Source organism: Dermacentor variabilis, chromosome 10 (assembly GCF_050947875.1).
Source record: "Dermacentor variabilis isolate Ectoservices chromosome 10, ASM5094787v1, whole genome shotgun sequence".
NCBI classification, from domain to species: domain Eukaryota; kingdom Metazoa; phylum Arthropoda; class Arachnida; order Ixodida; family Ixodidae; genus Dermacentor; species Dermacentor variabilis.
Window position 1 is genome coordinate 79,272,932 of NC_134577.1, and position 135,844 is coordinate 79,408,775.

At 47.7% G+C, this 135,844-nt stretch overlaps 1 protein-coding gene across 2 annotated transcripts; it reads right to left on the reverse strand.

Moving 5' to 3' along the window:
* Positions 1 to 55,312: 55,312 nt before the first annotated feature.
* LOC142560703 (vasculin-like protein 1) lies at positions 55,313 to 121,347 on the reverse strand. 2 transcript variants are annotated; one of them, XM_075672964.1, is made up of 14 exons: positions 121,175 to 121,347; positions 115,826 to 116,508; positions 113,470 to 113,652; positions 107,832 to 107,939; positions 93,537 to 93,660; positions 81,682 to 81,872; positions 77,301 to 77,426; positions 73,557 to 73,623; positions 71,928 to 72,056; positions 67,574 to 67,719; positions 65,195 to 65,374; positions 64,021 to 64,145; positions 59,381 to 59,483; positions 55,313 to 56,937 (listed from the first exon to the last, which is right to left on the reverse strand). In XM_075672964.1, the coding sequence occupies exons 4-14, from the start codon at positions 107,904 to 107,906 to the stop codon at positions 56,740 to 56,742; spliced, it is 1,464 nt and encodes a 487-aa protein (XP_075529079.1). In that variant the 5' UTR covers positions 107,907 to 107,939; positions 113,470 to 113,652; positions 115,826 to 116,508; positions 121,175 to 121,347; the 3' UTR covers positions 55,313 to 56,739. The 2 variants fall into 2 exon arrangements, with proteins under 2 accessions (XP_075529079.1, XP_075529078.1); XM_075672963.1 differs by lacking the exon at positions 113,470 to 113,652.
* Between the last annotated feature and the right edge of the window lie 14,497 nt (positions 121,348 to 135,844).

Sequence of the window (135,844 nt, forward strand, 5' to 3'; positions counted from 1 at the left end):
TCAACACGGAGTCACTTGACGCTCGCTGGCAAGTTCGAACTGGCGCCCAGCTCGTACGTGCACTTAGGTGCACGTTAAAGAACCCCAGGTGGTCGAAATTTCCGGAGTCCTCCACTACTGCGTGCCTCATAATCAGAAAGTGGTTTTGGCACGTAAAACACCATAATTTAATTTAAAAAAAAAACAAAACGCGCGTGCGGAAAGCCGTCAGCGGAAACCGCGTGCGCGCGTCAGCTGCTTAATAAGGGGTTGGCGGCAGTTATGGGAAGAGCCGCGCAGGCACCACGTGACCTCATGGCAGTGCGCAAGGGCGTACAGCGGGAGTTGCGCCGTACTCCTCGCCCTCCTTTTTTTTCTCTCTCGCGTGTGGAATCATCCGCGGAAAGCAAAGTACGCAACCGGGGATGCTTTGCGAAAGCGAGTGGAAATGGGCGGAAGGATGCTAGGAATGGATTCCATGGTGGAACCTTTCTCTCGTGCTCTGTCGGGTAATCTGGTACAGTGACGGTAGACCAAGAGTTTGGGCACTGTGCACTGTTCAGAGGGCTCCACGACGTTTTCATTTTTCACCCCAGCGTCACCGCTATCGGGCGCTAGAGCGTTTACGAAAATTCGACCGTATTCTAAACCATAGCGGCCACTTTTCGCCGCTTATTCAAGTGCTATGCCCTACGCTTTGACGAGATCAAGCTCACGATTCTTCACGCTTCTCACATCGGTCGCAGACATGTGCAATCACATACGCTGCATGTGCGCTTGGAAGTTTTCCACAACTCGGACAGTATTGCCTCGATAAGCGATCAAAAGTGTGACGGCGAATGTGTACAGCGTTTCTCCCACTTCGCTTCCACCACTTGTTAGGTCTTGTGCTCTGGCGCTCTAAAAAGCTTCAGTGCAAGGTGCCTAATGGTACGTTCCAGCAGTGGTAGGCGCACTTGAATGCTGCCACGGGGTCCTCTCTCATTTTTGTGCCCTGGTGTATAGTAAACGAGACAGTGAACGCTTTTATTATGCCTCAGGTGGTGGCAGGCATGTTTTATGCGATCCGCTATGGTAGTCGTGTAGGATCGGAAGTTCAGCTACTTGAGGGTCTCTTGACGTTCATTGTAGATGTGAACCGGGTCTTCTGTGTGCCCCTCACACAGTTCAATGGCTTCTTGCAAGGTTTGTAGTTCTAGCTCGCTGGCTGTAGACTTAGCACAGCTGCTGTGGCTCACGTCTTGTGTCTGCCCATTTACGCTGTAATAAGCGATATCGCATACATTTTATCCGAACCTTCATATTGTAAGGCAGCGCCAGTGTATATTTACTGTATTTTTTCGGTTTCTTAGGGTATTGATTTGATATCCTTCCTCGGAACGCATTAACAGTCCTCGAACTGTATAACTATGCCATGCGAGAGACATTACCTGGTGACTTCTTTCCGGGTATGCTCACGTAATTAGTACTTCGATAACGATTGGGTAACCTCCCAGTTGCTTTGGGAATGGGCGATAGTCCTCAAAACTGCTGCTTATTCCCGTTCTCATTCTAGTATGGCGGAGAACCTACTCTACCAAGAAACACTGCTTCAGTCCACCAAAGCTTCCATCGGCGATTAGGACCATGATGTTATCGCCCGTGTGGGCCATGCTCGCCACCTTGCACGCCCTCTTCATCAGGTGTCTCAAGACGAACAAAGTACTGCTATGACCTCCGTCACCGTTACCAAATCGTAAAGTTGACCTTCGAGAAATGTCAAGGTGCTAGCTGACTTCAAAGGGATATAGCGTTTCTGGCAACATTTTTTTAAGAACTTCACATAACAAGCGTCGCTGCGCACTTCACAAGTGCCGTACAGAGTCGCAAATGTTATGAAGATGTTGGTTTCAACGACAGAAAAGTTGCGAATTCGTCGTAGAGGGGGTAAATATAGCTGTGCGGTTGCAGTCAGAGCCAATGCAGTAAAAAAATAAATTTTGTTGAACCCCTGTAAAGGGTGCACCGCCGCAGACGTAGGTAGATTGAGGCAAAGTCGCCGTTCTGCGCACTTCGGCGTAATGAAGAGAGTTCGCTTAGATTAAGCGTGGCTCGCACTATGCGATGCTCTCTGGAAGGGGGCTTCGCTGGTGCTCCGGAGAATTAGCGGTGTGTGCGTATTTAGCACCAGTGTAGTAAAAATTAGAGATGTTCCTCCATACGCTTTACTATCTATGGGATCTGCCCGCCTGTCCTTCAGGCAAGAAATAATAATAAATACGTAATAACAAACAACTTAACCAAGTTTAGACGCTTTAGAATACAAGGTCGCCGTAATTGATCGTGAAATACGATTCGTTCCAAGTGAATACACCTTGTGAACTCGCCGGTTATAATTATCAACTCGCAATGCGCCACGAAGTAATTAATTAAAACGTTATTTACGTGGTTCCTCATAGTCATTTAAACACGCTATCTGGTTTATGGCGCAAGTAATGTGCGCCTTCTCGATATCTCCAGCTCATAAACTGGAATCGCCCAATCTGCAAGAGGTGATTTTTAAAAATTCCATATTAACAAAAAAGGAACATCCCGTCCGTTCCGAAGCAGCGAATGCAGAACTTGGCAAAGTTTGAGAGCACTTACTGCGCCTCAGTGGTCTGAACATGCGAAGTTAACTAAAAATTCATGACGTCACACTCACATAATAGCGCTGCGGTTACAGCACGAAACTCTAAGAATGGGAGTTTAGCCTTCAATATATATTTAAGTGAACAACCTCTTACATCGAAGTTGTCGAGCATATATTGTAAATTTATTTAAGCTTTCGGTTTAGTGCCTTTTTAACTTTAATTCCAGGTGTCGTATTACACATGCTGTATCATGCCTTCGGGCGTTGAAGTTACCTGCTCTTCTTGCCTGTTTATTTTACTCCTATTGACAGTGTAAACCTCAGGTCTCACATTACTTTGTTTTGTCTATTAGAGTTATGTTGATATATTACCACAATTAACGGAACAGCCCAAATATTTCGGGCAAATATTGTTGGTTGCCTTTCAATAATGTGCAAGTGTGCACTTTTGTAGATCACATTGGGCTTGGAGCACAACTGTCCACAGTAATACATGCGACCGACGTAGTGTGCCATTCACTTGGACCGTACGTTCGCCCACAAAAGTTCACGCAATACAGGAAATGCGAGAAAGCTATTTCCCCGTGAGTTTCCCAACAGGTAGCCTCTCATTAAAAAAATTCAAGGCCACGTTAATTTTGCTGGCAACTGTACGTGCTCGGTCTTTCATTTCAGTTCATTTGCTTGTCACAGTAGTCTACTCGTTTCAGTCCTCAAATTGTCATTTACGAAAATGTTTTGGTTTAGCAAGATTCTACGTTTGCAAAACCATGTGCCAAATTGTTTCCTGGAAGTAAATTTGATGATAATGGGCGGTATCTTTCCTTCCCTAGCTGGAAGCCTATGAGCTGCATCAAGACAATAAGCAGTCAGCAATGTGATATCAGGTTTCCCTGCTAGTGATCTCCAAACAATGTTAATGTCTTAATGTCTTAAAGCTGCTGACGGCAACATTTAGCACGGGAGGACGTTTCTAGTCTGTACTAGAACTGTACTAGAAGAAGAATAAACTTGAACTTGAACTTGACATCGCTGACGGCTGGCGGTTTTGATGCAGCTGATAGGCCTCCAGCTAGCGAAGGAAAGCCACCACCCATAATCATCTAATTTACTTCCTGAAAACCATTCGGCTCATGGAATTACAAGGGTAGAGTCTTGATAAAGGAAAACATTTTGGTCGTCGAGAATTTGACAACTAAAACGAGGAGACAACTGAGGCACGTAATGGAACTTGCTGAGGCTAAAGCATTGAAGTTTTTGTGGGACAATAATGTAATGGTCTTCGTCGGGAACACAAAAGTATCTGGCGTGAAGAATATTGTTAGCAAGGCTGATCTGTTAAGACTGACTTAGGCTGGCCAACTATGCTGAATGCGTTCGTGGAATGGGTATAAAGGAGGTTACACTTAAATGACACCTGTGTCATTCCAGTTCTAGACCTGACGCACTATAATATAAGAAGTATTAGAAAGCACTGAGTCATTAGCGACGTCGTGGAATACTTAGGCATCCTTCTAATCCAAGGGATATGTATAACGCAGTCCAATTATGTATTGTATGTCCTCAAAGGTTTTCTGTCCCGTTAAGTGTACTGCGACGTGGGTGAGGGCAGCGGCATTTGTTTTTGTTAGGAACGAGTAGATATTCGAATTAAGAACTAGTGAAATCACTTCAGCGTAAATCATTCCCTTCATATTATTCAAGCCTAAAGCTACATGGCTGCTATTTGCAGTGCACAAGGCTCCTTATTAATATTTAAATTATTATTATTTGAATTGTCTCTCTTCCTCTCCAGACATGCTCGTGATAACATAATTATTGCGGCAGACATAAGCATTAAATTACTAGAAAACCTGGACGTAAATGCGTAGATGATAAATTGACAAAGAGATTTGCACCTGCAATGTCATTAGAGGTTGCTAACTTCTTTACATACGGCTTTGAACAAAAACCAACTAGTCATCTGGAACTGTCACCAGTCATCCGGGATGGTGACATCACCTTACCTAGCTGAAACGATTCAAAACACCTCTATTCTACCATCGGTTATTGCATGTGAGCTGTGGATGTGGATTATCGCAATTTTGCTCAACAAACCTGCGAGTCGTTACATAATATGAGCGCTAGAGAAAAGTCTCAATTTGTTTAATCTAAAAATGTACTTTTTTATCTTGAATAGATGTTCTCAAACATCGATAATGGCGTAGGGGTGAAAGGTCTTAGTAAGTAGGTCAGTGTGCTAAAACAAAGTTAGGAAACTAACCTTGGATAAACTAATTGCATAATGGATAAACTAATTGCATAATGAACGTGTTAATGCAAATAGTGCAGAAATTTCTTTACACATCGCATGATTGTCTTCTGCGGGAAATTGGTATCATAAGACATTCCCATTAAGGTTTTAAACGTAAAGTACAACAGATCTACGTGAAGAATGTAACTATTACGTGTGCAGAAAAATCGATCAAAATATTGCTGAGCCTTAGCCGTTTTAGATTTGATTAGAAGACTGGAACCTAAGAAGACATCATGTAACAAAAATTAGGAAGTATCGGTTTGCGAAGTCCTCAACGGGAATACTTTTCTAATTTTTTTCATGCCATTTTAAAGTAGTCTTCATAGAGAATACATATATGTTTCTACATCATTAGATACAGTGTATTTTAAAGATCGTTTCTCGAATCACTTTTATTTGCCGTTGATGTCAATGGCATTGCCAACATACAATGGAGCGATGCAATATGGGAATATGCTATTAACACTGCACTATCTATATCACACGAATCATATTCCAGAGCCGAAAAACTACTTGAAGACTCGAAACGAGTGGTCACTTGGTAATATGTTAATCAAATATATTGAAATCCAGAAAAGACTCACGTGATATATTTTAGAAATCCACATAAAACTCTTAACCTAGAAGTGGCCTTTAAATTATATGGTTGTCAGTGCTTAAGGTGGCCTTGCATACCTCTACCGTTACTGCCTTCTGTTATGTAACTCGGACATTCTTTGGACAACCGTATCATGAGGAATGTCCACACTGACTACGTAAATGAAATGTTTACAAACAGTAGGAGCGCCGTTATGTACTCTTCAGTTTATTACCCAGAATAAGTTCCGTAGGTTTGTCTTGTCTCGGCACACAAACGAAAGTAGATCTAGCGGGTAAGCTATTAAATATCTGTGAGCTTACCGTACGCTACTACTTGTGACTGCTCAGACAATATATCAATCTTGAAGCTTTTTTATTTATTTTTTAAATATTTTGATTTAAGTGACACGTCGCAAGTTGTTCTCGAACCGCCGCATCACAACACAGAGCTAACCTAAGGCGTTAAGAAATATCGCATAATAAGCTACTATATATATATATATATATATATATATTCGATAGTACGGCGAAAGATACGATTTTGAGACGTATGGTTTTGGGTCTTCAGAACTATGGCGACTGAACACCGTACGTGGTATAAATCTGTCTTTTCTGAACAGCTTGGCTGCCAATTCGCTGCCACACACGGTGTACGAACTACGGCAGAAGTGCCAACAATAATATGGTCCTCTTTATTTTAACCATTCACAGAAAGAACTCACTGGAGAAGATTTCCTAATAGAGCCAAACAACAACTTAAACATGGGCCCTTTCTCGTTAACGTATTCGTTACGCGTTGCGTTGTTTTGTAACTATTGGTATGACTATTGTTTCGCTCTTGTCCTGTAAAGAACAAAAATTATTTTTTTAAATATTGTATTTTTTGTTTTCATATTTTTTATCAATTCGTTGAGGAAATAGCGGGGCAGCATTCAAGCGAAAAATAAATCAAGCTTGTTTTTTTTTCGTTTCTAACACAGTATAAGAACTTTGTCTAGCAATCCTTTGAAGCTGTTGCTATAGGCATCATATATATTGTACTACTGTCTTGTAAGTAAAGAACTGCGACCTCATGTCACTCGCCCGCAAGTGACTTGCGTTTTGGCGGGCACAAATGGTGTAATATGTCTTAAGCAGATCAAATTAAAGCGTATGTATGCATGTATGCATGCATGTATGCATGCATGTATGTATGTATGTATGTATGCATGCATGCATGCATGTATGTATTTATGTACGTACGTACGTACGTACGTACGTACGTACGTATCTTTGTATGCATGTACGTATGTATCTTTGTATGCATGTACGTATGTATCTTGGTATGCATGTACGTATGTATATATTATGGTGGAGATAGGACAAAATTGTGCAGGCGGCGGACATGGCTTGGCTTGGTTCTTTGCGTGCTTGAACGCGTACGCTGGTCGCGCCCTGTATCCTGGAGGTGTACTGCGGCAAGTGCATCCGTTAAGCGAGCCGCAATGGCTTGTGGCTTCGCGTGCACTGTTTTGACGTGTGCCTGGTGTTGGATATCGTGTAACGTCACGTGTCCGGCAGGCGTTGAAGCGAGAAGCAGCACGAAGCCTTTGATTACTGATGCCGACGTTCTTCATCATGCCAGCGTTGTTCGTGTTTGCCTTGCCGGCCGTGACACGGTCCTTGCCAATTTTACTAATAAGCGATTCTTCACTTCGACTTATGCTGCCGATGAAACTACGAACATTAGTACGCGCATTTGTCTAATACGTTCCTATCTCAATGAAAGTCTTCGCCTTTTCGTCGAAAGAGCAACGTTGCAGTTTTAAAAAAAAAACTGCCATTTTGGAAGCCCACTTCAGTTCTCTTGTACAAGGGCCATGATATTCACCATTTTTCAAACAAAATTTGTGTCAGTAGCAGTAATAGCAGTAATAGCCCGCGCTCCTCGAATACCCAATTTACTGCAAAGGCTGCGATTAACTCAGACGCTTCTTACTTCGTCAACGACATACCTGTTATTTCCAAGCAATCTAATTAAAACTATTTTTATATAGTTCGCCAATGAATATTGGTGATGCTACAAACCGTGCATAAGAAATAAAAATACGGGAAATGCCTGCTCCCAGCTTTATTTGCAAATAGAGTCATGGCGACGAACGATGTAATTTTCGCGATATCATAAAAATAAGGTTAACCCCACTTTGGCTGCGCCCAAACTCGGAGTGACGTAGCAAGTTGCCAAGACGCTTTAAGCATGGCCGAGAAATGCCTCATAACGAGTTCAAGGTCTTGCTCAGACAATTTTTAGAGTGAATGAAACTGACGCTTCATAAAATTCACTCGCCCCTCACGCTAGAAATTTAATTATGGCAGTTCACACGCCGAAAGACCCCTTTGATTACTGGGTACAACATAATGGAAGATTCTGGAGTAACTTAATCAAATTGAAGTGATCTAACGTGGACCTAAGTCCAAGTACACGAGTGATTTATTCTTTCATTTCGCTCCCATCGAAATTAGGCCGCCGTGGTCGTAATTTAACGGACGACCTTGAGCTGAGCAATGGAACGCCTCAGGCACAAAGCTATCTCGTCGGGTACCACGCTAGAAAGTCTGCAAGGTTTAGGCAATGGGGTAATGTAACCAACTCTATGAGTAAAATTCCCAATTGCGCCCATGCAGTGAAATCGGCAACGGCAAGGACTTGGCAATGTAGCTACGCTGCGCAGGTGACCAGGGGTAGAAGACGAGATGCGATCCAGACGAGCCGCGCGAGCAACTCCATATGTGGTTTTCCATAGTATGGTGGTGCCATATAGTCCAGGTGCCTGCCAACGCATGTGTTAAGGCAATTTAAAAATAAGCTAAATATTTTATAACTGGCCATGCGATCTTTCTGAAAAATATGCGCAATGACCTTAACACATTTTACGTGCGTTCGTGCTCGTGTAAATTCGAGTTGTCTAATCATATTATGAATACTTTAGCTTCACAAAATTTAGAGGTAGCAGCTACTTGGTGCTCCAGTGGTTGCCATTTTCTATTTCTTTTTATCACAGAGCTACTATAAGCATTACCATTTCATTCCTTGTACTCTATCAAGCTGTGTAGTAGCTTGGGAAATATATTTTTTTTTAAGTGGAATAGGATCTCAAGGACAGGAAAGAAAATTTCTAGATAAAGACAAACTTTGAAGATATTTTTTCTACACATTTCTTGACTATCGTTTCCATTTTCTCAGCGTGCTTCGAGAATTGAAGATATATATGTGTAGAAACGCCCGGGCACCAATGGAGATTCTGTCACATAGAATGAGTGCGCTTTCCATTGGTTTTCTGGCTCCGTTGGCAACGTGGCGGGACAAGAGCAATTACATATAGCATTAATCATACGCGAAAGCCTGTACGGAAAAATTTAGCAAACAGGGGCGTGATCGCTTTACGCAATAACACGTTTAGTGCGCGCTTTTTCACTGAGCAAAGCCGAAATCATTGGCAGTCCGTTGTCGTGACCAAGCTCAAATACCGCATTGTAAAGAAGCCAGCAGACAAAGGCGGCAGCATCGTAATCTGGCCTATAGAAAAGTACAAGAATGAGACCTCCAAAGAAGTGAGCAACCACATCCAAACAAGAAAACTTTGACTCTGACCCAACTTCGGACTGCAGTAATCTCTGCAAATTAGAATAGCGGAGCTCGTATGCAGGGACCTAATCACGCAGTCTAAATATCGCTTCATGATGACCAAGAACAAAGAAGCAGACCGCCTTTAGCGTCTTCCAAAAATACTTAAGTTTACCGTAGCAGAAATATTTACAGCAGAAAGCCCAGGTCAGCCTATAGTGTCTAGAAACAACACACCTACCTATTGAGTATTTAAATTCTTAAATCACGACCTGTCGAAAATTTCCACCACACTTTTATGTTTTGTTCATGACGCGCCCCACTTCCTTGATATTATTGAAGGCATTAACGCCAACCAAATCCTTTGTGACCGCGCTATTCTAGTCACTTTAGATGTTTCTGCCCTCCACACTAAAATAACCATGAGTGTAGGAATTGAAGTCGAATCGAAATCCTTCACAGTCCCCAAGCGCATGCTCCTGAAATTTACCTGCCACACCTTAGGTTACTTCTCTCGCTAAACTATTTCGATTTTGATGCCGTTCACTAACCGCAAACTTCGGGCACCAGCATGCGAACGCCATTAGCTCCCACATGTGCCAACATGTGCCAATCAAACCACACAAAATCGTAGCCTATAATATTTCAAACCTATCTACGTTACATTGACAACGTCTGGCCTAAAACGTGGACTCATCCCGATGGCAGTGCAGCGTGAGAACTCAGGCCGATCGCCAACGCCGACTTGAAGCGCGGGGTGCGTGCCACTCGGTTATTGCTAGTCTTCGGTGGACCTCTTTGATGGCAACTTTGGTTGCCCGGTATGTACAAAAGGGAATGTGCCACTTTACAATGATGAAAAAAATATACCTTACATTTCTTCCTCGAGAACGGCAACGCCGCTCAATAGTAGGATGCGCCGCCAATTCACTGGTTGCGTGTATGTGCCGCATCCAATGAACGCACATTTAGGCCAACGCTTTAGCGAGCTGTGCCATAAATGCACTGGGTATGTGCTGCTCTTCAGTGAACCGCTCCCCAACTTGGCCACTGAATGTGGGGCAAGCGGCGAAACCATTCTCAGCGTTCGCAGGCACCGGCTCGTCACGCTTCTCGTCTCGAAAGCCAAGCGCGGACCTATCAGCGGTGCCACTAGATGGCGCAGCGTGTCCAGAATAGCGAAAGAGAATCCCGGTTGCCGCGTGACGCATTTATCAGCGTTCGCACGCACCGGCACGCCGCGAATTTCGGAGGCCATGCGCAGGCTTCGCGGAGGAAGCGCTAGATGGCGCCGACTGTTCATCATCATCATCATCAGCCTGGTTACGCCCACTGCAGGGCAAAAACCTCTCCCATACTACTCCAACTATACCCCGGTCATGTACTAATGGTGGCCATGTTGTCCCTGCAAACTTCTTAATCTCATCCGCCCACCTAACTTTCTGCCGCCCCCTGCTTCACTTCCCTTCCCTTGGAATCCAGTTCGTAACCCTTAATGACCATCGGTTATCTTCCCTCCTCATTACATGTCCTGCCCATGCCCATTTCATTTTCTTGATTTCAACTAAGAAGCCATTAACTCGCGTTTGTTACCTCACCCAATCTTCTCTTTTCTTATCCCTTAACGTTACACCTATCATTCTTCTTTCCATAGCTCGTTGCGTCGTCCTCAATTTAAGTAGAACCCTTTTTGTTAGCCTCCAGGTTTCTGCCCCGTGCGTGAGTACTGGTAAGACGCAGCTGTTATACACTTTTCACTTGAGGAATAATGGCAAGCTGCTGTTCATAATCTAAGAATGCCTGCCAAACGCAACCCAGCCCATTCTTACTCTCCTTCTTATTTCAGTCTCATGATCCGGATCCGCGGTCACTACCTGCCCTAAGTAGATGTATTTCCTTACCACTTCCAGTGCCTCGCTACCTATCGTAAACTGCTGTTCTCTACCGAGACTGTTAAGCATTACTTTAGTTTTCTGCAGATTAATTTTTAGACACACCCTTCTGCTTTGCCTCTCCAGGTCACTGAGCATGCATTGCTATTGGTCCCCAATTTACTAAGCAAGGCAATATCATTCAGCGAATCGCAAGTTACTAAGGTATTGTCCCTTAACTCTTATCCCCAATTCTTCCCAATCCAGGTCTCCGAATACCTCCTGTAAACACGCTGTGAATAGCATTGGAGAGGCGGAGGAGGAGGAACCTTATTATTGCAGAAACCGTTGCGCAATTTATTCCTGGGTGGTTCCCTCTGACAGGGCTCCACTGGCGATGGCGGCTCGCCGGGCTTGGTCGAGGGTCGCCAGCTGGCTTCTTAGGTCCAGTTCGGAGAGTCTCGCCTCCCAAAAACACGTAGTGAGTGTGTGTGTTGTGACTCTTGGCGAAATTGCGTCGCCCGGACGGTCGGTGCATTCGTGTGTTATGTGCGCGAGTGTTGCGGTGTGGTTGCTACACCAGGGACATGTCCGGGACGTATAACTGTCTGGGGAGATTGCGTGTAGACGAGACAAGTGATCGTATCTCCCTGCCTGATGCCTTTCTTTATTGGGATTTTGTTGGTTTCTTTTTGAAGGACTACGGTGGCTGTGGAGCCGTTATAGATATCTTTCAGTATTTTTACATGCGGCTCGTCTACACCCTGATTCAGTAATGCCTCCGTAACTGCTGAGGTTTCGACTGAATCAAACGCTTTCTCGTAACCAATGAAAGCCATATATAAGGGTTGGTTATATTACGCACATTTCTCTATCACCTGATTGATAGTCTGAATATGGTCTATTGTTGAGTAGCCTTCGCGGAATCCTGCCTGGTCCTTCGGCTGACAGAAGTCTAAGGTGTTCCTGATTCTGTTTGCGATTACCTTAGTAAATACTTTGTAGGCAACGGACAGTAAGCTTACCGGTCTATAATTTTTCAAGTCCTTGGCGTCCCCTTCCTTGTGGATTAGGATTATGTTAGCGTTCTTCCAAGATTCCCGTACGCTCGAGGTCATGAGGCATTGCGTCTACATGGTGGCCTGTTTTTCTAGAACAATCTGCCCACCATCCTTCAACAAATCTGCTGTTACCTGATCTTCCCCAGCTGCCTTCCCCCTTTGCATAGCTCGCTAGGCTTTCTTTACTTCTTCCGGCGTTACTTGTGGTATTTCAAGTTCCTCTAGACTATTCACGACAAGGAAGTGACACAGGATTTTGAACACAGGTATACGAACACCTTAATTGTTTCGATCAGTGGTCATCGTGATGAAAAGTACGCTCAGACATTTATTTTTATACATCCGCATTCATTCGTGTTGTACATTCGTTATATATATTTCGTGTTTTCGTTTCGCGATATACTGAATCAAAGAATTGGAGACCGACATCACCGAACCGACTGGCAGCGGGCCAGTGCCGTCAACGCCTTCCCCGAGGGAGGGGCAGTATGGGAACGCTGCCACGATGAGCGGCAATGAAGCCAGCCGTAGAGAAGGCGCGAGCAGTGGAACGAGCTATTGTGGATGATTATAGCTTTTTGCTCACACACATTTGTCGACGGAAACGAAAAAAAAAATGAGCGGTACCCTAGCCATAAACAGCTTCGCTGTAAATCACTGTGCAGTGTGCAATCCCACGGTTTGATAACAAATAAAGCACGTTGCCTCAGCCCTGCAACTTACTAAAATGTGGCAATGCTAATGATAAGCCCTGTGGTAAGGCATTGTGATGGAGAACGTCTATTAAGCGGCCCCGGTAGGCGAATTACAGACAGTTTTTATACTAATAGTCTCGTGTACTCGACCACTATTTTTGCTACCATTTCCGCTACTAAAATTGCAGCGAGAAGTGTCCGCGTGTCTACAGCTCACCACGCCTTGTGTGCAGGTGCAGGGGACACCTTCCGAGAGAGAGCTTGCGTGGCAAGGATTGCAACGTGGCTGTCCGTCACGTTCGCGGCTTCGCAGAGGCATTCGGATGCGTGCCTGGATCGCCAGTGGCGCCAGCGAATGAGTGCGTCGCTTCGGACTTCTTGTGAGCCGCGAAATGATCGGCTGCGTGAACAGCGCTTTTTTCCCTACTTTGCGCACACCTTCCGTCATCTGTATGCTCCTTGTATGTGTGTCCAATCTTAGTTATATTTCGTTGATTATTTTTTTTACTGCTCCTGCGGAGGGGCCCACTGAAATTCCGTTTGTTGAGGGACGCCTCATTCATCTCATGTTTGATGCTTTGTATGAATGAACGCTTCCTTATTCGCCTCAGGCGGTTCGATTCGAAATGACGTGGATGTAGGTGCCCTGCTGCTACCGAGGCCAGTAGGCAGCATCGTCTGTGTTCTATATTGACAGTTCCGGGTATGTTTGATGCAAGGTGGCGACGAACAGAGTTTTGTGACAATTTGGTTTAGCTTATTAGTCACGTAAAATAAGGACTACTACTTGCGTGCGACGCCGGGAATGTTTTAAAGAAACGACAGTGTCCAGGCCACCACAACATTAAAGAGAAATTTGTTTTTTGCAAATAGTGCAACGTGGAATGAATGTGCTCTCCAGTGACATTGAATAGGACCGATGAATGTTCTGTTCGAAAACGTGAAGTTGGCCTCGTTGGCTTGACATAAACACTGCAGGAACAGGACCGAAGAGAAACAAAGCAAAACCTGCGCTGTATTGCTTTGTCTTTCATCGGTCCAGTTGCAGCACTTTTACTGTCTTTTTTTTTTTCTGGGGAAGAATGAATGTTCATTCCTTATGAAGATGTATGACGGAACATTACAACAATTAAGGTCACTTTCACTTGACAGAAGAAACATGCAAGGTCTCCGCACTTTACCAGAGTGCTATCTTGAGAGAGTTAGTGCAAAGCTAATCCGACGCACTCGGCACGTGGGCGAGCGACGTCGCTCGATGCCTGGCGCGTCGAGCGCGTTGGCCGCGTCCGTTTACGTTGGCTGCGCCAGTGGGTCGAACCATCGGTCGAACTGCAGACGCCGTCGTTCCCGCCAACGTGACGTAACAGTGTGCGCGCTCTCGCGCTACGTCGGACTCCATTTAGCCATTCAACCTTCCCCTAGTCACGTGGCGCCGCAGCGGCGAGGCTCCGAGCGAGTGCCGCTGCATTGTAAATTCCGAATACAGCGCAGACGCGTACGCATAGAGAAGACCCGACAGACGCGGACGAGCGCTGCTGCCAACTTTCCAGGCTCTCCAAGCTTTCCAGGCTCTGCCCTCGGATTTGCGTGGACGGCAAGCGAGGTTGCAATGCCAGACCTGAACACCCCCAAGTGAGATGGGCGACAGGAGCGGTATATTCAGTTCCCTTGAAGCGTGGAAATTTACCATAGCCAGAACCATAGCCGAAGAATGCTACGCATGAATACTTGCCTTTTGAATAGCCAAAGAATGCTACGCATTAATAGTGGCTTTTTGAATCGTGGAGCCTCGCACCAGATTTGGAACTATGTAAACATTGAACATATCTAGGACGTACAGAATGTTCAATAGGGTGGAACCGATCCGCCACTGCGAATGAAGACGCCCCATTAGCTTTTTCATTCTAGGACTGTCGTTTCAGCGATGGCAAGGCCACAAGCTTTCTGTGCAATTTTTTAAACTATATAGCACCCTAAACTGCCGATATATATGTTTTATATACTACACTGACTATACTTCACATGTAGCAGCGAACCTTCATTTAAAGCTTCGATAACGTTTCGTCACAGTCAGGTTTACATGCAAGTCTCACTCAAGAAAGAATGGCGCAAACAAACATGGGCGAGATAGAGAAGAAAGACAGAGCTGCTTTGAAAAGACAGCCGTCGTCTAATCTGTGCCTACATTGCAAGGAATGTAAGTGCAAACCGTTCGTAAAAGAAACGAAGGTGCTCTCAAAATAGAAAGATCGGGTAGTCGAGGGAGATTGCTGAAGCATTATTTACAAATATGAGTCCGGTGACATGTGCGTTAAGAGGCCATCGGTGAGTCGGCACCAACTAGAAATACATCATTTAATCACTAATCTTTAGGCTGCTACACGTGTGTGTGCCAAGTTATATATGTTGCGTGTTTTTCACAATAAACCATTGTGGCTAGCCTGCGCTCATCCGGGTTTTTATATCTCGTCCCTGTTGGTCTGCGCCATTCTTCCTCGACTGTGGATAACCAACACGCCCAATAGTCAGTATATTTCTAAATCAAATATCACTGCTCTATTTACAACCTTCTGACGCATATTTTTTCTGACCCCCTTCTGACCCCCTTCTGACCCCCTTCTGACCCCCTTCTGACCCCCTTCTGACCCCCTTCTGACCCCCTTCTGACCCCCTTCTGACCCCCTTCTGACCCCCTTCTGACCCCCTTCTGACCCCCTTCTGACCCCCTTCTGACCCCCTTCTGACCCCCTTCTGACCCCCAGTGCCTCGCGCGCCAAAAGAGAGGGCATGCATCCAGGCCGCGTTCCTAGCTCGCGCACGGGAGATTGAATCGTGTTCGCCGGTTCACCCTCACACGCTTTCACTCATATGCAACCTCACGGCGACGGCAGAAATGCGCCTGGAGTGTCCATAAGAATGCTATCGCAATGAAAACGTTGCCGGTCAGTTTCAAACCTGCGACGCTACGCTCAGAAGCCGAGAGTCTTACTCACTTTACTAAACAGTCACGCTTACCGACCGTGAATATATCTGAAGCATATAGATGTGTTGCAGCGGCAATACAAAATAAATGTCAAAGTGGAACCGTTTCTATGAAGTCTTTATTGGAAAATTTAGTGATAGCGGAATAAATGCCATCTGTAAGACAACGTGTAGAGTCGGCTTGCACCACTGTAGACATCAGGAAAATTTAGATTTTGCGGAAATCTGATGCCAAATACCAGGCCACATCACCGATGCCTTCCGTTGGTGTGTTCCTTCACCGACCCAAACTCTACCGTTATCTGAGGGCTTATGCGCTTCACTTCGAGCAACAATCAGATAAGCAGTCAATGAGTTGATAAGGAGTGCTGAGGGGTTATACGAGTTCCATCGCGGTTAATAATGGTTCGACGTGGATGGATAAGGTGCTGAAGAGCGGTAAGGTGCCTGTAATGGTCGGATGAGGGCATTTCGCCCTCATCGAAATGCGGCCGCCGCGGCCGGGATTTGATCCCGCGACCTCATGCTCAGTAGCTCAATACCACAGCCGCTAAGTCACCGCACAATTGACAAGGACACAGTGAAGGGGCACACACGAGCGCTTTGTGGGTCTGTCTGCCTTCACTGTGTCCCTGTCAATTGTGCGCGCTAAATATTTTACTATGAATTCGTACCGACTCGCCCAACTATCAGTTCTGCTGCAAGTCACCGCGCCGGGTATAACATAATGGCAACCAAAATTTATGATCATGGTAAGTGGACGTCTCTAACCCTGGTATAAAAAAATGCATCTTCAAGCCTATGCTTGACTTGATTTAAATAACGCCTGGCGTGAATGTGTCCAAAACGCTCTCTGCGCTTCCTTCGGCACGTTCACAACAGGCGTCCTTTACATCAAGTCAAATATGGTGGTTCAAGGTCACATTCGCTTCTGAACACGGGGGTACAAGAAACAACATCCGGAATGGAACTTCCTTCATGGGAGTGTCAGGTAGCCGCACGGACTGTTTCGACGCTGCCACTTTAAGCATCCCCCTCCCCACATATTGCACTGGTGAGTTTTGTCATTTTGGTGTGAACATGTACCTAAAACTTTCGAACACTTTACTAAGAGCAGTTTGGCAAGTATTTTATTGAGTTCACGTGTTCTTTAGTCTGTTGTCTCGTTTCCTGGCAGGGACAAACGAGATGACAAATTTTCTGTACGCAGTTTGAAGGTTTGAAGGTTTATTTCCGCAACTGGTGTTGCGAGGACAGCCAGGGAAAAAGCTGTATAGACAGCTTGAGAGGTCCTGGCTTCCTCTTACAGTGCAGCATTGACGGCGGCGGAGTACAACAACAAACAAAACGTGAGGAGAAAAAAAAAAAAAAAAAACACGTACGTTCGGTACAGAGAATGAGACATGCACGTTCAGTACGCAGTACATTGTACTTGTACAGTACAAAACTACACGAACATTTGGGGCAATTCTTTCAGAGAAATATTAGATAAATCAATATTCTCGTAGCAGTACAAATGGTTCAGAAGTGTCGGTAAGGTATGCTGCAACATTTGTTTGCCATAATTTGTGCGGCATTTCTTAACATTCCAAGGTTCTGCTGTGCGGGTATCATACACAGTTCTGATCTGCTCTAACCCAGCAAGTCTAAGCAAGGAGTCATCATTTTTCATCATGGCGAGTTTATATTTATAGCACAGTCTGTAGTTATACATGGACTTCATCTGTATAATGTTGTGTTGATGGAAAAGGCCTGCAGTGTGGAAGAAATACGGCACTTTACATGCAATGCGTATAATACGTTTTTGTAAGACAGTGAGTTTGTTAATGTTTCCAGCTGTTGTTGCTGCCCACACCATACATCCGTAGTTGGCTATGGAAGAGAACAAAGAGTGGTAAAGTAACAAGTTAACTGATGTAGGAAAATTAAAGCAATTGCGGCGCATGATACCAACTCTTCTGGAAAGTTTCTGAACTACGTAATTAATATGATCATTCCACGACATATCTGCTGCAAAGTAAACGCCCAGAGTTTTCACAGACTGCGCAAATTCTATTCTGGTATTGTTTAATTCAATTAGAGGAGGTTCAAAGTGTTTGTGACGTGGGTGAAACATGACTGCTGCAGTTTTGCTAACGTTAATTCTTAAGTGATTATCAACCGCCCAAGTATTTATTTCTTTTAAGGTTTTATTAGCTCGATTTGCGAGATCAGCAGTTGAAGTACCCGAAAAAAAACAAGCTGGTGTCATCTGCGTAAATTATGTACTTAGCAGTGCTGTCGATGTGGACAATATCATTGACATAAAGAACAAAAAGAAACGGACCCAAAAATGCTCCCTTGCGGAACGCCGGAAGCTACCGCTTTCAACTGGGAGCATTCACCGGCAATACTAACAAACTGAGACCTATGTCGCAAGTATGAGGCAATCAGCGTATGGGGCTGTGCCTCTAATACCGTAATGATCCAATTTTTTAAGCAGCACAGAGTGATTAACAAGGTCGAACGCCTTTGAAAAATCTAGAAATAATCCTAGTACCATGTTTTTTATTCAAAATTTTTTAGTATGAATTCTTTGAGCAAGGAGAGCTAACTCAGTAGATCTGTTTTTACGAAAGCCATATTGAGCTGCAGTGATAATGTTATATCTTTCACTAAAACAAGATAGCCGTTTAAGAACAACTTTTTCGAGGCCTTTTGAAAACACAGGTAAGATGGATATCGGGCGATAGTTTCCCACTACATTTTTGTTCCCTTTTTTATAAATTACGATAACTTTTGCCCTTTGCATAAGACGCGGGAAAACGCCGGAAACTAAAGATAAGTTGAAGATATGGGCAAGGCAAGGTGCAAGAATGTCGATAGTAAATTTTATGGGCTGTATCTGGAAACCTGACGCATCTGTAGCTTTACTATTATTGAGCGATAAAAATTCTGTAATTACTTCATTTACTGTAACCGGCATTAGAAATATTGTTTCGCTATTTCGGGCACTCATATTAGACAGATTTACATCGCTGTTTGATGTGTCCGCAAAAGAAAGAAAGTAGTCATTAAAGGCATCTGCTAGGTCAGCACCTTTTAATTCAATCCCTTCATGAATAATTTTTGTGGTCGGTTCGGAAGAATTACCAAAGATAGATTTTAAAACCTTCCAAACTTTTTCGGACTGTCCACCAGTTGAATTGAATCGGTTATAAATATATTGCTTTTTAGCGATGCGAAGTTGCTTTGTAACGAAGTTCCTAATTTTTTTTTAACATTTTCAGCGCTTCAGGACACCTACTTTTTAAAAACAGTCTGTAAAGTTTATCTCGTTTTCTTATCAATTGCAACATATCTTTGTCGACCCATGGTTTTCTACTTTTCTTTGATTGGGAGAATTTCTTCAGTCGAAAGGAAGCATTATAAATGTCAGTAAATATCTCTAAAAAATTTTCGTATGCTTCATCAGGGTCGGTTTCCTCAAAAACATGTTCCCAGTTAAGAATAGATAAGCGTTCCTTGAACTCGCATAACGTCTGATCATTTATAACTCGATAAAATGACGTTTGGTCCGGTTGTCGTTGGAAATTCGGAGTGAGATTGACAGATATGAAAATTGGCATGTGATCACTCAGAGCATAAGCGATGGTGCCATATTTCAAGCTATCTGTTTTGAAATTTGTTATGAAGAGATCTAAAAGTGTTTCTGATTCTGTCGTAATCCGTGTAGGTGACATGATGACATTTTCACAGGAGTGAACGTTAAGTAAAGTATTGAACTCGATTGTTGTGTTATTATTGGCCAGCATGTCAAAGTTAAAATCGCCACCTAAAATTAACTGATATTGGTTCGTGTGAACAAATTCTAGGAATTAATCAAGAAATAAAAAAAGCTCAGCAGAACTGCTACCCGGTGGACGATAGCAGACGCAAAATATCCGTGTGCCAGACTTGACTGCCAAGACTTCGTAATGGGGCGTGATACAAGAAAATTCAGGCAGCATTTCCGATTCCATAAGATTCGAAACCAACATTGCAACACCACCTCCCCTTCTTATGGATCGGTTCATATAGAAACACTTATACGTCGGTACAACATAAACGTCACCTTCAGAAGTAAACCACGTTTCCGAAAACATAACAACATTGAAACGAGTTTCCACTTCGCCGAAAAAACAGTCAAGTTCTTCTTGCTTATTTCGGCCAGATCTGAGATTAACGTGAATACAAGAGCAGCAATGAGGATTATCAAGCTTAATGGAAATATGGAGGTCAGAAAGAGGAACTAATTCAGTAAAAAGAGACATTGAAGAAAGAGTGCCGCGTACTACCGCACATTACTGGCCTCACAACTGGTCTAAATCTGCTGCACAACGAATGACAATCGCAGGATCGTATTGTTTCCTTCTAATGAACACTTTTCCATTCCGGTGCCAAGCATACTGGTACTCATTTTCACCTGCCCAAGCCTTTGCATGGCGCAACAGCTCACGGCTTTGACGCGTCATGTTTTCAGTGACTGAAACATGCGATGGAGCATCTCTTAAGGCTGTCCGCTTTTGAAACCACATGTCACGAGTTAAGAGCTTTGAAAACCGTACAATAATCCCGGGCACCTTTCCTGGCTTTGAAGGAAATCTGTGCACAACATCGACGTCGTTCGAAGTGAGCTCTGGTAAATTCACAGATTTTGCTACATCATTTATCTTTTCCATCAGATTCTCATCATTGGTCACAGGTATGCCATGCACCTCAAGATTCAGCTTCCTATTTCGCCACTCAAGGTCGTTCACAGTCATTTTCAACGACTCCACATCATCAGCGTCGACTCTGGTCTCAAGGGCACTGACACGTTTCTTTAAGGAACAAATTTCTTTATCATGTTTCACTTGTTGCTCAAGTATATCATCGTATTTTTTTGACATTAGTTCGATGGATTTCTTCACTTCATTGACTTGGTCAGGCAGGCCAGCAAGAGCATCAAGTTTTTGAACTATGCCGGCTAAACAGCTAGCTAGGTCAGGCTGCGTACTGGGTGCGTCAGAACTTCCTGCATTTGTTTTACGACAGTCTGGACATCGCCACGCTTTGCGACCTTTCTCGCCTTTTCCCTTATATGTTGACGGAGAGACACCAGAGCAATTGCCGAGATGGTAGGTGTACTCACATTCGATGCACTTGATGGCGAGTCCGTCACTTGGCAGACATTCTTTGCAGGCAGGGCATGTCTCCGGCATATTAGCCTTGGTATAGCTTATGCAACATACAGGTTTAAAATGGGAAATCTTTCTCCTAACACTACAACTGAGAGCACGGTAAAAAACAAGGCAGCAGCGAGCAACACGGCAGCAGCAGCGGTGGTGAAAGAAAATGGCAAGTAGGAAAGTAGGTTTTTCACCAACCTGTAAGGCGAAAAGAAAGCAGATAAGGGGGCGTCCGATCACCACCGTCGCTGCTACTCGTGTGACCCGTTTACAGCTCGGCCGGCAGAAGAGCGGTGGCGCAAAAGTCTGTGACGTCACACTTGGAGCTGTCCCGAGGCCGGGGCAGCAGAGTTCGTCGTTGAAATCTGTAAGGCGAAAACAAAGCAGATAAGGGGGCGTCCGATCACCACCGTCGCTGCTACTCGTGTAGCAGCGACGGTGGTGATCCCGTCCTCAATCTACGATGCGTGCGGCAGAGAAGTATGACCAGTGACTGATAGAAGATACAAATGCAGATAGCTTCTATGGACGAATTAATATATTTTTTTAATAATAATAATAATATTTGGGGTTTTACGTGCCAAAACCACTTTCTGATTATGAGGCACGCCGTAGTGGAGGACTCCGGAAATTTTGACCACCTGGGGTTCTTTAACGTGCGCCTAAATCTAAGCACACGGGTGTTTTCGCATTTCGCCCCCATCGAAATGCGGCCGCCGTGGCCGGGATTCGATCCCGCGACCTCGTGCTCAGCAGCCCAACACCATAGCCACTGAGCAACCACGGCGGCTTATATATTTTTTTTTCTTTTTTTTTTTTAGAAAGGCTGTCAATTGAGCCTGTTTTGGGAAGAGGCAATTAGGACGGTACTTTTCGCTGAGCAGTTTGCTCCGGAGGAACAACATGGCACTTTCGGTGTCGCACCGCACGCTGCCTCGGCTAAAGTGAACGAATACGAAACTATCACCGCTTCGGCCCTGCTACTGTGCGATCAGATGTCATGTCATATTTAGATTGACGGTAACGAATCCGATCTGGAGTTTGCACACCGATTTCCAACCAGGAAAAAAGGCACAAGCCAAGATCATCGCTAAGTCTATCTTCCGCATCCCCAGAGATAAGTGCATGAATGCAACGAAGAAACAAAAGACTGCGGACATTAATCCTAGGCTTTGAAAGTTCTACTCCAATCTATAATATATCACCTAAGCCCAGCCAACAAAATACTGCTGGGCAAGGCGCGGAGTGCGAAGCGCGAAAATAGTTGAAAGTTCACGTGACCATCCGGCAGAAAAAATGTTCATGAGAAAGACAGAAAATTCACGGGTCCTGCGCGTTACCTGAGCAGAAGACCTATTGCAAATTGCCTCACCGATGATGTTTGATCTTGCAAGAATCATGGCACGAGTGCCGAAACGTATAAATTGTTTGTGGCATCTGCTCTCCACCTTGAGAGTTTTCGCAGAATTATTACGTCAAACCCTTGCCTTTGCTTCGTGTAGTCGACAAAGTCCACTTCGCACTGCCATCTGCTAGCCGCCTGGTTAGCTCAGGTGGTAGAGTGGCTGCCCCGGAAAGGCGGTAGTCCCAGGTTCGAGTCCAGGACCAGGACAAATTTTCTTCAACTGTGAGGCTTTTCTCTTGAGGAACCCGTACGGGTTTCCTTTGTAGCAATTGCTACGAATGGGCGAATGTCTGATTTTCCCTTTATCAATTACTCTTCTCCACCTTGCGGGTTTCCGCAGAATTGTTACATCAAACGTTCGAAACGCACGGAAAAAACTTAGACCAACTCCGTGTTTGTCTGTCGCCTCATTCTTTTATATATAACACCATGCTTGCTAATTTAGTTACTATACGTATGTTTACCAGTTTATATGGCCGATAAAACTACTATCCTTACTTTTTATAGCTGTCCACTACTTTGCTATAACAATCGATACATTGCATTTCGGGACTGCGGCGTTTTTTTTTTTCTAACGCTACATCAATCATCTACTATTAGACTATTGTAATGATCACATCTGTTAGCTTGACCAATTCTGCATTTCTTTTGCAGATATTAGGCGTCACGCGGCGGACAGATTTTGATGCGCTACCCGCCAAAGAATGCTTGCACATTCAAACCCGACGAAAAGTGAGAAAGGCAGAGACAGAGCGCCAACGCGCAACTAAATTGAGGAGACAAATACTAAACATATATGCTCAGTAACCTAGGCTGCGCAATAAATAACAGTACAAGCAGGGCACACGCAGATAGGCATAACATAGCAGTAGACACGGAAGAAACTAATCTAAGAATCGAATTTTTTTTATCTGTTAGCATTCTTGTGGTACATCGTACAGTTTCCGGGGTTTGTCTGTCTATGTGTGCTTGTATATAAATGTTCTCGCGCCTACCTGTGTAATCCATGGTCGAATGGGTAGTGCCTACGGCTGCTGTGCTGAGGAAACAGGCTTTGAAGCCAACAACCGGACTAACTTGGGTGGCTGAGTGTCTGGCAATATGTGCATATGTTTCGCTCTTCAGTGAGCCTCTTTCACACCGACATACGCTGGACCAATGAAACGTTTTGACGCCGACTAGGAGCACAAGATAGGCGCCACTCGTTCTGTACCCGTCTTCAACGAACTCGTTTGCTGCCAACTTAGGTTACTGAGTATGAGTCAGTGAGTGTGTGCCGCTCTACAATGACGAAAAAAAAATCGCTTAGGTTTCTGCGCTGCTGAGAGGACTCGAACCTAAGCCGCAAGCGTTCCTCAAGGACAGAAGCCCGACTTCACCACAAATGCACTGGGTGTGTGCCCCTTATCAATGAACGCCTTTCATACGAACGCATTTGCAAGCTGCGCCATGAATGCACTTTCTCGCGCTCTTCGGGAAACCTCTTGCCAACTTGTTTCACTGAGTATGTGCCACTGAGTGTGTGGCGAGCGAGGGCAAGCGATTCTTCATGTTCGCAGGCACCGGCGCGCCACGCTTCTTGTCTTGGCGGTCACGCGCGGACTTCTCGTCGCTGCCACTAGATGGCGCAGCGCGTCCAGAAATAAGTATGAGAGAGGAGGCAGCTGTCGGGCATGGCGCGTTTCTCGGCATTCGCGCGCACCGGTGTGCCATGCATCTCGAAGGCCATGCGCGCGCTTCGTGATAGCGGATGACGCCGAGTGTGTTTAGGGAAGAGATAAAGAGGAGCCCCGCGGCAGCGCAGGCCTCGTAACTCGTTTCGACGGCTGCAATACATTGTCTCCCTATATTGATTCCACATATTCAACTCACATTAACTATAAAGAAAGGGGCATTGCAAGGAAGCCCAATATTTCCGATGATATTCACAGCATGCTTAGACGAAGTATTTACGGTATTAGACTTCGAAGCCTTGAGAGTGAGGACCAACGACGAATATCGCAACGACATTCGGTTTGAAGATTACATTGCCCTGTTCACCAACACTGGGCATGAATTGCTACAAATGATTGAGCACCTTGACCGAGACAGTGTAAAAGTAGGCGTGAAGATTATTATATGGAAGACAAAAATGATGTTCAGTAGCCCGGCAACTCAACAATAATTCGTGATTGACAGTCAGTCTCTACAGTCTGTGCAGAAGTGAGATTATCTAAGTCAGTTAATTACTCACAGGAGAGCCTGATGATCAAAAACGAATTTACACAAAAAGATAGGTTGGAGTGCGTATTGGAGGCATTACAAATATTTACTCCGAGCTTACTTGCGCCGTTTAAAATAAAAGTGTACAATTATTGCCTCGAACCGGTGCTATCGCAAATGGGAAAGGAAGAGCGGTCAAGGAATGCAGAAAATCAGGTGGGGTGATCAAATCAGAAAATTTGCAAGCGCAAGCTGGAATCACCTATGGCAAGCCATGGGGTAATTCAACATCGCTCTGAGAGGCCTTCGTCCTGCAGTGGACCTCAAAATAAGCTGCGAATAGTGATGATAATTGAGTCAACGGTAGCGCATTGCAGTTGCCAGTCATCGCAAGATAGGTTCTGCCGAACTCTTTTTTGTGTAATGGGCTTCAACGATTCCCGCGCCAGCACATACCAGCTTCTTCATATCACGCGCATATCCTTGCACTACGGTAGTTCACCGCCAGACCCCGATGACATTTCCACGGCAATACTACGGCAATAATAATAACTTTATTAGACAGTTTTAGTATAGCGTACGCTATACCATTGCGTACGCTAAAAAATAGCGGGTCGTCACTGCGCATGCGCTGAACGCTAAACGAAATAGCGGGTATAGCGGGTATAGCGGGCGTACGCAACGCAAACGAGTTAGCGTTAACGCGGAGTTTGCGGGAAACATGGCGGCGGTCCCGGCTGCCCGCTTGGAGTTGAATTTGGCGTTGCTTTTGTAAAATGCACTTAGTTCGTAGCAAATAACTGTGTCAACGGCTTTCGCTTAGTCTCAGGCCGCTTCGACGACACAGTTTTATGAATAACCTCGTGCTGTTTTCGAGATCGCTTCTCGTTTCGAACGAGTCAAAACTTAACGAAAGAAACATTCTAGTGTTCCTGTATATGCTCCCGCAGGGAGCAGAGTTGCGCATAACTTTTCCGGCGCCGCTCGCACCGCTATTGGTCGGGCGCAATCACGTGGTACAAAATGACGTCAAATGATCAACTGCGCGCTCCGAAGCCAACTTTACGGAAACGGCGCCTACTCGTTTCTGTCAGTGCCATCGAAATTGCAATCAGCGGACCGTCGAGCATGCGTAGCAACGATTGGCTACGGGTTGCAGGTACGGTATTCGAGGATATTAAGTTAATGACTTTGGTGAAGTGCTACGAAGCAGATCATTTTGACACTTGTATTCCAGTATGACCGGTTGCAACGCGCCAAACTGCGCAAATCGCACGGAAGGTGGCAAAGTTTTTTACGCGGTGGCGTGCGGACGGACGAGCCCGGCCGGCGCCGAAAGGGACCAGGATATGCGACGTCCGTTTACTTTGTTTACAGAGATGAGTTCGATTTGTTTACACGAAAGCGGTATTTATCTCGAGTAACACTCCTGTACACGCTGAAATGCATACGCCTGGCATGAGAGGTTGTTCACTTGTGCAATTTTTGGTGTATATGTGCAGCGCGACACAGACGCGGTACAAAGAAAGGATGACACGTCTGTGTCGCGCAGCACATATAGGTCAAAAATGTTAACAACTCGCTCAATTAGCGTTGCTGCTTGTACGATTGTTCTGACTATGCTGCTCCAGAAAAGTGTGTTCAGAACAGAGTAAATACTAGCAGGTATAATTTGCCCGCTGCACCCTGGCTTTTCTCTGCTCCGTTTTTTTTTTTTAATTTTTTGTCGGCGTTCTGATTTTTCATGTAAAGTCGATTTATGTGCTGGTGTTCATTGTTTTGTAGTAAGCGAAAACACCGCACGCTCCCGCTTACGAGACAGCTGCGATAGCTTCAGCATTTACCGCGCGAAAGATGTTGCTTGTTCGATCAGCCTTAGATGACGTGAGGAATGTGAAATTATTTTTGTACGTTTAATAAGCGCTGTGTTATAGTAAATTAACCTGAGGAGTAAGTATGAAGAGATAAAGAAAAATGTGCTGTCACATTACACTCTGCAATGTGTGAAAAACTGCTTTGCCAGTTTGTCATCTTATGTGATTAGTCCAATAAAAATAACCTGTTGTTACTCTTAATAACTTGTTGCCTTTCCAGTGGCTTTGAATTCTGCCCCCCAAGGCTCCAAGAACCAGCACTCACCCCCTGCTGCCACTAGCCATTGCACATCCATTCCCTTGTACGAAATAAATTTGACCTAGAAGCTCGTGCATCTTGAATCTTTTTCCACTTGCAGATTTGCTGCTACGAAGCAGCTGTTAAGTTTGCGGTATGAATCGTAAAAATAAGCTTTGCATAAGATGTGCGCATGTGAACATTTGAAATGCGTTTAAGTTTACGTGTCTGCATCACATATATCGAAAACGTGCAGCTGCTGTGACGACGTTTAGTGATGAACGATGGTCAACGCTAACTGACGTAACTGCAGGCACGATAGTTTTGTTAGCAACATTCATTATTCGTCTCGTTTCGGCAGCCAAAATGTGCTCACCTAATTGTCTACCACACGTGTGTGAAGATTTCTTTATACACCCTTGAAAACATTTCTTGCCTTCCGCCTCTGCGAGAAAACTTCATATGCATGCTGAAAAAAATTGCTCCGCTTTTTGTTGCAAGGTAATGGGCGTTTGCACTTGAACTTTTGAGCTGTTCGAGCCACGAGCGTAGTCAGGATTTTATTTCGAGAGATCGAGGGGGGTCCTATTCTTTATATGTACATTCGTGCGTGTGTTTGTATATGTGCGTGTATATATGTACACACAAACTAAAAATTTTGGGGGTTGGCACCTCTCCGGCTACGCCAATCTTTCGAGCTTGGCCTGCATTGAAAAGCGTCATCTTGCTCAGCGCTTGCGTACAGTTGCCGCAAGTAGCTCGCGACCAGCAGACAAAAAGGCAAATGGAACACCGCGCGGCATTTGCCTCCTGCGCCCGCGAGGAGTGGCTCCACTGCAGAGCTGGATCACTAAACCGGACCTATGCGCAACTCTGCTCCCTGCGGGAGCATATATAGGAACACTAAAACATTCGAGATGTCAGCGCCACCTATCGCTACAGGCGCGAAATAGCCGAAACGACGGCATATGGCCTCTGAGATCCGGAGATATCGCCGGCCATAGAGTTTCTCACTACAACACCTAGAGGGTAATGTGGCGCCACCGTCTAAGAGAGTTTCTTAAGGGGGCACCGTGCCGTCATGGTACAGTGGCTGTAGTCATGGGAATGACGGTATATGTGTCTGCGAGGCTCGTGTTGGCTGGTGTTGTAAGAGGCTTCGTCTAAAACGTGGATATGGCTACGCAAATAACGCGTTCTCAAAGTAAAATCTTCATAGAATGTTTCCGTTCACGCATATTACATCTTTACTCACCCACTATGCATGACCAAGCGAAGAAAAGCAAGAACAGACGACCAACTGTTTCAAAGCGAGCGCGAACCTTGTCGTCTGTCCTCCAACTTTAGCGGCCCGCTGATACTTTTTACGTAACATGTAGTCGTACACACAATAACAAGTTCTCATAGTTAAACAAAACATGTTTTCGCGTAATAATAAAGCTAAAACAGCTTTTCACGTGCTGTTCTAGTAGAAAATGAATCACTGTGACAGACGGAACGGTACTTGCCAAGCGCGTCTTCAAGGTGTCCTGTCTCTACGAGAACGATGCCAATCCGAATCCACAATATACCGGCATTCCCATGCATACCACAGCGCAGCAGCGCCAGATATCCCTCTAGGTAATGTAGTCAGAAACTCTATGTCACCGGCCAACTATATTTGTAGAAAACGTACGCTGCTTAGCGTACGCTATGTTATAGCGTATAGCGTACGCTTTAGTTGCGTACGCTAAACTAAAACTGTCTATTTACCTCCCGTGGTTGCTCAGTGGCTACGGTGTTGGGATGCTGAGTACGAGGTCGTGGGATCGAATCCCGACCACGGCGGCCGCATTTCGATTGGGGCGAAAAAACCCGTTTACTTACGTGTACGTTAAAGAACCCCAGGTGGTAGGAATTTCCGCAGTCCTTCACTGCGGCGTGCCTCATAATCAGAAAGTGCTTTTGGCACGTGAAAGCCCAAAATTTATTTCCAAAACATAATTTAATATATGATTACACGCATTCCATAGCATCGTCAACTATTCTATTAAACATTCGTGGATTCCCCCAGAATGCAAAAGTTATACCATTATTAAAAAAGCAAGGTGCCCCTTTTACCTCTTACAGCTAATATTCTGGTTCTTCGTATATGTCACTCCCCATGCATGTGCAGCCCCCGATTTAAGCGATAACCTGACGAAAAGGCGCAGAATGATTTTCTCGAAAAAGTGAAAAAATGGTAAGCCTATAGCCCACGAAATGATCGTTTCAGCCCGTATAAATACATTTTCACAAAAGCGCTGGTTCTTCGCATATATCTCTCCCCATGCATACGCAGCACTCTATTTACGCGATAACGTAACGAATAAGCGCAGAATAGTTATCTCAAAGAAATGAAGAAATAGTAAGCCTATATGCAAAGTTCGTTTCAGACCCTTTAAATAAATGCTACCATAAGCGCTGGATCTTCGTACATATCACTCCCCATGCATGCGCAGCCCCCGATTTACGCCGTAACCTAACGAATAGCCGCAGAATAATTGTCTCGAAAAAATGAAAAAATGGTAAGCCCACGAAATTATCGTTTCAGCCCGTATAAACACATTTTCACAAAAGCGCTGGTTCTTGGCATACATCTCTCCCCACGCATGCGCAGCACCCGATTTATGCGATACCGTAACGAATAGGCGCAGAATATATTTTTCAAAGAAATGAAGAAATAGTAAGCATATAGCCCATGCAAGTATCGTTTCAGCCCCTTTAAATAAATTATATCATAAGCACTGGATCTTCGTACATATCACTCCCCATGCATGCGCAGCCCTCGACTTACGCCATAACCTAACGAATAGGCGCAGAATAATTTTCTCGAAAAAATGATAAAATGGTAAGCCTATAGCCCATGGGATTATCGTTTCAGCCCCTATAAATACATTTTCACAAATGCGCTCGTTCTTCCCATATCTCTCCCCACGCATGCGCAGACCCCGATTTACGCCATAACCTAACGAATAGGCGCAGAATAATTGTCTCGAAAAAGTGAAAAAATGGTAAGCCTATAGCCCATGGGATTATCGTTTCAGCCCCTATAAATACATTTTCACAAATGCGCTGGTTCTTCCCATATCTCTCGCCACGCATGCGCAGCCCCCGATTTACGTCGTAACCTAACGAATAGGCGCAGAATACTTCTCTCGAAAAAGTGAAAAAATGGTAAGCCTATAGCCCATGAAATTATCGTTTCAGCCCCTATAAATACATTTTCACAAATGTGCTGATTCTTCCCATATCTCTCCCCACGCATGCGCAGCCCCCGATTTACGCCATAACCTAACGAATAGGCGCAGAATAATTTTCTCGAACAAGTGAAAAAATAGTAAGCCTATAGCCCATGAAGTTATCGTATCAGCCCCTATAAATAGATTTTCACAAAAACACTGGTTTTTCCGACATCTCTCCCCACGCATGCGCAGCACCCGATTTACGCGATAACGTAACGAATAAGCGCAGAATATATTTTTCAAAGAAATGAAGAAATACTAAGCCTATAGCCCATGCAAGTATCGTTTCAGCCCTTTAAATAAATTATATCATAAGCGCTGGATCTTCGTACATATCACTCCCCATGCTTGCGCAGCCCCCGATTTACACCATAAACTAAAGAATAGGCGCAGAATAATTTTCTCGAAAAATTGAAAAAAAGGTAAGCCTATAGCCCATGAAATTATCGTATCAGCCCCTATACATAGATATTCAAAAAAAAAACGCTCGTTCTTCCCATATCTCTCCCCACGCATGCGCAGCACCCTATTTTCGCGATAACGTAAGGAATAGGCGCGGAATAGTTTTCTCAAAGAAATGAAGAAATACTAAGCCTATAGCCCATGCAAGTATCGTTTCAGCCCTTTAAATAAATTATATCATAAGCGCTGGATCTTCGTACATATCGCTCCTCATGCATGTGCAGCCCCCGATTTACGCCATAACCTAACGAATAGGCGCAGAATAATTGTCTCGAAAAAGTGAAAAAATGGTAAGCCTATAGCCCATGGAATTATCGTTTCAGCCCGTATAAACACATTTTCACAAATTCGCTGGTTCTTCCCATATCTCTCCCGACGCATGCGCAGCAACCGATTTACGCGATACCGTAACGAATAGGCGCAGAATATATTTTTCAAAAAAACGAAGAAATACTAAGCCTATAGCCCATGAAAGTATTGTTCCAGCACCTTTAAATAATCTCTCCCAAAAGCGCTGGATCTTCGTACATATCACTCCCCATGCATGCGCAGCCCCCGATTTACGCCATAACCTAACGAATAGGCGCAGAATAATTGTCTCGAAAAAGTGAAAAAATGGTAAGCCTATAGCCCATGGAATTATCGTTTCAGCCCGTATAAATACATTTTCACAAATGCGCTCGTTCTTCCCATATCTCTCCCCACGCATGCGCAGCACCCGATTTACGCGATACCGTAATGAATAGGCGCAGAATATATTTTTCAAAAAAATGAAGAAATACTAAGCCTATAGCCCATGCAAGTATCGTTTCAGCCCCTTTAAATAAATTATATCATAAGCGCTGGATCTTCGTACATATCACTCCCCATGCATGCGCAGCCCCCGATTTACGCCATAACCTAACGAATAGGCGCAGAATAATAGTCTCGAAAAAGTGAAAAAATGGTAAGCCTATATATAGCCCATGAAATTATCGTTTCAGTCCGTAGAAACACATTTTCATTAAAGCGCTGGTTCTTCGCATATATCTCTCCCCACGCATGCGCAGCACCCGATTTACGCGATACCGTAACGATTAGGCGCAGAATATATTTTTCAAAGAAATGAAGAAATAGTAAGCCTATAGCCCATGAAACTATCGTTCCAGCACCTTTAAATAAACTCTCCCAAAGGCGCTGGTTCTTCGTACATATCACTCCCCATGCATGCGCAGCCCCCGATTTACGCCATAACCTAACGAATAGGCGCAGAATAATTGTCTCGAAAAAGTGAAAAAATGGTAAGCCTATACCCCATGAAATTATCGTTTCAGCCCCTATAAATACGTTTCCAATAAAGCGCTGGTTCTTCTCATATATCTGTCCCCACGCATGCGCAGCACCCGATTTACGCGATACCGTAACGAATAGGCGCAGAATATATTTTTCAAAGAAATGAAGAAATACTAATGATGATGATGTATGGGGTTTTGTGGCGCAAGGGCCAGGTATGGCCAAAGAGCGCCATGTCTGTGCTAATGATTTTGCGGTGTCATTATGATTACTATGAAGTTCGTGTGAGGTGGCTGTAAAGAGGCCTTAAAATATACGCTCTAAAGTGCGTAAAATCTGTATGATAAAATTATGGCGATGACGTGTGACTTGTACTATGAACATTTAGATGCATTTAAAAAGAATGATACGATAGGTAAAATATATGTGATTGTGAAAAATCCATGAGCACTACTGCCTCCTTAGAGCCCTTGAAACACAAGGGTCTGGAGGCATGTGCTATGCAAAACAATTATCGCAGTGGCATCCTCTGAAGAGAGGAGGCGCTACGAATTCATGGGACTAATAGCATGTAAGACCACATCTTTAAGATAACCTAGCACTGTGTCTGTATTAAAAAGCGGTTCTGGACCAAGAAGCATTTCAGGATGAAGAGGAATGTGCTGTAGGTATGCTAATGAAAAATGTCTCTTTCTCTCAGATTCGGCTTCCCGACACTCCAGGAGGACGTGGAGTATGGTCAGCCTCTCCCCGCATCTACCACAGGTTGGAGGCTCACTTCCGGTGAGTAGAAAATTATGGGTGCCGAACGTGTGTCCTATTCTGAGACGACAGAATAGGACATCTGTTCGGCGCGATTTTGTAGTAGACGGCCAAAATCCTAACTGTGGTTTTATCAGGTGGAGCTTATTATCCGTTTCCGCATCCCACGTGTTGCCAGTGATCGCGCAGCCTCCTTCGCAAGAAAGGCCTCAGATCTGTGACAGGCACCGCAGAGGTAGGGTTAACAGCTTGCAATGTGATTGACGTGGCCATCTCGTCCGCCAGAACGTTACCTTCAATTCCCCTATGGCCAGGGACCCAGCATATTATGATATTCTGGTTAGATGAGTACGCTTTGCACAAGACCGAATATAGTTCATTAAATACAGGATTTTTATGTTTGCTGAGTGACATTAAGGCCTTCACGACGCTGAGAGAGTCTGTATAGATCGCTGCTTTTGGAAGTTTCGATTTTCTTATGTGCTTTACAGCAGAGAGTAGTGCGTAGGCCTCGGCCGTAGAGATACTTGTTTCCGGATGCAGTACATCGGATTCCGAAAACGATGGGCCGACGGCTGCATAGGATACCCTGGCATTTGACTTCGAAGCATCTGTGTAGAACTCTGCGCAGGAGTGCTTGTGCTGGAGTTCTAGGAAATGCATTCGGATTTCAGCCTCAGGAGCGTGCTTTGTAACTTTTATAAAGGATATGTCACATTGTATCACCTGCCGTTCCCAAGGAGGTAAGAGCTTGGTTAGGTGCATTAAGCGATGCTCGAGGAGCGGGAGATGCATTTCATCGCTAAGCTGCTTCACACGCAGCGAGAAAGGCTGTCTTATGGAGGGACTATTGCTGGAAAGTGTAGCGCACGTCATATCGGTAACGTTATGAAAACATGGATGTTCAGGATTGGAGCGTAGTTTAAGGAAATATGTAAAGCTAATGTATGATCTCTGTAGGTGGAGAGACCATTCATTTGATTCCACATATAGACTTTGTATGGGACTCGTTCTGAAAGCGCCAGTGGCCAGTCGGATTCCCAGATGGTGGACTGGGTCTAGCATCTTTAGCGCGCTCGGGGCGGCAGAGTTATACACAACGGCACCATAATCCAATCGAGACCGAATTAGGCTCTTGTATAGGTTCATTAAACACTTCCTATCACTACCCCATGTAGTCTGGGATAGAAGTTTCAATAAGTTCATTGTTTTCAGACACTTTTCTTTAAGATGTGTAATGTGTGGGACGAAAGTAAGTTTATTGTCGAGTATAACACCTAGAAATTTGTGCTCTTTGTTTACAGGTATCTGATGTCCACACATTTCCAAGCAAAGATCCGGGACCAGGCCTCTCTTCCTTGTGAACAGCACACAAGAACTCTTTTGAGGATTGATTTTAAAACCATTTTTCTCTGCCCACCCTGACACCTTGTTCAAACCATGCTGTACCTGTCTCTCGCATACTGCGAGGTTACAGGATTTGAAGCCTATTTGAATGTCATCCACATAGACGAAATACAAAATGGCCGGGGGTAAGGAAGCACGAAGCGTTGTCATCTTAACAATAAAAAGTGTGCAACTGAGCACGCCTCCCTGGGGTACACCAGTTTCTTGTGTAAAAGGACGTGACAGCACATTGCCAACTTTCACCCGGAAGGTACGATTGGACAAGTAGCTTTTTATTACGTTGAGCATATTATCATGAATGCCCATTTCCGATAAGTCTCGCAAGATGCCGTATCGCCACGTTGTGTCATACGCCTTTTCAATATCGAGAAATATCGAGAGGAAGAACTGTTTATGTATAAATGCGTCCCGGATATTTGTTTCAATACGTACAAGATGGTCGGTTGTGGAGCGCCCTTCTCGGAAGCCACACTGATAGGGATCAAGCATTTTGTTCTGTTCAAGGAAATGGATCAGTCGCCGATTTATCATTTTTTCAAATACCTTACACATGCAACTTGTGAGGGCTATCGGGCGGTAGCTTGCCAATGATGAAGGATCTTTGCCTTGTTTTAGAACAGGGATCACAATGGCTTCTTTCCATGCGGTCGGAAGGTACCCTGCGTCCCAGATAGTGTTGAAAAGTGTAAGTAGTGTCACTTGCGTGTCATTGTGTAAGTTTTTCAGCATTTCGTACATGATTCTATCAGATCCTGGTGCGGAGCTCTTGCATGCACTCAAGGCAGCTCTCAATTCGGCAATACTGAAAGGACGGTTGTAAGGCTCATTCTCTCGGCTTTTTCTTGTTAAAGGCTTACGTTCTTCTATTTCTTTATATATGAGAAAAGATTGCGAATAATTGTTTGAACTTGACACGCTCTGAAAGTGCTCCGCAAGTGAGTCTGCCTGATCTTTCAGTGTATCGCCTTGTGTATTTACCAGGGGGAGTGAATATGTTTGTCGCCCTCTAATTCTATTTACCCTGTTCCAGACTTTGGCCTCGTCTGTAAACGAGTTAATGCTCGATAAATACTTCTGCCAGCTTTCTCTTCTGGCCAGTCGGCGGGTTCTCCTACCTTGGGATTTTACTTGCTTAAAGTTGACTAGATTTTCTGCAGTGGGAGAAGCGCGCAGCAACCCCCACGCTTTGTTTTGTTTCTTACGAGCGATCCTGCAGTCTTCGTTCCACCAGGGGACCCGCCGTTTACATGCCAAGCCATGTGCTTCTGATATGCATTTAGATGCCATGTCTATAATGAAGCCTGTGAGATACTGCACAGCAGCATCAATTCCTAAACAAGACATGTCATTCCATGAGATATTAGTTAAGTTCCGGAACTTCTCCCAGTCGGCTGTATCGATCCTCCACCTAGGAGCCTGTGGTAGACATTCTTTTTCTTTATGTGTTTTTAGCAGTATGGGGAAGTGGTCGCTTCCGTAAGGATTCTTGGTGACCTCCCATTCGAGTTCAGACAGCATACAAGGGGAAACTAGGCTGAGGTCAATTGAAGAAAATGTTCTGTTTGCGAGAGAATAATATGTGGGTGTCTTCTTATTCAGCAGACACGCACCGGACAAAAAAAGGAACTGTTCAACGAGGCGACCTCGCGCATCGATACGAGAGTCTCCCCACAGGCTGCTGTGCGCATTGAAATCCCCAAGCACAACGTAAGGTTCTGGCAATTCGTCTATAATTCATGTTTAGTTAATTTGTAATGGGGGGGTATGTAGAGCGAGCAGACAGTGATAAGTTTGTTGAGGAGAACAGCACGAACCGCCACTGCCTCAAGGGGCGTTTGTAGCTGCAAACGTTGACACGCTATGCCTTTCTGAATAACAATGGCAACACCGCCCGATGATGCGAGAGCATCATCGCGATCTCTGCGAAACGTAACATACTGTAGCAGGAAATTTGTGTGTTTAGATTTTAAGTGTGTTTCCTGTAGACACAGCACTTTTGGATTGTGTTTGTGGATAAGTTCCTGCACGTCATCAAGGTTTCTAAGAAGGCCTCTGACGTTCCATTGAATTATTTGTGTATCCATATTGGAGGTCAATAAGTGCTGTGTGTACAGAAACAGAAGTAGTGATTATGGAAATTACAGAGATTAAATTACAGAGCCCTTTCGAGGCCCTGTAACGGGAGTTCTGCCCTTTCTGGGGCGTTCGAGGGAGCCTCGCCGCTCCTTGGGCGCTTGATGCGCCTTGAGGATAGGTGTAGTGTCCATTGCCTCTTGTGAGGCGCCGGACACGTGCTCTTGCGAGCGAGAAGTCACCAGGGAGAGTCCCGCCTTGGAGGGCAAGACCCCTGCGCCCACCAGCCCGGAGGTCGATGGGGCTCCCTGGGGGATTTGGCTGCGCCGGCTGTTGCCAGCGCTGGATGGGACCTGGGAGGTTGAGGCAGCCTCGGCTGCGCCCACCTTCGGGGTCGATGGTCCCTTCTCCTCGGTTGGCGGAGCAGCGCTAGCTGCAACCGCCGCGGGGGCAGACGGCGTAACTGGCGACTCACTGACTGTGGGTCGGACAGCCGCCGGAAGCCTTTGTGTCGCTGCCCCCTGACGCGTCACATCGGCAAAGCTTTTCTTGGGCAGGTATGAAACCCGCCTGCGTGCCTCTTTGAAAGATATGTTTTCTTTAACCTTGATTGTAACTATTTCTTTTTCTTTTTTCCATGATGGACAGGACCGCGAGTACGCGGCATGTTCCCCATCCCAGTTCACGCAGTGGAGAGAGTTCTCACAAGCTTCAGAGGTGTGTTCGAGGGCACTGCATTTCGCACAGGTTTGGCGGCCTCGGCAGCTCTGCGAGCTGTGGCCGAAACGTTGGCATTTGAAGCATCTCAGGGGGTTTGGCACATATGGCCTAACACGAAGCTTGATGTACCCGGCCTCTACAGACTCGGGCAGATTACTTGAGCCGAAAGTCAATATAAGGTGTTTTGTCTTGATTTCTTTGCTGTCACGCCTGATCTTAATTCCTTTAACATTGATAACATTCTGGTCACTGAAGCCCTCCAAGAGTTCATCCTCAGTGAGCTCCAGCAAGTCATCGTCCGAGACAACACCGCGGCTGGTGTTCATCGTACGGTGCGGGGTTGCAATTACTTGGGTTTCCCCAAACGACACTAGTTTTGTCAATTTCTCATATTGTTTCTGATCGCGGAGCTCCAAGAGGAGATCACCGCTTGCCATCCTCGACGCCTTATAACCTGGACCGAAGACTTCAGTCAATGCCTTAGAAACAAGGAACGGTGAGATAGTTCGCACTGGTTTAGCTGGTTTTTCAGAGTGGATCACGTGAAAACGAGGGAACGATTCTTTTTGCCGACCAAAAAACTGGAATACATCATCGGTGCGCCCTCGTTTCTGAGGGCGATCAGGAAGCGGAGGGAAAGAGGTTGCCATAAAGGGACTGAATTTTCGGCAATAACGCCAGCCACCCACCGGGGAGTCCTACAAGGGGACGCTACAGGGACTGTAAGAACAGGTCCTGCAAACGCCAGCTGTACGTTATCACTATAACCAAATATGAGATAACCTAGGTTGGTTATTCACACAAGGTTAACCCTTGCTGCCTGGAAAATTGGAAGTGAGAGGAAGATAGGAGAAGACAGGAAAGATGGAAAGTAAGAAAAAGACGAAGGTTGGAGGGAGAGCGAGAGACAGGAAAAGGCAACTACCGATTTCCCCCGGGTGGGTCAGTCCGGGGGTGCCGTCTACGTGAAGCAGAGGCCAAAGAGGTGTGTTGCCTCCGCCGGGGGGCCTTAAAGGTCCTAACACCCGGCATCGGCTCAACCTCCAGGATCCCCCTTTCCCCGGACACGGCTAAGCCGCGCACGGCTACACGCGGGAGGGTCCAAGCCTCGTGTGCTCGGGTACGTGGTGTCGCAACACACCAAACGCCTGCTGACGCAGACGCCCCTGCGGGGGGAGAAATACTAAGCCTATAGCCCATGCAAGTATCGTTTCAGCCCCTTTAAATAAATTATATCATAAGCGCTGGATCTTCGTACATATCACTCCCCATGCATGCGCAGCCCCCGATTTACGTCGTAACCTAACAAATAGGCGCAGAATAATTTTCTCGAAAAAGTGAACAAATGGTAAGCCTATAGCCCATGAAATTATCGTTTCAGTCCCTATAAATACATTTTCACAAATGCGCTGGTTCTTCCCATATCTCTCCCCACGCATGCGCAGCCCCCGATTTACGCCGTAACCTAACGAATAGGCGCAGAAGATATTTTTCAAAGAAATGAAGAAATACTAAGCCTATAGCCCATGCAAGTATCGTTTCAGCCCTTTAAATAAATTATATCATAAGCGCTGGATCTTCGTACATATCACTCCCCATGCATGCGCAGCCCCCGATTTACGCCACAACCTAACGAATAGGTGCAGAATAATTTTCTCGAAAAAGTGAAAAAATGGTAAGCCTATAGCCCATGAAATTATCGTTTCAGCCCTTATAAATACATTTTCATTAAAGCGATGGTTCTTCGCATATCTCTCCCCACGCATGCGCAGCACCCGATTTACGCGATAACGTAACGAATAGGCGCAGAATAGTTTTCTCAAAGAAATGAAGAAATAGTAAGCCTATAGCCATTGCAAGTATCGTTGCAGCCCCTTTAAATAAGTTCTGCCATGAACGCTGGTTCTTTGTACATGTCACTCCCCATGCATGCGCAGCCCCCGATTTACGCCATAACGTAACGAATAGGCGCAGAATAGTTTTCTCGAAAAAGTGAAAAAATGGTAAACCTATAGCCCATGAAAACATCGTTTCAGGCCCTATAAATACATTTTCACAAAAGCGCTGGTTCTTCGCATATATCTCTCCTCACGCATGCGCAGTAGCCGCCGAAGTAGAATACCCCCTTGTAAATATTCACCTATTAACTAATTTACCAAACGTGGTGTCAGGCACGCTCATGCAAAGATGAACACATCTGACTCAATGACCGCGGACGCTCGCTGTAAGCGCAGGCGTGAATCGCGGCAGCAGCAGCGAGCGAAATGGCCTTCGCGCTGTCCATCGCTGCAACCCAAACCGAGTGGCGAGAACGCAGCGCACGCAAAGCTTCAAAATAAGCGTTCAAAATAAAGCGCGCATGACCGCGCGCCTCTGAAGTACAACCCCCCCCCCCCCCGCTCCGCCGTCGTCTTCGGTGCCACGCGCGCGACGGAAAACTGCGCGCTTCCCCCCACATTTATTCCTTTGCGCACGCAAGATTGAGCCGCCATCGTCGGCTCACCGTCGCACGCTTTCTCTCGCACACGCAGCGTACGGCATGCAAGGACGATTGTATGACGAGACGAACCCTGTATGTTCGTATCGCCAACGAAACCTGTAGCAACTACCAGAGGAGGTCAACCCAGCGCACCTCCACCTACCTTCCTCCTCTGCAAAGCTTCGCCTCGTTTCTCGTTCCCCACTTGGCTCAACGTGACCAAAACTTTCATCTAGCTTGCGTTGCTTTGCAGCGCGCTCAGAGCGCTCCTTTGTGCTTTCGCTAGCTCGGAGCCTGCACCGGTGAGGTGGCAGACGCTGCTTACAGCTCCCTCGTGAACTTTTTCTAGCGGCAAGAATGTGCAGGATTTGTGAGGTCTTTAGGTGAGATGACATCGTTTGTGGCTGCTCGCCAATTTCAACGGAAGCGCCGTACGTCCATCACGCACTGGATAAAATCAAGCAACTACTTGAAAACCGTTCTCTATTAAGTTCAGCTAAATGAGTACTTTTTGCGCTATTTTTCGTCCTTTTTCATAATCATCAGCCTGGTTACGCCCACTGCAGGGCAAAGGCCTCTCCCATACTTCTCCAACAACCCCGGTCATGTACTAATTGTGGCCATGTCGTCCCTGCAAACTTCTTTATCTCATCCGCCCGCCCTCCTTTTTAAATCTACTTCATTTACCGTTTTGAATAAGATATTTGGATGCTCCTCGTCACGCTGCCAATTATTCTTCTGATAAGGCGAACTGCTGATAAGACGAACAAATTTTCAGGGCCCCTTCGAGTTCGTCTTAAAGGCAGTCTACTGTATAAAATTTTCTTTTTCGCCGTATCTGAACTACATGTCGCCTTTTCTTTATTTGGAAACAGAAAATTACTCGGCATTCGGTCTCGTCTGGGCTATGGCTGTTCTTCGAATATTCGATTCTGAAAGTTGACCATTCGAACGACCTTACTTTTAGAGTCTGGTGACGCAGGGGGCCACGGTGCGTGCGACTTTCCCGTCTTCTAGACGCTTACGGAACTCGAACAGCAAATCGTAAACGCGCACATCTGAACGCGCGTTCACGCTGACGCAGCCCGAGCACTGTCTTGATTTCCGACGATCGTCCTTGCGGCACATAGCATGTAACGTCAATGTTGGGAACCGAAACGGCGTCGGTGTGCTTGGGGACTGACGCAGCGATAAGTTGATCCCGCCGTATGGCTCTGTCTTCCTCGGCGTCGAGTCCGTCCGTCCGTCTGTCAGTCCAACGGACGCGTCGCACGCATGCGCTGGACTACGCAGCAGGCAGCGGCGGGCGCGCGGAAATAAAATTACGTCGGGAATCGCTGATGTTGCTGCGGTGGCGGCGAACACAAGGGACGATTGAAACTCTTGCTTGGGCTAGTTGGTTCATGCTTGAATATGTAAAGAGCAGGGCGCAACAGGACAGAAGAAGGACACAAACGACAGGAGCGGCGCCTCAAAGGCGCCTCAAACACAGGAGGCGCCGGTCTTGTCGTTTGTGTCCTTGTGTCCTGATCTTTGCGCCCTGCTCTTTACACAAGCGACGAACGGCTGCGTTCGCGCGAGGGCGCCACCCGGCATTTCCAGGGGAACTGCGCTGACGCCGGCTGCCATGTTCAGGTCGCCTTTATCATACGGCAGCGGGTCTTCGAACTTGCCCGGCTGCGGGGGATCGAATGGAGTAGGACGGAATGAACCTCAGCGTCATCAAGCGCTGGGGAAGCTAAATTAAAAAGCGTTCGATCCGGGGCCACTGTGCGCAGGTGGTTCCTGGCGCCAATCTCGACTATCGGTGCCTTTCTTGCACCGAGAAAACCTACACGCGTTGTGCCCCAATATGTTACGCGTCTCCATAATAAAAGAACGAAGCCCGGCAGATTTGTTCGCCCTCGGAGAACTCTCAACGCAGTTTCGCGCAAAGCTGTCGCAGTATGCAAGTAATGCGACTCACTGAGTCTTCATACTGTGAACGTGTGCCGTGCTCACGAATCTATGAAACACGTTGTGACTGCTATTATAGAGCATCGAATATAGACGCAGCTTGCACGGACACTCAAGAGGAAAACTGCGGTGCTGTCGTCTCTCCAAAGGCCATAAATGAGAAAAGTGAGGAGAGCCAGGGATATATAAAGGATTGAAAATTGATAACAGACGTGGAAACAAAAGACGGAAAACGGAGAGCGTCACAAGATAGCATGGAATTCGCTTGCGGACGTACACACATTTTCTCTGAACAGAAATCACCGCTGTGTTCTAGACTCATCACTTACCTCGGGGCTCCCATTCTTCGGGCCTGTCGCATCCCTAGGGAACGATTCCTCGAAGCGCACAAGCATAGTTCGCAGGCAAAGCACTATTTCCTTGGGAGGACATGCAACATCGTCCATTCTTTATTAGTCACTTCCTGTCAATTTAAAACGTTAATTATATTTTGGGGTTTTACGTGCCATAAGCACGATCTGATTATGAGGCACGCCGTAGTGGGGGACTGCTGAAATTTGCACCTCCCGGGTTTCTTTACCGTGCACCTAAATCAAAGTACACGGGTGTTTTTTGCATTTCGCCCCCATCGAAATGCGGCCGCCGTGGCCGGGATTCGATCCCGCGACCTCGTGCTTAGCAGCCCAACATCTTGGCCACTAAGCAACCACGGCGCGTTCCTGTCACTTTCCGTCCGAGCATTGTAATGTTCGTGTCACAGAATCCTTCTGAATACATTTTATATTAATTTTTAATGTGTATGCATGTACTTTTCCGGTTGATCTCACTATTCGTTTACTGGCTGATATCATTATTCCGACCACATAAAGGTGCAGTGTTGAATTGTCACCAGGTTTGCTTTCCAAGGGAATTCCTATCGGCTCCCCGAAATCCTTAAGCATGTTTTTGCCACGCTGAAATTCTGGTCGTATCCTTGGTCAGGTGGGCCATAGCCGCTAAGAATTTATGTAGAAGATAACAAACAATTAGTAACTATTAGTAACAATTAGTAATTAGTGTCAAGCCACCTTTTGTGCCGTGCACATCGTCCAAAATATGGCAGTGGAGCATTGCTAAAGCGCTTATTATTTGTTTGGCGAGCGCGTTGTTTTTACTTCAGTGCATTCCTTTCTAACGTATGTTATCGCACGAAAGCAAGAATAATTCAGGAGCTGCTCAGTATGGCAGCGTTATTACTAATTGCACATTGCGGGAAGGCCACTTGGAGTTCTTGATTGTATTCTAGTGCATTTCCACACTGACTAGCATATGCACAGAGGCCCTCCTCATCGTGTTGAGTGCAAAAAAATTACGAAGAATACGAAGGTGCGCCATTTTTCTGGGTGTTTATTTCAAATGAACAAACGAAGTCGCTACAGGAAGTATGGACGGATGATCTCGGTAAGTGGACCTGCGCGTTCGTGCAATGACCAGCCCATCAATTCCGGCGAAAACTTTACAGCGTCATAACGCAACAGCGGCTTCAAGTCTCGGCAACTGCCAACGTGTAATCTGAAAAGAAGATGGAGAGCGAACGCTGTGACGTCACTTGCGCACAACAAGCGATGAGGCTGCTTGCATGCAAGTCTAGGAGTGGAAGAAAAGTTGCGGATGTTTCAGCACCGCCTACGCGGTAAATTCATCATCAACAGAAAGTGGGTATACTGAAAGGATCGTACGCGGCATGGTTCCTTGTTGATTCTCGCTATTTCTTCACGTCTAGCACAATGAGACATTTACTTATTTTGCACCAACACATCGCCCATCCCCATTTCTCTGACCAATGACGTGATTTTGGGTGCTATGCAGGATGCGCCGAGTTTCTCGTTCACCCGAGTTTTACCCGAGTTTGCTCGACGGCAGTCAGTGAACGGAGATAGCGCGGAACGCGCAAAAGCTACAGGCAAGAAATTATGTAGACAAAAAGCCGCGTATGACAACATGAGCGCACCCTGCGCGGCAAGCTGCTTCCACGTTTCAAGCGCAGAAGGCTGCACAACGAAACGCGCCAGCGCCGCGTATTGTTATCAACGGATTATCGCAACTCCGCAATACCGTGACTGTCCCGCTCTCTATCTGCACACTTGCCGTGAGCCGCTTGCCACGCCTTTCCCGGGCGCGTCAAGGGCGTGCCTCCTCTTTTGGGCACTATCTTTCTTTCCTCCATCCAATGCGAACAGGGTACATGCGGCGCATTCTTACACTTACACGTTCACTCAAACGAATACGTTAAAAGTTTCTGTTTCTCGTTTGGAATGCTAGAAATTTCTGATGACAAACGGAGATCGAGCAAATTATTAAATTTTGCACTTGTTGCCGCGAGTGGCGACAGTGATGCGAAATATTAGAAGCGGATACATTGAAGAGGGTCACACGCACGAGGGAGTTCATACGTTTTCCTTCCTCCACGTACGGTGAGAAGTCGCCTAGGGGCGCTGCAGTGCTATTCTCAATAAAGTCACTCATGACACATGGAGGGTCATCACCACTCTTTCTCTATTAGGAGAATAGAAACGCAGCGCCGCGGTACGGCTGTTCATCGCAGACGTTTCACTAGGCTGTTAAACGAAAACTCCCCTGTTTTGGCGGATGGATGTTATGAACGTCCCCTTTGGAACGGGGCGGTGGGTTGCGCCACCACGCCCTTGCTATTATACTGCCTAATGTCCTACTTAAGTTAAATAATAAAAAAATAAACACTGTGAACTCCCACACCCGAATTTTCTGATCCCCTATTGCTAACTGTGCTTTTGTACGTCTCCGCTTTTTGTCGTTTCCCTACTTTTCGTCCACCAATCCTCCAATCGCCTCTTACTAATGCCTATTGCGGACATGTTTACTTTTCCACTGCTCCCGTTGAACCCAAGGACTTCAAGGTCAGTGGTGCCTCAATCGACCGTGGGGTAGACGTCTTCACATTCTAATAAAACATGCTCCGTAGTTTCCCTAGCTTTACCGCAGCAAGCACATGCTTCTTGTTCCTTCTTATATCTCGCTTTGTAGGTGCGTGTTCTAAGGCATACCGATCTCGCTTCGAAAAGTAATGAGCTTCCGTTTGAGTTATCATAAATTGTTTCTTTCCAGATTTCGTTTTTTTTTTTCTCTTAAGTTGTTACTCATGGCAGGTTTCCTTTCCATTGCCGCCACCCGTGAGATTATTCCAGCCTCTCCGACTTTCCGCTTGACCGTCTTTGTTGCTGTGTTGCCCACCCCTGGTGGCAGTAGGGTGAAGACAACCGCGTCGTCTGCAACGGCGTCCGCCATTATGGTGCCCGCTCCGTAGGCAGTCAACGGGCGTCGCGCGGCTGCATGTACAGTTCGCTTTGATAGCGCGTGCTGCTTTAATGATATGTCGAGAACACGAAATTTTCGCATCAGCAGTGTGAAGGTAATCTAATATTGTGCCATTTTTATTTTTAAAGCGGAATTTCCAACTGGACTTGCTGGCAGCAGAAAACTTTCGTCCATGCCAGCCGCGCAGACCTTAAAAGAACGTCTTGTTGGGTTAGCTGGTGACTGCTCACCTTGGTTAAAGGCACGAAACATACCCAGGCACGAGTCCCGCCTTCTTTCGCTGTGTCCGTGTGTGTTTCGTGCCTTTAACCAAAGCGTAAAGACCGTTTGGCTGCCAGCTGAAACCCGAATTTGTTTAACAAACCGCGTGCCGCGCCACGGTACAAAAGAATAATTGTCATCGCACACCCTACTTTCAAATCTCGTTTTCGAATCAGTCATCAGTTAGCCCATTTACGGGCTGAATGCTGCAAGGCTGAGTAGAGAGCAATGATCGTAACAGTCAAATAACCACTCTGCGCTGTGTATGTCGTCTTCGCAGTCCTTGTCCTTCGCGCTGTACGTTATGTTTAACCACTCTGCGATTAACACGAGGCCGCGTGTAAGTGATGTTCTACCAATGTTGAATGGTTGTTTCGGGGTCACGGAAACTGCAGTGAAGGTGGAAGCTTTTCATTTGTGTCTGTGTTACCTGTTTGTCTGACCTGTTTGTGTCTGTGTTACCTGTGCTGACATTTGCGAATTTTTCAACGTCGTATATTTCAACCAATATCACATCCTCGGCCTTTCTTTGTGATTTCGTAGCATCGGGTGTGATGAATCCGTGGTTGAGGACATCGGAAATTTCGACCACCTGAGGTTTTATTAACATGCACCGATACTGAACTAGTACACAACACGATGCGTTTAACCTCCATAGAAACTCGGCCGCCGCGGCCGAGTTTTAATTACAATATTAAAGCTTCTTGCCTATACTGACAGGTGGAACAAGGGTAGTGAGCTAAGAAATCATTTTAAATATAAAAAAGTGCCACCCTGTTATATTGTATGTATGCTCAGAAAGGCAATGTTGTAGGTCAACCCTGGCGTCATGCTGTCCACAAAGTTCGCAGAGCCCGAACACAACAGCTCTCTTTTTCGTCTAATTCTGTCGCCGCCCAAAATAAATTTCTGTCGTTAAACGGACACGTAGCCTCGGAATTCTCATCAATCATCTCTTATCCGATATTCAAATAATTCGCCGATCATCGGGTGGGGAAAAAAATAGCGAACGCACAGACAATGCCTGATCAAATTACTCATGCCCAACGCACAACTACGGGGCTTCTATACATAGCAGTAACCACCAATTAATTGTCACTAAATCAGTCATGATGAGTCGTCACATGACATGCTTGCCATGACCATACATGCGTCATGCGTGGGCATAGGTTTCATCCCACCGACACACAAACACCCGCATGAACACACACACGCACGGACACAAAGTACCGCCCGATTTGTGACAGCAGCACAAGAATAACGCCGGGAAAACACGTCAACACGATTTGTATGTCATTACATGAAAGGCAAGCTTAAAGCTCACCTTACCTTCTACTGCGCCATGCGTATGCTCTTCCAGCTAAGTACAAAATCAAATTGTACGAGGCGCCGGTCACAAAGAGCGGACAACGTGCGCGTACTGTACATCTTGACGCTCTTGCAGCCGGTGTGCAACAAGCGATTGAAAACAAAGCATTTTGTGTAATCCAGAAATAAACGAGTTACACGCGCATGTATATGTGCCAGATATCAAGAATACAAGACGAACACGCTACGGGAAAAAGCACACAAATGAACGAACAACTACGAATGCAGAAATGGCATAAATTACGCTGCACACACACGAACGGTCCGTGGGTTGCCACTTGTCGCGCTTGACCTTAACCAGCCAGAGCAGTTGTCTTTTCGGTTCTTTAGGAAATCGGAACATGTTCCAGTCATTCCGTGAGTGGCTCGTGCATTGGGGCACGCAACAGCCGGGCATTTCGGACACGTGCACGCCGTGCACGTGTCTCTCTCGACCAACCGTAACGAAATGTGGGGAGCGCAATGGCGGCCGGCGGTCGGAAGGCGGCACTGACCCCTTCACAGAATGACTCCACCCTCGGAGAGGGCGCGCGCATCGAGGCACCCTATTGGCCTCGAGCTCCACCACTGGAAAAGCTGGCGCCACCGTCGGCGTGACGTGCTAGGAGGGATCACGTGGACATAGCGGCCGCGTCGGCTGCTTCGGGAGCGCCGAAGCGAGCTGAAAACGAGTAAAAAAATTGGAGGACGCTTAAGCTTCGCCTTCAAGAGTGGAACGCGATAGCGTTATCGCATCCCGTTCGCACCGCCTACTCAAACGCGCTACGCCAGCCAAACGTCGCGATCGGCAGAGATAGCCGGGCCCCGACGCGCCACGAAGGCGGAAGCGGTCATGGGGCGAGTGGCGCGCCACGTGTCGGGGCAGCGCCGTACATTGCGAGTAGGCAGTCTTCTGCGTTTGTCGCAAGATGGCTCTGCGTGTGCGCAGAAGAAATTTAGCGGAAACGTACTTCGCTACTTGTGAAACTGCGACTTCTGTAAGTCACATGGTCATAATTACCGATATACACCGCAGTATAACTTTCTACGGCACGTTTCTAAGGTAAAACCGCATTCACTAGAGGCGATTTTGTCCGGTTTTGAAGGAACGAAATCGTAGCTGAGTGGTAGCGTCTCCGTCTCACACTCCGGGAATCGAACCAGGGTCTCCGTCTCACAGTCCGGAGACCCTGGTTCGATTCCCAACAGCCGATCTTGCAAGATGTTTTTTATTTATGAAGTGCCTTCTGGGATTTATCACTCACGGCCAACGCCGACACCGACGACACCGGCTTTTCTGCGGCACGAGCTCCTTAACGCTGTCGCGTTAAAATTCCCTCGTACGCTGCGGTCCTCATTTAGTGGTGAAATTTTCCCGCTTCAAGTGTCTCCTTTACAACGCTTGAAAGCACTGCAATAGGTAGTGGCTGCCTTTGAAGGCGCGCATCATGGTAGGCTACTGCTCGGTGCCGCATAGCCGGACGCACGTAACGGAGGCCCGTGTCAGCCTTATTCACACGTAGCCGCAGGACAAGAAGCTGCGTGAAGCTTGGCTCGCGAAACATAAAACCGGCAAACAGTCATCGGGTACAACTCGGGTATGCAGCAAGCACAGACGCGAGGAAGATTTCTGCTACGGCGCCCGGTCTGCGATGTTCTGAAAACGCGCACTTAGACGCTCGCCCGAGTCCGCTGCCCGACTAATGTCATGACGGTTTGGTCTATGAACTTGTCGATGCTATAGATACTGGCAAGTGCAGTGGAGTGGAAAGGCAGCGGTAAAAAGCATATTTAAAGAAAGAATGGCATATGGTCATGCTTGTGCTATGAATTAATGCACTGGATTACAAAAAAGAAGCAGCGGGAAATTGCACGCTGACAACACCGATAAACATATAGTGCGACGCAACTCGAGGAATAATATTGAAAGGTCAAGGAATTTAGAAGAAAAAAAAAGATTGAATCGTCGCGACGGCACATCACAGTCCCCGTAGGCGTCGAAGGCTCTAAAATGAAATTACTTTTGAACAGCTCTGATAGCGCCCACGCAACAATGGTTGCCTCTATACTGTCAAATGCTCATATTCTGCGGCCTAAAGCTCATGGCACGGTGCGAAAACGCGAGCGCGGAGAAAGCGAAACAGTGCCCGGACAAGCATGCAGACGCGCAGTCGGTCGCTGCGAATATGCACGATCGCTGCATTGAGGCTTCGTTCTATTACGCTCCATTTAGTTATACAAACACTATATAAGAACATATTTAACATAGTTTGCTCACAGCGTTTGCCTACCTTTTACGCAAGAAGGCGGTTCGGGAGACCCCATCGCGGCGACCGCGCGCAGTGGCGTTCACTGTACGTATTCGGTAAAGAGATAGTGTCTGTAAACGATTGTGTGCTTTCAGTTTGCCCAAGATTATTATTTAGACACTAAAAAAACTTCTCTCGTTTCGAAAGTACTTACAGAAATGTCCGGGAGAGCTCACGCGTGGTGTTTTCAGTGAGCGCTGACAGCAAAACCTATGAGGAGCGCGCAGCGTGATCCCTCATACTACGTGTTGGGCTGCTGAGCACGAGGTCGCGGGATCAAATCCCGGCCACGGCGGCCGCATTTCGATGGGGGCGAAATGCGAAAACACCCGTGTGCTTAGATTTAGGTGCACGTTAAAGAACCCCAGGTGGTCAAAATTTCCGGAGTCCTCCACTACGGCGTGCCTCATAATCAGAAAGTGGTTTTGGCACGTAACACCCCAAATATTATATTATATCCCTCATACTACGCCAGCGAGGCGCTTCCGATAGATGGCGATTCCGTAACTCCTCGCCGCCAATAGTGACAGAGGTAATTGGCGCCATCTGTGAAGAGGGTGAACCCGAAAATCCGTTTCCCTTGCATGGTCTCGTAGATTGTCGCGCGCACGCACGCCGATCTAAGTGGCCAAGCCCTTCACCCCATCAACTCCTCTGCCCTCGCAACTCCCTCACCTTCGACTGTCTCCGCGCGCGCGCAGTGCGGCCGGGAAGCGTGCGTGCGCTGCCAAGGTAAATATACCTGGTAGCGAAGCTTCCATAGGAGCCCATACGTTCAAAACATGGCGGTCCATCGGCGGTCCATGGGGCTTAGCGCCATCTGTATGTGGTGGGAACACTTCCGGCGGAAGAAAAAAATAATGTAATGCCATGTCCGGTAAAAGCAGAAGTGACGTCGTTTTGTTTTCGAAGGCGCGAAAATTGTTTTGTTCTTCCTTTGGAGCTATATATTCAAATGTCCCGCCATTCGACTTCGGCGTTTCAAGCTTTCAGCGTGGAAAGCGATGCAGGAAAAGCCCAGCCGTACGGTTGTCGAAATCGCATCCCTGCATAGAACATACTTTCATTGGAGGCCGACGAAAGCTTTAGGCGTAGAGTGCTGATCCTATTGTTGGATGCCAAGTCCGTCAGCCAGCGCAGTCGCACGAAAGCAACTACACAATTATCTGGCGGTCGTAACTCACTACTTTTGCCTGAACAGATTCAGAAGCAATGAAGCTACCCGCGTCACCAAATTCAGACAAACTTCGACAAGCAAGAAAGCACAAACTGTGAGGGGGGCGTATTTCAACAGGTGATACGAGTGAGCCTTTCTGCCCATTTCAAGACGTGCATTGCATTGCGAGTGATAGTGGCGTCAACGCCCCCTGTAGCGATGGGCGCTGAAAAGAAATGCATTTATTAATAATAATAAAATTAAACTTGTATTTTCTTAACTCGTCACGAATATATAAAATTGACTAGGAATTTTATTTTTGTTGAATGAATCTAACTGTGGGTCTCATTTGAATTAAAAGACGCGTTTTTCTTTTCCAATGTTTGTTCCCTCCAAACATAGTCGCGCTTCAAACACTGCTCCCATAACCCCCCATGGTGATGTCGGTGACAATCTGTACTGAACCGCTTTTCGCCCGAAGCTTCGCGACCTATTTGAATCGACCTTGGCGCTGCTATGCGTTGACCGGCGTAGGTAGTTTCGTCAGTTTCGTGATCCTCGATGGCTGTGTGCTTGCTCCGCGATGTTTCACCCGCTTCACGACTCGTACCGCTCGTGCATCGTACAGTGGTGCACAAATACCTCAAAAACAAGCCCTGCAAGGTTGTTCCGGGTGCCTAAAGACAACAGGTGAGCGCTCAGACCCAAGGACATCAGAAGGCGCATGTACACGAACACAGCCCTGTCCATTTGTGTGCTCCATGAGGCTCCGGACGTCGTTGCGCCTTGATTGTGCTACACTTGCCTCTTCCCGGTAGAGAAAGCTGACAAATAGATGTTCCTCCTCATTGTCACCTGGTCTATGACTTGTGTTTTTCTGTGCCAAGTCTAATTCTGCAACTTCAGTAACTTGCCCAGCTTTCCATACCGCCCTCAGTGCTTTTTCTGCGTTCTGTGTGTCACGTTCTACAAACGTATACTCACAGCTGAAAAATTACTGTTCGTGTTTGTGTATTGTCTGAGCAATCGCAGATGGGAAAACCGCGTGAACAGCATTCATGTGTAGGCATGATATGCTTTTTTTTTTCTTCAGGAAAGCATGAGCAGTGCAAGTGTCCTACATGCAAATTTTTGCAGTTCGTGTTTATTATACAAAGGAGTGCCCAGTAGGTACGACTTAGTGCCTTAGGTGACGTAATTTTATTGCTAAGCATTGCATTCGGGTCGAAAGAAAAGTCGTGTTGTTGGCTTATTTTACCTGGTCTTTGAGAAATAGGCCTTTCTGCGAATGTTTTCTATGTGCTGCTGCAAAAGCCGACTACCTTCTGTTCCCTTTGCCACCGTTACTCAAGTTGTGACCAAGTACAAAATAATGTGATAATGTGTATTTCAGTTTTTAGTACAATGTTATTTTTGTTCTGCCATGTCTTTTTCAATCTGTTCAGTAGTAATGGACATGTCACGCATTTCATATACTTTCGTGTAGGTTTATAAGCTTTTTTTTTGTATGGCTGTCAATCAAACAATGTTAGCATTTCATTCTATTTTTTAGCTATTTTGCGTGTCATTGCTTTTGCCACTACCAGTGAGTTTTCCCTTTCTATAGTTGTCATGCCTGTGTCATACATGTCGTCCAGTTTTGTGCAATATCTTAGTGCATATATCAGAAGCTCGTCTACATTTCGGTCTTGAGGGCGTATGAATTTTTTTTTTTTTTTATGTGCGTGTACATGAAATGGCCTTCTCATTTTCTAGCGCTTTCTTTTATTTCACCGTCTGTGAACTGTTGTGTTTAGTATTCTTGTATATGTCATGCAACTTTCACGTTTGCTCATTTTTTGAGCGTGTATCACACGACGTTATAAGAAAAATCTGTTTTCGGAAACGAAGCCAATAAAGCGAGTCCAAAGATCTGTTGTGTTGGAAGTGGAATTTGTTTATGTCCCGGCACATGCTGGTATAATATATGTATGGGCAAGACTGCGTGCGTGCCAACCCATAGCCCACGGCGCACCACGCGCCAGCTCGCAAGCAATGCAAATGCACGGTGTAGCGCGCGCATTGCTTGCGACCTGGCGTGTGGTGCGCCGTAGCGCTGGCGCGCGCGATAAAAAAACGCTCCGCGTACCGGCAAAAAAAATAAAAAAAAAAGTACCGCGCGCTGCATGGGGGAAAGGGGGAAGGAAGCGGAGCGGATCGGCATAATAAAAACGAAACGAAAAGAAAAACGTTTGGGAGAGGAGGCGCCGCGCGGCTGCTGTTCCTGTTGCCATGACAACGTAGCAATCGTGTGTGTTTCGCCATTTTGCTTCTGCGTCGCCCTGCGGTTAGGTTAGCGCCTGCTCGAAAACGGCCAATGGCAGCCATGCGGAGATTCACCCCGCTGACGTGTCGACTACTGCAATAGCTGGTCACTCGCTTGCTCCCAGTGGACCGTCACGAAAGACTCAGCTTCGAACATTCGTGTGCTGCCGGCGTAGTACGTCGGTCAAGCCTCGATGCATTGATTCAAGAGTACGCCCATTCACTTACTATTGATACCTGGGCAATGGAGTGGGCGTAAATTATTACAGTACGAGTTGCAGTAGATGTGTCTCGGCAGCGTGCGAGTAATTTGCTATGTCAGGAAGCCGCGTTACTGCCTTGGCCACTAGATGTTTAACGTGTGGTACTCACTCTTGCCAACATTCCCGGACTGAAGTCCTTTCTTTGGAGGTTAGCGATAAAACGATGGCGCACGAGCGAATTCTTTCATCCTCAAGGAAAGCCGTGCATAGCGAAGGGACAGAAACCCAAGCAGTCCTGTACAGCACCAGCGGTCCGTGAACACGGCCACACAGAAACATTTAATTCCCTGATATGCCAGTCACTATCCTTGCACCAAACTACTACACACGTCTTCACTCTACCGTAACATATTTCGCAGCATGAACGTAGCGCTAGCGAGCACCCTGTCAGATTTCCGACAGCTGATCGCACAGTATAAAGGCAGACGCTGTATTTATTTCGAACTCGTGCGCTTTTGACTGAGGCAACATGCGGAGCACCGCATAAGCGCCATCTCGTTCCTTTAGAGCAAACTACTCCCCGAAATTGGGCGAGGAAAGGGCACGCGGCGGACCTTTCGTCTTCTGTGGCTAGTACGAGCCGGCGCGGCGTTGTGAAACGATTTGGAGATGTTTTAGCTCGTTTTCTGTGAAATTTATGTGATGTCAGTCTATTCTGCGATGTCGTCGAAGAACCACTTTGTGGCCTTTCGATGCAGCGGTAAATGCAGCACACAGAAACTTCCCTTGGCTGTGCAAACATGCGACGTGCATCAGTCACCGCGTGGGTGCGAGTTGTGAACTATTTTGGCTGCATCGGTTTTCATGCAACAAAGAGCCCAAGCGACTCTGAATGGTCAGCGTGAATTGGAAAATCTCACTATTTGATCACTTGGCGTAAGAAATAAAACATGAGTGACTGTACGGCCAACCTAATGCAACTCCAAAACATCTAGGCGGCAATCATTACAAAAGAAAATCACCGCCCACGCACTCTGTACATATGGTTAAACCAGCGAAGCTGAAACGTGTGGCCACGGTGTTTGTCACTGGGTTAATCCCGACAGTTCATTAAACGACGGCTTGGTAGGCTGCCGGATCCTCGGTACGCAGTTGCTGCTTGCACTCAGCTGCACGAGCCTGTTCTTGTGCCCGGGCTGCAGCATCGACACGCCGCAGACGAGCTCGTTCCCGGTTCTGCTCTCAGTGCTGCTGATCGAAAGCTGCCTGCTCCTCAGGAGCATGTATGAAGCGTGGCCTACCCATTTTGGAGCCCGAGAAAACTGCTGCGCGTGTACTCGGCTGCGACGGCGACCAATGACGTCACTACAGGCTCAGCCAATCGCGCGCTTTTTTCGCGCATGCGCATTGTGTTGCGCCGGCGGAGTTTTCGGCGTACAGGCGACAGACGAACAAATCGGCTAGCCATATACAGCGTTGCTGCAATATTTGAGTCGGCCACCGGCATCGCTCTCTCGCATTTCAAGTCCAAGAGTTTACAACACCATGCTACCTCTACGTTAGCTTCCTGTATGACGCCTATGGCGTTAACTGCTCAACATAGCGATCCCTGTGGTTGGTAAACCAGCAAGATAATATGTTTTCTGCTTCGGCATGGCCATGCCAACTTAAATCACTTCACTACGTCTCACAGAACCATTTCCCACTAAGATGCCATGTCATATTAAACAGATCGCGTAAGCGCGAAAACCACCACCGCCGAGCATATAGCTGGCACACAACACTGAGCACTCATCGAAACCAGCATGCCGACTGCTCATAGATGCCAACACTGTCTGCACGATATGGCGGCGCCCACGGGGAAAGAAAGGTTTATAGGACAGCACCGTTATCTCTTGCTGTACTGTGAAAACAAATGAGACACCTATCATCCCAATGATCCACCGTGGTGGCTTAGGTGCTATGGTGTTGCGCTGCGAAGCACGAATGGGATGAAATCCCGGCCGCCGCGGCCACATTTCGATGGGGGGCGACATGCAAAAACGCCCGCGTCCCGTGCAGTGAGGCCACGTTAAAGGTCGCCTTGTGGTCAAAGTTAATCCGGAGTCCCCCACTATGGCATGCCTCAATCAAACGTGGTTTTGGCACATAAAAACCCAGAATTCAACTATCATCCCAATAAGGTCCCACATGCAGCAACTTTCAGACGTCTCAGGGAGGTCCTTTTTTTTTTGGCCTCACGTGGGCAGTTTCTGAGATCAATCTAGGGCATCCCTAGAATGTCCGCAACATACCGTATGGAACCTTCTTAGCACAGCCCTAGGATGCCAGTGTGTGGAGATTGTAACGAGTAACAAGACATTCATGAAAAAAAAGCTGCAGAACACTCTTTCGCCATGTAGCTGTTTCAACAAAGTTAGAATCAGCTAGTTTCATAACACTGCAGAAGCGTGGTTATCTCTCATTCTCCGACAAGTGGGAAAAATATGCCCTGCTGTCCTGACGTTGCCGCAAGACTGGCCAGAATAAAAACATCTTGCAAAAGACTGTAGATGCAAAAAGCATCCATGTGCACAGTGCATAGCAGAAGCAAACCGAATGGCAACCGCAGCGATAACAGCGAAAGTGCCGCCTGGCACTGGCAAGCTAATGCCGCTGGTGGGCCAATGCCACTGGCGGGTTGCTAAATGTGGAGAAAGGACGCTAAACGCACTCCATGTTAAGTTTTCATCCCGCAATCACATTTTTTTCATTTAATCTTTGTGTGTCGCAAGAGACTGCAAGATGTACAGTGGGATAGCCAGGAAGGACTTAATGGGTGAGCAACAAATTTTTGCACACCCATGAGATTTTAGTCCATGCCACGTTGAACACTACCCAGCCTTCCTAGTGTCACGGTGCCATTAAACATGCTTGCATGTACGGTGGCACTAGACTTCCCTCTAGGTTGTAAAGCTAGAGTCACACAAAGCCAAGTCCACCTGCAGTGAACTGACACGTACATGCACGGACCTTGGCAGCACGTCACCACTGGATTTAGGTACTCTACGACTGAAGGGCACTCGCCATTTAACATTCGTCGGACACTGTACAGGTGTACCAGCACCGATGATGGCTGGGATATGCCACACATTCATTTGTCTAGAAGATGGAGTTATTTACTGTGCATGGAATTGTCTTAGCGCTCTGCTTTCCTTTTTTTTTTTTCTTCCCCCATCCTCCCATTATCACAAATATTTTATCAAGGTATGACGAGAATCACTCCACATGTACTGCTACTAGGTAGTTGCTCCCCATTTGAAATTTGAGAAACCCTGTATGCTTGTTTACACAACTGCAATTGAATTACCCGCCCAACTGAGTCGTTAAGAGCACACAACAAGCATGAAATATCTCAGAGCCTTCGGGAAAAGGCAGACGAATGAAAAACACCTGTTTCTTTCGGAGTTCACATTTTTTATTCAATCTTCTCAACAAGAGCGTGCTCAGTCGAATCACTTTAGAAGGGATGTCATTTACAAGAAGAAATAAAAAGTCACTGTACAAAAGAGAGGTGGGACATCTCTCAGGAGAAGCGTCGCATCCGTCACGATTTCCCTTGCGCCACTGCAAGTTTCGTTGCACGCTCAGAAGGGGGAGGGGGCGCCCCTTGAAGACAAATCCCGTTCCTCACAGGAAGAGACCTGGCAATAGTCTATTTACAAAATCACGCCACGCCAAGCAACGAAGCTTGGCGCCAAAGCAATGCGCCAGCGGGCGAAGTTCACAGAACTGTGGCCTCATCACCTGCACAATGACACTGCTCTCCCTCACTGTGGTGGTTTCCTCAGAGAGAGCGAGACAAGGAAAAAAAAAAGAGGCAAACACTGACAAAACGTGGCTGCACGCTCAGTCGATGCTGAACTGCAGTCGAGTAAACTAGCAAGTGCACAATTAATTTCAAGGCAACAGCACCGTCGTGCAAAAGAAGTACGTCCAACACACCTAAAAATTACCAAATTCACATCGAGAAGAGTTAAGAGCTGTACCGATACCCACTCGGGGCCGAGGCGACGCCAAAGGGCCTGCCGCAAAACATTCGATTCCCGCCTTTTTCTTTGAACTTAAACTGGCGGAACATGGCAGTAGCAAAACTTGCATACCTGTACAGTACTTGCATCACACACAATTTCCAATCTGCCTCGCCAAGGGTTGCAATTCAAGAAATATTCCCCATGCCCACGATAACCCTTCACGTGGTAGCTACCTGCAGGACAATGCAATGAAGACACAAGGAGAAAAAAAAATAATAGTGAAACGGATGAACATGGCACATTGTAGCGCATGAAAGACAAGAGAGAGACTCACAAAGCTGGGCCGATGTCACACAAGGCAGCACGAGCGTTGCAGTCGTCAAGGCAGCAGACGCTGGGGTACGAGCGAGACAAGGGAATAAATTCGTTTCGGCCGAGCCATGGAGCGGCATCCATCACGCCGAAAGACCTCGACGTACTGCTGTCCTTCATACGGGTAAATCTCTCTCACGCCGGCAGTCACACAATGACAGGCTCGCACTTTCAGCGCACTAGCAGGGACAGTAAGGGGGCAGCCCGCCGCAGCTGTCCCAAAGTCACGACTAAAAAACGGGGAGGCTTAAGCTCCCTGTTGGCTATTCTCACAGGTGTGAGCAGTGAATAAGAAACTCTTACCACCATTGGACAGTGTTTAGAAAGAATGCAAAGAAAGCAGGTGGGAGGTGGGGGGGGGGGGGGGGCAGAGTCTCTCTCCGGGAACACAGTCCACAAGTAAAGAAAGGGGGGCAGGCAAAACTGGCAGAAGCAAGGAAACGCATCGAAGTGGTGCCCCGTCAGTTGCTGTCGGATTCCGTGTCGGATGAAGATGACGAAGAGCTCCAGCCATTGCCCAGCGGGGCCACCGCGTTAGTGAAGGCCTGGCCGCATGCACGGCGCGGGCTCCAGAGGGCAGCACGGTCAGGCAGAGCTGCTGCAGTGCGCTGGATGCCATTGCGCTGTGGCTGCTGTTGCTGCTGCTGCTTCTCCTGGCGCTGCGTGGGAGAGACACACTTCTATTGCAGCAGGGGTTGGCGAGAAAAAGTCTTCGTAAGATAAACACAAAGGTAACAATATGGCAGCACCTTTTGCAACAATTTGTGGCACTTTCACGCTACGCGTGGCGCCGACCTCCTGCACCGGGCTCCTCAATTTTGACCGTACAAGAGCCCGCTCTGCATGAGTGCTCCTGTACTTTCCACTTTGAAAAAGCAGACTAGGCAGGTGTTGTGCAAGCTCTCTACGTTTGGCGACATGGCACCATGCTTGCCCGGTGGTGTACGGACACAAACGGCTCTTGCCTTTCGATGAAAACATTCACTGTAGCGATTTGACAATAAATGGATGCAGATCGATTCGCAGCAGCTGCATACTCAATGCAGTTCTTGGAAAGCGCAAAAGCCACCCTGCCAACAAATGCAATGTTCCAGGGGAGAAATTGAATGGTGCCATTTTCCGATATCTTAAGTGCTAATGATTCCAAAAAATCAACCAAGACATCGTACAGCATCAAAAAAAGAATCAGTTGGCATGTAAATTTGAATTTCTGGCTTCTTTTGGCTACAGTCACTGACCAATTTTTCCACACCTCTCGGGGAGCAAAAAATAGTCTGAAAAATTGAACAGTCTGAAAAATTGAACAGTCCAAAAAATTAGTTCAGCCAGAGAAATATTTATTAAGCTTCAAATGACTTAAAAAATATCTAATAATGCCCTGCCTCATACTGCTATTGGAAGCGATTGGATATGCTTGCATATGGGCAAGAGTGACGTCTCCGTATACATTCGACAAGAGCGTCACCGAATTGGCAGTCTTCGTCAACAGACGTCACCATGGAGACTGAAGATACGAGCCACATTTCCTCACACCACATGGCCCTCTCGAAGGCACATGAAGTGGCATCGAGCACACAGATGCAAAGCCGCGCACAAACACACAAAGATGTGGCAAAATCTCCTAGACACACTTGCCCCATGGAGAAATCACGTGCAGGATGACAATCAAAACTACAACGAAAAGAACCATACCAGCTCCCGCACCTAGTGACTACGACGATAGTGCTGACTGAAAAAGAAAAAAGAATGTGCCGTCCCCTGGAGCATTTTGTCAGCCAAGAAAGTGCGGGCATGGCCTCCGAGACAAGGGGATGACGCATGCTCTCTTTTGATAGCATTCACCTCACAACCTTGGAGGCTATAGAGCATAGCCACTGGAAGCCAAGCCTGGCCAAGCCATGATTTTGGCTTCTAGCCCGACGTGAAACACGGACACAGAAAGGAGCAGACAGGACGAGCGTGTCCATGTTTCACTTCACTCTAGAAGCCAAAATCATGTTACCGTACCAACTCGCCCAACTGTCTATCCTTTTGCTGGCCAAGCCAGCAGCAAATCTAACATGGCGGCGTCTAAGATCGGGTAGCGCGGATCGTAACGAGTGATGAAGTCTGAAGAATCGAGCTTTCGGGCCTAAATTCATCCAAAAGAACGGTCGCGAATATGCATTAGCTCTATGCGAACCTTGACGGTGCATTTATGAAGTCTGGAATACCCATCAAGTCCACATTTATGGAGTCGAAAAATCCATCGAAGACTGCACGAGCCTTGTCAACGGGAACAAGAACATTGCTCTCGCTTGCTGATCGAAGGGGCAAAATTAACATGCAATCACGCAGGCAGAGTCGGAATTATTGAGCGGCGAGCTGCAAGGAGTGAGAAATTTTGGTCATCCTTATGCATTGCACCAATGCACAATCACTACACAGTGAGCAATCACAGGTCCGAACGTCGTTTATCACCAAATGAGCAGAGTGGCACATTTCTGCGACAAGTGGTCGCAGCGCACCCTTTGTACGAGCAACCAAGACACAGTACATCACATGACACAGGAAGTGCCAAGCTGCACAAATAATGCGGGACTTGGCCGAGCCTTACATGTAGCAGTTATCCCGTAGAAGGCATTGCAGACCTAAAACGAGTGTTCCGCGAAACACAAAGTGAGGCTTGTATATCATCACACTAAATGCATAGCTTTTGCCGTGTTACATGTTACGTACAAAACGCAGCACAGAGTCACAATCTCCCTCGTATGACAAATGCTGCACAACAGGCATGTACACACTCCAGGGCCGAATTTATTCTCGGACGATCACTTTCCAGGATAGTTCCACTCTCGCGAGATTCTACGTTGAAAAGCATATGAGCACAAGGGTCGGGCAAACGCCAGAAAGAAGCTCAACGGCGCTCATGGGCCCAGTCTCGCGAAATCCCGCGAAAGCGATCGGCCAAGAATACCGGCCCCAGGCTGGAGGACCTAAAACAACGGTACTGCAAAACATGCAGAGTGCGCTTCCGCAGCATTGCCGGTTAAGTAGGCAATGGAGCATGGAGTCGCGCGTGACAACTGCTGCGCACTTCTCCGACACGCAGCCTGTACCCACCATCTTGGTCAGGTACTGGAACTCCCGGAGCTCGTCCTCGGTGAGCGGTGCGTAGGCGTCGTCATCCGAGGCCTCCTCCTTCCAGCCCATCTCCCGCAGCAGCCTGCAAAGGTGCACGCAGGGGACGGCAGCTATGGGACACAGTGTTGCCACAGGCCATAAAAAAAGAAAATGGCATATTTCTGCTTATGACATCCCATTTTATCTAACTCTGGAAACGGGTACTTTAAACTGAATTTAACCCGAGTGCACCGAGTGGCTCAGAAGACCGAACAGCACGTAGGGAATAAAGAAAAATTTTAATTGCAGTAGAATTCAGTTATTTCGACTCAGATTATTTAGATTTTTCGGTTAGTTCGACACCGGCCAAGCTCCCGGCAAGTGCCCAAACCTTGGTTATTTCGACCCTAAAACTGGCCTTTTTGCATAATTTGAACTTGTCCAGTCAGTACACACGTGCATCTGACCCCTATGGTGACCAAAACAGCGACTCCCTTTAGTGGCAGTGTCCATCTCAGCAGAGCTTATGGGACAGTGGATGCGTTGAACACGTATCTCTCCCACCAAAAACATCTATTTTAGGGATTCCCTAGGAAGATTTTCAAGCTGTAACCGTAGCTGAAAATGTCTGATTGTAGTATTTATTCTATTCTATCAAGCACCCTTTCGTGTTATAAAACAAAAAAATTTGATAATCGTTTGCGCGATGCAATCTAACGCGATACCAAAACCACCTTCGCGGCATACATTTTCTTTACCACTTAACACGGATGTATTGCAGCAAAGCTCCCTTTTGCAATCTGGCCAATGCAAGTTTAGCTGATGATGCCCAAGCGACACGAGATGCATATTGTCGTTTTCCTATTGCGTAGTGTTTTAAAATCGCCCCCAGAAATCCAAATGAAACCTAGGTGATGGGCAACGCTGGAATACGACACCGCCGGGGCAAAACATGACACTTGCTTCAGGCCACCTGAAGCACGGAAAGGTGGCACATTTGGGTTATTGCACATAAAAGAGTGCAGTACACCCAATGGCACTAATCTCCACGCACTGAAAAACAGATAGGTGAAGACGCTTATCGCAATAGGGCTGGTTGCTACAGCTTTGAATGCGACGTGCGACGAACCGGGAGCAGATTTGCTGGTACCGGAATGGGAAACAGTGCATGCCGGCATTTTAAGGTGAGATGGGCAGGCTCGTATTGGAGAGAAGCTACTCCGGTAGGTGGCTACTGCATTAGATCATGCGTGCCTCGTGTCTTCTCGTGCTTGCATGGATCTAGAGGTCGGAAAACGTATCACACGACTGCAGTATGGCGATGTACTGAATGTTACGTGCTGAAAGATAGTTTGCCGGAAACATATGCACCTCTAAAGAAGGAGCATAACTTCTTGTGTTCCCAAACGCAAATGTTGACACTGGGAAATAGTACGTAACAGAATTGTATCAATGAGGTTCTAATGTATATTGAAATATTTCACGTGGTCCGTTGGGCAAGGCCTATAGATATTGCAAGATGTGCTGGCCCTGTGAAATTCATTATGATGATTCCTGGACAGGCACCTCAGAGCAAGACAGAGCCCTTTTCTTAAATTTGTTTGTACCCCAGCACTGAATTTAGAGTTGTTCATCAGACTTGCAATTGTCAAATGTTAAATGTTTAACACAAACTCCTAACCCAATGTAGTGAAAAAAAGCAGGCTTCCCTTGCCCGCAAAAATTTATTCACGTACAGAATAAAAGAAACCTGAGAGAGATCTGATAAGCAGTTCCCAAGATATTGCTGGTGCGAACAGCCACATAAAGCAAAAAAAAAATCTTTTTGAGAAAACTGCCTTTGGAAGTTGTGTGCATATTTCTGGGCCTACAATGGCCTTAAAGACTAGCTAGAGGTGTGTTTGCACACTTTTTTCCTCTGCTGCATCTTCTCCTGGCTTTGTTTCCTCGCCTGGTCCATGCGTAGGCTGCAATCGCCGAGTTTGATGTGCTTAAGACACCAGGCACACTTGCAAAGACACACTATTGTACTGACGGTGCCTAGATATGTCCCTGGCAGCCTCGACACGATCGTTATCTTGTACCGATACAACAGAAGCCAAATCGCCAGAACAGTCGACAAAATCGTTATTGGTGGCCTGCCTTGCCATGTCGACAAATCTCACGGAACATACACAATGTTCATAAAACACTTTATCGCACACTAAAGCATAAACCCCATGCAAGCGATCTTGCACGCGACAGCGACAAGCAACGCAATGGAGATGGCTGCCACGTTCGCTCGTCGCCTACAAGTTGCACCCCATGCGAGCGAAGACTTCAAGCGACGCCTCCCCAGGGTTGCCGGTATAAGGGCAGCTATATAGGCGCCGAAACTAGCGCGACGCGTGCTTTATTAACTTAAGTTGATGTGTTTTACTGTAAAAAGCAGCATAAAATATTTCTGAAAGTCTTGCAGTAGGTTCTTATCCTTGCACGTATAAAAATTGAATCGTTTGCTCGTTCCGTGCGACAATCGGAAGTAGTTGAGTTATGTACATCCAGTTCCAGCTTCGCGCTATTGGCTAGTCGCTCATAGCACTTCCGGGCGACAAATTCTAGATTTGCAGAACCGAGCGATCGCGCGACAAGACCGAGCAATCTGTTCACGCGATGGCCCGATCCGTCGCTCGAAGCAGGCGCTCGTCGCTGTCGCACACAAAATTGCGCTCATGGCCTTTAGCCTTAAAAACCACTGATTGAACGCACAAAGCTTCGTTCCATGCATAGTGTTCGCCCAGGCAACAATCGGGCAGGCTACATGAAACTGTTCAAGCAGAAGTAGCGGCAAGAGATCGTAAAGACGCCGAAGACCAGAGAAAGTGTGCCGAGCTATCGCAAAGCTAGCGAAAAGCGGAGGGAGTAGACAAAGACAGGCAGTAATGAAGCAAGCAAACAGCCGTGGCAGACGATGCCTCGGACGGCTGTCAGAAGAGACCACCGTGCAATCATGCACGGCAGCCAAGAGCAGTCACACATTCCCCCCCTTGCTCAGCAGCACGCACTTTGTCTGATCGAAGTTTTTCCATCCGAGATGTGGGAAACCCGAACGCTTCCACAAGCCCTCCAATCACAAGTGAATCGTTCTTTAGCCACTCCTCCGTCGCTGCCGCTGACGGTGTAAAAACGAATGTGCAAGAATTCAAAACTAAAACAAAACCAAGATGGCACCTGTTGGTTAGACGGTGTGGGAGCGGCGTTTGCTAAGTTCGCAATGTGCCGCACTAGTTTGCCACTGCCGCTGCTCATTCAATATATTTGATTTGAAGCAGCTTCATGATGGACTAGGTGCTGATAATTACACAAAAAAGTAGTTCATGACATGTGTAGTCCATATACAGTGTAACCCGCTGATACATTCCTCGTTGTTGGATTTTCCTGGCTGCTACGTTGCGCTTTTGCGGTCCCAACCTAAATACCATTGACTACAATGTATTACGTTCCCCTATGAGACATCAACAGCATGCAACACTCCCGCATATTATATTGTGTTTCAATGCGGCAGTCACATAAGTTTAGCGGCGCAGCCAGCCGGCTAGTCAGCAACGAGCGACCAAAACTTTCAATAAGCAGCCAAAGTTGCACAAGCGAGGCGCTGCATAAGCGTATCGGAAAAAGTAGTGCGCAGTGCAACTGGCTATGCATACTTCATGTGGATCGGTTAAAATTAGATTATGCATTACATAATCGCCGGGTCTCTTTCATCAGCTTCGCCACATTAAAGCTGTGTTATGCGGTGAAGCAGTGTTATGCAGTGGATCTGTTCGGCTCTTGATGTGCTTCTCCGCATCATCATCAGCAGCCTGGCTACGCCCAGTGGCTTCACCGCATCATCAGCAGCAGCAGCAGCCTGGCTACGCCCACCGAGCGTAGCCAGGCTGATGATGATGATGATGATGCAGTGAAGCACATCAAGAGCCAAACAGATCCACAGCCACGGAACATTGTATGTGTATGTAGGCCTAATAACTGTACCGACACCATTCAGAGATGTTTCTGACGTTGCTGTGGCAATTTGCAGCATTCCTCATGGTAATGCTTTCCTGGCTGTTATTTTTTACACAGTCCCTTGAAAAACGTAAGGAGGTTCTACTGCAAGGGGTTTTTCAAAAATAAGAAGTTTCTCATAATTTCTTGGCTTTGAAAGGCTGCGTACCCCTTTAAATGCAGTATCACACGAGAACATACTAGCCCAGTAGCCCAGAAGAACAATAGCCCAGTAACAAGTAAGAAATGGAGCTGCTGCGCAAGGGTAGAACTTCGTGCCTATGTGCTGCCACAAAGTTGCGTTACGATCAAGTTTTACTAAGCCAAATCAATTCACCCACATGACAGCTCTGGTGAACTGGCACAAGTTCGTCAGCAAAAAGCAAGGGAGCCTGGCATGAGATGGTTTTCTCTCGCACCTGATTCACTCGCCTCCAATGACAAAATGTCTCCCACTCTCTCGCTCGTAGCGTATCCTGCAATAAACTGTCATTCAGTAATTGGTATAACACTTTGTACTGCCCTCATATCTGTGTCGCCTCTTAGACTGTTTGTTAAGGAGCTTGTGGCCAGTTACCCAGAACTTTCTGCATTTTCTGCGGAGTGATACTCACCTCTGCTCTGCCTCCAGTGAGCTAGACAGTGGCGGATGTTCGGGCGTCTCGAGTGACAGCTTTCCCACGTCGCACGTTGAAGGCTCCAAGTCGCCGCCCTCGTCGTCCCTCGGGCCGTTGTCCTCCTGCACAGAATCGGCATCAGTATTAGGTTCACAGCAGAAAAGAGCATGCAAATAAACATGCAGATGGAGGCCCGAGAGCACTAGGCAATAGGGGGACCTCCTGTCAAGGGTTACAAATAGAGTAAATGCTAAAAGAGCACATTCTTCACCTCTCCTGCATGGCATCTCACATTCATCTGAAGAGCGGCTTCAACGCTAGAAGCCTTAGAGTTTGCTTCAGCATTCTGCGAACATTCTGCAAGCAACCTCGAGCTACGTAATAAGTGCAGAGGCACATCACCCTCCACTTCCTATTACAAGGACGGCTGAAACCCACCGACACTTCTTTGACATTTCTGTGCAGCACAAAAGGCACCCACTAGCAACTGGACTTGTTGGGACAGACAGGGGGCTTGCATCAACACGGTGATTAAGGTGCAAAAAAAAGCCTGCCACAACACGAGTTCTGGATCTCCGACGTCTCTTACCCTCCATGGTGACTTGTCGCCCCGAAAATTGAACTGCCAGAGTACAATGTCACCATCCCTCCCTCCCCTCCTCCAAGGACCTTTGACGCAACGAAAGACGGCGCACAACAGTGAGCCGCGATCGTCGACTTCCCTCACGCTCTTTCACTCACACATAAACCATGCGGCACTCGGCGGCGACGACGACAATGGCAACAATGTGCCTGGAGCGTCCATATGACCGCTGTCGCAATAAAACTCGCAGACAGTACGATTCGGCGCCCAACAAGGCGTTGGACACAATCGCACCCGTGGAATGCCATATCAGATGCCGAATCGTGCCGTACGTCTCCCGCTTCACTGCAGCAAGTTCAGGGTGCGATCATTATGCGAGAAAAAGAAAACAAAAACACACTTCTTGACTGGAAAAACGGGGGCTGCATTCATTACACGTGGGTGTTCATTATGCGAGTAAATATGGTATATTGAGGCTTGTTTGTATAACGAAATTTCGCTGCCGCCACAAAGGAATACTGAGAGAACGTACAATTGCTATTACAAATAAATGTCTGAAAGAGAGGGAAGAGGGAGGGAAGCAGTCACCTCGGCGTGACCGTTGGTACGGTCGTGCAGGTCCATGTTGTCACCGCCTGCCCCCTTGGCCGCCGCTGGCTCATCGTCTTTGCCATCAGCAGAGCGCAGTGCTTTGAGGAAGTCGCCCTTGTTGCCCTTGGTCTTGGGGTGCTTCACCAGGATCTCCATGGCATGTGCCAGCTGGCCCTTCTGCGCATCCATCATCGTCAGCCCACTTTTATGTCCACTGCAGGACGAATTAACCCTGTCTTGCGCTAGCCAATTCCAACTTGCGCCTGCAAATTTCCTAATTTCGTCACCCCACCTCATTTTCTGCAATCCTTGACTGCGCTTCCCTTCCCTTGGCACCCATTCTGTAACTTTAATAGCCCACTGCTTGCCTACCCCTACGCATTACATGGCCTAACCCAGCTCCATTTTCTTTTCTCTTAATCTCAGCTAGAATATCGGCTATCTCCATTTGCTCTCTGATCCACACCGCTCACTTCCGGTCTCTTAACATTACACCCCCTAACATTTTTCGTTTTACCACTGTTACATCCATACACACACCTCCCAATGCTCGGAACAGCTACCTTTCTAACAGAATGCACTTGCCAACCCGTGAACATTATAATGCGTAATATTATGCGGATACAACAAAGAGGGGTAAAAATGAGACAGCACGCATTTCTTAAAGTGTGCCCTGAGCAAAACAACCTTTGAGGGATACATACACACATTAATAACAATTCACCCTTAGACGCAGCACACAAGAAGCTGCAAACTAGTAAGAGCATGAAATGACAAGCAAAACGCCATTTTTAGATCACAGGGACCTTTTCAGCAACTATGGTGTCGTCATTTTCACCTCGTTCAGGGTCATCTGTAGAACCTTGCATGAAGCGAGTACCCCTCTTTGCGTCCTTTCACCATCGGAAGAATAACAACGAAATTTTCGAAAGGCCAATGGGCAAAACGTTTTCGCGACAACTTTCATTCTTCGTAAATACTGTTGCAACTTTGGTAAAATTGTCGAACCATACCAAATTAGTAAACTTTTATGAAAAATTCAGAACGGTTGCAGGTTACAAAAGTACGAAAGCACCCGCCAGCTCGTACTTCCTGACGAGCCAACACAAATACCCAAGCTACTACCAAGGAACTAGAGCTGCTGTAACCTACCGAAACCAGAAGGCATCTCAAGGGCATAATCACTTTGCAAGTTGGTTCGCTTCATTGATTGGTAGCCGCCGTGGTTGCTCAGTGGCTATGGTGTTAGGCTGCTGAGCACGAGGTCGCGGGATCGAATCCCGGCCACGGCGGCCGCATTACGATGGAGGCGAAATGCGAAAATACCCGTGTACTTAGATATAGGTGCACGTTAAAGAACCCCAGGTGGTCGAAATTTCCGAAGTCCTCCACTACGGCGTGCCTCATAATCAGAAAGTGGTTCTGGCACGTAAAACCCCATAATTTAATTTTTTTTCATTGATTGGTATGTCACGAACACAAAAGGAACACTATTTTTTCTTTTATGCCCTGGTAACTGTGTTAACACCAATACAACGAGACCTTTTTGGCTTTTTTTTGTTTCCCCCGAAATTTCCTACCTCAATATATATATATATATATAAGTTTTTCCTTTTATGTTCACATTTACACATGGAGGGAGGCAGGCGTGCGTGCGAGCGTGGCCTCGCGCTCCCCTTCTATTTTGGAGGCAATCTGCAGCGGGTACAAAGCCTACGCGAGTCGAGACGGCTTGTGGCATAGTGTGCCCAGTGCCCTCGCACGCTGTGTGTTGGAAGTCGTGTACTGTCAAATTTGAAAAACGTGTTGAAGGTAGAGGCAGCACAAAAACGTTCGCTTGCCCCATTGCTGCCGCTCTTCGTCACGGCACCATTCTGACAGCACGTGCCCGCAGCCATCGAATGAGATATGTTCACGTTTGCCTGTGCCCGCATGACACCATGCTTGTCAATTTAGTCAGTGGGCGAACGTTAACTGTAACTTATACTAGCAATAAAGCTGCTGACCTTACTTCCTTATAGCTGTCTAATAATTGCTACCGCAATGAATGCTCTGCCTTTCGGACGAAACTGCGACTTCTTGTTTTGCCGAAGATTGTGCCTTAAAATTTTTTTTTCCCTCTTTTTTTCACTCTACTTTCACATTGTTTGTACCACTAGTTAAGGGAGTGGCACTATCACGACAGACACTACCATGTCGGTCACAATAACTTGTTCTATATTTAATGTAGTTCCCCTATTCCTTGCTCCCCTTCTGTGTGTTTACACGTGTACCATGCTGCTAAGATCTTGCATAAGGTTTCAGTATTTTTAAGTAGATAAATTAAACAATATGAGAAGAAAAAAAACATCCCAGAAGGTGATGCCCACACCTCACCTTGTTTGACGGCAGCAGAGCCTTGTAAAGGGAGTTCTGCGATGCCGACACACTCTTGACGGCTGGCGAAGGGCCAGTCAGGCTGGCGGGGCGGCCCAGCTTGGGGCTGAGGGCACCAGCCGCTGACACGGCAGAAGGTGATACGCCTGCGTGAGACCAAACCCTTTACTAAGCTCTGCGGCTACAACATTCAAAGATAAGTTTGGGGCTTATCTCATCCCACGCAATAATCGCCATCTGCCTTGCCTTGCATGCCTTTGCTTTAACGACATGTGCCCAGTACTTCCAGGCCACGAATGGTATGCACATAATCAGCTAGACGTAGCACTCTTGACCAGAAAGTAGCAAAGCACAGTTTTCAAGAAAGGGAATGCATACTAGACCGATGACAATTATTGTTTGGTGACAAGATGCAGCCTGAAGGGCGTAGACATTCTTTCTTTAGACTGAACACCCACAGATGCAAAGCGGGCCAACAGAATCCATACAGAATATACAGCACATATGGAATCAGCACAATCGTACCCAACTGGCAAGTTTTCTTGCTTTGAAGGGCAGCACTAGCATATTGTGAGGGAAATGCTGCCGACTTGGCAGAGCTCCACGCACACAATCCAAGCCAAGCAGCGTTGGAACAAAAATGGTGGCTGACCAGGTGTTTGCTGGACCCCCATAAGTAATTAGGCGAGAGGGGTCTTCTGCTTTTAAATGCGGCAATTGCTTGAGGCTTTACACACAGCCACCTGGTCACACTGTGATGTACAGTAGAACCCCGCTGTTACGTTCCTCACTGCTGCGTCGTTTTCATCCGGTCCCGGCATAGCTTCCATAGGATCCAATGTATAAGGAACCCCGCTGTTACGTAGTAGCTGTGAAAACGTTCCCGCATGATGCGTCGCAACTCGAACTCGCCTGGGCGAAAGTAGGCAACGCGCTCCAACCGCCATTTTGACTTTTGACGAGTTTTGACCGGGCTTGGCCGGGCAAGAAGCCGCACGCCAGTTCAAGAAGCCGCCACTAGGTGGCCATTCGTGAAAAATGCTCTCGCTATCATCACTGTGATTACGGTCGCCGCATGGTTTGTTGGATGGGTCGACTCACGGAGGAAGGAAACTCAGGAGAGGCCCTGACGTCACTCTTTGTGAAGCTATAGCTAAAGGGAAGCCGGAAGTTGGCGTTGCTCCACCTATCGGGCCAGCTCTCCTCTCTTGTTTACATTTCTCGCGAAACTACGCCGCGCTGCGCGCAACCGGGCTGCTCGGAGGCGCGCGCTGCGCAGCAATACTAAACAATCGTTAGCACGTTAGCATGATTACGCCAAAGAGGGCAAAATTTCCCGCGGATATTCCTTCATCCGTTGCCATTGCCGTGGCGCGGTGACGACGAGGAGCACGAGCCACATGATGCCGGGGAGTTGCCAAATCCTAGCTTAGGAGAAGCCGTCGCGGCTCTGGAGTTCCTCCGCAGGTACGTCGCACCTCACAGCGACGCTGACAGCAATGCGACCTTCCAGGCTATTGAGAAACGTGTGGTGATTTCTAGCGAGCGAAAGAAACGGCAAGCCACCATTCTAGACTTTTTAAAGTTCTAAGCGCACTCTGTGGAAATAAAGTGTCTATAGTTGAACCTGCACTTTTTTCATTTATTTCGGAGCTTTCCTCACTGTTGCGTTTTCCCGGCTGTTACGTTTTTTTTCCTCGGTCCGGTGAAAAACGTACGAACGGGGTTCCACTGTGCTCAGTTTCGGACACAGGGGGCAATGGCGTAGAGGTTACGCAAGCAGTCCAGTCGCAGAAGCCTTACAGTGTAGTTGATTGTTACCTGCAACACATTCTACACAATACTAGCACCCTACTTCACATACGAAGTGCGATTTGTGAACTTGACAAAATGTTACATCAAATCACTCGACCTTCTTCGCAGCTTCCAAAATCCATGCGCAGCAGTCGCTCGCCCATTTCGAAGGCTGTGTCATCGTCAGGGTTTGACTGGAGTAGGGTGCGCCCTGCCATGCCTCCAGTTTAGTGACGCTTCACCGCTTTCGTACTTCACGTGTGCCTTCCTTTTACTGTGACCGGGTTCGAAGCGTTCATTGTAACAGTGCGGCAATTTAAAGAATGTTCGTTATATCTGCAGGCAGTTCCAATAGGCAGGGTCAGAAAATTGTAAATGCACTGAAATGAGGTCGTTATAACTGATAAATCATTCTATCTGGGATCGTTAGAAGTGGGTTCGAGTGCAGCCCCTGTTATGTGACCAGTTCAAAGCACACTTCGAGTGAAGCATGGCTTAGGATGCAAAAAACAATTTATTCAAGTCACAGAAAGTGGAGAGGGCAGTCATGTGGTATCCCAAACAACTCAAGAGTGCGCCAGTCAGCCCAATGCAGTGGTTGAAGGCCATACAGAGACCCATGTCATCGAAAGCTGCCAAATTAGTAGTGCCCTTTTCTCAGAAACGCAGGGGAACCCGCTCTATCCTCTTGTCCCATCAAGTACTGAATGGGCTCAAGCTTTTAGGCAGCACAATCATAGTGCGGGTACGCGCCGGCACTGCCTCGTACCACGAGACCACGACCACCACGTCAAGTTTCAGTGACATGAATAGTTTCCTCTTTCCCATCTGAAGCCAGGCTGCACTTGGCAGGCATTTTGATCCAGTTGCATTAGCGGGAACAGTAATTAATTATTTGTCAAGATATTGAAGAATTGAGGCTCGATAGCATAATTACTGGTTTGGCAGCTATCCAATAAAGAAACAAAAGCACAGCCACATTCGCTTGGCAACTATGGTGTTGCACTGCTAAGCTAAACGACATGGGTTCAACCTTGGTGGCGGCCGACACATTTCAATGGTGGCAAAATGCAGAATTGGTAGGGTGCTTATTTTTAGGTGTATGCTAAAGAACCACAGGTGGTCACAATTAAATGAAGTCCCCCGCTATGGCATACTTCATAATCATGGTTTTGGCACGTGAAACCCCGGAATTTAATTAGTCAAATGTTCATTACAATGAACCGCGATAATCCAGAAAAAAAAAGACATTTTACACCTGAAGTCCATTCTATCGAAAATTAGGGCCACAGCATGTTGTAAAATGGCAAAAACTTGCACACACCACTGACTAACCCGTAAGCGATTGCAGAAATGATAAAAACATTGAAATTAAAATAAACGACTATAGATATAATGGGTTTACGTGGTAATTGTACAACCATGCGCCATAGCGTCTTTCTGTCCACCGTTTTACGCATGCTAATTGCTGACAAATGGCAGCTTCCTCGCACTGGTGCATACATACACCTGCAAAGTGGCGAAATTAATGGCTGGCACAATGGCAGAAAGCCAGCCGGCCAAGCGGTGCCATGCTTGCCGCCCGGCTTGAGCACGTCACTATCATCGAAGACAAACATCAGCTACACCTTTGTTCTTTTCACAGAACAGTAACCGGCTGTACAAACCGACGTCTTAATTTTACCTTTCGCAACGAGTAACGCCCGCTGTCAACTCTGTTGCACGGATGAGGGCCGCAGTACGAGGCAAGTTTGATGCGGCTCTCCCATCTCGACCGCATCACACACCTCGCAGTGTAAACGCTGCGAACAGCAGCATATCTTCTTTTTTTTGCGCGAACTGATGCGATGAGAAGTAAATTGGTTTCAAAACAATGCATTTTGCAATCATCAGCGGTTGATTTTGAAGTGCCGTACGCTACCTACGGCTTCGTTTCAAAGCTGACTAACCCTAGCGGCACTCTCAGCACTTTTTCTGCGATGGGTTGACAGCGGTGGGCGGCAATGGTTTGCTTACGTGGTCAACACGGGGACACTCCCGCCAGTGGGGCATCTCGTGGCATGCCATTACAGGAGGCTTACCGCTGGTGCGTTCGTTCCTTAAGAAAACGTGCATTTTGGCAAATTCCGCAAGCACCCGAAAATATTTCCGTGCAATGCACTGCCGCAAGCCCCGCACCGCCGCAGAAAGGTACGTTGTATTTGCACCATCCAGACAAAATTTGTCTGTCGTAGCCGAGAAGCCCATTATAGCTAGGTCCGTTAAATGCAAGATTGGTTGCACTGATATTATAGGCAGAACAAACTAAGTGAGAATAGTCTGGTATATAAGCAAGTATGTTGCATGCAGATATATTGTAACGGATGGAGACGGTATTTAGAAGCAAAAACGAGACAAAAATGCGCAGTGCTCTTAAGCCCGCCATGAAATTCGAGGGTATTCAAGAAGTGTCACCAACCTCGGAAAGATGCAAGCGGGCGGGCACAAAGTGAGTGAACACACCGGTGTTCTGGTGACAAGTGCATCACCGGCCACCTGCCGCAACAAAGCTAGCGCTCACCCGAAATGGAGTTGGGGCTTTTGGAGCGCACTTCGAGCAGACTGGCAGGCTCCGCCCGGGGCGAGGGTCGCTGCACCAGGTGCACCTTCTTCAGCACCGTCCCATGCACCTTAGAGTTACGCGGGTTCTCTGAAACACACAGCAGTGGCAGGCTTACGGGCGAGCCAAAGCACGGCACAACGTTGTCATCCGTCACGTTCTGAGTGGCGGTGTTTGAAAAATTTCTAAAGTTAGCCAGCCTTCCTTACTGTCACACTGTCGCAACTGTGACAAAGAAGGCGCTGCCAAAGGTGTGAGGTAAGAAGTTTAATCTTTATTGGCGGGCTTGCGATTGTGGTGCACGTTGCGTTGAAGCTCTTGTACATTTTTATTCGGGACAAAGTAGAAATGGACACAGCACGGAAGCAAAGCAGCCTGTACGGACATGCACCATGCCACCATCGGAGCACTTGTACTGCAAATCGTGCGTCAACATGCCCAGCCACGTGTCCCTCACAATATGCAGTTTAAACATCCGATCGTCATAAGCCAGCAACGAGTCGACCATGCGCTATGAAGACTTAAAAGCGACTTCCGCACTTTCCTGTGGAATGTTCGTATCGTACCAGCAGGCCTTCTGCACTTTTGGAGGTGCATGGCGATCCTCTTTCCGACAACGAATGACCGTAGGAATGATGCTTCACAGCACGATAGCTGGTTCTTCTGGCCATCAGTAAGCTTCATCGCATCACATTGCTGTGCTGCGGTGAAGCATGCTAAAGCAAATCCACCATTATGAAGCGGCGTAAGAGACTTGCTGCGCGAGCCAGCCATGTTCTGTGGAACAGCGCAGCCTTCGACATGATGAATGCAACGGTGAACAGGAGCTTGTTATATGCACAGTAGTGCTATACTTTTGCATTGGGATTTCTAAGGGGATGTCAGAAATGTTCGGTATAGACAATAATTCTGCATGTCCGGGCTTGATATATCCAGAATTGAATGCGTTACACTTAATGTTTTAATTCAATGTCTATAGACCATTTTACTAAAAAAATTTACCAAGTGGCTCATGATTAGAGAAGAGAAATTGAAATGTAGCTATGCCACGCTACCAAGAGGCAAGCTTCACTGCATACATTCACACGCTCTTCTTCCGACTCTACTAGTGCCTGAAAGCGACTTTTGTTGCCTGCCTACTCCCATAAAGGAGTCGAGTGACAATGTTATGTTTATGTAACAAACCCTGCATTATCTTTTCTTCTCTGCCTTTTTCTTGCATCGCGGCACACTCCTAGTGACAGTTTTACCCATTCTGCATTGGATGATTTGCCGACGTCATGTGCCATAATCGGTCATGCTGCACGCAGCGCATTTAACATAGAGGCGTTCATGCACACGACCTTGAGTCTCCCGCAGAAAGCAGGGCTCCCTCGAGAGGACGAGCACGCAGGCTTTCGTTTGACATTTTAGCTGTTCGCGTGCTGTGCAGAGATCTGACACTTTACAGACACGATCGTCAGCGTGTGCTCTACGTGTTGCGCTTATCTATATGGAATGCCCAAAACTGGTGAGGGGCCCTCTAAATGCACATGCGATTCTACAGAGAAATACGAACAAAATCTCAGTTCTAGCACAAACAGCGCTCACCCCAGACACTGCCGTTGACGACTGGTGGCTGTTGAACAGGAGCTTCCTCAGCACCCAGCAACGTGGGCTGCACGAAAAGAAGGCACAGCGTGACTTCACTCCGAAAATTGAGACAAAAATTAGTGACACATAAATAAATCTTACGTCCTGTGCTCAAGTATGCTTCTGTAGTTTGGTGCCCCTACAAGCAATGCGACAGTAATAAAATTGAATTAGTGCTAAAGAAGAATGCTCATGCTGTTTTGCGCTTTTATGATTGCAACCTCTCACCGTCCTTTGCGCTATCTTTATGTGTAACACCACTCTTTTCTCATCATGCTAAATCACTGAAATACAGTGAAACCTCGTTAAACCATAGTTGGCCGGAGCGAGGAAAAATTACGTACTAAACGGTAGTACTGCTTAACCCCTTGGCTTCTGCGCCCTCCGCAGCCGTTCCTGCCTGGTATTCCGCGCCGAAATTTTGCCACCACTGGACCGCGTGTGGCACCGCATAAAAATCATGATAAATTTAGCTAAACACGTGGGACAGCAACAAACCTTGACTTATTGGATGCGCAATTTCTCAGTGCACCAAAACACTCAAAATGACTTCCGTGTGTGAAATGCCTTGAAACACACAGGCACATGAAGTGCAACTTCGCACTTTTTGCACTCCCATCTGCTCTCAGACTTTTTCCCTAGCGCTTTGCAGACGAAGCACAGCCTGGATAGATTTTGCTTCACCTTGTTTGGTGGTATCTGGCGAGGGAAATGGGCTCACTCGGCTGCCTGCAGCCGCATTGGTGTTGCGGCGACAAGCGGCTTCCTTCGAACAACGATGCTCCAAATCTCGTCTCTGAGGAGGGCATTGAACATACCAAGAGCACTGGGACTCGCCCCTATTTGCAGTTGGATGCCTCTCTTGATGCCTGGTTGACCACCGAACGGGTGCTTGACCACGTTTTCAGCACTGTTGTCTTCTTCCAATTCCCACCCTTGAAGTTTTTGCGCCTTCGGAGACGGTGGAGAAGAGTCCATGGGATCTTCATCTGAACACAGATGCTCTTCATCACTGGCACTGTCGTCAGCTTGGCACTCCGCACTGTCTAGCTGAACATCTTCATCATCGCTGACTTCGCTCTCAGCCTCACTGATGAACACAAGTTCAAAAATTTCATCTTGTGCCAAAGAACGTTTTTTCCGCGACGCCATGTTTAGCACGACACTGGGACGCGAGTTTTTTGCCTTCTAAAAAACAAAAATCAACCACAAACAGTGGACAACTAGGTCCATCTAGTGGAAAACGTATCAAGCAAAACGAAAACACCTTGTTTTGTGCTGCCATCTACTGAATAAAGTCACAAGCAACCATTTCCCAAGTGGCCGGCGAATCGCCGGCCACAGCGACTTTGGTCTATCGCGTCGCGGCCCGCGATCCGCCGGCCGCGGAAGCCAACGGGTTAACCGAAATAGCACGAGATCGACCACTTACCTGCCAAAAATGAAACTGCATGAGAGTTCGATAAAAGGTCAAAAACATGCAGTATTTATTCACTTCGCGCAACAAAAGCCTGTCATTTTCGCTTGATCCCGCGGTGGCCTAGCAGCAACAACAGCGGCCTCAAACTTACTGAAGCTGCGAGCTAGCTTTTCAGCCAGCCCCCTGTTCTTGACAAATACTCGCAGGGCAGATTCCTCGTTGGCATTACGCATTCTCCGTGCACGCGCATGGGTACCGCTGCAAAAGTCGCGAGGTGCCTTTCTCATTGTGGGGTGGTGTTCTCGTCACGAGTGCATTCGTGGGGCTGGCGTAACGCACAGCTTCTGACACTGTCGGGCCCGAATCGCCCGTGCTGTCGCTTTCCGTGTCGTCCTCATCAATGTCGTTAGGCGACACTTCGGCAACAGAGGCAATGATGACGAAAAGTCGAACCTCGTAGCGGACATCTTCTCGCGGTCGCGGCAGCACTGCCGAGCAACTTCGTCGCATTCCAAATGCCACACATCGTAGTCAACAGTAGATCCCTGTCACGTGCCATCGCCGACTTCTTTGTGCCATGTGCGATAGCACGAACGATGTCAAATTTTTCTTCTAGCTGAGCACCCAGTGTTTTTTATCTGAGCTTTGGCATGATGCGAGTCCTCGCTTGCACAACGCCAAAATGATGATGTTGATGTGGCTTCACGCGCAAATGCACAGGGCGCTTGGAGGCCACTGTTCCGATCTCTGAGGCTTGTTTGACGGGCAGCCCGAATGGGACGACTCACCGCCATGATTGCGCGACGAAAAGTGGAAATACTACGCGTTAACCAATGCGTATGCAATAAGCTAGTACGGTTTGTGCGATACAAAACGCATTATGTTCAATGGCCACACAGTTGGGGATTTGACTTTACTACTTTTAAAATGAAATTACTGTTTAAGCGGGTACGGTTTAACGAGGTTTTACTGCATCTGTATATTACTGTCAATTTTTATCGATCAAATCGCCACTACTTAAATAGTGCTAAGCAAACAGACTCAACAATATTGTCAAGGACTTCGTAAAATGTTGTCGTGACTCAACACCGCAAATCACCGCCACCGAAGCCCGCGGGGCTGCTGCAACCGATCGCACCACTCAGGGCACCGTTTGATCAAATAGGAACGGATTTACTCAGGCCTTTTCCATTGTCACCCGCCGGGAACAAGTGGATCCTAGTAGCCACAGACTACTTAACGAGATACGCCGAGATAAGGGCTTTACAACGCAGAAAGAAAGAAAAAAAATACCATGATTACCACCCGCATAAGTGATGCAGGACTCTGAACATGCAGCTCCTTAGCATGAGCTCCAAGATCGGTGGCTGTCCATAGTTGCCTGCAATGCGCTTACAAATCCGGAAATCAATGGGCTGGGGCTTGTGTCATATCCCCTAACCAGCAAGTGCATGTGTCGTCTACTGAGGTGTTATTTTAAGACTGTCAATCAAGACATAAAGATTTTTACCGGCCCTGTAACTTCACTATAGTTGCTTCAGCAGTCAAGCGAAACTTCGTTGCAGTTTCCCTCTAACTTTTCTTTCCCAAGAACTATTGAACAACGGAATTGTTCAACGGGTGTCACCCGTGGTTTACAGCTAAACAAGTTTTTGATATGCTACCAGAAATGCTACCTGCTGTACGAGTGATTTCTCTTTCTCGGATTTTGTTGTACTTTATTCCTGTCTTTCGATCTTGTTGTACTATCAACATAATTTCTGCCAGCACCCACTTTAAGATGACGTATGTCAAGCAAAAAAAAAAAAACATGTTAAATAAAAATCATACGGGAAAACAGTATTCAGGGCTGCCGAAGCAAGGAAGCTACACAATACCACACATGAGAAGTCTGAATAGCGTAAATCACATGAGTCCACCCTTTCCGCATAGTTTTGCCTCTGACCACGCTTTCAAAACAAAGTGAGCCGCAAGCCGAACTTCTGCTTCTTCGTCCACCGTTTCCACTCTAAAACCCAACAAGTGACACTTGCTGCAAATCGCTCAGTGTTGGCCAAAGACGTTTAGCCAAAAACTCCTTACTCAGAGACAGAACTCAAGAAAATGTTTTGTTCGTTTATTGTCTATAGGCAACACTTGTCCATAAAGGATTAAATGTGTACCGAAGTCGAAGTAAGCACACAAGCATTTTGACCTTTCACCCTTGTTGAGACGTGGCTTCTGCAGGTGGTAATCAAAACCACAACCTTGGAAACAAATCAAGTGAACCGAGCCACACTCACAAATTCCTGGTTGAAGTTGTTGCCAGGGGGATCCTTCTTGCTGCGTTGGGAGACGGCAGCAGACCCCACCTGGGTGCCCACGGCGTTGGCACAGTTGTCACTGCTCTGCACAGCGCTGGGACTCATCTGCACAAAGCAGCAAGGAGCAAGTTGGCGCATGCACTTGACCACCGTGGACAACTCAGTTTCCTTCACACGTGCACAAGTACCCAACAATGTCGACAGGAGGAAAGCCATCACAGCCGTAGAGTTTCGTACAATAATTACTAGAGGGAACTCTGGCGCTAGCGTCTACGAGAACTTCTCAATGGGACAAGTTGTGCCAGCAGGGCAATTATGGGAGGTACATGGATTTGCCTAAACTTCGTCATTCTGGCTTCTAACGGCTTCGCGACTTTGCAAACTCATCATTTTCAACAATGTACTGTGTAATAAATATTCAAATAAACATTATTCAAGTTGTCGGACGGCAGGACTCGAACACAGGGCCTCTAGCACAGAAGCCTGATATTGACACCGTTAAGCCACGGACATATGCATCGACAAGTGATGTGAAATGCCTCTATGAATTTATCGCGGGCATGCCAGTGCCTAGAGACGCTTGGCACGTTTTGATTTGGCCACCTCGACAAGCTCAATTGTTGCAATTAGTAACCATTGTGCGTGTTCACAGCATCTTCTGCACTAGAAGAGCATATATTGCTGTGCAATTTATGACAATAAGATTCACATAGCATAACATACAAAGCCACAAGAACGAAGATCAGACAAATCCATGTACTTCCCATCATTCCCATGGTGGGTCAACGATTGCAGTGGCAGAGTTCCCTCTAGTATATTGTAGGAAACTCTATGGTCATGGTAAATCATGTGGGGGCACACTCTGCATGACGCTAGGGCTGAAGGCACGCTCCGGATCTAGCCACACACAGTCATTCCGCAGTACTTCCCAAACCGTAGCGTGTGTAATCGCCACTACGTTTGGTTCTGGCAAATAAGGGAACCAACGGTGTCGACTTCGACATCGATGAGAAAAACGTCCATCGTTGGAGGGGGCAACAGGAGACGCTTTTTTCGAGTGCCGCAACTAGGGGATGACAGCGATAAGGAAGATAGCAACGAGGCTAGCAGCAATGATGACGTAGAGTGAGCTAGGCATGATCGTATTGAATAAATGCTGTGTTCATTTTGTGAACGCTGTCCTCGCTTTTTCTTTGTTCAGCCTACATTCTAGGCATTTTACCTCTCTCTCTCTCTCTCTGGCTTTGAACATTCAGGGGTCGGCTTCGAATCAGGGCAAGCCTTATTCGAGTAAATACGGTATGCACTGCGCTTGCTATGTAAAAACCGTAGCCACGTCGGTGAAGACGTGCCCTATGCCATTTGAAACGGGTGATCAACAACGAAGATGGCAGCCACAACGTGTTTCTGGAGCCAGCGATAACTTCTGGTGCTTTGCTGCTATTGTAAACAAAAATGGTGGTAGTCTCGCAAGCGCACTGCAACAACATTTTACACAACTTAAGTGGGGAGAAAAATGCATTTGACCATTTGTGCTCTGTTAGCATTGCACGGGCAGATATTATGGGGTCTAATGCTCTGGCAGATTTCGTTGATGTTAGATTGAAGTTTTGTGACATTTTGTTGCCAAGAGGTACGAAATGCATTGAATCTTATGGGTGTTCAATGGGGATAAGAAAATATTTCATTGTGGCAAGAATTTTGTTGTATCTGACTTTCATTATCGTGAGGTTCAACTGAATTCATACCTGCCAACTCTCCCGAATTAGCCATAAATTTCATGAATTTGGGACAGTTTTACAATTTCATGAATGTCGCATCAAATTTTACAAAAAGTAAGTTCTGTTCACGAGTGAGTTTCGCACATGGGTCTTCAAACCTTCCGTTGGAAGTGTTTTGATGGTGACAAGATGAAACAGTTTACAAAGAGAAGCAGGGTGTCAGAACTAAATTTTTTTTCATTATGGTTTTGGTTTCGATCCACTAAAAAAAGCTCCGTTCCGGTTCTGCTCCGGAACGAAAAAAAAAATATCCCTAACAGTTCATGATGGTTTTGGTTCACATGCAAAAATTTCTCCCGCAATATAATGCTAGAAGCATAGTATTTATTTTTCTCTATAAGTGAACTATAAATTCTGAAATCATGCTCAGTGCCTTGGGTCACTGCACTAAGCATGATCTCAGACACAGCACATCATCAAGTATACTCGCTAAAATGCGAGCTTGCTGTTCCAATAAAATGAACTTAAACAAACATAAATGAACGATAAAACTTCGGTAACAAAGCGTTATACGTGTAGAAAACAAAACAATAAGCACTTCAGTGCACAAGCGCTGGGTTTTGCTACGACGCCGATCTTCCAGCGCAGCGAGCGGCAGGCTTAGATTAGTGGCGCGCTCGGCCAGCTATCGCTCGCACAATCCCTACCTGAGATACGTGCTAATGCTGACAGTACCCGACATCGGTTGTTTCAGAATGCCAACTTTCCCCTTGAACCGAAAACCGATGAAAAATATGTTGGTGTCGCTCCAAAACAAAGGAAACAACGTTTCGGTAACGTTTTTGTTTTCATTCTGCTTCGACACACTGCAGATAAATTCCTGAAGCAGGCGACGTCGGCAACAGCAAAGTCAATATACAATATGCTGCTTGTCAGTGCCTACTGCTTCGGTGTTTCGTCTTATAACAAACCATCGCCAGTAAGTGCATGTACCCCTCAAAAGGCTCAAGGTAAACCTTGAAGTAATGCGTGCCGATTTTATTTCTCGTCCCACCCCACCCTCCTTCCCATTTCTCAACCCCCTTTAAACCCAGCCTTGCGTACATGGTATTTTACGAATTTTACTGGTCATAGATTGGCAGTTATGCAAATTGCAGCATGAAACATCTGTTTTAATAACCATAAGAAACTTAACAATCGGACTGTATGTTCAATATACAGTCACCGACCGATTTTCCGGACTCCAAAAATTCGGACATGCCCGATTATTCGGTCAGCTTCGCGGCACCGCCATTCTCCCCATAGACCATAATGTATAACAACTGCCGAAAGTTCGGACACCTTGCAACCTCTCGTCTGATTTTTCGGACACTCCTTTAGCTAACTCGGTCGAGAGCACCGACTCTGACCGGTGCATGGTTAGACTTGCTGAACGCCATTTTTGTTTTGAACGGAGCTTCCTTGCTGCCCCACGAAGTGGCGCTACTAGAAATCCCCGCTCATCATCATCGTTTCTGCCTGGTTAGATAGAGCGGCTCTGCAGCAGTTCCGGTTTCAGCTAACTAAGCCATGTCAAGACAATCCAGCAGCTGATTTGTTTCCTCGCGCAAGACGCTGCGAGCAGGCCGCGTTTTTCGTTTGTGCGACTGGTGTCGGCACGGTGGTGGGGCTTTAGTTTGCTTTGTGTGCTGTGTCGAGGTTTCGGTGATCCAACGCGGCATACATAAACATCGCGTCAAGGGTCTAATGGCGCCGACAGTGCCCGCGCAGACTACGCTGGGGAATGCCGGCAAGCGGGTGCCGGGAGGCCTAAGATTTGTCGCCTTCCGATGTGCTCCCTACTGACACGGAAAATGTTCTGCCGAGACCTGCGCAGTGGTGGCATTGCGATTCCGGACACCGCCTCATTTGACAGTTTCATAGGTGCTGACACTGCTGTACTGACATGCGCAGAACTCGACGACGGCAAGATCATTCGTTAGGTTTCTGCTGCACCGCCGGACGATGACTCCGAGTCGGAAGATGACGCACCATGTGCTACGCTGCCGTCGCATGCAGAGCGTGTACAAGCAGTGACTGTGCTTTCAGCCACCAATAGTGACCGTACGACCCTCTCCGAGATTCAGGCTTATCTGATTGCGCGTAAACGGAACAGCGTGCAACGGCGCATTCACGATTTCTTCCAAGGCTACTGCCGAGCCCGAATAAGTGCGTGGAAATAAAGGATTTCATTTTTTTCTTCTTAATCTGCTTTTTCGGACACCTGTTTATTCGGACATTTTCGCAGTCCCCGTGAGGTCCGAATAAACGGTCGGCGACTGTAAATGCATAACCAAAATACCACTGTGCAGATTATTCAGAATACAGCATGGAATTCTACAAGTATAGACTTAAGTCTCGGAATGATGCGAGATTATGTGGTGCTACTTACAAATTATCAGCTGCAGAGAAAGAAACATATGGCAGAGTTTAAGTGATGGTAATTTAACAGTCACACTTTGAGTAGATATTTGCCGTTTTAACGTCCCTTTCAGGTGCAGTTTGGAAGCACCAGAGTCCCAAGTGACCTTCCTCATCACTGAGCGGGAAGGTCACGCTACTGCAGCTGGTGCAGACAGCAGAGGTGCCTGGCCTCTCACCTTGTGGTACGCAGGCTGGAGGAAGTCGCGGAAATCGTGCCGACTGTGCGGGCGGCGCGGTGGCTGCGTCGCCTTGTGGGCACCACTGGTCGGCACCGAATGGTGGAACAGCCGGTCCTCAGCATCTGCCGAAGCGTGCCGCAACGAGAACGGCAGGCCCCGACCGTCACCCAGTGGGGACTGGCGACCACCTGTCCTCGTTATGGGTTCGGGTGAAAAGAAAAAGAAGTGTGAGGTGGCTGCAGCTGCTTGGGGCATACACATACACAGAGCAGACTACAAAGCGGGGGCACTTGCGGAATTTAGTCGGGGTTAACAGGCCCAGCTGCTTTAGAAACATTGGCGGTGAACTGCTGTCTCAATTCAGGATGTGGACAATCTGTTTACACCATTTAGGCCTTTCCAGAGCACCTCTTTGAAATGCTGCATGGAGCCCCCCTCAAAAGCACCGTAGAAGCTGCAGCTTCTACGGTGCTTACAGCTGCGTTACAGCTGATATGCTTGTTAATCATACATTTTTTAGGGTAGGACATTGTTAAAGCCTGGTCCCAGTGAACAGACCAACGGCACCTATGTACAGTCAAATCTCATTACTACGAACCCCACATTAACGAATTTCTCAAATTTACGAATATATTAAAATCCCCGCCAGATTGCCTATATTTCCAATGTAAAAATATTTCAGAACTACGAATTTCAGTACAGCGCATATTTGAGAATAACACACGTCGTTTATTTCCCATTTATAACCGAGGAGCATCAGTATTACGAATTCGGCTAAAAGTAACAGCGCCGCAACACTCATGTGAAACAGAAACCGCAAGTGCAGTAGCTATCATCATCACCATGTCGAGTGCCAACTGCTTCACCACAGACTTCACCAAGAACTTCACGACAAACGTTTGGCGATGTTCGCGTGAGATCCAATGATGAATGCAGCTAGCAACGACGCCTTGAAGAAGTGAAAGCCATTTTTGCTGCAGGACAAATAGGACGCATTGCAGGAAATCGACGCATGGAAAAAAACAAATCGACGTGTGCAGACAACATGGCACTGCCCCATCGACCGTCGCAACCATTTTGAAAGGCCGAGACAAGGTCGTCAAGCTTCACCAGGAATCGCAACTCGCTCCTACAAGGAAACGGCTGCGACTGGGAAACTTTCAAGATATGGACCAAGCTGTTCTCACGTGGTTCAAAGATGCCAGACTACAAACCATTCCCGTGTTTTGCCCAATGCTCCAAGAAAAAGCATGTGAATTTGCCGATGCAATTGAATTAACTGGGTTGGACGCCAGTACGGGTTGGCTTTTTCGTTTCCGCCAAAGGAATGGAATAACTTGGCAGGTAGTCTCGGGCGAGGAAAAGGCTGCTGACAAAGAAGGCACGGATTCCTGGCGCAAGGATCGTTTTCTAGAGGTGGCTTAATCGTACTCTGAAGACGATACTTTCAACACAGATGAGATCGCATGTTTTTATCAGCTGCCAGACCGGATGATGCACTTCGAAGGGCAGCAGTGAAAAGGAGGGAAGAAGCCGCATCTTCGTGCGACAGTCCTGCTCTGCTGCAATGCAAAAGGCATGAAGAAAAAGGGCACGGCACATGGCCTGCAGAAAACATGCCTAAGCTGGCGTTACTGTCTACGCAGGTTTTGTCGTGGATTATAGGAGCGACGACTACGAGCGACACAAACTGGCTACCTATCAACAGAACTTATCTGGATACTGCAAGCAATGTGTGGGAGGATCGGCTGTCATCAGCGGTGACGTCACCTCTGGCTCGACTACAAAAGGAGCAGCACATCCAGGAAGCCTTCAGAGGGCACGGCACATGGCCTGCAGAAAACATGCCTGAGCTGGCGTTACTGTCTATGCAGGTTTTGTCGTGGATTATAGGAGCGACGACTACGAGCGACACAAACTGGCTACCTATCAACGGAACTTATCTGGATACTGCAAGCAATGTGTGGGAGGATCGGCTGTCATCAGCGGTGACGTCACCTCTGGCTCGACTACAAAAGGAGCAGCACATCCAGGAAGCCTTCAGAGGGCACGGCACATGGCCTGCAGAAAACATGCCTAAGCTGGCGTTACTGTCTATGCAGGTTCGTTACCACTCCAATGCTGCATGTTACCGAAGTGACAATCGATTTTTGTTGGTATTGCCGTGCCCTCACAACTGTATTACTAGTGTCATTGATTGCTGGTCTGCAGTGCTGATGCTTTTGATGTCAGGTGACGTTGAGGAAAACCCCGGGCCAAAGACAGCTGAGATGTTGGAGCAAATCTTGCAAAATCAGGCTACATTTGAATCTAAGATAGATGCTATAAAGGAGGAGGTATCCGGGTTAAATACTAAAACTGACAAGTTGACCGGCTATCTTAAAGTTATTGAGGAAATGGGTGAGCGTATTACTAGCTTGGAAACTATTGTTCGGCAACAGGAACAGAAATTAATTGACTATGAAAACAGGAGCAGATGTAATAACCTTATCGTTTTCGGCCTACCTGAAACTTCTGGTGAAACCGAATCAGACTTGAGAGGAGCCGTTGTTAGTAATCTGTTCGAAGTAAAATTGGGCGTTACAGTGAAATCAGTAGACCGAATTCACCGGCTGGGTAAGGAAAAACCAAATAGTTCAAGACCAGTCATTATGAATTTTTATAATCACTCGGAAAAGGAAAATGTTCTTATAAACTGTGGAAAGCTGAAGGGGTCTACCATTAGCATCAGCAATGATTACGCGAAGGAAACCGTCGATGTCAGGAAGAAGTTGTGGCGAAGCGGCGAAGCAGAAAGAGCAAATGGCGCAAAAGTGAAGCTGATTCATGACAAGCTTAAAGTAAACGGTGAGCTCTACGAATGGGATCGAAAACAGAACATTCGTTGTCAGTGCAAGCATAGACAAGATAAACCAAAACGTCACGACGGCTCTGAAGCTTCCGCTCATCGCGGATCGCGTATGTCTGGAGCCGTGGATAGCGGGGGCGGGATCCCACCTCAGCCGGCGCAATCATAGCTCAAAATTCTTTCAATAAATTCGCGAAGCATTGTAAACAAAGTAACAGATTTAGAATACTTACTTATTACATACAGTCCCCATATTATGGTCATAACAGAGACATGGCTGAATAGTGTCATAACAGATAACTCCATTGTACCGCCGGGCTACAACATTTTTTGATGGGATAGGGACACTCGAGGTGGTGGCGTAGCGGTGATAACTAAAAGCACAATGGTGGCAATAAAAGTGGATTGCCATTTACGAGAAACAGTGTGGTGCAAGGTGAATTACGCCAACATTACGTATCTTATTGGGGCCGTCTACAGACCGCCAAGCACTCCGCCCGAGTTTCTGGAGGACTTAAATATGTTTTTGTGTGATCATGTAAATGGAAACACAAGACTAATAATGGCTGGAGACCTCAACTTACCGCATATTAACTGGGAAAGCTTTTCAACTGGTCATGTAGAAACCCGTAGCGCTGATAGGCTATTAGAGCTAATGTTTTCTCATAATCTCACACTAACTGTAAAAGACTGCACAAGAATCACCCCTACGTCACAGTCATTGTTAGACTTGGTTTTCGTATCAAGTAAAGTGGCCGATTACGCCGTATCAGTTGAGGACGGTATATCGGACCACAAAATGGTTGTGGTTGACGTGTTCTGTGGCATCAGCATTCGAGCAAAGCGTCACGCTCATGCACATGTTAAAGACTACGGTCGTGCTGATGATACGACAATCATTGACTTTTTAGAAACATCGCTTAGCGAATTTGAAATGATATCAAGGCTTGAGTCAGTTGAACAGCTTTGGAAACGTTTTAAGAAAATTGTGCAGTACTGTTTAGATAACTACGTACCTACTCGCACTAAAAAAACAAAACGAAGAAACCCATGGATAAGCCGAAAAATAATTCAGATGAAGCGCAGAATAAAAAGATTGCGCAAAAATAAAAGGTTCCCGATGGAAATATCGCGTGCAAAAGAAAACTTGAAGGTAGAGATGGCGCAGTCTAAAAAACAATTTTTTAATAACACCCTCACTAACTTTCTGAAGAGCTCTCCACGAAAGTTCTGGCTGTTTTTTAAGGAAGCGAATGAAGGAATTGAACAGATTGTAGAAGGAACGGAAGTAATTACGGAAAAGCCTGATATCGCTGACAGATTCAATCGATATTTCCAGTCAGTGTTCTGTACGGACCAGGATGATAACAAAGAATATGAATCGGCTCCTACATTTCCGCTTCAAGCTGGTAATATTAATATTAACCGAGAAGGCATATTTGATCAGCTGCTCCTTCTGGACACGAAAAAGTCATGTGGGCCTGACGGTATACCGAATGAATTTCTGCGACGATTCGCGGAGTGGTCGTCGTATTACCTAGTAATTATATTTCAGAAGTCTTTAAAATGCCACTCGCTACCTCAAGATTGGCGTAGAGCAATTGTGGTCCCAATTTTCAAAGGTGGCAATAGAACAATGTTGAGCAATTATAGGCCTGTGTCTCTCACATCGGTGTGTTGTAAAATATTTGAGCATATAGTGGCAAAATACATCAGACAATTTCTGGAACAAAATGACTTATTATGTCCGTTTCAGCATGGATTCCGCAGTGGCCTTTCAACTGTAACGCAGTTGATAGAAACGATTCATGATTTCTGTGTTGCTATAGATGCCTGTGTACAAGTCGATGTTATATGCATAGATTTTGCGAAGGCTTTCGACAAAGTTTCACACCGTAAACTGCTCTACAAGCTTCGCAATGTCGGTCTTAGTGAGGATGTTCTCGATTGGATAGGAGCGTATTTAACTGATCGCCAACAAGCAGTCAGAGTGGCAGATACTATTTCAGGAAATCGTGAGGTGTATTCGGGCGTGCCGCAGGGTTCCGTACTAGGGCCACTACTTTTTCTGCTATACATTGATGATATCTCAGCGGTTGTCCAATCACCTGTAAAAATTAAGCTTTTCGCAGATGATTGCCTAATTTATTGTCCGGTAACATGCAGGGAAGATCAATTTAAACTCAACCAGTGCCTTCAAAACTTAAGCTCATGGTGTCAAAAATGGGGTATGGAAATTAATTTTAAAAAAACCACTTACACACACATAACAAAAAGAAAGGAAGTGATCTCGTTCACATATAATATTGCTGATAATATACTGGTAAAAGTATGTAGCTTCAAATATTTAGGTATAACCATAACAGATAAATTGAACTGGCGTCCTCATGTTGAAAATATTTGTCAATCAACGTACAGGAAGTTGTGCTACTTGCAAAGGAAATTACGCCAGGCGACGAAAGAAGTCAAGTTGATTGCATATAAGACATATATCCATCCGAGCCTAGAATACGCTGGTGCTGTGTGGAGCCCCCATCAAAAGGTTTTAAAACATAAACTAGAACGAATTCAAAGAATGTCAGTTCGCTTTATCTGCTCTAAATATCGACGACGTGACTCGGTAACTGAAATGTTAAAAATATGTAACTTGGAACCACTGGAATCAAGAAGGCAGAAGCAGCGATTGAAATTGCTTTTTCAAATACTACACGCAGATGTGAAAATAAACAAGGATGATTATCTGACGCTCTTTCACAAAAGGTTACCACGAACAACACGCAGTACATTCGTGCAACCAATAGTAGCTCGAACAGACTTATTCCGCTTTTCTTTCTTTCCTGACGCTATTAAAATGTGGAATGAATTACCGAATGATGTGGTACAAAAAAATGCTATGAGTGATTTTGAGGTTGGCCTTGATAAGTATTTCGCTCACATTGTATAGCTTATATTTGTTCCTTGCATGTAGCTGTGTGTTTTTTTTTCTACAAATGTTCTATGTATTACAAATGTTCTACTACAAATGATCTTCAGTGTTTGTTCTATGTACAATTCAATTACCGACCCTCCCTGTAACGACCCTCAAGTGAGGGTTAACAGTATGACTAAATAAATAAATAAATAAATAAATTAAGCCGCTTGTCATCGGCAAGTATGCGAAGCCTCGCTGCATGGAAAAACGTCATGTCAGTACCATATGACTATCGCATCAATAAACGAGCCTCGATGACCGGAGAACTCTTTTCTGAGTGGCTCATCAAACTCAACGACCAAATGAGGAGGGATGACCGAAGAACTCTACTGGTTGTCGACAACTGCTGTGCTCACGTTGTGAATGTTCGCTTGGAGTTTCTGCCACCCAACAACATGTCTTTGCTGCAACCCCTAGACCAGGGCATTACAAAGAGTGTGAAAGCAGAATTTCGTAAGCACCTTGTGCAGCGGTTGATTGTCGATGCCCACCTAAAGCAGCCGACTGCAATCGATATTCGTCAGGCAGCGGAAGTGCTCACAGGAGCTTGGTGGAACTTGAAAGCATCCACTATCAGGAACTGCTGGCGAAAAGCAGGGCTTGTCCAAGCGCCTGTGCAGCTTGAAGATGACCTGGAGGTGACCAACAACCCAGGAGAACTGTGGACCCGCCGTCTCTTCCTTCGACGACTACATGGAGAGCAACAGCACAGCACTAACGGCGGTGGACCTGACAACCGAAGAGATGGTTAACTGCGTTCGCGACGTCTCCAGTGACAATGACGACCTGAAGGAAGACGACTGTGGGTCACCGAACACAGAAGATGAGGTAGTGTCGAACATTGATGTTTTAGTGCACATGAACAAAGTTCGCACCTTCATCGCTCGGTACAATACCCAATGAGGTATTGCGCTATGTGGAAGATGCAGACACATTCCTAATTGGTCGTGCGTGTTGCACGCACCAGTAGAAAATCACTCAAGTAAAGTAAATCAAATCAAGTAAAGCAGCTCTGAAGTGAGTTAAGCAACTTTATTTGAGAGTATGCTTGTCTGCACACGCGTCTACTGCCAAGGTATGTCATTTTCATTCCTAGGTTTGTCCATTGGCTTGTAACCACAAGTTTTTCATTACAACAATGTTTCGAAATAACGTACGATTTTCAGCGGTCCCGCATGATTCCTTATATTGAGACTTGACTGCATTAGAATCCCCTTTCATTTGTTGCCATTCCCGCAACCAGGGTCCTTCAATACTTTTCATCTGGTTATTAAACCTCCCCGCAAATTTTATATAGGGACAGAAGGTAGCACCAGAGGTGCTGGCATAAGTAGAAGGTGAACAATCTGCCATGCCAGATGGCCGAGCTGAGTGATCATGCAAATCTTTCATGAGGAAAGGTGCCTCTCCCACATTCATTTCAGCATGTTGGTAGAGCGAACATGCAATGAGAACTTTTGGCAAAATAATTTAATGTGCATTGCGTTTGTGTTTAAATTATACATGGCACCGTTTTATGATTGACGTCGGCCCCCTCCACCCTAAGGAGCCTCTCTTGCACAAACTGTTTTCATTTGGCAGTCTCTATTTGCACTCGGTCTAGTTAGTGGGATAAGTACAGGCTAAGACAGACGGCAGTACGGTGTTTTGCACAAAGCGCACATGTGCGGCCATGGAGAAACAGAGTCAAGACAGAGCGGTGGATTCGCCGCTACAGTTCTTTTAATCAAGTGGTGTGGACCGTTCGGGCATCCCGCAACCACACGTGAAGATAGAATTCTCTGCCACATGCAGCTTGTGCAAGTTTAGCGAGCCAGCAAAACCAACACAGCACTGCGCGATAACGAAACTACTGAAACGCGAAAGTGCAGGCAGTGCAGACTCAAGCGAAAACTAAACCTCTCGACCGCCCTCATCGTTGTCAAGGGTAAAGTCAATGAGTTCTTTCTAAAGATGGGATAGAATTGGGCAAGCAGAATTCTAGTTCGTCTTATAATGCAATGTAATGATGTTTTTATGATGAGTGGTTGAGTACTAGTGACAGAATATAAATGAGGAGTGCCTTCGTCATCAGGCAAGTACTTGAATGTCTCGAAGGAGCCTCTAACCTTGTCCTGCATTTACCTCAATTTCTCAATTACTAAGGCTCTGTTCACGATAATATTGATGTCTTAGAGATCCTCGAGCTATAATCTATCACTTTAGCTTGACTTGCTATTTACCTTTGTGTCCCTTTAACTGCTTCCTGGTTGCTCCGATCACATGTAACAAGCCACGGCTGTCAGCATTAAAGAATAGCACTGCTATAACTGCAAAAAGAGGTCTAAGGCGGCAACCGATATGCGGGGTCCACCGAGGCATCGCTTCAGTGGCCCCAAAAGGGGCCTTTTAAATAATGCGAGAGGGTTGCCACAGCAGCCTGTTAGCTCAAGGAATCCAGAAGAAAAACTGAGGCGACCACAAGCGTCTCGCCACGTACTTCTCACTGGCTTGCACAAGAAAACCCTGTTCGTCAGCCTTGCACGCTTTATGCGAAGTTTGCCGACATCCTCCTCCAAGGCATCCCAGGTGCTCCACATAATGCAGCGGAAGGTTCCTCGCGAAAACGAAGCCCCGGAGGGACTGAATCATCTGGTGGGCCTCCTCAGAGGACAACATTGAGGCAGCCTACTTTACCGCATCATCACTGTCACCGTCGCTGTCGCTATCCGATACGAGCACATTCATGACGATCGCCTCATCAGTTAGAAGCACTCAGTTTGCAAATCTATAGCTGTACGCTTTCTTTTCACTGGCAACGTCGTGCACTGCCGATGATCAGCGGGCAGATCATTCATCTTCAGTTTCAGCAGTAAGTCAAACGAGGCTGAGAAACCACGTGGCCAGGAACAATTTCAACGCAACCAACAAAGACGAACACGAGTGATTAAGTTGTTTGCAGAACTGCACTTAATGAGGAGCCAGCAAGCAATCTGGGAGCAGCGCAGTAGGTGCGGTCCATTCGTGTTTCGGAGGGTGGAGTGGCATAGAGCTATGGGCACAGCCCATTCGTGTTCAGAGGGGTGGAAGGGCGACGGGAGAGAGGCGCGCGGAGAAGGCTGGAAAATGAACACGCGGCGGCTGTTGGGGCAGCGGGCCATTGCGCAGCGGCTCAAATTTCTCCTTTTCTTTCTTTTCCCGGAGGATTTCGCATTTTACTACCTTTCAGCAAGGGCAACCGGCAGCCAGACTTCATCATTATAACTGATAATGTGGCACCAGGGCACTGTACTAAGCGGGTTACTTCACCATGGAGAACACACTAAAGTTGACGGCACACTTCTCATTGTTATGACTGATATAATGTTAAAACCGGTACTGTTATAAGTGGGTTCGACTCTATAACAATATTCTCGGTATTGCGAAGTATTTAACGTTTTATAACTTGTTGTCCATAGAATAGCATTTATTCAGAAGATCAATACAGTTAAACCTCAACATAACAAAGCTGGTAAAATTGGCCATTTCCTTCGTTATATCGAAATTTTATTAAATTGTGTGGGGATGCACGACTCTCACGCGCCCCCGATATGTTGTTTTCCCGCATAGCTCCCATCTCCTGTAATCCGGCTTCACCACGTGGCCTGGTGCCCGCGGCAGTCGGTGTGGTTGAAGCGCACTGCGAGAGATGGCACGAGTGTGGCTCTGCTAACGTCACCTAACAGCGGGGTTACTTGGGCGCGGAAAGGAAAAGGCTCTTCCTCTTTGGCTCCGGGGTCGGCCAGTGGTGCAGACATTCCACGCGTGTGCCAATCCATGCTTCTGCGAGACCGTTTCGCAAGGCCTCATTCGAACGCGCCACCGTTCGCGTGACCGTACGCACGAACGACCAGGCCTTGGTGCCCAGCATGGGGCGAACATATTCGCTCGCTGTCCGGTCGTGGTGAGTCGAACTTCCGCGATTTGTCACGCGCCCATCGGCAGGTTTTGTGGATAGCAACTCGGCTAGCAGGCATTAGTCTATGAAAGGTGCAATAAATGATCTTGCGATTGTTTGCACTACTGTGTTGTCCTTCCTTTGTCCCAACAGCATGGGTGAGAACCACACAATTGAAATTCGACCTTTTGCGCAAATAAGTAGTCTTCCATGTTCCTTACACGAAAGGGGCCCCAAAATTTGATCAATTTTCGTGCAATTGGAAGAAGCAAACTTGAACGAGAAAAATATCCATCTTGTTGAATCTGAGAGCCAGTGATGAAAGATGGCTACATGCGACGATATCTTCCCATTGGTGGTACAAAGCAAAGCCAGTCACGCTTTCATGTCCACTTTGCCCCTGGGGCCGATGGTGTCACCCGGAGCATGACGACACTATCAGAAGAAGTGCCGGCAGTTGTGGCGAGCGAATGCTTCGTGTGCCTCATGCTTCAACGAGTCTCCAAAACTCGAGATTACAGAACTTACAGTACCAAACACACGGGATAGCACACATGATGCTATGCCATCTCAGCACGCCCACTTTTTGAACACGCGAAAGATTACCTCTAAAACAGGGCGCGCAGGCTGCGTATGCGCTCAGCCGTGCTTGAACAGGAGACGCGGACCAACCTGCCACTCCCCCTGATGCGCAGTTGATCACATTACCACAAGCTCGTTCCTCTCCTCCATCTCCCCTTGATTCCGCGGGAAGACTGCACTCATCAACGCACCATCCTTCTCAGTTTAGCCTTGCAGGTTTTCACTTGCACCCAAAGAACACAGCGTTCAGGGCGTGATACGATTTTATCGCACTTAAACATTATACGAAACATGACGCTGCTCCGATTAGGCGGCCATTCTCAGTACTGCGGGGCGTGGTTCGAGAGGTGTTTGCAAGCAGCCGCATGCAATTCAACCACTTGGCCATCTGCGTCTGCAAAAATTACCATTTATTGCCTCAGTATTCCTTAGTGGCAGCAGTGACATTGTGTATAAACTAACTTCGTTATAGCGAGGTTCTAAATACGTGGCATTCTATGAACAAGAAATTATAAAAAGGCAAATACTTGTTACTATAAAGAATTTCGTTGTACTGAAGTTCATTATATCAAGGTTTAACTGTAAACTAAAGTGTGTCCATTCACTACATGAATTAAATGAAACTTCACTGCTGCCGTGAAGGAATACCGATGCACTAAATGGTAACTGCCACTGGCACAGACAGTCAAGTGGTCGAATTACATGCGGCTGCTTGTGAACGCACCTCTCAAATCACACGACACGAGATAGAGAACGGCCACAGACCCTCTCGCAGTCACATCCCACATAACGTCCAAGTGCTACAAGATCCTATCGCGAGATGTGCTGCAAGTTGGAGCATGAGACGGTGAGCCGAAGAGGATGGTGGCTTGATGTGTGCTATATTCCTGCACGAGCTGGGGAAGGGGGGGGGGGGGAGCATGCGGCAACATGATCAAGCGCATCCGAGTCTCCTCATCAAGCCCCGCCGTGGCACAATCTTGAGTTTCAGAAAATCCTTAGCATCCCCCTGATATGTCATCATTTTTGTAATGTTCCTGCAGGATATATTGTGACATTAGCATATACTCTTCCTTCTTTTTTTTGCGGGGGAGGGGGGGGAGGGGTTGAAAGCAGCATTTGAGAAATACAATAGGTGACAATCACAATGGGCAGATGCCAACAAATATGCCTCTCGCTGTTTATTATAGCACCAAAAAGAGAGCACACAATGGAAAGCACGTGAGTATGAGTATTACAAATTATACAAAAATGGTGAAACTTTCTGCACATTTTTTTTTTTTTTTTCCTAGTAGGTTCCACGTTAGAGCCACCAACTCAACCTGATGAGCGCTCAGACCACAGCTCGCATATTGCAGCTCCTACTAAATGCAACAGCACATACAAGGCCCATCCAAAACTTTTCGCAGGAAAGGTTTACGAAGAGGCAGGCTTTCAGTATCGAGCACACACCATGCATTCCACAGAAGGTTTGCAAGGCCCCTCTAAATTGCTACAAAACTCTCGTCTCCACTAATGCAACATCTGTTACTCACCTGGGTCTCTCTCCCGGTAGCCATCACTGTGGAAACCAGACCGCAAGCTTCCTCCTGATCGGCGATGGAAGCCAAGCCGATGTTCGTCAGACCGAGCGTTGTGGTGGGGGGCATCTGAGCTCTTCTGCAAGGTTCATTAGCAAAAATAAAAATTAGTAAATAAGCATCAGAAAACGGAAATTTTCTCTCGTAACCCCCTTGACCCCTGCCAACACACTTTCCCCCTTTTCCACCCTCCACCCCCAGCCATTATGGATGGTATGGCAAAGGGCACAATTCCAGCCCTGGCTACGATAGAACATGAAAAATAGTCCAAGCAGAAAAATACTCGTGAAATATTCTAAAATTGTTTGGTTACTCAACATGTTGATGGTTTCTTGAAAATTCAGATTTTTTATCAGTAAGGACCTATGAATAGGCATTCTGCTCTGCGGGAATGTATTCAGTGACAAACATTGTGCACACTCCAGCAAGTTCTGACGTTTCAAGATAAGGTGTTGTACGGCCGCTCTGACAAAGCTCGTTCAATTTGGACATTCTGTTCACTTATATACCTGCCAACGTGCGAAATTTAGAAATCATAAAAATCCTGTGAGCATGACAGATAGCATGCATTTAAGACTGCTCTTTTATTGTTCCACGCTCGCTTTGTTGATGATCATTTGCCTTTGGATGCGGCACACAAGTAGCCGCAAACTTGAAAGCAGTAAAGAATGACAACGCTGTCTCCAGATCAATGGCTTCATCAGCAACTCTGCTGCTGATACTGCCTGCTTCAGGAACATGAATGGATAAATTTGCTCGGCGCAGACAGTCCCTCGGACATCAGGGGTCATGTGCTCCCGCACAGGACCTTGTGCAGGCACCATCACGCACCATTTGCAGGGGAGTAGCACGGATACCATTGCAATTTCCTTTCTCTGTATAAATTTCTTTGCAATTTCGTACCACTTCACATCTTTCAACAGCATCAAACCTTTTTTGCAGAATAGAATTTACTTATCACAAGGCTTGATGCAACAATCGTGAAATCACAGAACCAGCCCAAATTCATAAAAATGAGAAAAAGATTTGGGGTGTTGGCAGGTATGCACATAGGAATCCCTTCGTGACCTCGACACAAGGTAGCCATTCATTTGATAACTGTCAGCAGAAGGATGACCGTGGAGACAAAAAGCAAGCCAGTACAGCGCAAAGCACACAAGGCCTTGCTGGCATGCAGCTTGTCCTTCGCAATCCCCACCGCTTCTGCTGCATCAGCCAATCAGACCACTCTCCTTGGCGACTGCCTCCAAAAGGCCAAGAATTCTTTTGGGGGGGGGGGGGGGGGGGGGGATACTACCAACTTTTGGATAACAAATCCGATATTGCCCTATTCGATTTTGTCTTCAAAGTGTATAGTCACTATTTGTTGCATACTATTCACTATACGTCGTATCACTATTAGAGACGTATAATCACTATTCACACATACAAATATCGCTTAATAGTCTTAACCCCTTTCAGGGTCAAAAACGTAAACACACAGCACCACGTAGAAGTCCCAAATGGTTGGGGCCAAATATTTATGCCGTTGCCTGTGCGTCTGAAAAATGCACAAATTTTTTAGACTATTGCACAGAAAGTGATGCCACCCTGTGTGAAATTATTATTATTTATCTTATTATATTTTTTTTGCATTCCGTTTCCTCTTGGGTTAAATTCCATGGCACCTCTACATCATTTCGTCAACAATCGTTCGTGCATCTACCCGTGCTGCAGTTGATTTTTGTTTCGTCTCGCAGGCTGTTACCGTTTGTCGTGCTCACAGACTGACGTCTATCTGGTTTCTAGTTTTTCAAAGGGTCACCGCTAGGTGCTCGTTTGTTAATTGCTCACAGAGGTGCGATTACATCTGTTCACAGGCGAGCGCTGGTATATACAGACAATGCTGCCCTATACGAACGATGCTGCCATGCCTGCGTTCCTTTTCTTGAGGCTCACGAAAACTGAAAACTGAAAGATTATTGCGGAGTTTCTGACTCGTCTGGCTTTTCTGATGGGCACACAACCATGGAGTTTTCTTGTGTGCGCTCACATACACAGTTCGATTACGCTGAGAATGTGTGTAGCGGCCACTCTTCTGCAAATCAGTCGAGCGGTGACTCATTCAATGCGGACTACTGCCCAAGTGCCAAATCGGAACACACATATTTCAGTGCATCTACCTTTTAATTTTTATAAGTATTTATGCAAGCACATCTGTGTTCACGAATGAACAATGCATGTTTACCCACAGAAAATATTTTTTTGTAGCTTTATGATCACTAATAGAAATTGTGGTAAATGTTTTCTTCAAAATAGGCCACTCTGAAGATTTTAAATCCACAATAAAAAAGAAATCGACCGTGGTGGGGGGTGTCGTTATGAGAAAAAAATTTACCTTGAAAAGGTTAAGATATTCAGGCTACAGTGGCTGTGAGCGAAATGCAAAAATGCCCGAGTACTTATGTTTAGGCGCACTTTAGGGAACCCCACACAGGTGGTCAAAATTAAACCAGAGCCCTCCATAATGGCATTCCTCGCCACCCACTGCACAGGTTGGAGCCATAACGCTCTGTAACTTAATTTTATTTACCACAAGCTATCACGCATAAAAGTGGAGCAAAAGAGCAATGCATTTCATCCTGGTGGCCATAACAGACGTAAGAACTGGGTAATGGAGTATGCTATGTTGCTCAATGGTATGGTATGGCAAAACTTTAATGAAGTCCTGCAGATCGTGAGTCTTCACGAAGCAGGCCGCTCCCACGTGGGAACCGGGAGGCCGAGCCTCTCGGCCGCATCGTAGGCCTGCTGGACAGCCCAGAGTTGGTTAGCCAGAAGAGGACTGCGGAGAACCACCTCCCATCTGGCCGAGCTGTTATTGATGATAGAGTGTGACCGGGCACACCGCCAGAGCATGTGGTCTAACGTGGCTATTTCTTCACAATCGTGGCAGGTAGCATTGGTGTAAGTATCTGGATAGATGTTATGTAAGAGCGATGGATTGGGATAGGCATTCGTTTGTAGTAGACGGAGCATTAATGCCTGAGCTCTATTGAGCTGCGGATGAGGAACAAAGTAGGTTCTACGGCTGAGATATTAGTGTTTAGTAATCTCGTCGTAGGGGGAGGGTGTGTCCCTGTTCTCCGGGGAGTCGGCTTCCGATTGGTCGAGGGTAGTGCGGTGGGCAAGTTCGCGCGTAGCCCCGTAAGCCGACTTGTTGAGGTTGGGAGGAGCACCCCTTATCTGACCCTGATGTGCGGGAAAGCAATAAATGAAGTGGTGCGCGATTTCCTTGCCCCCGAGATGTCCGAGGGCCTGTTTGTAAACGGTGCCTTTTTCAAATGCGCTGACTGTAGACCTTGAATCAATATAGATGACATCCCATGAGCTATCCAGCAGGGTTAGTGCAATAGCCATTTGTTCAGCTATTTCGGAGCCCCTCGTCCGAACCGAGGCAGCATTGGTGATTCCTTGCCGACCATCGACAGTGACGATGGTGAACGCCCAACGTTCCTTACAAGAAGCGGCACCCACAAAGCTGACCTGTCGCTGATCACTGTGTATTTGCCTAAGAAGGTTGGCCGCCCTTGCCCTCCTTCTACTGCAATTTTATCGGGGTGCATGTTCCTAGCTATGGGCGCAACCGTAATGTTCTCACGAATCGACGGAGGAACGTCAGAAAACTCCTCCGCTACTCTATCAGGGTGATATCCGAGTTCCTGCAAGATGGATCTCCCTGCCCTCGTCGCAGTGAGGCGAGTTAGCTGTGCGTGCTCCTGGGCCTCTGCAATCTCTTCGAGAGTGTTATGAATGCCAAGCTGCATTAAGCGCTCTGTACAAGTGTATACGGGTAACCCGAGAGCCCGCTTAGTAATCTTCCTAAGTTGTGCATTCAATTTACCCCGCCCTGCCCATTTCCATCGATGCATGGCTGTCACGTATGTAAACTGGCACAGAACGAAGGCACGCATTGGCCGAATGAGGTTATCCTCCTGGAGTCCATGATGCCGATTTGACACCCTCCGAACTAAATGAACAGCACTTTCAGTTTTAGCAACTAGCTTGCATATAGCCTCGCCATTTGTACCCCCCGACTCAACGATCATGCCCAAGACCTTAATTGAATCGACTCTGGGTGTGCGGCAACTGTTTATTGTATATAGGTTAATGTCTCTGTCTTCTAACGATGTCCACCCCTCAGGCCTTGGGCCGCGTTTCTTGGGACTACACAATAAGAGTTCTGACTTCAAGGGGGAGCATCTGAGACCGGCGGGCCCGACCTCCACCGCAGGTCGGGCCAGCATTGCACTATCTTTGGGATCAGCTCACGTATGGGGAGTGCTTAATGCCTGCGTCACTTCCGCTGCAGGTCGGCCCGGCATTGCACTATATTCAAGATTTTTTTCTACCCGTGGACACAATAGTGGGGAAAGTAGGCCTTAACAGCTTCGTTGTAAAAATGCTTCATAATGTGCAATGTAATGACAGGAACCTGCTAAAGTTGTGAATATACTAGACTGTGAAATCAATGTATGCTAAAGGGGGCATGACACCCAATTTTAAATCATAGTCTGCATTGTGTGAGGCAATCCTCGTGCGTTCAAGAACACGTTGGCGAAATTTTTGCGCACCCGAGCCAGCCCGTAATTTGTAATTGAATTTTTTTATATAACACTCGAATGGCATAACAGTCGAGCAACACTGGCACGCCCGCGAGCCTTGACGCAACAGGTTGCATGCTCGCCGAGCGAGCATGTATGTTCCTACGAAGAATATGTGTTTCAGCTGTGCCGGCATGCGGGAACCTTCTGCTTTGTTCAGCTTGCCATTGAAATTTTTCAACTTGCAGTGGCTGAAACAATGCTGCCACAGCACCTACATAGCGCTGTGGGGTGCCAGGGCGAACGGAGCCCCGAGTGCTCCTTGTCGTACTTAGGGTGTCCCAAGGAGCCCGTCAAGCATAAGGCTTGGGAGATGAATGCGGGCAGGAAGGACTGGCGCTCATCTGACGTTATTGTTTTGTTCTTAGAGCACTTCACGCCAGACAGCTACAGTGACGATTTGCGGCTGCTCACCGAGTTTGGGACACTTGTGAAAAAGCCAAGGCTGCAGCCAGGCTCGACGCCGACAGTGTTCGCGCATCAACCCATTCGGCTACCTGTGCTCAGGCCAAACGTTAGCCTTGCTATTTTTTTATTGATATCAGGTGCAATAAAGTAAGTTCAAGTAAAGGTTCAGCCAAAGCGTACATCACGCTAAATGCTTGCACCACGAACACATGTATGCGGGCATTTGTTTACATATGCTGCACGCAACTACGGAGGTTAAAAAGAACTGGCGGGAACGCGTAGAAGCTTAACAAAATCGTAGTTTTGTTGAGTATGGATCCGAGAGACATGCACGCATGGAATGTGTGCCAACAAACAACCTACGTGCGTAACATTTGCATTGTGCGAAGTAGCACCAGACCTCGTGTTCCATGAACAGCTGGCTAAGCAGTGCTGGGCACATGAAATAACAGTGTGGAAAAGAATCGGCAGCATTTCACGCAACACTAATGTAGCCATCTTATGTTGACCACGTTTACTGTGCTGTCTGCGTACATGGCCTCCAAGAAACGTGCGTGCCGGCTTTGTCCATAGCTGGCGCGTGCATAGCTGGTGGCGATGAGGTCGAAGACAAAATGCGTAGCACCATCGCTGCTTCTGCTACTCAATGATTCGTCGCTTGGTTCATCACATGAAGTTGGCATTGTAGCAGACATGACAGGCAATATCTGGAGCAAATGCAGCAACAAACGGCAGTTATGCTCCGACCTCGTGTGGTGCGGTGCGGTGGCCGATGTTGTAGCAGACGATGACTTGGTTGCATGCAGCGCATGATGCCGCAAATGGCTTGGCAATATGGTGGTGGGTGCCAGATGGCAGGGCTTAGAGCCAGTGAGTTCTAGCTCATATTTTGGACAAAAATTTGCTTTTACCGCCCAGTTTTTACACGTGTATAGCCATAATAGAACCTCTACTTCAATTTCTCGTGGAAAACCACAAAGTGATGGGTGATCGTGTCATGTCCCCTTTAAGGTCAAAACGGCTGTTTATTATTCTGAAATTATTGAAACAGTATTGAATATTTGGTTTAGTTTGTTTCAAGCACTATTTAATACACACTCGACTCGGTCTTAAGAATTGCTATTTGCACACTTCTAGAACTTTTAGATAAGCAGCTGCCCTTATTTGCTTCATTCTTCTTTTCAATGGATCACTGAGGCTCGCAATTCCATGTATGCCCACTATTCGCGCCCTGTTTCTTTCTTTCTTTTTTTTTTTGCTTGCTGTGGGATTCTTTCTTTTTGCCAATGCTAAAGATTTTGAGGCTCTATTTAAAGTTTGTATCACTGTGCCTGTCATTACTTCAATTGCAATTCGCATGTTGTTCTGCAGTTGCTTACTGTGTTCATGGTGCTTAGAGCCCAGTGAGACAATATTTTGCTTTTTGCACCAGTGCTACAAGCGTAGAGCGTGCAAACAGACGCGCCACTAGTGGCGGCCTTAGTAAGTGTGCTTAAGAAGGAGGCAGCCGTCCATCATAAATCTGAACGAATGCATCGCTGGTCTTGCGTGTCTGACTCACGTTTATGGAGTGAAATAACCAACACCCGTCACGTGAGTGGTGGCAGAATCTTAAAAGCATGTCAAAAAACAATGCTTGTGTGGTGGCATGCTCAAGTACCTACAAAATCCCGCTGGCAACGTGTTCTACACATTCCCGGCAAGTCCTCCTGAGCAGGAACAACCAAAGCAATGGCGTTCTGTGATCCATTGCGCAGGATTCGTTGCGCTTGATGTTTACAAGTGCAAGCGACAAAGTTGATCACGATGTACAGGCGCCGACAAAAGTAGTATACTCCAGGCAGCGGGACCCGGAGCAGTGGCACACTGCATCGCGACGCCATCTACATTGACACGAGTCAAGTGACACGCCTGCAGATAATAAAGGGCACCCATTGGCTGTCTTGATCCCAGATGCTGCCTGCAGATGGCATTGCGGTGCAGTTTGCCATTGCTCCGGCTCCCACTGCGTGGAGTATACCACTTTTGTTGGCGCCTGTACCTATGTTTTGGTTCTGTTTGTCCGCCATGTAGCAGACAGGTCTAAGGCATCCTGCTTAGGTTCCAAATGCCACTTGCCGCTTCTACCGTTTGCCGCTTCTTTGCCATGCGGTGTGCTGTGCAACATGTTGGTGCAACGATTAATTGGGCCACATAAAACCAACAAAAGCAGTGTTTGCAAGCACTGCCTTTGTTGGCTTTATGTGGCCCACTAAATAGTTGCACCAGCTGACTCGCAGTTCATGTCTGTGATTGTATTTTATGCATGGTTTCGTGCATGGTGAGCTGTTGCTAGTTGCTTCGTGCAGAATTGCCGATTTATTTTTAAGTACCGTAAAAACCGAAATATAGCTCGACGTCCCAAATTTTAATTATAAGAACATGAAAAACCAAACAGTATAAACCAGTAAAAAATTACCAGTATATAAGACGGGGGTCAACTTTCTGCTGCGTTTCTTTTTTTTTTTTTTTTTTAAGTTCAATACTGTCACGATTCACAAGCAGCAGGAACTCATAAAAAAGGGCAGGACACTTTAATTGCAGGCCAAATGAGAAACGATCACGCTGGGATCTTTTCCGCAATGCGCAAGATCTTCGTCTTACTCTACGTGCCGCGTACTGGATGTGGCATTTGCCTCCCTCCAGAGAGAGCATCGTCCCAGTGCTCACTTAGCAGAAGGAAGATGTGTCAGATGAGGTGTGGGCACTTCATTCCGAACAATAGGGCTTCATGCACGCAATATGCGCAACTTCTGGTGGAAATTACCTCGCCCTGGAGGAAGCAGGACTGTCAGGGATAACCTCACAGTTCAGGTCGCTGAGGCGCTGCAAAAACTTGTAGGGACCAAAGTACCGCCTGCGTAGCTTTTCTGAAAGCCCTCGCCAACGGATGGGACTCCAAACCCACACTTTGTCACCTGGCTGATACGTGATGTAGCGGCGCCGTAGATTGTAGCATCGAGCATCGTAGTCCTGTTGTCGGGCGATTTTGATGCAGGCGAGTTGTCTCACTTCTTCAGCATATTCAGCGAAAGCTTCAGCGTCCGTGCCTATAGCACCGCAGCCATGTGGCAACATCATGTCGAGCTTCGTCATCACTTCATGGCCATGAAGACGGCTAAACGGTGTCTTTCGCATAGTTTCCTGTTGAGCGGTGTCGTAAGCGAATGTGATGTACGGTATGTCATCCCAATTTTTTTTGCTCCACGTCTACGTACATGCTCAGCATGTAGGCGATAGTCTTGTTCAAGCATTCTGTTAGGCCGTTCATTCGCGGGTGATAGGCTATGGTCTTTCGTTGAGCCGTGCCGCTGAGGCTAAGCACTGTCTTTCGAAGTGTAGCCATAAAGGCAGTCCCTCTGTCCGTTATTATCACCGCTGGTGCACCGTGCCTCAGAACCACGTTTTCAATAAATAATTGTGCTGCTTCGACTGCGGTGCCACTTGGAAGGGCCTTGATTTCTGCATAGCGTGTCAGGTAATCGGTGGCAACTATTACCCACTTATTGCCAGTATTGGAAGTCGGGAATGGTCCGAGAAGGTCCATCCCGATTAGGCAAATGAGGTTGTGGGCACTTGGACTGGTTGTAGTAGCCCAGCTGGTTTCGTATGTGGTGGTTTGCGTCGCTGACAATCGAGGCACGTGCGCACATAATGTTTCACAAAGGTGGCAAGCCTTGGCCAGTAATATTTCTCTTTGACTCGGGCCAGTGTTCGCGTGTAGCCCAGGTGGCCAGACGTCGGTTCATTGTGGCAGGCTTGCAAGACCTCATTACGGAGGCACGTTGCAACGACAAGCAGGCGGCTGCTTCCGTTTGCAGAGAAGTTCTTCTTGTAAAGAACATTATTACAGAAGGAGAATGACGGCAAGCTCCTTGCAAATGTTTTGGGCACGCTTGTAATCCGGCCTTCTAAAAATTCAATCAGCGGAATCAGTTCGTTATCCTCCCGCTGTTGACGAGAAATCGTAGTCGTGTCTAGAACACCTATAAAAGGCATGTCTTCGTCATCTTCTGACTTCCTGCTCAATCGGTGATCTTGAAAGGCAGTCGACGTCGGAGCGCTTTTGTCCAGACTTGTACACCACTGTCATGTCGAATTCTTGAAGCCTTAGGCTCCAATGCACTAGTCGACCAGACGGATCCTTCAAGTTCGTCAGCCAGCAAAGTGAGTGATGATCGCTGACAACACTGAAGGAACAGCCATAGAGATATGGGCGAAACTTCATAACTGCCCATACCACCGCAAAGCATTCCTTTTCTGTGGTTGAGTAATTAGACTCAGCACGTGAGAGCATCCTGCTTGCGTATGCAACGACTCTCTCGGCTGAGTCTTGCCACTTGCCACTGCACGAGCACATATTTGCCGATAGCCACTTTTGAGGTCCATCAAAGAGAAGTAGTGGGCATGCCTCAGCCTGTCGAGAGAAACGTCGATACGTGGTAATGGGTATACGTCTTTCTTTGTCACCAGGTTCAGCTTACGGCAGTCGACACAAAAATGTAGACTGCCATCTTTATTTTTGACCATCACTACCGACGATGCCCACGGGCTCTTTGAAGGTTGGATAACGTTGTCATCGAGCATTTTCTTCACTTGCTCCCCGATCGCTTCGCGCTCTTTTGGTGCTACATGGTACGAGTTTTATTGGATTGGTCTCACTGTCTCCTCCGTGACAACCTGGTGCTTCGTAAGTGGCGTCTGACCAACTCTGGATGTCGACGAGAAGCAATCGCGAAACTGGTGAAGCAGGCCCACAAGGCGCTGCCTTTCCGCTGGTGATAAGCTCGCACTCACGTCAAGAACAGGTAAAGGTGCCGAAGCGTCTTGCTCTCCTTGTTGTAATGCAAAGCATTCGCTGAATTCCGCAATCTCGTCGAGGTAAGCAACTGCTGCACCTTTTGCAATGTGTCGTCGTTGCTTGCTGAAGTTTGTCAGCAGTAGTTCTGTTTCCCCATGCATTACTTTGACGAGACTTCTGGGCATGGCAATACCTTGAGTGAGCAAAAGCGTAATTGTCTGGTCGGCAATACTTTCCCCATCGTACTCTGTGCCGCACCTGACGGAAACAAGATGGCAAGATAACAGTGGTGCGGTCACATCGTCTAGGATGCACAAAGACTTGCGTTGTAGTTCCGCAATTTCATCTCCATAAAGGGTTACCATACCTTCTGGTATGTTGATGACGACGCCGTACTCGCGTAAGAAGTCCATAATTGAGATTACATCTTTGGAGCAGTCGAGGAGAATAACAAAATTTGCGACGAATGACAAATCCCCTATGTTGACTGTTGCAGTACACAGTCAGTGTCAGCAGCTGGCCTTCAGCACTTCTAATGTGCAGCCCTGACCATTCCATTTTCACTTTGCGAAGTCTATCCGCCAGTTTTTCCATTACGATTGAAAAGTCCATGCCAATGTCTACTAGCACCATCACGTCGTGGCCGTCAATTGATACAGTAACACCGGCGCTAACGATCTCGTCTGTCGTCAAATCATCCGGCTGTGTCGGCTTCTTGTTCGACGGCAATGGGGGATTTTCGGCACTTCGACGTGTAGCAACCTTCCCCCCTGAGGTCGCGGCCTTCAGTTTCCCCAGCATGGGCTGGGAGATCGCCCTCGGGCCACGTCGGTGGAACTGCGTCTTGCAGCTGGAAAACGATGACCTGGAGAAGGGGAGCACGACCGGTAACCGGGAGAATCAGCTTGCCGGCTCGTCGAATTTGCGTCGATGTTCACTCGCCGTCAAAAGCATGACGAGATGCAGTGGATGGGAACGCTTGGTACTCTTCGACGCGATAAGAGAAATGACGGCAGATGTGGCCCGCTTTCCCACAGTGGAAGCACAAGGGCCTGTAGTCAGCTGTGCACCAAATGTCGGTTCTGCGAAGCGGTGGTCGCGTCGGTTGTTCCCTGTGGTACCAAGGTGATGCCAGTGCTGACTGTTGGTGATACTGCAGCGTCGGCATCGGAGGTAGCGGTCAACAGACATCTGCGTAGCTGGGCTGCCACATCTGGAAATTTGGCGCGGGAGCCGCAAACGCTTGCTTTATTTCTTGGCGCACAACTTCAGCCACCGACGCAGCTGTGCATTCATTTCGCATAGCAGTGAGCTTCTTAATTTCTTCCTGAACAATCTCACTTATCAAGCGACGCAAGGTACCCTCGTCTGTGACCGTCACTGCTGCGGCGCTTGCCGGTCCAGGACTGGTCAGGTGATCATACTAGCGGCTGCGTAGGCATAACGCTCGCTTTATGGCCGTCGATTCTTTAATAAATTCATTGACGCTCATCGGCAGGTTCCGCAGAAGACCGGCGAGCAGCTGCTCCTTTACGCCGCACATGAGGTGGCTGAGCTTTTTTGCCCCGGGCATATCGAGGTCTGCACGACGACAAAGACGAGCCATGTCGTCAGCGAACATGGCAACAGTTTCATTCAGCTTTTGAATCCATGATTCGAGAAGACGCCACACGTGGTCTCGCCTTTCGGTGCTCCCGAACGTATGGAGGAATTGGCGGCGGAACTCATCCCAGCTTGGCCAGATTCCCTCGCGATTTACGAACCACGTGCAGGCTCCGTCTTCAAGGGAGAAATACACATAGGATAGCTTCTGTCCAGGATGCCACTCATTATACTTGGCTAAGCGCTCGTATTCCTCGAGCCAGTCTTCTGCGTCCTCGTAGGCATTGCCATGGAAGCTCACGGGAGATCGACGAGTCAAAAGAGTCACCTATGCAGGGCCTGGGTCTGCCATGGCTTGGGCACTCGTGGTAACAGACAGCCTTCCTGGTAGGGGATCAAATTCTGGGCTTAGACCTAGTAGGCTACAGATGGCATGGTGAACGGTTGTTTCGACACGCGGAGAACACCCTGGGCTTGATGTGGGGCTGTTGACAGGCGTCCCAAACATTTACCCAGCGCCTCCACCAGTGTCACGATTCACAAGCAGCAGGAACTGATAAAAAGGCAGGACTCTTTAATTGCAGGCCAACTGAAAAACGATCGGGCAGGTACCTCTTCTTCTCTTTCGCAATGCGCGAGATTTTCGTCTTCCTCCACGTGCCGCGTACTGGATGTGGCAATATATTGTCTCGGTGCACAGGCCCATATCGAGTGCTGTGTGGCGCGACTCCAGTTACGTATGAAATCGCCCCAGTCAGTACCAGTGCCTCATCTTTCCTGAATTCCACTGACTTCCAAACAGTTTGAGGTGCATGTCACACACCTCAAACTGTATTACTCTCCTGTTATCACCAATATTTAGACGCCCCAGGATGGTGCTTCTGCCGTCGGGGGTAATGATACATGCATATTGCATGTTTCTTGTGGACAATGCATGCGGGCGCCCCGACAAAGACGACGAACACTCTCTGGCTTTCGAGCTGTCGGCTGGCCAGCGCTGCAGTTATCCTTTGTAAATATGCCTTGTAACTAGTCCCCTGTTTTTAATCCTTCATTCCCATAACAATATTTTCCGGTTTTTACGGTACAAGGTTTTTGCCTCATTTCCTGTGTAGTTGGGTTAAATCACACTGTTTTCTGTGAATGATAACAGACAAATGCTTTTTTAAGAGCTTGATTCTTTTCAATTGAGAACACCTTCGATATTGTTGTTACTTGGAAAAGTTTCAAAAAAGACATACCTAGCTCAAGATGAGGATTGCAGTTAGCTGCAGCATAAGGCATTGCAGTTCATTTTTTGCAGAAAAGTTGGCGTCATGTTTGTGAAGTCAATAAAGCTTGCTGTCATCTGAGCAGACTTGCCACATAGAGTGGTTCGTCTGTTTCACAGCTGTGTGCCTTTTTCTGTGCACTTTGTATTCATCTTAAGTTTTTCTTATCTTTTGCAGGGTGGGAGTGCAATATTTATGCCAAGAAGGACTAAACCTGGTGTGCTTATTATTGAGGTACAGAAACCGTAATGTGGCAAGGGTAGAACTTTAAAAGAAAAAAAAAAGAAATACTATCGAGCCTTAGTCAACAAAATGAAACGCTACTTAACACGAGCTCCACTTCATAACTGAGCTTCGTTGCACTTTTTCTGCGGAACGCACCTGGCGCGTGTGCCGACTGGGTTGTCCCAAACTCCAATGACATCGTGAACATGACCATTCTCGTGGAGGCCCATGCCTTTCCTGTAGCTTTCACCGCAGAGCAAGCAGTCTGGCACACGTACCAAGGAGAAATCGCACCCGCGAACTTCAGCCATCCTTGCTGAATTTCAAGCTACCGCTCTCAAGCGTGCTTTCGAAAGCGCCCGCCAGGTGGCCATCAGTGGTGCCTCTACAGGCAGTGTACTATGCATATTACAATCATGCTTTGTCATGTATTGCCAGAACTATAAATAAATTTCACAGTTTAAACACAGCTTTAACACCTGCCATGCAACATTCCCCCAGCTTTCCTTTCCCTCTCAAAGTAAAGCATCCATGCAAGAAAAAAATTGTGCAGAATCCATTGACAAATATTTTCAATGTAAGCACATAGCTGAATGCTTTTAAATGCTATTTGTTTTATTAAAGGAGCGGTGCGCTTTATGACATATATTTGTTGCAATCAGAAATATTTAGGTGGCGTTTGTCATTTCATTGCCTACTTTCACAGACAACAGAGCCGTTAGCACATCTGAAGCCCTAGTATATGTGGCTATGCGCAGGAGCCAATTCGTCATGTGTGTGTTTCTAGTGGTAGGAACGCTGCCAAAGCTCCCACAGCGAGTCACCACAGGGAGAGAGGGCGGCAAAAGGGGAGGAGGGCCGTCCTTCCCAAGCACTCCATCACGGCATCTAAGCCTTCAGGTGCCCCAGAGCTCTCTTGCAACAGCACGTGTGTCTTAAACAGCTGTAATAGTTTAATAGTGAACATTCAGTGACGAACACGTTACACAACTCGGTTACCCAAGAGCACGTGCCTTTTGCATTGGCACCTTTGTATCGGCGGCGAGAGTCCGACCACCAAGAAAATGAACAAAAGAGCAAACAAACCTATTCGCTTTAAAACAGCTACGTCAACAAACATCGAAACTCATGAAATAATTGATGCCAAGAAAATCACAGTGCGGAATCTGAAGAGCTGGCATTCTGTGATAAAATGGTCAAACTTGGCAGCGCCGTGACATAACACAGATCAACTGCACGGTCTTTCCAAGGCCTCGCTCACCGCAGTGTCATAGGTGGGTATCTTGAGCCAGGAAGGTGCAAAGTCATGCGCTGGCTGTTGCTGGTGGTTCGCCATTAGATGCACCCCCCTCCAGAGACCATGACAGGCCTGCAAGTCAGGGGACAAGGAAAGTCAGGACAACCGGCAGGCACAACACAAAAACAAAACAACGCTTTTCAAGTGATGGGCATTAAGAGGAACAGAAAACTGGGCAAGTTGCTATCAAGTCATGTTTGCAGTCCAAAAACCTACACAGGACGAAAGAAGTGCACAGCACTTTATCCAATTGTTCTGTGTCTCTCGTTAGTTCTGTGTAGGTTTTCTCGCTACCTTTCGAACATGATGGGCATGGGACACCAAGAAATCCACATAAAAACTTGGCACTTGCAAGGGAGCAAACGTCTCAGTCACAAAGGCTGTGCAGATATATCTTCTGAGCTTGTGGGGATTGTGGCGTACCCTTACACCTTTCTGCAGTTCCATCCCTGTTTCTCCTCTCTTTTCCCCCTGTAGCATGACAGAGCAGCGGCCCAGTGACTACTCATCGGTCACTCCGCCCAAGAAGGTCCAGTAGGCAGTTTCCACCGAACCTTTGTAGGTGGTCATCCCACTCTCAATCTCCTGGCCATGTGCCATTATGGGGGCAAGGGCAGGAGCGGAGAAGACTTTTCCAAGACTGCACAAGGTGCATACATGATTCTCTCGTTCAATGGCCATATTGGGAAATTCTCAGGCTTTAGCTCGTCACACCTATGATGAGTGCATATCCCAGTTTCACTCCTTTTCCCAATTTGCGTGGTCCTACTGCACCAGGCTGTACTAATCGGAGGCTAGAGACCACCCTACTCTCTCCTAACCAGGCCCTACAGTCAGTGAGAGTACACAGCACAGTCACAGGAAGCATCCCTTCATAGCATGCCATGAGGAGCCTTCCTACCACAGCAGCATGCTGGTGACGCCCATTCTGTGTTGTAGCCCTTGCCACAGGACCCCTCATGTCAAAATGTGTTGTTGGGCAAGCTGGTTTATCATGGCTGTAAACGATGCCAGAGAACATGAAGGACAAACAAGGAGGCCGAGATGATTACAAGGCGTACCGTGATGCCTGGGACCAGGCATTCGTACAGTGCTGGGTGACCTCAGAGGCAAAATCTTCAAATCTGGACAAGTCTACGTTTTTCTGTGCAGCGCTCAGTGCCCTATGGGCATGCACATCTTGTTTCTTTCTGTCACGCGGTGAGGATAAAGCTGAGAATGACAAGGTGGCCTGACAACAACATAATCTGACAACAGTAGCATGACAGAAGGGATGGACGGACATATTGACAAGGCAAACCAAAATTTTAAATGCATAAGCATTTCTATGCCTACCCAACAAAAAAACGGTTCGTCTGTCCCTCCGCTTTCAAGATAGTGCCTACAGCAGTGAGCAAATTCACCTTCATGCTGTCTTCACAAATTCTGCAGCCTTCACAAATTCACAACGTAAGCTACGTGGTGACAACACAGAGCACACGAAGCTGTCGGCAGTTGCCGCACTGAACCCCCCTCACAGATCACTTTCAAGATTGGGGCCCGCCCGCCTCTCTTCAACGCGAACTCAGCAGCAAAAAACAAAGAGTACACGAGGCTGTCAGCGGTCGGGGCTCTCTGTCGGCATCACAGATCGCTTTCAAGATATGGCCCTCGCAGCCACACCAGATGCAGCCGGAGTAGTTAATCACGGTTCATAATGATTCGATGCGGATGGATAAGGCACAAAAGAGCAATAACGGCTTATAATTATTATTATTATTATTATTTATAACAAGTACCACACAGCAGCTGAACCAAGCTACAGGAATGACTTGGCTATCATGGGCCACGTAGCAGAAACTTGGGTTGCAAATGTGTGGTTACATGTCTGCCAAGCCTTATTTTTTTTTTATCACGTCAACAATGTGCTTGCTTAGAATACCTGCATGCATGAGGTACACAGAAGTGAAGAGATTTCAGTAAACATCAAAGGAAGTTTTGCTCATAACCAATTCCCCACATATGTGAGATTTGCCAATTTTTTACCTGTTTCTGAAGTGTGTTCATGGTAATCATACAAGGAGGGTGTGTGAAATGAAGCCCCCATGAGCGACAAAGAAGCCCAGTGGATGGCTTCAATGGGCTGTCGCACACCACAGCCGAGGCATAATATACAGGAGGAGGGCTCCTTTATGCAAGACCGTCCAATCCCTCCAGTGAAATGATCAGCTTGTACATTCATGACAGCATTGTTTATGAATGGGGAACTTTTTCTTAAGTAAAAATATTGATACAGTGGCTCTTTCGAAACAGCTTCGCGAGATGTTTTCAGAAGCATTGCTTCTCCAGTGCTCACTAACTGCAAGCGCACGGTGACCAGTAGACCCCCCTCTGTACAAAAGGAGGAAGCCGGAGTACATCATGCCAACCTTGCAATTTTACTTGTGACAAAACTGCACTACTCTTAACCGCACTGCCCGGAACGCAAAACCAAAGTGCCTAGAATGCATAAACGAATTTCATTGGTATCCTCATGCCTAAACAAATTGCTGGGTGCTGCCTGCTCTTTAAAATGCCCCTCACAAGGTCTGACCATTTTGAGCTGATTAGCGCAGAGCATACTATGCGCGATAAAGACAGTGTCTGCAAAGTATTATGTCACTACACGCTGCTGAAAGATCTGAAATATCAAACCAAATGCCATTTGCCCTACTCCTCGCGGAAACCGCACTCCAAGACGCACATCAAGATGACGAACATCAGCAAGCCTATGTACATTTATATTCTGTGACGTCCCTCATAGGGATATGCGACACTTCGAGAATCATTCAAGGCAACATCTGTTATTTGTGTAATCTGCTGCTTGAATAGACGAATTAATGTTTAGGTAAATAATAAAACAAAAACCAAATGTCTGTGCTTTTGTTTTACTTCGCACCACAGCACGAGAGATACACATCCATTTCGTCTGCTTGTTCCCACGTCGTGCATTCATGCGCACAGACACCAAAAATACATCATTTTCTACAGTCTTCCAGCACGCTATCATGCCATGTGATTTGCTTGTGCCTGCCTCAGTGCACTGACTTAAGCCCCGTTTACATGAATGCGACAGTGGCGCATCGCATTTCTAAGCGCATTTGGGAAGGGCGATGCGACGCCGTTTACATGTAGCGCATTAACTCTCGCGAGAACGTAGGGCCACATGGTGTCATATAAGGGAAGTGCAGCCGACTTCCGGTGTAACTGATTTCCGGTAGTAGGCCGAGTGCCGAGAAATAGACAGTTTTAGTTTAGCATACGCAACTTATAGCGTACGCTATACGCTATAGTGTAGCGTACGCGAAGCAGTGCAAATAATTTTTTACACTTTTCGTTGGCCAGCGAGATCTTCGGATCTCAGAGGCCATATGCCGTCGTTGCAGCTATTCCCCGACTCTAGCGATAGGTAGCGCTGATATCTCGAATGTTTCTTTCGTTAGGCTTCGACTCGTTCGAAACGAGAAGCGATCTCGAAAACACCACAAGGTTATCCATAATACTCTGTCGTAGAAGCAGCCTGAGACTAAACGAAAGCCGTTTACACAATCATTTGCTGCGAAGTGCATTTTACAAAAGCAACGCCAAATATAATTCGAAGCGGGCAGCCGGCACCGCCGCCATGTTGGTGGCTAATTCCTTCCCATAATTCCTAATGCGACGATCCTGCGTTTACATGCTCCGCGAGAGTCAACTCGCGCCCATAAATCTACCCTCCCCTGGCGCATTAATGCGATGCGCCTTCCTAGCGCATTACTGCTGTTTACATGAATTTGATGCGCTAGAAATGCGATGCGATGCGACACTGTCGCATTCATGTAAACGCAGCTTTATACTGCTAGTCAGGTGCTCTCGTGCACAGCATGCAAAATTGTACGCTGCACAAAATGACACAAACGCAACAGCTCGTGCACAACGCCATCAGCGGAACTGTGCCGTGCAGAAGGTGGGGCCCGTGACGCATGCGCCATATGTAATCCTTGAGCTGCAGCATGGGAGAACGCAGGGAAGGAATTTCGCTTGCGGAGGCTAGACGGGGCAAATGGAGACAATGTCTCTTGACAGTGGCGCCCTCCTGAAATCATGGGTTCGCGGCATGGAAATATTTCTATCTCGGCTATTGACGAACCAATTTGAAATATCCTTGGGGCAGAACACTCCCTTGAGGGCACGTAATAACTTCCAGCGTATAACTGAAATTAGCTGTGTGGCCAGGTGAGGGGCCCTTGAAAGGGGCAGTGGAACATGTTTAAGGAGAAACTTTCTTTGCCTACTCTCCAGGGCTTTTGTGTTACTGGCTGCTGCTGGTCAGCTGTCTACAGGGCAGTGCGAGCGAGAGAGATGCATGGATAAAGGTGTGGAAGGGCGTTGAGTGAAACACACGCGTAAGGCAGGTGTGTCTCAAGGTGGCCACTGAATTAATGTATGTAAAATGTATGTATGTATGATGTATGTAATGTAAAATTTCAGTATGCCACTTATTGTGGCGCTCAGGGCAAGCATGCGGTCAAAGCAATGTGTGAAGCCTTTCGTCACAGAACACTGACCATGGATAAAGAAGAATGTGAAGCTCAGCTTGAAGCAAAACAACGCTGTCCAGCGTAAACGTTTAGCAATGTGCCAGCAAGTATGAAGCTCGACTCGCAGGCAAAACATAAGGCAGAGCGCCACAGAACATTGGCAATACATCAGGAACAACTTCATGCGAAGACATGGCTCAAGCAACCGAAACAAGCAGTGAAACAACAGTCACACATCTGCGAACTGCTACATTGCAACACACTTCACTGAGAAACAGTTCGTTAGTGCATATAGCGTGTGCAATTGACTGTGGTCTCGTTGCAACGTAGCTGTGGTCCCTGATCATCAGCTGGGTATACTCAGAGAAGCATTTTCTGGAGAACCAGTTGACAACTTCATTTTGCTCAACCTTTAAATCTTTAGTGAATCTCGGTAAACTTCGCCACGTGCCATGCTGTTACCGTCGCAGCCCCAACACTTCCCTCTGCTCTACAAATTTTCAGAATGCATTATGTCCCCTTGCAACTCATTCATGTAAATCATGTCTCATGCATGGGCATAGTTTCATCATCCTGTGGCTTGCCAACTATAACACTAAGAAGGTTCACTTTTCTGAGGTTCTAACAGGTATAGTGGTTCTGCCATAAATGTTATAACTCAGAAGGAAAATATGGAACTCGAATATATTTCCACAGCAAGCTGAACGTAACCCGCATTTGTTCATAATAAATCTCACTTTCAGGCTCCAGCAGCTTTTGCGACAATCAGTGATGCTGACAGCTCGCACATACTAACCACGGGGCAATAGCTTTCATTCATTCATTCATACTGCCAAGCACTATGTTGGGCTATTACATTGTCAATAATATGACCATGAATTACTCTCTAGAATGAATGCATGCCCTTGAAAATTCAGCAAACAGGATAGAACTCGTCCTATCACTGCATCTTTTGTTGGTGTCAGGCACTTTTGTGAGACCCCAGTCTCCAAGAAAATATATTCAATGATAAGCAGTGGACTTATTTCAGCATTTCTCGGGTTTGAAGAAAAGGTGTCCCTTACCGAATTGCTTCCTTTGACTTGTCACAATGTGTGCCTACATCTGTAGATTCTGACAGAAGGAGCTTCGCACTGTTGCATCACTCGGTACCCTTGCGGCCCGAGCTCGTGCGCAGTGGCGCTAGAGACTGACGGCTGATGCGGCCCTGTGGCTCGCTAAGCTTGAACCCGCGGTGGTTGGTACTCCTGTGACACACGAAGACCCCACACTCTGATATGAACTGAGGCACCCTCGCAAATTTCTTTGGTTCGAATCACAGATTGTTCTTGCCATCCTGCAATAGTGGGAGCTCAGGAGAGAGCCGGTGAAGATCTTTCAAAAAGCAATCACTTAGCTAAATGACGACTGGTGGTTTTTGAAACAAGCTGCTCGTGCAGCATTTCATCAGAAAGGCTTCCAAACTGCAGTAACCAATAAGGGTTCATAGAGCAGCTATGTATTAATGGTGAAGCATTATATGGCTACTAACACCAGGGTCCAGAGGTGGATTTTCGGTCAGCCTCAAAAGGACCACATTAACATGGCCAGAGTCACTTAAAAAGTGCCTAATATGTATAATGTATCCTTCATGAGGAATGCAATACGCAAGTTTGACATTCCAAAGTGCTCTCGTTAATTTTCTAGAAATAGATAAAACACTCATTACAGCAAGAAACGAGATTTAGATGAGAAGTGTGTGGCCTCGGAGTCAAATAGGGGCAAAAGGCATGCTATGCTCGCACGGTCCCCTCGGGGGCCTGCGCCTTCTTATTGTCAAGGTCATACTGGCACAACAGTCTTGAAAGCAGCAGGTAGTGGCGTTACACATGCACAAGCAGTATCGCGTGACATGGTGCAGTGCCATGCATTGTGTAGAAGTAGTTTGTGCAGACAGAAAAGTGGCGCAGCCAAGGGGAGTGAGCGTTACGCCCAAGCTGCTCAGTAAAGTGCAACAAATGGCAGTACGCTAGTCTGACCAATGAGCATAAGCTTCACAAACTTATAATAATTCCCGTTAGGGAGTTTCAGCCGTACTTTTTCTTTTTTTCCTTCCCCCGTCTCATCAAGTTTGGCACGACGACCGAACCACTGACGTGCCACGATGATGTTGACCGAACCCTTGTAATGGTCAGACAGCATGAAAACTGCAGTGTTGTACACGGGCTCGTAGAGCAGCAATGCATTCTTGTCTGACCATGTTGAGCCAAGCGGCTGAACCACTGACATGCCACGCTGATGTTGACCGAATGCTTGTAATGGCCAGACAGTATGGAAACTGCGGTGTAATATACAGGTCTGCAGAGCACTGTGTTTATTCTTCCATCATCTCATCATGTTTAGCACCATTACTAAACCGCTGACGCGCCACAGTGATGTTGACCGCACCCTTGTAATGGTCGGTCGGCATGGATATTGTATTGCATAATGAAGCGGTGTAACCTTTAGTCAACCTCCATCTTTGCTTTTATCTCTCTCTTTATTTTACAACTCCCTATCCATCAGGCATTTACGAATTCCTTTTGCAAATTATACTGACAAAGTTGCATGCTTATATCTTCAAAGAGATCATTTATTAGTGCTGTTGAACATTTAGCAGTGTTCCCCTAAAGACTTTTATATGACAACTCGGCATGCCAACTATACAATGTCCTGACACAGTTGTCACAAATTTCATGAGTGCATCTGCTGCTGCTGCTGCTTTACTCGTCCACTGCTCTGTGCAGAGGTTGCCCATAATGAGCATGAAGCATTCTGGGCAACGCAAGCATCGGAGTGAAGCACAAGGTAGAGCACGTTCTATGTCAACATCAGCAGCATGGCATGTGCTAACGGACGCCGGACTATAAAGTGCTTACATATGCCCGACGTAACGTAATGTCAGACTATGACTCTTGAATGGAAAGCTAAACACCAAAAATTTGGAAACGGACACAGTGAACAGACGAGGACGAATGCTTCTAACGCAGCTCAGTTGGCTCAGGAGGTTTTCTTTATTTACAAGCATTCCATTACCTGTACGAGCGAGATGTCAACCATGTTGGGCAGGGCCAAGCTTGAGTTTTTGAATGCTTCGACTTTTTGAGTGATAACATGCCTTTGCGCTTCCATGTGAAGTAGCAGCTTGATGCATGCGCTCAAAGAAAATTATAAATCAGTTGTGGGTTTATAGTTGGTAATAGTACTCGTTCTTACCTGCTCCCAGTGTCTGTGTCCAAATTTTTTGCACTAAGTTCTCCAATCAACATTACAGACCAACTAGCCCAACAGTCAGTCAGTCAGTCCTTCTGGACTATGAACTAGCCTTAGGAATAGAGATTCTGAAGTGCTCCTGCAGTTTACGCTGAACAAGTGTGCAACCACGTACCCCACCCCACTCACCTCCGGGATCCACGACGTTCAGGCGTTGTAGACCCAGCCTTCGCCAGAGACCCAGCAGCAGACACAGTCGTCACTGTTTCGCCGCCCTTGCAGAGTATCCAGTGGACAGAGGCAGGGCAGGCAGGCAGAAGCAAAGCAGAAGCTCCCGCAGCAGCAGCCGAGCGCACACCGTCGCAGCAACGCTTGCACCACACGGAACACAGTGGCAGGCACGGGCAGTCATCACAACGTCACCTTTCAAGTCTTGCCATTGCTGCGCCTCGCATAATGAAGGCAGGCCTACAGCTCAGACACACACGACGAAGGCACACAGCCACAACACACACTGCTGCTTCAATGCTGGAATGCGAAAGAAAGAGCTGGCGGCTCGAGCATCGGCGCACGTTCTGGAACCCACGAAAACACCTACATGATGTCAAAGCACTAACGAGATCACATAAAGGAGAGCGAGCATCGACGGTCAAAGGCAGTGACTGTTGTGGCAAGGAAAGGTGGCCGACCACCACTTGCTGCTTGCGGTATAGGTTCCGTCGCCTCTGCCAAGCGCACGCTGCCGTCAGGCTCCCACTGCTACCTTAACATCTTGGTTCCTTGCGTCACGGTCATGTGTGCAGGCATCTCTCCATGTTCTCTTGAACTCAATAGGGTCCCAGTAAGTCACAGCCGCCGCAACTCCAACACAACTGCACACACACAGAAAAAGATGGAGGTCACTGAATGAGCACGAGAGTACGAAATTGGGCTAGTTGACTTGTCAAAAGCATGACGAAGATCGCAGACAAGATAAGAAGACATGCACTTAGGCTGCCTTTGCAAACGTTACTGGGCTTTTCTTTTTTTGTCATTGTTCTAGTTTTACCTATTCATAATGACGTGCTTACAAAGCTTTTACTGTCGAGTACTAGTAATGAATAGTGTGGGTGTTCCCTGCTTACATGGCCCTGGAGACCAATGACCACGTTTTGCCATTGACTGCTTTATAGACGAGCAGCTGTGGAGGTGTGGATCGTGCCTGTCAAGTAATGTTGTGCCTTTTCACCATCAACTGCCACCATGCGCTTCATGCTTTTTCTTGTGCCCTGTTCTTTCAGATAACTCAACAAGTGTTCAGTCTTTCTTCCTTGTCCAGTCGTCTGCACTGTTCACCATGCCACTGAATGAGGAACAGACTGCGCAAAACATGCGGGCAGAGGTGCAGACAGCACAGCAGTGATACTACTGCAGCAGTCCTTTAAGCCCTGCCATCTTGGGCAGCATTTGCATTGCCTTTTTGGCTGCCCAAAGAACTTCAGATTGTGCCAATGAGGGGGATGCAAGGAACAGACATGAACGAAAGTGCTTTTGTCCAAAGTTTCTGGTATATAACACTTTGAGAGCAGGCAAATGTGTTCACGTCAACTGAATTTCATGGCATTTGCATCAGCAGCACCCCAGACGCAATGGGCTCGGGGCCAAACATGTTCAGCATGACCACAGGATTGCAAAAAAGCACACAGTGGCCGAAACAGAAACTGGCGCTTGAGAAGCAGATGGTAATGCCCAACACCACTCACTTGGTCTTCTGCTAAGTTGCTACATAAAGACACTTAAAGGACACTTAAAGAAACTGTCCTTCCTTTTTCTTAACTCTTTCTGGTCAGAACTTTCTTTCTGAAGTAAACTTATATTCTGCGCAACTTAACAGGAAAATAAAGTTAAAAGTAATGAAATTCCCAAAGCAGCTTTTCGTGATATGCGAGAGCTGCCTGTCACAAAGACAGTATGCTGCGGGGAGCTCATAACTTCCAACTTTAAACAACCTTTATATGTGGAATAAGCACAAGTTATTCAGTTTTCTTTTTTTTTTTTTCGCCGTGAATAAGACCACATTCTGTAGGTAGCAGGCTCCAAAGATGCAGCTCAGCACACCTTATCTCAGCATGCAGTAACATGTGGACATTTTCTTTCTTTCTTCAGAATTCTAGAGAAAAACCCTCTGCAGCACCAAGTCTACCTAAACTATTTAATTAGAGTTGCTAGCACTCCAATTTCTCGGGGCAGTTTCGGTCTCTGTTTTTTTACATGTCAGATATTCCTTGTAAAGCGCTACGGTTGCAACTGGACCAGAAAGAGTTAATGTCACCACATACTGTGCTTCATGAGTACCCAAACAGCAATCACCTTTTAAAAGAAGTTTCGGAGTGAAATATTGAGAGCCCGGCAAATAAAAGCGAGGGGGAGCCTGCTGCAGTGCATTAGTGTGTAAGGCCTTCTGCTGGTTCAGATTCAGGTTCAGATCCCGGCAACCACCGTTGCATTTTGATGGGCCCCGAATAAAGGAACACTCGCGCACTTGGATTTCAGAGTATGTCAAAGGCACCCCAGGTAGGAAAAGTTTATCCACAGCTTCCCAGTATGGCACCATGCCTTCCCCAAACGAGAATAAATAGTATGTTATCAGGGGGCGTGTCCTGCTTGCAAGAAACCCGATCCATTAAAACCTCGAATGCACCTTTACAGCTCAACCGTAGTGCCTAGAATTTGTGCTCTTGACGCAAGATTGAAGCATATGCTGCTTTTAAAAGGTTAAGTATGTCAAGCAGGACCCTGTTTCTAAGAGTCATGGCTTATGTAGAAACAGGGCTATTTGCATCGACCCAGAAAGCACTGCTGCATATCTCCGACTCAGAAGACAACTAATGAACGAGGTTCCCACTTTTTACTAGCTGCAGCAGCATGGTCATCTTAAGGGTATCTTTCACCCAAGCATTTCAAGCCGGTTTGAAGAGTCAAACCTGTCATACGTCCTCCCTAAGCAATATTTATGGCTGTAAATTACTCAACTGTGCCGAACACGTAATATTAAACATAACTAATGCTCGCCGCTTCCAATTTGCAGAGTAAAAATCAAATGAAAGCCCCAATTTACTTGAAATTGCTGCCACTTAAGGAACACACATCGAACGGCTTACTTCTTGGGGAAATAGTTCACAGGGTAAACACTTGCGCTGTCCAGACTTACCTAATGGCTTTAACCGAGACAAGTTATGCAAGAGATGTCATGCACTTGCAAGAAAACATAACAGTGCTATCTAGCAAAGAAAAATAGTTGGTAGCAGTAATTTGGATTGTACAGCATCCAAATATGGGCGACTGTCAGACATACGGCAGTGTTTGCAAGTGCACACGAAATGCGCTAAAATTTGTTTTGGCAGCCATAAGTACTACAAAGAAATGGCGACATGTCAGTGTTTAACACAGGCAGTCGAGCTCGATGACAATTTTTTTTTTTTTTAAGGGACCCCCGTTTCCAGTCTTGTTCCCTTGTTCTCAAGAGCGTAGAAGATATATTTTAAAAAGGCATCAGGCTGCCAAAGCAACTTAGCATTCTGGCAGAACCACTTACAACAGCTACTCGTAGCGAAACTACTTCTAGTGGACTAGGATCACGCTGTACATATCGGGGCAGGTATTCTGTAAGGGTCAACGTAGTGGACATGTCCATTTCGTCTGCTGTTGAAATGCTGATTGGCTGTGGCACCTAGGAGCCGCGTTTGCGCAGCCCAGCGCAGCCAATCAGAACTTCAACAGCAGACGTGAACTCTTACAGTATACCTCCCCGGGTCATACCGGATATATAGGATCATGCTGCACATGGTCGGATGTGGTACCACAGGTACCACATAGGATATTCAAAGGGTACGCAAATCAACGGCCAGACGAGTGACGATGGCGCGCAACCTTTCGTCTCGCGTGCTCAATTTGGCTGCCCGCATGAAACGAGACTCCCACGCGATACCGGCAGGCGCGGGGCGAAATAACAGCGACAAGGGTAACATCACCCGGGGAGACCCAATTTCGCGCCGCGTACGCAAGTTCGCCTCCCTTCTCTCGGCACTACACGAGCGCCGCTGGTCGTCTACATTTTTTTTTTATTATTTCCCGAACTTGCGGCTTTAGCAGCCCTACGTGATCAGCGTTCCGCCAGCGGGAAGCAACAGGGACCAAAAAGAAGAAAAAAGAAACGAAGAAAAGCACCAGTGCAGATTATCGCCAAACGAAAGCGCTTACGAAAGCGAGCCACCACCCCCCCTCTCTCTCTCCTCTTCCCACGTCTGCCGCATCCTTGGTTGCGCATTTCCTACCGCAAATCCAGCAGAGACGAGCTACGCTAAGCTCGCACGTCGACTCGTAAGACACGCGCCTCGCAAGGAGACGGCGCGATAACAGAACTACGCGCGCACGCATTTGTTGCAAGACACGCCTGTTCGAACGAATCCGAAAAAAAAATAACACTAAACAAAAATTAAACGGCGGCGGGGGTTAGGCTACACGTATCAACAAACGCTCGACATCGCACAATCGTTCAGATGCAACTGCGCCGCCAACCAAGCAGTTCGTCAGCGTGACGTGGAAACGGACTTGGTTCGGTTAAGCCAAAGTATCGACACGATCGATGCCAAACTGACGAACGGAAGAATCCGCACGTTTCTTTTTTTTCGTTTTCGCGATTTCAACGAGAGTGGCTGGCGGGGGAAACGAAAAGAAGGGCCTGGGAGAAGTGGCCGAGACCGTTCTGGTATACATTCTAGGTCCCAAGCTCAAAAAAAGAAAGGGGGGAGGCCTGTGCCGAGACCGCCTGCTCAACTGCCGAGAGGTGTCGGCAGCTGCATCCGACCCGATTACGGCATGCGATCCCGCCGATGGCCTGCTCGCATCGTCGAGAACGAAAGTCGAACAACCAGACAGTGCGAGCAAGAAACCAAAACGGCGCGCGGAACGAGCCAAACAAGGCGACGGACGACACTTGGCTGACGCGGGAAAACGTCGCCGAAAAAGAGACGCCACGCACAAATGCGGCTAACAATTGCGTCCACGGCAACTAAACAAACAAACAAAAAATCCCTTCAATCGCCGCGGCGCCGCTCGAGCCACTGCCGCCACTGTTTTTTTTTTCCACAAAAAAAAGTGGCCCGCGTCGAAACGCGCACTGCCATATCAGAACCGGGGCAGCGCGCCGCGACAACACACAACAAAAACAAAAACGGTCGCGAGAGCAGCGCTAGGGGCAGCAACAATAACGGATGCTTAAAAACTGCAGCTAAGCTAGCATCTGCATGCGGCTTCCGCGAAAAAAAGAACCCGCCCAGCGCGGCCGTTCTCGTGGATTTCGCGGAGTCGAACGGCTGCGACAGTTTTTTTTTCCAAGCACTGTCGACACTGCACCAATGCCAGCCGGTCGCGCTGACAGGGCCGCCGGAAGACGGGAAAGAACACACGGGAGAGCATGGCTGTGTTTTCGTCTCGGCGTGCTAGGCCGTGCGTCGGGAGACACGGCGAGCGGCACGAACACAGTGGACGCTTACGCACCTTCGTCGGACGACGCAGTCGAACGGGCAGATTTAAGGCACACTACTGTCGGCGATAACATCCCAATTCCGAGCGCGAATCGAGGCACACACACACCGCACGCAAAGCCCACATTGCCACACGCCGAGTTGAAAATAGTGTTCACGAAAACATGGCGGCTCCTACACTCGCGCTGATCAACTCGCGCGCGAGATACCACGCGAAACACGACAGACGGCGAGGGACGCTTCGGCTGCGCTCGGAAACGAGCCGTTATTTTGAAATTGTGAGTAAACTAGCGTAATTTGCGCACTTATTGTTGAGCACAAAATTACTCTGCACCGAAGCCCAGAACGGTCGTTCGCCCAACGACCGGCAGGGAGAACCTCGGAAGGCGTAGCCTGTAACGGCGGTCTGTTTGAAACGTGGAATCAAGCTCGTTCTTGAAGTACCGGTAGAAAATTATTCACGTGCCAGTGGAAACTAAATTGCTGCTTACTTTGGCGCCTTCCGTTGCCGCTCGCACTCTTGAACACACGCAATCGTTCGCAGTCATCATTATATCACACTGCCACTCATCTGGTCACATATCGCCTGCGTATAATCTGGTCATACAACAACGAATTTTCGGCCGAAAACACGCTTTTAACTTTTCAGCGTTGCGTCGTGCCACCAAGCTGCGGAAAAGCCTCCCAGAAAACACGGTTATCATTCGCCATCCGGAAACCTTCAGGGCACCTAAAACTAGCATTCTCTAACAATTCCTAAAATGGTGCATTAGTACTTTGCCTTAATTGTTCTCACAAAGCTAGAAATTCGATGAAATATGTCTTATTCCTTTGCATGTGTTTTTACATACATGTCTTGTTACTTATACAGATCGCATTGTTTCTCAGACACTCGTTAAGATTTTATATACCAGAAAAATCACGTGACATTTGCTAGTGATGTGCAAGGTCTTCTAATGCTGCGATTTATACTTATTTTCGTCGTCGTGTGCTGCGTAATGATTGTCTTGCCAGTTCTCTACTAGGGTTTTCTTAATTATTAGTGCCCCCAAAAGAACTCAGAATATTTCTTAATTATGACCCGCCAACAAGCTCAAACCAAGATTCTGCTACAATACGAGGAGCGGGGAAAAGCAGTGACGTTATGTAGCGACGTCTACAATAAGTGTTTTCTTCTCGTCTTTGGACGACATGTATTTTTTTCGCCGGGTTGACTTTGGATTTCACCAATACGCGAAATGTGTACGCGCCACCGGTAGTCAAGCTGGTACGTCAGCACGTGTTTTTCACCGAGTGTCTGCGTTCGACAGCCACCTCCCGTTTAGTATGACCAGAGTCCTTCCATGTTTTTTTGACCAGAGTCCTTCCAAAAACATGGAAGGACTCTGGTATGACCTACAGAAAAGAGCTGCTGGTCCCCCGCTCACTACGGCTCAACAGGACAGCGCCTACAAGGTTTTGTACCAGCAATATTTCTCGCGGGTACTGAACGACTGCTACAACAAGCACGGTACGGTACGATAACGAGTGTAAGGCGACGATGGCGGGACGACGAAGGGACGAAGGGATGACAAAGCCGATGTATGTATGTATGTATGTATGTATGTATGTATGTATGTATGTATGTATGTATGTATGTATGTATGTATGTATGTATGTATGTATGCTTTATTTCCACAAAGCTAAATACAGCTTTGCGGGGGTAAAGTGGGGAGAAAAGCTGCTCGTAGCAGCTTGACCAGCCCCAAATACCCTTAACACAAAGTGAAGGTGAAAGGACGATTACGACGGCGCGGTGTTAGCAACTAATGCACGACGACTGTATGATGTCGGTGGCGTGACGACGGCGGCATCACGACCACGAGCTGTTAAGACCAGAATCCTTTACTCGCACGCACCTGCTTCAGAGCAAGCGCACGTAATCTCGACCACCTACAGTGGCTTAAGCTGGTAGACAACTTGGGCCACTGGAACGGCGTTAAAGGGTGGGTGGATGGATGGATAAGGCTGAAGCCTTTAAATCAGGCGGTGGCTCACGCCACCTATCCGTGGCTAGCGATATATGTTGTATTAGTGGAGGATGAAATTTCACTCTTGCCTTGATTTTAGCGACCAATCAGATAACCTCCGTTTGGATATTTCTAGCCGCTTAAACTCTATTTTGCCTTCACTGGCCCTAAACCCCGATGCTTTGAAGAGAAAAAAATCAGCCCCGCTGCTTTGAACTGTCAGGTGTTCCGCCGTTTCCTCCTCCTCTCCACACGCAAGGCATGACGTGCGTATCCTTGGTATTTTACTCGGTACGTCTTAGCCTGCAAAACTCCCTTCCTGGCTTCAAACAACAACAAAGTGGGCATGCGAGCAGCACTCATTGCACTGTGCCTCATGCGCAACTTTTCTTCGCTCCACAGATTTTGCTGATGCTGGCCCTCGCTTCACCTTCTGCGCCTATCCACATCTGCCCTACCATGGGCGTATGCGTTGATGCGGCCCAAGATCGTCAAGAGCTCGTCACCCGCACGTGTGGTCTCCATAATATTCCGTCCTTCCTGGATGTAGCGCTAGGCGGACACCTCATCGCTTGTAGGACGACGACATCGGCTCATTTACGGCCCTTTCGCAGCGCCTTCAAAAGCAGCTTGCTGATTAGCTACTCCTTTAGTGGGCATGCGAGCACCACTCGTTGCACTGTGCCTCATGCGCAAATTTTCTTCGCTCCACAGGTACGTAACAATTTAACCCTGTATGCTAAACTGCGTGATAATCACTCACTTTTGCTGCTCCCATGCTCACTTGTCTTATATGCTACTGTGTGTGATTGTCTCGACGTGGCACTGTTGTCGTTGCAATGTGGTGATGTCGAGGAAAACCCGGGGCCTCCAAGGGTGCAGAGGTCGGCTCAAGATGCATCTCTGCCTCGAGTAGTCTTCCCGAATTCCAGTCTGATCAGATGAGTACCGTTTTATTATTGCTAAAAGACATAAAGAAGACGACAGTCGAGCTTACTATAAAGGTCAGTCCGAATTGAAATCAGGTATGAAGGATGTGAAAACCAGCCAAAACGCAAATGAAAGCAGGGTCATTCCGCACCAACTGTCCCAACCGTGGCTCTCGAGAAAAATCATTTCTCTCAAAAAATTACGAAAAAATTACGCGTATATAAACGTTACTTGAACAGTATTTCCGCAAAATATTTCGAACGGAAGAAAGTTTTTGGCCACGTGAGCGGCATTTGAATTTCACGAAATAATGGAAAACCAGGTGCAAAAACGAAATTCGCTAAAAATCGACTGCTTTGCACATTATTTCAAAGCTTGGGGTTTTGCGTTGTCTGAATATTATTCTTTCATTATAAAACAGTTTCACAAAATAACTTCATGTTTTTTACTCCAGCACCGAGGAGAAAATGAGCAAATTCTAGCATTTTTGCGAAATTTTTCACTAAAAACGGTCAGGGAAGAACACCTGGCATTACTTTTATAGAAGTGTCACTATAGAGCTTACTATCTTCTAAAATTTTATTTTCACCTGTGTGATGCTCACAGGCTCCAAAATAAAAGCCTGAACTGTTGCCGATCCGGGTAGCAGTTGCGGGCTCCGTAAGCAGTTCGAGTTGGAATTTTTCGGCGGCAGCCGCAACTTGTTTGCCTTTGACATCCGAGCGGTTGTATCCCCAGCGTTTGTCGAGAGCGTTGAAGCCCCCGAGGAGTACGAGTTCCTTTCCCTGGGCCAATTTAGGGGCACCTTGGACGAGAGCGTGGAAGTCGGTGGCTTTTTGCTTCGGAGGGATATATACATTGACGAAGATGACGCTTCTCTTTTCGGTTTTCTTTTGGCGCCTGAGAAGTAGCTCTACCGTCACATGGTCGATGTTGGCGTCCGGGATGTTGTCGAGGCCAATTGGGGTTAGCGCTTTGTTAATCAGGACGGCCGCTCTGTCTTTTGTCGGGCTATCGTGGGACTCATATAGCCTGGGAGTGTGGGTGATGTGCCAGGTTCCTGTAGCGCTATATGGACATCTGGTTCAGCAAGGTGTGTGTTAATGTATTGTTGGAGGAGGCTTTTTGCGGAAGCCGCGGCAGTTCCACTGCCACATTTTTAAAGGTTCGCCAATGGCTGAGGTTGAGCTGCCCATGGTTAACTCGTGGTGTGGGGAAGTGTGGGTGTCAAGGTGTCGATTTGCGAGGCCAATGAGGGAGCGAGGGTGAGGTCAGCGGGTGTCGACGCCGATGTGGAATAGAGTTCGGGGGCAAGTGACTGCAGACTCTGAGAGGGACTTGATCTGCCGTGGTGCGGAAACTGAGGATGGCCCCCTTCCTTCGTATATTGCAGCCTGTTTAGGCAATTCGTTCCTCGAGGCGTGTCTCGAGAGAGTCGAGGAGGACTCCGAACTGTGCGAGGTGTTATGTGAAGACGGTACCGAATTGTTGGGAGAGTTGCCGGGAGAGCGCAGAGAGCATCTCGCGTATCTCTTCGCGTGCGACCGCGGAGTCCGCCGGGGTGGGAATCGAGGGCGGCATCTTAGGGGCTGCTTGTCTGTTGGGAGTGGTGTTCGGTGTAGTCGGGTGGCGATCTGAGACGCGCCATTAGGGCGTGGGGTTAAGCCCTTTCTCTATAGGCTGTCGCGCCCTGACGGACGGCCCCCAGCTCCTTGGTATAAGCGCGACTGAACGATGACGTAGAAAGAAACAGATACGCAGACACAGCGCTTCTGTTTGTTTCTGTATCTGTTTCTTTCTACGTCCTCGTTCAGTCGCGTTTATACACTCTGCCATGGATTCTAACCGACTAGCCCGCCAACGTGTTTTAACCCCAGCTCCTGTTTGAGTTTCACATTTTCCGCGAGAAGGTGTTCGTACGTTGGGGGGACTGAGTGCTGGGCGGAGCGATGGGTGTCGCCCTTACTGCTGGCCAGCTCACCTTGGTATCGGTGCCGGCTGAGGGGGTGTAATTGTGCTTCTCGGTAGACTTGCCGGAGGCCTGCTGGGACAGCTGGCGGGTGGGTTGTTGCTGCTGCCCCTTGGTCTTTCGGTCCTGGTTCGGCGGCTGTTGCTGCTGGCCAGGTCCCGCAGGGCGTAGGGGAGGGAAAGACTGCGACCGCGAGCTATGGTGGATGCGAGAAGTCCCCCCTTCCTTGCTGAGCCACCTGCGTTTGGGATTGGGTGGGTTGCGCTGAGGGTTGCGCCCGCGAGGCTGGGTGGGTGCTGCGAGGCGGGAGGGTGGCCGTGGCCGCAGGGCCTTCAGTCTCTGTGAGCACTCTTTGGCGCCCGTCAGGTGGCCATTCCCACACACTTTGCACTTGGGAGCACAGGAGTGACCGTACACGAGGTCGAGGGTGCACCGCACTGCCGACACATTCGAGCGTTCGGCGCAGGACACACGTCCGATCGATGGCCCGGTGGTAAGCAGACTTGGCAGGCTTGCCGCCTCGGCTTGTATGGGTGGCAGGCTACCTCTTCCACCCAACCCCCACCCCCCGTAATACGGTACATAGCGGAGGATGACGGGGACCTCGAAGGTGGTCACAGCAGATTCAGTAGCACCAAGCATCCGCGCATTGTGCACTGTCACCCCCTGCGTGCGCACGCGGAGGTTGGCAGCGAGTTCCTCGGGAGGTGGTGCCGAAGTCTATCCCATGGATGACTCCAAGCAGCGTGTCTTCGGGGGCCGCCACGCAAAGGTGGAACTCATGGGTCTTCCCTCCCAGTGAGAGGGTGGTGATCCGGCGAAGAATTTGGGCTGTGTCAACATGTGGCGTGCTGGCAATAATGATGTTCGGCCCGAGGCGGGTGCGGATGACGAAGTGGTCGCCCGCGCAATGTTGTCGAGAATTGCCCGCCACCACAAGGCACGGGAGATTAGGTACGTCGTGAAGTTTCGAATGGCCAGACCCTTTTCCGACTTTGTCTGTGCGTGGGAGCGGCGGCAACTTCGGTATAGTACCTGGCGCGGCTCCTTCTCGTGTGGCGTTATTCGCGCCGGCGCAACGCACGTCGCGTCTGCCGACGCAGCGGGAGCGTTGTTCGCGAAGAAAGCCTCGGCGGTGCCGTGGCTGGGCGGAATGCTTGCAGGTCCGGCTGTCTGCATTGTTACCGTTCGAGCTCGGTCGTGCTTTTTCTGGAGTTGGCACTGACGACGGGAAATCGCCAGTTTCCAATTCGCATCGGTGTCAGTCGCCGGCCCCGGCGGTGCAGACGAAGTGACTTGAAGTACTGCGGGGCCTCGTCTTCGCTCGCCGAGATGAGCTCGTCGAGGTCGTGGGATTCCATGGGGACCAGGGGGTCGCGGGGGCCTGACAGTAGGTCACAAGCACGTGGAGGTGGTCGTGCTGGCAATTCGCGTGACGGGAGCGTCCGTATTGGCGGTGGAGAGGGCCGCGTTGTCAAGCCCGGTGGCCCGCACTCGCCGCCGCGAGCTAGGCCTAACGGCTGCAGCGCCCGCTTCGGATCTTCTCGAGCCGATAAAGAATGAACGAAATGTCGTACCGGCTCGGGAATGGTGTTAGGGTGTTGAGGATAGTGATTTCTTGGTGGTCCGACGCAATGCCGGTGACGATGTGGAAGTAATCCGGTCAGGGAGAGTCCACGTTCGGCGGAGCTCAAGCGACGCACATCGGCTCGCTCCGAACGCTCAAGCTGGACCTCCAGGGCTATAGGTCACTAATGTGTGCGCGCACAACCCTCGTGCCCGCAGTGGAATCCATAACGCTGCCCGTGGCTATACGGCATCGCGGAGTGTGCGAGCGTCCACTTGCAATCGCTGCTTTTTGCAGCCAAACCCACTTCGCGCCACCTGAAGGCCTTCTAACCGCCACTCGCGTGACCGCGCATGCGTCGACGATAGCGGGACAGGACAGCACGACGACGCCGACGCCAACGGCGCAAGCGCGCTGCGAGCATGGAGGAAGGAAACAAGAGGAGGGCGCATGCTGCAACTCGATTGAAGCCGAAATCTGCTGGGCCAGTGATGGCCCAACGTGTGTTTGCACGTCAAAGTGCGCGGTTTGTTTTATAGTTCTCCCGTTTAGCAGGCAGAGCCACGGCAGGGCAGCTGAACTCGCGCGCACCGAATAAAAACTACTGGCATAGCTACTGCAGGAACCAAGCGGCTCAGGAAATCTCAATTCTTGCTCCGTGATCTTGACGCAAGAGTTCACGTGTTGGACCACCACTGTGGCTTCACGGAGTGTTCGCTTGCCAAGGCTAGCTGCGTGACAGATGCTCCCTTCTATATTTTCCTTCCTCCATGGCCGCGAGCTTCCGTAAAATTGCTACGTCGATAATAATGCTCGTCCACAACTGCTCAAATATTGTGCCTTCAGTGTCAAAGCTCGTTGCTACACTTGAAACACGACTTTCCTAACAACCGGCTTCGATGCTCTATAGAGAGAATTCATTTCTACGTAGGAACTATAGCATATACGAGAGACAAAGTGCAACAATGGAGCAGTAAGGACAAGGAAAAAGAAAAGCGGTACCAGCACGAACATACTCTATCAGAGAAAAAAATTTTAAAAATGGCCGACGATTACGTTTCTTGGTAATGCTACCTTTGAGCGCAGCTGCTGCCTTATTGCAAGAACAGGAAACCGCATACAGAACGCGCAGTGCCGCACGGAGGCGGTTCTGCGTTTCAGATTGGGCAGCACACACCGCGATTCGCCGCTATCGAGCCGACGCGCCATATTATAATGGGTCACCGCCGCGGAGAGGAGGGGGGTGGAGATTAGCAATTATTATTTAATATTTATTCTGAGGTGGGATGAGGAAACGGGTGGAAAACAGGCGTATTGAGTAGAGGACACACTCTCATTCACTCACAGACAGGCCTCAATGCTGCCGCACAAGGTAGGGGTGCGAAGTAGAATTGTAAGGGCACGAAACGCTATAGCTGTCTTTCGAGCCACCGCAACGGCACTGCGCCAGGTAAGGGGAGCTGTAGGGCAAGAGTGGATGCGGGAGAAGGACAGCTGCAGGCGCAAGCGCTGCCGGAGGCGACAAATGCCACTGAAGAACGCGCCTCGCAAACGGGGAAGCGAGAGACACGGCTAAGAGCCTTAGAACCGTGGATCACAGGCGATGCGGCACCGCGGCAGTGCCGCGACAGCGGGAGAAGGGACGGCGAGCGCGGAGTGGACAGTAGCGCCAAAGGGGGCAAGAGGATAGGAGAGAACACGTGATCCGGCTTTGGTGGACAAGGGGAGAGCAATACTCGCGCCGCGCCCGAGAGATGGCCGCAGGAGCGCGCGCAGCTAGAGCAGCGCGCGGATGATGACCTTGGTTACGGCGAGGCCGACGGCGGCGCGAAACGCGGGAACGGGTGCCAAAGAGCTGCGCTCTAAAACGACTATCCCGCAATACTTAAAACTGAATGCATTAAAGACAATTATTGCTATTGACGCATCACAGTCCCTCTCTCAATTGACAAAAACTCAGCGGCTTAAAGTAAATAGATAAAAAAGTACATATATACCATTATCTTAGTGAGAAAGATGTCTCCAGCTGTGGGAACCCTCGGGTCCCCTGACCGTCGCACGCGCGCCAAGCAGGTTGGGGAGAGGGGGAACCTTCCTTTCGCGCGCGGCGCGCGGAAGTCGCAAGTGCTAAGCAAAAGCGCAATCAGCGCCAGCGGGTCTGTTACGCGAGATCCCTCAGACATCGCCCGAGTCTCTCTGCATGGTCGCCAGCAAGCGGCGAGTGTGGAGGTCTCGGCCGCCGCTCCCGTTTTCCCGCACGCATGGTTGGTCAACCGCGTCTTTGCCGCCGAAGTCGCCGCGGCCGCCCGCGTATCCCCAGCTGATAGGTCGTAGGCACTTCTTATATTTTCTCTTCGAGGGAACCCTCAGTGATCTTAACTATAGCTAGCTCTTTGAAGTAGTAGCTTAGCGCGAATAAAACCACGGACACAAGGAAGACAGAAGGCAAAAGGAAGCTCGAAGTGTTAGTTGCAAACGTAATAAACGCTTTCCGAGCGTACACGTAGTCGTCGTCATCGTCGTCGCCGTCTATTGTTTCCTCGAGCTTGTGTACCGGACCGCGGTTGAAGGGCAAGAGCGAGCCATCCGCGGGGATCCGGGTGCCGAGGCATAGCGCCGTTGGCATCTCCCACTTATCCCTACGAAGTGCACCTCTCCGTGCAATACAGTCAAAAATTTCGTTAACCGCCGACGTTGGGAACGTTCCTTAATTACCATCAACAACCAAATGGAATTGTAAGTAACTACAGATTTGAATTTTAGTACGTGCGAGGATAGGACAACTTGTTCGCTGTGGCTTACCGCTGATGGGAGCGAAGGCACGACGACGCCGCAAAGCAGACATTGCGGCTGCAAGCACTAATCTTCCAAACGACCCAGCGATTCCTCCCTATGTATGCATGTTACATACATGCGCACACTGAACATATGATATATACGTGCTCAAACTACACATTTGCACAGAGCATGCCACTGTGCCCTTGGTAACCGGCAACTGGGGCAACCTTTAAGAGGGTACAACACGTAGCGCCATCTTGCTAATCTCTCATTATTTAGTTGGTAGCACGCGTCACCTCCGGCGCCACTAAAAATGATTTAGCTCGCATGGTTAAGGACCTTTTATCCATTTAATTGCGATTGACACCCCAGGCAAAGTTGTGCCTTCACCGTCGCCATAACCTTCGGTATATATTAGTGCTCTACTACGCCGTCTCTCAGGGTCAGTCATCGCGCCGCAATGACCTTGAGCCGCCGGAGCGCAAGTGTAGCAGGTGTGCACACACGCCACGCAATTCGCCGAGTAATGGCCGAGTAGAGGTGTCGCAGCTGCGGTTGCTCGGAGACACCTCGCCGCTGCGGTACAACGTGACCAGGCGAGCCTGCTCCGCCGGCGCTTGGTCGCTACTCTCGCCATGAATGGTGTGGCGGCTGGGCCGTCTGTGCGTGCGCTTCAGCACAAGCGACTGGCTGAATCCAGTCATCCAGTAGCTATAGCTGGAAGGCAGGCTGGGAAATCTCAAGCAAAGGCAAAGTTATCTGCTGAAACACCGGGGGCAAAGGGAGGCCACGTAAGCACGCTACAGAGAAGCTTACGAAGCGCGCAAGCGGGCCAAGATCGAAGCTACTGCAACCGCCGCCGTTGTTCCGCAACACGAACAAGAAGAAGAGGGAGACGAAGACGTGCATACAAGCAACGGTACCCACAACGAACGTTTGACGAAGCACACCCGTCGGCTGGCGGCAAGCTCGACTGCGACGGCCAGGTGTCACCGCTACTCCACAGACAGCGTTCGGACCAGCGTGTTTAGATCTCTTAAGAAGAGATCTAAAAACGTTGGTTCGGACAGCGTTCGGCAGCGTGTGTATCGTGTGTGAAAGACTGTGGCCTGACTCTAATGGTGCATAGTCTTTGGAAAACCAAGCCAAACAGATCTTTCGCTCGTGTTAGCTAGGCTTACAATAGTTAAACCTCAGCCAATTTTTTTATGTATATGTGTGTTTAGAAAAAGTTTATTTCAACAAGAAACGATACGAACACTGATTCACAATCACGGCGCAATTCCACCAGGACGATGATGATGACAAGATGTATTTATTGAGGGATTGCTCGATGGCCTATAATGGGGAATAGGAAGAGGAAAGGGGAGGCGTATTCAGAGCCGTCCTATAAAGAGCTGCGCGCCCTTGGCGTAAGCCAAGAGCGAGTCCAGAATGACCCTGTCGGAACCCATCGAGCCAGTTGCCGGTCTAATCCACTCCTCGTAGGATGACACTCGCACCACCCTCAGGTGGTGGTCCCGCTGCTGAGCGTGTCGCTTGCACTCCCAAAACAGATGGGCGGCGGATGGCCGCGTGGCCATGTCACAGTCAGGGCACCTGTGTGGCGCCTGGGGTGCTTCTTGGTCCGCGGAGGCTGTGGGAGGGCAGGTTTCCTGCAATGGAAGGGAGTTGGGAGACGGAGATGGAGGGTGTCTTTCCCGCCGTGGCCGGTACTGCCGCCACCGCTCCAGCACATCCGGTGTGAGGACGAAGCCGGAAGGGAGCCTATGCAGCAGCACTTGCCCCGACCTGGGAAGACAAACGGGAAGTGGGTCTGGGTCTGAGGGCACACTCGCACGGAGTTCCCTCTTGCGTCAGTTGGCTGCTGCTCCCAGAACTCTGTCTGGGTCATACGGGGCTCCATTTGTCGTGCTGCTTGTGCTGGAAATGGTGAGGGTTTCTGAAGGATCCTAGGAGACGACGCGGTTGGAAAAAAGGGCGCGCGCCGCCTCGTGCGCTCTCTCATTTTCCTCGATTTCCTGGTGACCAGGGATCCAATTAAGCGTTGCAGTGACCCCGTGGGCCTCCGCACGCCTGAAGGCCTGCTTGACTAGGAGTACTTCCGATGATGTTGTGTGGCGCGACTTGCAGGCATGCAGCGCATACTGAGAGTCGGTGTATTGTTAAGAACGGCCCGCTGAGGTGCAAGTTTTGCAAGCCAGTTGCCACAGCGGCGCCAACTTTTCTTGGAAAGTCACCGTTACGCTCTAGCCAAACGGCGTCACTAAATCTACTGTGTGCGCGGAGGACAATGCCGCGTCCTCGCCTCTCCGTCGCGGGAGCCGAGATGAGTTCGACGAACCAGGCTTTATGACTGAACACGCCACCGCCGATCTGGTCTGCCGCGAGCCGGGGAGTGCACGAGGGAACGTAGTTGGAACCCCCTTCCCACGCGCCGTTCAAGACGCAAGACAATGGACAACCGGCGGCCGCGCAGAGGGGGTCAGCTCGGGGAATAAAATGCGCCTTTCATGACGTAAGCCCCGAGCTCCGCGAAAACCGTCTGACGTCGGTGAGGGCCGTGAACCTGTGCGGAAGTGTGTGTGTGAGTGTGTGTGTCCCTCCGGCAGAGAGGCGACTCGTCTATGATGACTGGTCAAACGTTTCCCTCACCTTGGGATCGAGGGAGGACCGAGTGTTTATAAACCGCTGTTGTGCGGCTGCTCAGTGTACTTTCTCGCGCAGTCATGCTAGACTGATGAACTGCAACATCCTTATGTAGATACTGTAAATAAACCCATATTCCTCCTCCTCGATGAGAAGCAGTCCTTCCCTTCAACAACGTCCTCAGCGTGGATAAGTTGGACGACGGCATGGGCCAGCTGCCATCTAATTCATGCCCGACTCCAATCTTGACAACTGATTACGAGCGATGGGATTGATCCCCCGATCCTCACAACTGGATGTCAGCGCTGGGATCGTCCTACAACTCTAACAGTATATATCGATGTGTTTTGCTTGCGTGGTGCTAGAAACTCTAATGCCCAGACTATTGCGCGGAGTTCAAGTTCCGTTGGGTCGTCGGAATCAGCACTTGTAAATGTAGAATGTGTCGCACCAGTGAGTGAGTGAATAAACTTTATTGCAGGTCCGGCGAGGACGCGAACTCGTCGCGCACCTGGCTAGTCCCACGTCGGGACCGGCAGGTCTAGCCCACCGGCACGGTCGCGGGCACGCCGGCCGGGTCGCGGGCCATGTCGCACAAGAACGCGCTACGTGGTAGGCGACTGTTCCCTCGCTTGTGCGTGGGTCGAAAGTTGCGTCAGTGTACACTTGTATATGGCTTGGCGGTGCGTCTGACAATTTCTGCGCATGATGCGCAGCGAATGCTGCCCGGCGGTGCGCATGTTGGACGCCCATATTTCGGGGCGTTGGCGTAGTGTCGACGACAGCAATGTCATGCCACGGTGAAATGTCAGATGGCAGTTGTGGCAGAGTTGATATATCTTTTCCTATGTAGGCCAGTAGAGTCCTGCCTTGTCTGGCGTGCTTCAGGCGTTCCTCGTGTCCTGCCTTCCATGCTTCGATGGTTGCATGGAGATAGACAACTTCGCATAGCGATGTAGCTCCTCGACACGTGTGTGTTTCGGGAGCCCTGTGATAACACGGAGAGCTGATCTGTGGAGTATCTCTAGCTGTGTCTAGTGCCCAGCAAGCAGGTCATAAGAGCGTGCTCCGTATATCGATCGGGATGTTTGCAAAGCACTAACAAGCTTTCGGCGTACGTCAGTACCAGCACCGCCCATGCGGAAACAGATTGGTTTTATGAGGTGCATAGTGTTGTGCCATGTCCGACGAAGGTGTGCGAGCCACGCATCCGCTGTGCTTGTGCGGTCAATACGTATCCCGAGAACGCGCACTGGTTTTTCCGCTCGCTACAGCGCTTCGCCTCCTAGAGTGAGCATGAGGGCTGCTTCGTCCTGCGTTGAACCTCGGATCACCACATATAGGTTGTCTTCTCTGGAGATGGCCGCATGCCAGTTTGTGGCAGGTAGTGGTCAATAACGTCAAGTGCTGCCTGCAGGGTCCCCTGCTGGTCGTCAATTGGTCGTGATGCAGTCCATAACGTGATGTCATCTACGTAAATTGTGAAGCCCAGTTCGGAAATAGCCTCCAGTCGCTCAGCCGGGCCTATCATAGTCAAATTAAAGAGGAGGGGTGACAGTATGGTGCCTTGTGGGACTCCCACAGTGTTTGGCTAAACCTTCCCGACGTGTCCGTCTACCCGTATGGAAAAAGTGCGATCTTGAAGGAAAGAACGCACAAAGTTGAGGGGGCGGCCTGTGATTCCGTGCCTTTCAGCTGCCTCGATGATTGCCTCATGCGTCACATTGTCAAAAGCTTTACGGAGGTCCACCGCCACGAGGATGCTCGGGTGTCGGTTTGTGCGACCGACCGTCTTTCGACGCAGTACACCTTCTCTCACAAGTAGGAGGCTGTCATGAGTGCCAAGGTTTGGTCTAAACCCTGTCTGGTCTGGAGGAAAGCGACCCTCTGGTTCTAGAAAGTGAGATATGCGTGTCAGGGCCATTCGCTCGGCCAGCTTACACGTAGTAAGTGTGAGAGATACAGGGCGCATGTTCGACAGTGCATATGGCTGTTTCTTTGGTTTCGGTATGGGTTTGACTATCGAATGCTTCCATCCTGCTGCGTTGACCCACACTTCGTTAATCTCCTCGAGAAGTTGCTTTTTTGCGTTTTCTTCCAGATTCCCCAGAGCCGCCCAGGTCACGCCGTCACAGCCTGGCGCGCTGCGCGCGTTGATGGAAGAAAGTGCCTGTTCGAACTCGAAGAGTGAGAATGGGGCCTGGAGGCCCTCATCGGTCACTGGCGGCGTTTTCCGGTAAATGTCGACGTTCGGGGGTGTCTACGGCGGGGGGAAAAAAACGTGTTCGCGGCATCATCTTGGAGTTGGCTCACTGACTGGCTCGTTTGGAGCAAGACGTTTGAAGTAGCGCTGCGTGTTTTACGCTGACCTGTCATAGCCTCGAACGTGTGCCAGACCTTATGAAGGCCAGTTCTTTCGTTGAGTGGTGAGCAGTGCTGGCTCCAACGTTCCCGATACAGGCGCTTGGCGCATCTTCTAGCGATGGCAGTGCGACGTCGAAGTCGCACACGGTCGCGGTGTCGTCGGCCATTGGCTTCGTACGTCAACTGTGCTCGCTTGCGCGCATCCCAAAGGTTTAGCATGTGTATGTCCGGCGCCGGAGCGTCAGCTCGCACCTCAGTCTCAGTAGTTGCCTGGCGCAGGGCGCGTGACGCCCGCTCTCGTACGGATGAAGTCTTGGGTTGATCTGCAAATGCTCTTCTGTAGGCATCCCATCTGATCGGGCGCACAGTGCGCCCGGCCGCACGCTTTCGTCCCACGTTCAACGTAATCCACAGTGG

Excerpts from the sequence above, each read along its gene's own strand:
- LOC142560703 (XM_075672963.1), bottom strand. The coding sequence starts at position 107,906 with ATGGCGAACCACCAGCAACAGCCAGCGCATGACTTTGCACCTTCCTGG. Across the intron at positions 64,146-65,194 it reads GTACCAACGGTCACGCCGAG|GAGGACAACGGCCCGAGGGA; the intron begins GTGACTGCTTCC and ends GATTCTGTGCAG. Across the intron at positions 59,484-64,020 it reads TCACTGGAGGCAGAGCAGAG|GCTGCTGCGGGAGATGGGCT; the intron begins GTGAGTATCACT and ends GCACCTTTGCAG.